This window comes from Microtus oregoni, unplaced genomic scaffold, assembly GCF_018167655.1.
Source record: "Microtus oregoni isolate MIOR12 unplaced genomic scaffold, Mior012 000003F_ref0000135, whole genome shotgun sequence".
NCBI classification, from domain to species: Eukaryota; Metazoa; Chordata; class Mammalia; order Rodentia; family Cricetidae; genus Microtus; species Microtus oregoni.
In genome coordinates, this window is record NW_024543062.1 from 69,956,640 (window position 1) to 70,078,535 (window position 121,896).

The 121,896-nt window shown below is 36.6% G+C and overlaps 1 protein-coding gene across 2 annotated transcripts; it reads right to left on the reverse strand.

The window, feature by feature from the left end:
- Positions 1–49,887: 49,887 nt before the first annotated feature.
- On the reverse strand, positions 49,888–119,372 carry LOC121445502 (complement factor H-like). 2 transcript variants are annotated; one of them, XM_041647644.1, is made up of 14 exons: positions 119,240–119,372; positions 94,260–94,454; positions 93,704–93,880; positions 84,899–85,081; positions 83,532–83,708; positions 78,600–78,773; positions 77,690–77,872; positions 77,426–77,605; positions 75,038–75,208; positions 72,051–72,233; positions 71,641–71,862; positions 67,420–67,596; positions 60,747–60,929; positions 49,888–50,560 (listed from the first exon to the last, which is right to left on the reverse strand). In XM_041647644.1, exons 1-14 carry the CDS (start codon positions 119,295–119,297, stop codon positions 50,337–50,339), a joined length of 2,487 nt encoding a protein of 828 aa, XP_041503578.1. In that variant the 5' UTR covers positions 119,298–119,372; the 3' UTR covers positions 49,888–50,336. The 2 variants fall into 2 exon arrangements, with proteins under 2 accessions (XP_041503578.1, XP_041503571.1); XM_041647637.1 differs by having other exon boundaries at positions 77,690–77,875.
- Between the last annotated feature and the right edge of the window lie 2,524 nt (positions 119,373–121,896).

Genomic DNA, 121,896 nt, shown 5'->3' on the forward strand with positions numbered 1-121,896 from the left:
AAGAATTTTTGAAAGAAGAAAGGAGGTAGAAGATAAGTCAGATATAATGGGAAACATGCATGTTTGTTCCTTTAAGACTGATTCTAGAGTGTCCTGGAAAGAATGAAAGCAGACACCAAGTCTTTGCCATGATTTTCATGCTAAATTTGTATTAAATATTTAGTTTTTCTCATTGGGCTTTTGTGGCACACATTGTTATTTTCAGTTATAATAATGAAGCTGAGATGGGAAATGATTACAAATCATATAATCTCATTAGGCTATGACCTAGGGAGAACTCAAATTCAGATTTGGATTTGAATAATACTTAAATACTGTAGTACCCTTTTTTTCTTTTGTTTTCGAGATAGGATTTCTCTGTAGCTTTGGAGCCTGTCCTGGAACTAACTCTTACAGACCAGGCTAGCTTTGACCTCACAGAGATCTACCTGCATCTGCCTCTAAGTACTGGGATTAAAGGCATGTGCCACTACCATCCAGTTTTTTAGTAACATTTTAATAGAACAGAAAAACTTAATCTACAGATATGAAAATAAGAAACTAAAAAAAGTCAACAGAAATTAAAATTTCCACTATTGTGAAGTTTAAATTACAGACATTAAGTTTTATTATAAATTATTTTAAATATATATTATATAATGGTTGAGTATTTGTCTTTTTAATAAGTAGTTAAGTATCTTAATTTCAGCAAGGTTTTCAAAACTGTAGTATTTTAATAAGATTTGTTTACAATTTTCATAACAGGACCCACAGGAAGGAAGCTCCCAGTTCAGTGTCCACTTGTGTTCTCTGTGTTCTGTATCCAAAGTATGTGGTGTTTTGAGAAACAACATTTTTGTGCTTAATTCTATGGGCTATAAAGAGCAGTGGCAATTATCTTTTCACTGAGGATGCCTCTGTGGGTCCTGGCTAAACAATTCAAGGGAAAATGTTCCTCACTTGGCACTGGGATTTTGTTTGAAAGTCATTTCAGCTTTATTATTGCAACTATCACTTTTCAGTTAGCTTATAAAGTAGTAGTTTCTATATGGGTTTTACACACATCCTTAATTTTGGTTGACAATTCCTATAATCCTCAACTTTCTGTATTCCTCATAACCACTCTACCATTTAGCTGCCCCACACCCACCAGACAGTATTGCCTACTTTTACATACACATCTCGTGTATTGTACTGTCATTTTTCCTTGTTTCTGGCCTCTCCCAATCTGCTAAATTGCATAGATCTTTGTTTTCCTACATGGTCACTATTGATATCTCACTCAAACTAAACCTGCCTATTTAAGATTTGAACATGAAGATCTACATATAAAAAATGATAAGCTAATTGTCTTTCAAGGCCTAGGTTATCTCTACCATATATTTTTCTGTTGATATTTTCCTGCAGACTTTATTTTCCCTTAGTACTAGAAAGATTTTTTTGTGTAAATGTAGCACAATTTTAATATCCATTTGATAGTTGACAAACACCTCAACTGATTTCATTGGCTTGCTTTTATGAAGAGAACAGTGCTAAATCCACATATGCAAGAATTTCTACATTAGGTTGTAAAGTTTATTGGTTATATTTCCAGAAATGATTCTGATCAGTCATACGGTAGGTATAGTATTAGTATGGTATGAAATCCCCGCATTAGTTTCCATAGTCACTGTACAGTTTATAATTTTACCAACAATGTATAAGGTATTTTTCTTTCCCTACCCCCTTCTCTGCATTTATTTTAATTTGTTTCAATGAATGACATTTTTGAATCCCAATATGGTTTGCATCTGCATTTATCAGTGGGTAAATGATATCTAACACTTATTAGAATGTTTATTTGCCATTGGTATTTCTCCTTTTCAGAACTCACTGTTCCGTTCCATACTTCAGTATGTGATAGTGTTATTTGTTTTATTGATGTTTAGTTTTTGAGTTCCTTTATCTATTTTAGGTAACAATTGTTTGTCAGGTGTATTGCTGGATTGTCTCTTTGACTGTCCATTTCATTTATGGTACAGATTCTTTCCATTTTTAACTCTCTAAGTTCCCATTTGTCAGTTTTTGGTCACATTTTCTAAGCCTACAGGGACTTTTTCAGGAATCTTCAGCTGTGCCCATATTGCTGTGTCCCAACCTTCTTTTTGCTTTAACCATGTCAAGGTTTCAGGTTTTATGTTGTCATCCTCATCCATCTGCACTTAATAGACTTCTCTCTCTCCCTCTTAGCATAGCTCAGTTCTTCCATGTATAGATGTTCAGTTTTCCCAGAACCTTTTTTTAAAAAAAATGTCTTTTATCCAAATTTAAATTTTGTATGCTTGTCAACAATCAGATCTGTGTAGGTCCGCAAACTTATTTTTGGGTCTTTCATTCCCATCACAATGATCTACACTTGTTTTTACACAAGTATTGGGTTGTCTCATTAACTATGGCTCTGTAGTAGAATTTGAAATCAGCTGTTTAACTTTTTCCCCTTCAAAACTGTTTTCACTATGTAGCTTTTTTTGTGCTTTCATATGATCTGTAAGATTTCTCTTTCTTTTTTTTTAATTTTTTTTATTGCGAAAAGAAGAAATAAAAACATAAACAAAAAAACAAGTTTCCACCTCCTCCCAGCCTCCCATTTCCCTTCCCCTCCTCCCACCCTTCTCCCCCTCCTCCCACCCTTCTCCCCCTCCCCCCACTCCTCTCCCCGCCCTCCCTCTCCAGTCCACAGAGCAGTCCGGGTTCCCTGCCCTGTGGTAAGTCCTAGGTCCTCCCCCCTCCGTCCATATCTAGGAAGGTGAACATCCAAACTGGCTAGGCTCCCACAAAGCCAGCACATTAAGTAGGATCAAAACCCCCTGCCATTGTCCTTGGTGTCTCATCAGCCCTCATTGTTCGCCATGTTCAGAGAGTCCGGTTTTATCCCATGCTTTTTCGGTCACAGTCCAGCTGGCCTTGGTGAGCTCCCCCTAGATCAGCTCCACTGTCTCAGTGGGTGGATGCACGCCTCGTGGTCCCGAATTCTTTGCTCATATTCTCCCTCCTTCTGCTCCTCCTTGGGACCTTGGGAGCTCAGTCCAGTGCTCCTGTGTGGGTTTCTGTCTCTATTTCTATCCATCACCAGATGAAGATTCTATGATGATATGCAAGATATTCGTCAGTATTGCCCTAGGATAGGGTCATTTCAGGTTCCCAATCCTCAGCTGCCCAAGGAACTAACTGGGAACCTCATCTTGGGCACTAGGGAGCCCCTCTAGGGTCAAGTCTCTTGCCCACCCTAAAATGGCTCCCTTAACTAAGAATTGTGGTTCCGTGCTCCCCTATCCACCTTTCCTTTATCCCAATTCTCCTGTTTCCCAGGTCCCCCCTCCTTCCCTTCTACCTTTTCTTTCCTCATCTCCCTTTACCCCGATCCCACCTCATCCCCAAGATCCCATTTTCTCCCCGGAAATTTGGTCTATTTCCCTTAGCCAAGAGGACAACTATATGTTTTTCCTTGGGTTCACCTTCTTACTTAGCTTCTTTAGGTTCACCTATTGTAGACTCCGTGGTCCTTATTTATGGCTAGAAACCAATTATGAGTGAGTACATCCCATATTCATCTTTTTGGGTCTGGGACACCTCACTCAGGATAGTGTTTTCTATTTCCATCCATTTGCATGCAAAATTCGAGAAGTCATTGTTTTTTACCGCAGCGTAGTACTCTAGCGTGTATATATTCCATATTTTCTTCATCCATTCTTCCATTGAAGGGCATCTGGGTTGTTTCCAGGTTCTGGCTATTACAAATAATACTGCTATGAACATAGTTGAACAAATGCTTTTGTCATTTGATAAAGCATCTCTTGGGTATATTCCCAAGAGTGGTATTGCTGGGTCCAGGGGTAAGTTGATCCCGAATTTCCTGAGAAACCGAAACACTGACTTCCACAGTGGTTGCACAAGATTGCATTCCCACCAGCAATGGATGAGGGTACCCGTTCCTCCACAGCCTCTCCAGCAAAGGTTATCCTTGGTGTTTTTGACTTTAGCCATTCTGACAGGTGTAAGATGATATCTCAAAGTTGTTTTGATTTGCATTTCCCTGATTGCTAAGGAAGTTGAGCATGACCTTAAGTGTCTTTTGGCCATTTGAACTTCTTCTGTTGAGAATTCTCTGTTCAGTTCAGTTCCCCATTTTTTAATTGGGTTAATTAGCATTTTAAAGTCTAGTTTCTTGAGTTCTCTATATATTTTGGAGATCAGACCTTTGTCTGTTGTGGGGTTGGTGAAAATCTTCTCCCAGTCAGAAGGTTGCCTTTGTGTCTTAGTGACCATGTCCTTTGCTTTACAGAAGCTTCTCAGTTTAAGTAGGTCCCATTTATTCAATGTTGCCCTTAATGTCTGTGCTTCTGGGGTTATACATAGGAAGCGATCACCTGTGCCCATCTGTTGTAGGGTATTTCCCACTTTCTCTTCTATCAGGTTCAGTGTGTTCGGGCTGATATTGAGGTCTTTAATCCATTTGGACTTGAGTTTTGTGCACGGTGAGAGATATGGGTCTATTTTCATTCTTCTACAGGTTGACATCCAGTTGTGCCAGCACCATTTGTTGAAGATGCTTTCTTTCTTCCATTGTATACTTTTAGCTCCTTTATCGAAAATGAGGTGTTCATAGGTTTGTGGGATAAAATCCAGGTCTTCTATACGATTCCATTGGTCGACTTCTCTGTTTTTATGCCAGTACCACACTGTTTTCATTACTGTAGCTCTGTAATAGAGTTTGAAGTCAGGGATGGTAATGCCTCCAGAAGATCCTTTATTGTATAGGATTGTTTTGGCTATCTTGGGTTTTTTGTTTTTCCATATAAAGTTGATTATTGTCTTCTCAAGATCTGTGAAGAATTTTGATGGGATCTTGATGGGGATTGCATTGAATCTATAAATTGCCTTAGGTAGAATTGCCATTTTTACTATGTTGATCCTCCCAATCCAAGAGCAAGGGAGGTCCATCCATTTTTTGGTATCCTCTTCAATTTCTTTCTTCAATGCCTTAAAGTTCTTGTCAAATAAATCTTTCACTTCCTTGGTTAGATTTACCCCAAGATATTTTATGCTGTTTGTGGCTATCGTGAATGGTGAAGCTTCTCTGATTTCCCTCTCTGCTTCCATATCCTTTGTGTATAAGAGGGCGACTGATTTTTTGGAGTTGATCTTGTATCCTGCCACATTACTAAAGCTGTTTATCAGCTGTATAAGTTCTTTGGTGGAGTTTTGGGGGTCGCTTATGTACACTATCATATCATCTGCAAATAACGAAAGTTTAACTTCTTCCTTTCCAATTCGAATCCCCTTGATCCCATTATGTTGTCTTATTGCTATTGCTAGAACTTCAAGCACTATATTGAAGAGGTATGGTGAGAGTGGACAGCCTTGCCGTGTTCCTGAGTTAAGCGGGATGGCTTTGAGTTTCTCTCCGTTTAATTTGATGTTAGCTGTCGGCTTGCTGTATATAGCTTTTATTATATTTAGGTATGACCCTTGTATCCCTAATCTCTCCAAGACTTTTAACATAAATGGATGTTGAATTTTGTCAAATGCTTTTTCAGCATCTAATGAGATGATCATACGGTTTTTTTCTTTCAGTTTATTTATATGATGGATTACATTGATAGATTTTCGTATGTTGAACCAGCCCTGCATCTCAGGAATGAAGCCTACTTGATCATAATGGATAATTTTTCGGATGTGTTCTTGGATTCGATTTGCCAGTATTTTGTTGAGGATTTTTGCGTCGATATTCATGAGTGAGATTGGCCTGTAGTTCTCTTTCCTGGTTGAGTCTTTGAGTGGTTTTGGTATCAGAGTAATTGTGGCTTCATAAAAGGAATTTGGTAATCACCCTTCTGTTTCTATATTGTGGAATACATTAAGGACTATAGGTATTAGGTCTTCTTGGAAGTTCTGGTAGAATTCTGCATTGAAACCATCTGGTCCTGGGCTTTTTTTGGTAGGGAGGTTTTTGATAACAGCTTCTAATTCTTCGCGACTTACAGGTCTGTTTAGATTGTTCACCTGGTCCTGGTTTAGTTTTGGTAAATGGTATTTATCTAAAAAAGCGTCCATTTCTTTTACATTTTCCAGCTTTGTGGCATACAGGCTTTTGTAGTAAGATCTAATGACTCTCTGAATTTCCTCTGTGTCTGTGGTTATGTCCCCCTTTTCATTTCTGATCTTATTAATTTGCGTGTTCTCTCTCTTTCGTTTGATTAGTTTGGATAGGGGTTTATCAATCTTGTTGATTTTCTCCAGGAACCAGCTTTTTGTTTCATTGATTCTTTGGATTGTTTTCTGTGTTTCTATTTTGTTGATTTTAGCCCTCAATTTGATTATTTCCAGTCTTCTACTCCTCCTAGGTGAGTCTGCTTCTTTTTTTTTCTAGAGCTTTCAAGTGGGCTGTTAAGTCTCCAATATGTGCTTTCTCTGTTTTCTTTAGGTGGGCACTTAGTGCTATGAACTTTCCTCTCAGGACTGCTTTCATAGTGTCCCATAAGTTCGAGTATGTTGTTTCTTTATTTTCATTGAATTCAAGGAAGACTTTAATTTCTTTCTTTATTTCTTCCTTAATCCAGGTATGGTTCAGTAGATGACTGTTCAGTTTCCATGAGTTTGTAGGCTTTCTGGGGGTAGCATTGTTGTTGAATTCTAACTTTAATCCATGGTGATCTGATAAGACACAGGTGGTTACTAATATTTTTTTGTAACTGTGTAAGTTCGCTTTGTTACCGAGTATGTGGTCAATTTTTGAGAAGGTTCCATGAGCTGCAGAGAAGAAGGTATATTCTTTCCTCTTTGGGTGGAATAATCTATAGATGTCTGTTAAGTCCATTTGCTTCATTACCTCCATTAATTCTCTAATTTCTCTGTTAGGTTTCTGTCTGATTGACCTGTCCATTGGTGAGAGAGGAGTGTTGAAGTCTCCTACTATTAGTGTGTGCGGTTTGATGGCTGCCTTGAGTTTTAGTAATGTTTCTTTTACGTACGTGGGTGCTTTTATATTAGGGGCATAGATATTCAGGATTGAGACTTCTTCCTGATGAATTGTTCCTGTTATGAGTATAAAATGTCCCTCTCCATCTCTTCTGATTGATTTAAGTTTGAAGTCAACTTTGTTAGAAATTAGTATGGCCACGCCTGCTTGTTTCTTAGGTCCATTTGCTTGATAAGCCTTTTCCCAGCCCTTTACTCTGAGTAGGTGCCTGTCTTTGTGGTTGAGGTGTGTTTCTTGTAGACAGCAGAATGTTGGATCCTGTTTTCTTATCCAATCTCTTAGCCTGTGCCTTTTTATAGGTGAGTTGAGCCCATTGATATTAAGTGATATTAATGACCAGTGGTTGTTAACTCCGGTCACTTTTTAAGTAGTAGGGTTTGTGTGTTTTCCTTCTTTGATTTGCGCTGGTGAAGAGTCTCTAGATGTCTGAGTTATTGTGGTCATTGTTGGACTCCTTGGTTAGTGATTTTCCTTCTATTATTTTCTGTAAGGCTGGATTTGTGGCTACGTATTGTTTAAATTTGTTTTTATCCTGGAAAATTTTGTTTTCTCCATTTATAGTGAATGAAAGTTTGGCTGGATATAGTAGTCTGGGCTTGCATCCGTGGTCTCTTAGTTTTTGGAGAACATCTATCCAGGACCTTCTGGCTTTCATGGTTTCCATAGAGAAGTCAGGTGTAAGTCTGATAGGTTTACCTTTATAAATAACTTGGCCTTTTTCCTTTGCGGCTCTTAATATTCTTTCTTTATTCTGTATATTTTGTGTTTTGATTATTATATGGCGAGGGGATGTTTTCTTTTGATCCAGCCTATTTGGTTTTCTGTATGCTTCTTGAACCTTCATAGGTACATATGTCTTCAGGTTGGGAAAGTTTTCTTCTATAATTTTATTAAGTATATTTTCTGTACCCTTGAGCTGCACTTCTTCTCCTTCTTCTGCTCCAATTATTCTTAGGTTTGGTCTTTTTATTGTGTCCCGTATTTCCTGAATGTTTTGTGATGAGAGTTTGTTGGACTTGCTGTTTTCTTTGATCAGAGTGTTTATTTTCTCTATGTTATCCTCAGAATCTGAGATTCTTTCTTCTATCTCTTGTATTCTGCTGGTTATACTTGATTCTGTAGTCTCTATTCGTTTACCTAGATTTTCCATGTCCAATCGGCCCTCTGTTTGTGTTTTCTTCTTTGCCTCCATTTCAGTTTTCAAGTCATGAACTGTTTCCTTTATCTGCTTGATTGTTTTTCCTTGGTTTCCTAGGGTATCATTCACTGATTTACTCAATTCCTCGAACTTTCTATTATACTTCTCATCCATTTCTATAAGGGCGTTTTTTATATGCTGTTTAAGGGTGTCAATCACTTTCATGAAGTCAGTTTTTTCTACTTCTTCTTGATTAAGGTGTTCATGTCCTCCTGTTGTGGGGTCACTGGCTTCTGGTGGTTTCGTGTTGTTTTTCAGATTGTTGGGAGAATTCCTGCATTGGCGTCTGCCCATCTCTTCCTCCCAATACTCCCCTTTGGATCTTCTTTTATAGGATCAGGTCTTCTTGCCCACTGATGTACCTTCCCAGTGATGTCACTCCCCAGAAATGTTTCTCCACAATGAGGTTTCACTCGGTGCCCAGATGGAAACTCCGCGCTGCTTGGTTAGCTCGCGAACAAAGGGCCCACCCTGCTCGCTGCAGGCAGGCTATGGGAACAAAGGAGTTACCGGCCACCCCTTTGTCCTCCTGGTTCGGGTTCTGTCCCAGCACCCTAGCAGGCTAAGCAGGGAGGCGCTATGCCCCAAAGAAGGGAGGGAGGGAGGGAGACAGGGGGCATGGGGATCTGGATGTAAGCTGAATGGGATAGGAAGAGAGAGGCGGTTTGGGCAGTATAGCCCCTGTAGGATGGCCAGGAAGTGTGATTGGGCTGAGGTATGATCCCAGCTGCCTCAGCACTCACTCACCACAATGATGTTTCACTCGGTGCCCAGATCGAAACTCCGCGCTGCTTGGTTAGCTCGCGAACAAAGGGCCCAACCCGCTGGCTGCGGGCAGGCTATGGGAACAAAGGAGCTACCGGCCACCCCTTTGTCCTCTCGGTTCGGTCCTGGCGTCCTAGCAGGCTGGGCAGGGAAGCGCACAATGATGTTTCACTAGGTGCCCAGATCGAAACTCCGCGCTGCCTGGTTAGCTCGCGAACAAAGGGCCCACCCCGCTGGCTGCGGGCAGGCTATGGGCAAGATTTCTCTTTCAAAAGAGAATGGTATGCTTGCTATGACTGGTATATAGAATTTTTATTGTGATTGAATTTAATATGCAGAATACTTTTTTAAAATATTTTTTTTCTTTTTAAGACAGAGTGTCTGTCCTGGTGCTGACAGAGTTCCATCTGCCTCTACCTCAGGAGCACTAGGATCAATGGCATGTGCTCCCATTCCATCTTATAGATTACTTTTGATATGATAGTTATCTTCACAATTTTAATCTACTAATCCATAAGGATGAGAAGGCTGTGTGTCTTCTAGTGTCTTATACTGTAGGGGGAAGGGGTCGCTTGTTCTTCTCAGCCGTCTGGCTAGCTTACACCCCAAATAATCACACAGAAACTGTATTAATTAAATCACTGCTTGGCCCATTAGCTTTAACTTCTTATTGGCTAACTCTTACATCTTAATTTAACCTGTTTCTATTAATTGTGTATCACCATGAGTTCGTGGCCTACCAGCAAAGTTTTAGCATGTCTATCTCCAATGGCAGATCCATGGTGTCTCTCTGACTCTGCCTTCTTTTTCCCATCATTCAGTCCAGTCTTTCCTGCTTATCTAAGTTCTGCCCTATCAACAGGCCAAGGCAGTTTCTTTTTTCATTGATGGTAATCACAGCACACTGAGGGGACTCACACATCATTCTTCTCTCTACTCTTTTTGTATTCAGAGTTTATGGTTTTTGCTTTGTGTTTTTTTGTTGTTTTTTTTTTTTTGTTTGTTTTATGGGTTTTTTGTTGTTGTTGTTTTTGAGACAGGGTTTCTCTGTAGCTTTGGAGCATGACCTGGAACTAGCTCTTGTAGACTAGGCTGGCCTCAAACTCACAAAGATCTGCCTGCCTCCCTAGTGCTGGTATTAAAGACATTTGCCACTACTGCCTAGCTGAGTTTGTGGTTTTTGATGTACAACTATTTCAGTTTACTGGATAAATAATAGCTTTCATCTTCTCTTCTAGAACATTTCTGAAATAGACATAAATAATATTGAGATGACTAATATGAATATTTTTCAGTTTTGTAAAGGAAACATTTTAGGAAAACATTATTTTTGTCATATATATACAATATATAATACTATATATATATTCATGTAAATATGTATAATACAAGAGTAAAGATTCAATTTTCCTTTTTTAACCATATCATGCCTAGTATCTCTCTAAACACTTGGAAAAGGGAGCAAGTCAAGGATCTCTGAGGCAGCAGGTGCAAGCCAGGAATATCTGGCGGAACAAGCCTGAGCCAGTGGCCTCAGTTGGAGCAGGCCTAAGGCAGTGACCTCCACAGAAGCAGGTACAAAGGAGCAACTGGTGAGGGAACAGGCCCTAGCCAGAGACCTCTGTGGGACCTGGGCCCAGCCATGGACCCCTGGACCTCTGAAGGAGCAGACCTAACCCAGGGCCTGCTGAAACAGGCCTGAGATAGCAACCTCTGCCAGAGCAGGCCTGAGCCAGTGAACTTCAACAGGGCAGTATCAAAGTAGTGACCCCCACAGGAGCAGACCTGAACTGGTGACCTCCACTGGAGGAGTGACCACTGAGTGAGTAGGCCCCAGTCAGAGACCTCTTTGGGACCAGGTGCAAGTCAGGGGCCTCTCAGTGACCAGGCCTGAGTCAGATACTTCTGCAAGACCAGGCCCAAGCTAGGAACCAAGCCAGGGACATCTGCAGTAACAGGATTGAGGCAGCAACCTCCACAAGAGCAGGTACCAGAAAGTTACTGTCGAGGAAAAAGGTTTGAGCCAGAGATCTCTGAAAGACAAGGCTTTATTTAGGGATCTTGGAAAGATCAAGTCCAACCCAGCAAACTCTGCCAGATCAGGTCCAAAGCAGTGACCTCGGTGGGAGCAGTCTCAATCAAGCAATGTCCATGGAAGCAGGCCTGAATGACAAAAGCTCAGGGCTTTGCAACAACAAGACTTGAACACCCAAATATAGAAGAAGTATAAGAAAATTTCTTAAAAAATAATTTTAGGAGAATGTTTGAGGCCCTTAAAGTAGAAATGAAATCTTTCCTCAAAGAAATGGAGGACATAGCGGACAATGAGGAATACTGAGAATTCAAGAACAATTGCAGTGGGTTTTTGATCCTACTGCACGTACTGGCTTTGTGGGAGCCTAGGCAGTTTGAATGCTCACCTTACGAGACCTGGATAGAGGTGGGCAGTCCTTGGGCTTCCCACAGGTCAGGGAACCCTGATTGCTCTTCGAGCAGATGAGGGGGGGGACTTGATCGGGGGAGGGTGAGGGAAATGGGAAGCGGTTGTGGGGACGAGGCAGAAATCCTTAATAAATAAATAAATTAAAAAAAAAGAAATGGAGGAAAAGACAGACAAAAAATTTGGAAGAAATCAACAAATCCCTTAAAGAAAAGCAACCAAGCAGATGAAAGAAATGATTCAGGACTCGAAAACCAAAATAGAAACAATAAAGAAAACACAAACTGAGGGAATTCTGGAAGCAGAAAATATGAGAAAATGATCAGGAATATCAAATGCAATTATAAACAACATAATACAAGAGATGGAAGAGAGAATCTCAAGCACTAAAGATACAATAAAGGAAATAGACTCATCAGTCAAAGAAAACATTAGCTCTAACAAAAGCTTAACACAAAATATCCAGGAAAAATGTACACCATGAAAAGACGAAACATAAGAATAATAGGGATAGAAGTCCAATAAAAAATCTCAGAAAAATATATTAAACAAAATCATAGAAGAAAACTTTCCCAACCTAAAGAAGGATATCCCTATGAAGGTACAAGATTACAGAATACCAAATAGACTGGATCAAAAAAATCCCCTTGCCGTATAATAATCAAAACAATGAAGAAATAGAATAATGAGAGAATATTAAGAGCTGCACAGGATGAAGGTCAAGTAAATTATAAAGGTAAACCTATCAGAATTACACCCTATTTCTCAATGGAAACCATGAAATCCAGAAGGTTCTACATAGATGTCCTTCAAACACTAAGAGATTATGGATGCCCACCCAGACTACTATATCCAGCAAAGCTTTTAATCACCATTGATGGAGAAAACAAGATATTCAATAATAAAAACAGATTTGAATGATACGTATCCACAAACCCATCCCTACAAAAAGTACTAGGAGGAAAATCGCAACCCAAGGAAGCTAATTGCACCCACAAAAACACAGGCTACAGATAAACCCCCATCAGCATAACCCAAAGAAAGGAAACATGAAAACACCACTATCGAAATATAACTGGAATTACCAACCACTGGTCATTAATATCGCTTAATAACAATGGACTCAATTCAACTATAAAAAAACACAGGCTAAGAGAATGGATATGAAAACAGGATTCAGCCTTCTGTTGTATACAAGAAACACACCTCAAACTCAAAGACAGACACTACCTCAGAATAAAGGGTTGGAAAAACCTTTTCCAATTAAATAGACTTAAGAAACAAGCAGGTGTAGCTATCCTAATATCTAACAAAATTGATTTAAAACTAAAATCAATCAGAGGAGATTGAGGACACTTTATACTCATAACAGAAACAATCCATCAAGATGTAGTCTCAATCCTGAACATCTATGCACCAATACAAGAGCATCCACATATATAAAAGAAACATCATTAAAACTTATATTGCACATCAAAACCCACACACTAATAGTAGGAGAGGTCAATATTCCACTCTTGCCAATGGACAGGTCAAGCAGACAGAAAATTAACAGAGAAGTAAGAAAACTAAGAGATACCATGAAGCAAATGGACCTAACAGACATCTATAGAACATTCCACCCAAACACGAAAGAATATACCTTTTTCTCAGCACCTCATGGAACCTTCTCTAAAATTGATTACATACTCCCTAACAAAGCAAACCTCCACAGGTAAAAAAAAAAAATTGGAGTAACCCACTATGTCTTATTGAATCATCATGTATTAAAGATAGAATTTAACAACAATACTACTCTCCTCTCAGAAAGACCCACATTGGAGCACTGAACTGAGCTCCCAAAGTCCAATTGAAGAGTGTGAGGAATTAGAATACGAACAAAGAGGTTAGGACCATGATGTGTTCACCCACTGAAACAGTCTACCTGAGCTTAATGGAGCTCATCAACTCCAACCAAACTGTGAAGAAACAAGCATAGGACCAAACTATTCCCTCTGAATGTGGTTGACAGTTGCATGGCTGGGCAGACTGGGTGGTCACTGGCAGTGGCACCAAGATTCATCCTACTCCATGTACTGGCTTTTTAGGATCCTATTCCTTTGTATGTATACCTTGCTATGCCTAGTTATAGTAGGGAGGGTCTTGGACCTTCTCAAAAGCAATGTGCCTTACCCTTTCTGAGGATTGGAGGGGGTGGGGTGGGAGGGTATGTGGAAGTTATGGGAGGAGGGGAAGGAGTGGAAACTTGGATTAGTACTTTTTAAAAATCTAATAATTTTAATAAAGAAAATAAATTAGGTTATTATTATTATTAATAATAATCTTTGAGAACACTGGATGTTAGTATAAACCTGTGTGAATTATGATGGGGAATTTTATCAGCTTTATTATTAAACAAACAGAAGTATAAAATAAATACATATTGAGCTGATATTGAATTCACAAGTTAGAAGTAAAATATCTTTTGTTTGAAAAATAGTATATTTATTGAGATATAAATTGATAATTTAATTAACTCTTTAAAAATTAGTTTCAGAACGCTCCTGTTTAGATCACTATTTGTGTCCTTCTGCACAGATACCTACATTTGCCCACATATTCTGTTTTACATTGTGTACTAAAATAATTATTTGTTCCTATTTCTATAAAGTCTTTCTGATAAGTGTAAAGATTTTGGTTAGATATTTGCTATATTCACAATACTAATTATGCTATGACCTTAAGAATGTTATATTATTGGGGAAAATCTTGTAGCAGATAAAATATTATAATAGCAACAATAAGAAACTGATCTTGGTAAAATTTAATTTTATATCATTTTAATCTATGCTCAGAAATACAGTAGGGAGACAAAAGAATCAAATAAAAACTCCTTGTGTAGATTCTGGAAGTATTAAGAACACTTTAATGTCTATGAAGAATAATAATATCTAGAAAATAGTTAAGAAATAGACATTTTGATGACCAACAGAAAAAGACATATTCAGAAGTAAAGCTGATAATGGTAGCACAAAAAAGATGTGTTACACATACAGGCTTATGTTTCCATATTATATGTCATTTATAAAATGGTGATACCAGAAAGGATGATTAAAAATCCAACAAAAAGTGAATTTAGCAATTGGAGTAATAATGGGGATGAATATCTATCATGAGGCCATATCTGTTCCAAGAAAGAGTTAAGAAAAACAAAGTAGAGAGAAGACTGTGGAGAACAATTCCTTGAGCCTGCCAGTTCCTTCCACTCCACCTTTCCTTGTTTCCTAACTCAGGACAAGAAAAAGGGCACTGGAGACGATGAAATCATATTCTCTTGGTGGGCAATAGAAGAGCTTGAGACTTATACAAACACAAATGAGTGAGGATTTACACCAGCTCATGGGAATGTTTAAACTTGGGCTTCCCTGTTTGGTCAACATTGGCTGTGTTGAATTCAATTATTTGATAAGGTTTCCAAAAATAAAGGAAGAAGTAATTAATTTGACTAAAGCCTTTCTACCTATTGAACAAAATATATTAAAAAATTGTGACTAGGGGAGTGGGGTCTTCCTGGTACTGCAGCCAGTGTCCAGCTGGCTGAATAGTTGTTCAGAAGGGTCAGTAACCAAATTAGGAACATGGGCAATAATCTAGTGAAATCTGTAATGGAGTAAATGTACTCTGAGGAATAAAATATACTGTGAAACAATTTGACAGATATTTCTGAGGATTCTAATCAGTTTTACAGGCATCAGAATGATGGAAAGTAAAGGACAGAGGAAAAATAAGCAAATAATAAGAAAATGTCATACTATGTTGAAGAAAGCTGTAAACCTAGAAATGTGGGAAAACATATACATTACATTATAAACCTAACATTAGTTTTTAACTTTAAGGAAACATACACTTTCTCAAAATTCCAGTGAGAAAGTGAAATAACACACTATAAATTGAAATATGGCAGAAAACATACAGAGGCAATCAAGATGTCTGACAATATGGACAGATGAAGGAGTGTGAATATGGCTTTGGATTATATTATGTATTATTGAATTGATGCTATTTTAGAATTCAATATACTCAAAAACCTCATTATGGGCTACAGATAGAGATAGGGTCAAGTAGATTTCTTTAATATTTGCCAATTGCTAATATAATGGATGATTATTAGTAGAATGGCAAATGACAATCAAATAATAAATGTAGAAGTATATGTACTTATTTTTTAGTACTAGTTACACTTTTATGAAAACCCCGTGGAATAAATATAAAGAGGCAGTGTGAGATACAATTGCAGATAGTTTGTGCAAAAGGTGATATTTTGAGACACTATTTGTAGGTGGGTGGATTCTCTGAGATACAACTCAGAGAATTATGTAACTCAGTGGGCCAAGTAACCAGTAATTATAACAGAAAGTCATAAAACACATTTTCTAAGAGGTCAGACTATCTCACTCAGTATCTATCCCAGTAAATACAGGTGACCATGGGTGTCCATGGAGAGAACTGCCCACAGAATGATTGGAAATTCTCAAAAAAAAAAAAAACAAAACAAAAGAAAGAAAGAAAGAAAGAAAGAAAATGAATAGTAAGCTTAACTCACTTCAGACTATGGGAATAAAAGTATAAATAGCAAAGTTGGAGGTATTGTGGCCACTGTCTTTTGTGTTTTCTGTTGCTGTGATAAAATACTCTGCTAAAAGAGATCTAAAAAGGAATGAATTTGTTTGTCTTGCAGAATGTGGTTGTAGTACATCATGGAAAGGAGGAAACAGCAGCAAGACACAAGTAACATTGTATGACAGTCAAGACATTGATAGTGATGAACAAATTCCGCTGTTTTACCCTTTATTTATTTATACAATCCAGTATAAATATCCCTATTGGGGAATAATGCCACCAAATATTGGTGGGTCTTCCCATCACAGACATGAACAGAGTTCCTCTTTCATATCATCCTAGATCCTGAAAATGAACCCTTACCATCACAGTTACTACTCTTCAAGAGATCAAGATACACATGATGAGTGACTGTGAATGATCCTTGAGTCTAAAGATGAACATAATTGCTACTGCTGCCACGCAAAATAACTCATCAAAACTCACAGTGAGGATGCTGCTCAAATATCTGTCTGCTACACACACACACACACACACACACACACACACACACACACTCCCTGTCTCTTCTTTCTTTTCTTCTCCTCCTCTTTCTCCTCCTTCTTCTTCCCTGGAAATTCTTAGTAAAGTGTTGCTGTCCACAGAGTCATGTTAGTAGAACCTAACCTAAAGTCAAATGGCAAATGACTTGGGGGCAGGGCTCAGTTACAGGTCTAGTTTGCAATATATAACTGGATGTGAAACTCAGCTATTAAATGAGATTAAACAATTATGTTAGATTGTTGGATTTGTCATATATAGAGATAAGGAACAGATGAAAGAGTCAGAGGTCATAAAAATAGACAAACAGGATAAAACTTTAAGAAGAATGTATTTTTAAAATTTGATGGCAACCAGGCTATGGAAATGAAAACAGTATGACTAATTATCACTGTTTTTCATATAACAGGAGTTATTAGTTCTCAGTTTGATTTGGGGATTCATCTCATTGACAAACCAGGTACTGAAATAATGTAGATGCAAATGTGGTGATGGCATTATTAAGACGTGGAAAAATTTAAATTCATTTCTTCAGTGGCTGGAAGCACTACATCAAATTCTTACAAGTAGCAAGAGTCTTAAGGAGGCCACCATGCAGCACATGAGACTTTAAATCCAAGACATTGGCTAAGACAAATGACCTGTGGGATTAGTTATCCTTTGATTAAGATTCCTTAAATATTGAAACTAAATTATCTGATAAAGCCTAGGGGATGGAAAAAGGCAACCTAGAAAATATTATAAAACTCTACTCTAACTGAGTTCTGGGCTCGCCGTTTATTTCAATACGTTGGACATGTGCAGAGAATGAGTTAGCAAACTTGCATAAAATAAAGGCTCTTTGCTTTTACATATGGACTCAGTCTCCTTGTTGTCTTTTTGGGGGTCTTCACGGATTTGGACATAACAGTTATCCTCTTCCTTGTCCATAACCTTTGCTAGTTTGTTGTAAATTATGTCTTTAGAATTTGGAAGGTTCACTCCAGCACCATCTCTTTTCTATGCATTAAAAATTTTGATTTAATTATCTTATAACCTGAGTTACATTAACTTTCACCAGTATTTTTCTAGTCACATATTATAAAACATTACTTCAGTTTTTCTTAATAATTCAGCTTCATGGAGTCACTCAATTTTTTATAATTCTCATTATCCAGTTGAATTACATTAATTAGAAATTTTTGTCTTTACGTGCAAAGTTTTGATATTTATTTTTAGATACTTGATTTTTTAGCAAATTTATTTTAGGATGTTCTAAATATCTCATTTGAGTTTCATATGAGCTGGTTCCTGCTATTGTACCATCTGTGAGGATGAAAAAAACACTTTCAATCTATTCTTTTAAAAATCTTTTATATTGACCATTGAGAGCACATGGTTTAATATTTTCCCTTCAAGCAAAATATACCCTAAATGGTATGTTTTCTCCATAGTACTTTTTTCATTGTTGTTTGTTTGCTTTTTTCTCAATCTGTTCCATTTCTGAAGTATAAATTTAAACATAACCACCATTGCTGAGAAACCACAAAGATCCAGAGATTTTATATTTTTTTTTAAAAAGCATGTGTGAAGTGCTATGTACCATTCAAATATATTGCAGCCTTTTTACTGCCATAATTCAGGGAACATGTTAAGAGTTTCACAAAAAAGATTTTCTTTTTCGAGATGTTTGCTTCTCAGAGCCTGGAAATATGTATATTTGTGTAAAGGAGCATCAGTTCAGAAATAAAGTAGAATTAATGGGATCCTGCCTGTTTACTGCACTTTCCTGGTTACTCACTGCATTTTAAAAAGGTATAATTTAAAAAGATATATTCTCTCAGTCTTCATTTATATATTTTTTAACAAGAAGAGATAAACCATATTATTCAAGCACTCTTCAAAGAACTTAAGCAACTTTTAAAAATTTGTAGATTTTTTTTCAGTTTTTGAAATTTTGAAATGTCTGTGAGTTGGGCAGTGGAGGCACAGGCCTTTAACCCTAGCACTTGAAGTCAGAGGCAGGTAGATCTCTGTGAGTTTGAGGCCATCCTAGTCTACAGAGCGAGTTCCAGGACAGTCAGAGCTGTTACACAGAGAAATCATGTTTAAAAAAAATATATGTGAGATATTTTGATCATATCCTTCCTCGACTACCTCCCTCTAGCACCTCTACGGACTGAACAACCCCCCCACCCCCCAAACACACACACTTTTTCCTTCTAAATCCATGCCTTCTTGGTTTACATACAAATTAATACCCTCCCTAATCCTGTTAGTGCTGCTCATGTGCAGATGGAAATCCACTAAAACGTAGGAAACTACCAATAAAGAAAACTGACTCTCTATCCCCTAACGATCATTAGCTCTCTGTAGCTCCTCTAGCTCCATTGTGGAGACCAACTTCTCTAGCCTTGGTGACATTTTGACAGGCACGATATTGTGGAGTTTCTATGCAGGTACCCATGGCACTTTTGAGTTTATGAGTGCAAAGACTATGACATCAATAGAACATCATTTACCACTTCCCGCCTCACCTTTCCATCTATTCTGTTAGCTTGTGTCTTTTTGTAGGTGAATTAATTCACTTAATACCATTGGTATTAAGAGATATTAATATTCAGTGATTGTTAGTACCTGCTAATTTTGGTTTAGTTTGCATGTGTGTTTTCCTTCTTTGGGTTTTTCTGCCATGGGATTATCCATTGCCTGTGTTTTGTGGGTGTAGGTAGCCTCTAGGTTTGAGTTTTCCTTTTTGTACTTTCTATAGGACTAGATTTGTGAATTGGTATTGACTAAATCTGATTTTGCCATGGAATATCTTGTTTTCTCCATTTATGATGATTGAAAGCTTCACTGGGTATGGGAATCTTGACTAGCATCTGTGGTCTTTTAATGAACATATATTCAGGACCTTCTGACTTTCAATGTTTCTATTGAGAAGTCAGGTATATTTCTGATAGATTTGCCTTTATATGTTTCTTGGCCTTTTTCCTTGAAGTTTTTAATATTATTTCTTCATTCTGTATGTTTAGTACTTTGATTATTATATGGTGAGGGGAGTTTTTTGTCCAGTATTTTTGGTGTTCTGTAAGCTTCTTGTATCTGTAAGCTTCTTGTACCTTCTTACAGCCTTCTTTAGGTTGGGAAAGTTTTCTTCTATGATTTTGTTATATATATATATATATATATATATATATATATATATATATATATATCTTTAAGCCAGACTTCTCCTTCTTATTCCTTTCATTCTTAGGTTTGGTCTTTTCATGGTGTTCCAGATTTCATAGATATTTTGGGTTAAGAGTTTGTTAGATTTAAGATTTTATTTTATTTGATCAATGGATCTATTTATTCTATTGTTTCTTCAACACACCTGAGAGTCTCTCTTCCATCTCTTATACTCTGTTGGTTATGCTTGCATCTGTAGTTCTTGATCATTTACCTAAATTTTCCATTTCCACAGTTCCCTCGATTTGTGTTTTGGTTATTGCCTCTATTTCAGTTCTCATATCTTGGACCATTTCTTTCAACTGTTTGATTTTTTTTTTTTTTTGGCTTTCTTTGCTTTTTTAAAAGGATTTGTTGATTTCTTCCAAATTTTTGTTTGCCTTTTCCTCTATTTATTTAAGGAAATTTTGTATTCCCTCTTTAAGGGCCTCTATTACCCTCATAAAAATATTTTTAAGGTCACCGTTGTGCTTTGTCTGCATTGGGATATTTGTGTCTTGCTGATGTAGAACCACTAGTTTCTGGTGGTGTCATATTACTCTTTATGTTTTTGCCATCTGCCCATCACTTCCTCTTCTGGGTGCAGCTGGAATCTGCACTTCAGGGGGTTCCCTTCCTCCAGTTGATGCAGGTGGAACTTGTTGCTTCCTCCAGATTCAGGAATGTCCATGCTACTGGTGGACGCTGATATGGCTCTGAAGCACCTCCAAGTGTAGGCGGCACCAAGACTCTGGTGACCACAGAGGCCATGGGGGCTGGTTGGGGGTATGGGTAGGCTGCTGCCAGTTAGAGTGTGGGATGTGCCTCCAGGGACCCAGACACTCACCTCTCCAGGTGCTTTCAGGCCAAAGCTCTAGTGGTTACAGATGCCATGAGGAACAGTTAGCGGTGTGGGAAGCCTGCTCTGGGGCTTCATTGGCTGGGGATTCAGCAAGCGGTGTGCCTCCAGGTGCTAGAGGGTGGGTCTCTCCAGCATGGAACCCTACTCTCACACATGCAACTGTAGGCAGGGCCAAGGCCTAGGTGGTCTCAGATGTGGGCTGGTTTTGACTGTGAGGAGGCTTTCTGCCAGGTTCTTTGGGCTCTAATTGGTGTGCTGGGGCATAGGCTGTGTCTCTGGATACTATGGCCTAGAGAGTAGTGTGTCACCGGATTCCACTGAAAAGCTGCTTGAACTTACTTGTGGCCTACTTTTATATTTTGACGGGTAGAAATCTTTCCTCCAATATGTTTGTAGTTAAACAGGAAAAGAAAGATGACACGGATCTCTCTCTCTCTCTCTCTCTCTCTCTCTCTCTCTCTCTCCCAAAAGGTGCTTACTTTGTGCTTTATGACAGAACTTGTTCAAAGATTTGGCAGCAAGTATGTTGAAGCCTCAGAGGTTTGCTTGACACTTGCTTATGTCTTCTCATTATCATGAACTATAAGTATTTATCTCTTTACTTTTAGTTAATTTAATCTACTCCAGTCATTGTTCTGTCCCATAGTGTTGCCTTTCTTCTCTTCAAAACTCACAGTTGAAAACATCTCCTATTAAGTCAAAGCACATTTTCTTACTACTTTATGGCTGAACACAAACACATGATCAGTGCCCCATACAGCCAAAACAACACAAACAGCAGAATGCTATACAATGAATAATGCCCACCCTCACCACCATGAACATCTAACCTATCTCTTTGTATTGTTAATAGTAATGCCTCATAGGAATTTTGGTCTGTAAAAGTTTTACAGAATGTTTAATCATTGCTTAAAATATTATTTACTGAAGAGGATGAATTACAATTGAATATAATTTTTGTTAAGAATATATTTTGCAGGGAAGACAGTAGACTATATAGAATCCATTTAATTGAAGGCCATAATATAGGAAAATAGCTTCATATTTTGTTTTGTTTACACATAGTCTGTAGCCTCAGATAATTTCTATCTTACATTTTAACTAAATGAGTGAAACATAAAGGTAGATTATCAAAAGATATATAAAGCTATTGGAGGCAGTGTTGTTTGCAGTACCAAAGAATATGCTTGAACATAGTGCATAATGCCCTGGTTCAATCCGTCAATCACTTCTCTTCAAAACAATAAAACCATATGAAACTGGTGAAAATTTAATTTAAGCAAAACAGATGAAACACTAAATGGAAGAATAATTACCTAAATATTATGTAAGAAATGAGTGTTATTTTCATATTAGATTTTATGTTTGGAAGTTGTCAATAAGTCATTTTTTTCTACTGTAAGTATTTACAGCACAAAAAAATTTAGTTTTCTTACAGTTACCATGTAAAGATGTTTGCATAGGTGTGTGATAGTTATTCTGTGTGACGGTTTGTATTTGTTCTTGCTTTGTTTTTTTTTTAACCAAAATAACTCTTAATGAGATTGAACATTATTCCAGTTTACAATGGAATTGGATTATGAAGGTTTTTGAGTTGCAATTCTGAGACCGTCTATTCTCGTAGAGATTAAATTTACTGATTCACATTTCCTATGCTCACAGTCCCTGTAAAAGCATGTTCTGTTTGTCAGGCTTCCACGTGAGTAGGACCACACAGGTGTTCTACTGTGTGCTGAAATACTGTACAGTGTATATATGATGGACTGGTGTTTATGCTTTGTGCTTTGCAAAATGTGACCAACATTGGTAAAGACTACAGAATGATGAGTAAGAACTATGCATTCTTGTGGATCTGTAAAGGAGACAGCAGCTTTGGCCAACATCGAGGAATTATTTAGTTACAGTAGAATTGATGTAAAGAACAGAAACACAGTATGCAAAACATGTCATTTTAATATGCTTTGTTTTGATCCTTTCAAACAATAAAACGGATGCAAAACTATGTACCCAGGGCCTTAGAGTTTCACTATTAAATTCCTTTATTCTTAGTATAAATAACATTTAGCATTTGTTTTATGTGTATGTGTGTGGGTGTGCAGGAACACACGAGGACATAAGCTTGTAGACGCTGGCTCCCTGTGATTCGCAGGGGTCAAACTGAAGTCATAGGGCTGTTGGCACACATTTTAGCCTGCTAAACCATTTTTTGGCTTAAATTATGCTCAAGGAATGATTAATCCAGAGTCACTTCGTACCAACCATGAACGAAGTTATAAAATATGCAAGTAACTTTGGAGTAAGTAATTCTAAAATATTTATACAGCACAAACTGAAGACTTTTGTTGTGCAGTTTAATTAACACACAAATTATTTGAGTTTATATTTGGTGGGATTTTTTAATCTGGGTTAAAAAGAAAAAAAGAGATCTAATTAATTCCACAAAATATTAGCTCATATAAATGACGTGAAAAGTCTTTGGATGAAAATCTGTGCTTATTTCAAGTATTGTCATATGTATTTGAATGTATATGGAGCCCTGAAGCTTTTGAATGCCTGTGGTCAAATTGGTCTTTCCATTGTAATATGGAACACAGGACCAAGCTACACTTTCAAACAAGTCGCTAACCTGATGTTGAAATTTGTGCCCAGAATATAATGAATCTCCCAGTCCCTTTGCTGATTTCCCAGGAATTCATTGTCAGTTTCTGTAAATGATGGCGGTGAAGCCATCCAAAGGTCAAGTATGCTTAGACTTGTCAAAAGTTAATGATTATGGGTCTACCCAACTCTGTTTTCACATAGAAACTTTGTTTATTCTTGTTGCTGTTTCTACAGTTGAGGGGAGTTGAAGCATTCAGGATGGATTAGACAAGGTTCTTAACCCATGGATGGTTATATTTATTTATTTACTTGTCTAAATCTTCATTGCATTATCTACTCTGTCATTACTAAGGTGTGCGACTGACTCTCTACACCAGTATCACCAGGCTCGCTGACTTTTCACAATGCACTTGGAGGAAACTCAAATTGGATCCAAACTGTGTTACTAATTTCAGAAAAATACAGAACTTCCAGCGTTAGAACACATGCACCACTTCCCACAACCCTGTATATGTGAACCTGTATCATAAAATCTTATTACTGATTTTTAAAAATAAATATTTAAGAAAATTATAATGGTATACAAAAATACTCCCAGTTGCGTCTAACAAGGATATATTATAAACACTGCATTGTGTACTATTTGGCAATCTGAAACTATATATTTGTGTGTGTTTTGGGTAAATTCAACTTTAAGAAACCTAACTCAAATTAACTGTAATTTGCTTGCATGCATTATTTCCATTTATCTCTAATTACAATCTCTAAGGTCCTTATAAAACTTTCTCTTTGATATTCTTAATCATTTTATGTTATGTTTTTTGTTTTTATGGTGAAAGTTTAATATAAATTCTAATTCCAGATGTTGAAATTGAATATCCCCTTTGGCTAGGCAGGCTTTGTTGAAAATTGATTTATAATTTCTTATTTCCTTGAACAGAGAAAAATACACAAAGCACATAAACACACACACACACACACAACAAAAAAATAATTTTTAGCAGTGGATGTAAGTTGTCAGTCTACTAATTGGATTATAGCACATTAATGATGTTCACTCTTAGCAGTTCTTTTGGCCCACTGATGTGAAAGAAGAAAATACATTATGTTTCCATTGCTGTATCTTCTTCTGTAAATCTGACTTTTTCTCCATTTGTAAAATTTTCTCTTATTATGTAGAAAGCAAAGAGTGTAGAACACTTCTTAATTTTTTTAAATTAATTAATTTATTTTATATCCTGGTCACAATTTCATCTCCTTACTCTCCTTGTATTCTCAACCTGTTCCTTTCCTCTGTCCCTCTCCCCATCTACTCCTTCCCTGTTTCTGTGCAGAAAGGAGCAGGCCTACCATGAGTACAACAAACCATGGATAATCAAATTACAGTAATACTAAGCACTTTCCTTTCTATTAAAGCTTTACAAGGAAGTGCAGTATGAGGAAAACGTACCCAAGAACCAGCCAAAGCATTAGGGATACTGCCAGGGGATTAACTCGCACTGTTAGGAGTCCCATAAATAGATCGAGCTATACGGATACCACCACATATATGTGTGGGGCTTAGTTCAGTCCCTTGCACGCTGCCTGGCTTTGGGTTCAAACTCTGAGTTCCTATGAGTCATGTCAGTTGTTTTGTGGATTTCCTTGTGATGTCCATGACTCTTCTGGCTCCTCAATCCACCTTCCCTCTCTTCAGTAGGATTCTCTGAGCTATGCCTAGTGTTTGGTGTGGGTCTATCTTTCTGTTTCCATCAGTTACTAAATGAAGACTTCCTGTTCACCACTGGGATAGTCACTGATCTGACCACAAGAAAAGGCCAGTTAAGGCTATGTATCCACTATTGCTAGGAGTCTTAGCTGGGATCATCCTTGTAGATCTGTGGGAGTTTCCCTTGTATCAGTTACTTACATGAACCAAAAAGTGCCCTTTAAAGTATTTTCTCTGTCCACTCACTCCCAACCTGATTCTTCAAGGTCCCATCCTGCCCTGCTCCCAGTCTACCTAGGAGATCTCTTCTGTTTACTCTTCCAAGGGAAGTTCATGCATTTCCCTTTGGGCCTTCCTTGTTACCTAGCCTCTTTGGGGCTGTGAATTTTAGCACAATTATCCTATATTTTATAGGTACTATCCATCTACGTGTGAGTTCATACTATGTTTGTCTTTCTGGGTCTTAATACCTCATCAGTATGTTTTTTTTTTTTTTTCTGTTTCCATCTATTTGCCTTCAAATTTACTCAAGCAAAGCATGGAAAAAAACTGGTACATTTGCCCAATGGAATATTTGTCAGCACTAGTTTACTTTTGGTCATTATATCTTTATAAATAGAAAAATATGAATGCATATGGGTTTTTTTAAATGCCTTAGTGACTAATGATGCTTGTTCCCAGGTTGAGAACCTGAGTTCTTTCCTTTAGACCCACATGGTAGAAGGAGCGAATCCATTTCACTAAGTTGTCTTCTGATCTCCAAAGGTACACAGACATACACACACATACGCACACACCCCCACACACAGAGGCACTGCAGTAAATGAAATATAAAATCAGAAACTCTGTTATAGTTATATAACTATATATGATAATTAACTATAAATTATAGTTAGTTATTCTGCATATAAATTTAATGATTATAGTAACCTCATTTCTATGTTTCTATTTCATATAGAAATTGGAAACCATTAACAAAATTATAAAGTGATTAATTAAACATTATTATGTGCTAGGTATTTCATTGATCTTTTGTGCATTTAATTCTCATAATAGATAATAATTCAGTTAATATCATTGCATTTCTTTTTCTGGTATAAAGTTGAAATAAATTAAAGAATTTATCCATATTATCACAGAGCTCATAAATAAAGGTTTGAATGGCATTGTTGTTACTAACAGTGTTGTTGCACCTCTCTGTAGATTTTGGGGACTCTCCATTCTGTACATTAGGGGGACTTTTTCCTTTTCTTATATTTTCACTTGCAACATTCAATGCAAGATTGATCATGTACGTATTTTTCTTTCTTTTTTTAAAAATATATTATTTTTTATTATTAATTTATTTATTAAAGATTTCTGTCTCTTCCCCGCCACCGCCTCCCTTTTCCCTCCCCCTCCCCCAATCAACTTTCCCTCTCTCATCAGTCTGAAGAGCAGAGCAGTCAGGGTTCCCTGCCCTGTGGGAAGTCCTAGGACCTCCAACCTCCTTCCAGGTGTACTAAGGTGAGCATCCAAACAGCCTAGGCTCCCACACAGCTAGTACATGCAGTAGGATCAAAACCTGGTACCATTGTTCTTGACTTCTCAGCAGTCCTCATTGTCCGCTATGTTCAGCGAGTCCGGTTTCATCCCAGGCTTTTTCAGACCCAGGTCAGCTGGTCTTGGCGAGTTCCCGATAGAAAATCCCCATTGTCTCAGTGTATGGGTGCACCCCTCGCAGTCCTGAGTTCCTTGCTCGTGCTCTCTCTCCTTCTGCTCCTGATTTGGACCTTGGGGTTTCAGTCCGGTGCTCCAATGTGGGACTCTGTCTCTGTCTCCTTTCATCTCCTGATGAAGACTAATATCCAGGAGGGTGACTATATGTTTTTTGGTGGGTTCAACTTCTTATTTAGCTTCTCTAAGATCGTGAATTATAGGCTCAATGTCCTTTATTTATGGCTAGAAACCAAATATGAGTGAGTACATCCCGTGTTCCTCTTTTTGGATCTGGCTTACCTCACTCAGGATAGTGTTTTCTATTCCCGTCCATTTGCATGCAAAATTCAAGAAGTCATTGTTTTTTACTGCTGAGTAGTACTCTAATATGTATATATTCCATACTTTCTTCCTCCATTCTTCCATTGAAGGGCATCTAGGTTGTTTCCAGGTTCTGGCTATTACAACCAATGCTGCTATGAACATAGTTGAGCATATACTTTTGTTGTATGATAGGGCATCTCTTGGGTATATTCCCAAGAGTGGTATTGCTGGGTCCAGGGGTAAGTTGATCCTGAATTTCCTGACAAACTGCCACACTGCTTTCCAAAGTGGTTGCATAAGTTTGCATTCCCACCAGCAATGGATGAGGGTACCCCTTACTCCACAACCTCTCCAGCAAAGGCTATCATTGGTGTTTTTGATTTTAGCCATTCTGACAGGTGTAAGATGGTATCTCAAAGTTGTCTTGATTTGCATTTCCCTGATCGCTAAGGAGGTTGAGCATGACCTTAAGTGTCTTTTGGCCCTTTGAACTTCTTCTGTTGAGAATTCTCTCTTCAGCTCAGTGCCCCATTTTATAATTGGGTTGAGTAGCCTTTTACAGTCTAGTTTCTTGAGTTCTTTATATATTTTGGAGATCAGACCTTTGTCAGTTGCAGGGTTGGTGAAGATCTTCTCCCAGTCAGTGGGTTGCCTTTTTGTCTTAGTGATAGTGTCCTTTGCTTTAAAGAAGGTTCTCAGTCTCAGGAGGTCCCATTTATTCAAAGATGCCCTTAATGTCTGTGCTGCTGTCTGTGTCCATGTGTTGTAGAGTACTTCCCACTTTCTCTTCTATCAGGTTCAGTGTGTTCAGACTGATATTGAGGTCTTTAATCCATTTGGACTTGAATTTTGTGCATGATGATAGATATGGATCTATTTTCATTCTTCTACAGATTGTCAGTATTTTTCAACCTTTAATTCAGTTCCTCATGTTGTAGTGGCCCCAATGATTGTTGCTACTTCATAAATGCAATTTTGCTACTGTTATGAGTTCTAATATAAAAATCTGTGTTTCCTGATGGTTTAGATAACCCCTATGAAAGGGTCACTTAACCTTCAAACAGGTCACTATCCAGAGGTTGTGGACCAGTGATTTATTCTTAATAATAATTTTTATTAAAGAAATCATCAGAAAATTTATTTATATGAGTTAATATAACACAATTTCACAATAAAATAACCATTGTTTTAGTGTCTTTATGATGTTTATTGTGAATCCGCTTATGCGTGTGAGACCAGAGACCATTCTCAATGTCAGCCTTGTTTCCTACTGTGCTTGAAACATAGTCTCTTCTTGTTCACTGCTGCATATACTAGGCTTGTAGATCCTTAGCTTTTAGAAAACTACAGTCTGTACCTCCCATTTCCCAGAAAGCAACTCCCAGGCAAAGTTAGAATTATGTATATGCCTCTATGTCTGGTTCTCATGAGATTCCAGGCCATCCAGCTTATACCTGGAGAGCCTTATTATCATTCTGGTAACTGTTTTTTAATTATGAAACACAAATTAGAATTTTGATGCCACAAGTTTCATATAAACTGTTTATTTAAAAATTTCATAGTACAGCCTTGTGAAGTGTACATATTAATTTTAATCTACTAAATAACTATAGATGAATCTATTTTTATGTATAATAAGCAAAGCATTAACTAGAAAAGGTTGAGATTCATAAGTTTTATATTTTAAATTGTAAATTATTTAAAATTCTTATGCAAGTAGTAGACAATAGTAAAATTTTTGTTGTAATTAAGTAAGTTGTAATGAGAAGTAGCTATTCAGTCATACAACAATATTGCTTGATTTGCAGACAGTGCAAAATTAAGATGATTAAAAATATTCAACTGTAGATACTACTAACAATATCCTTGCTTTGTAAAATTCTTTAGCTATAATAAACAATGGATATAATTAAAGGTTCTAACCTGTACTTAACTGATTGAAAAGTTCTAGCACTTTAATTAAAGGCAAATTGAATATTTTTATTATGAATATACGGTATTTGACAGTCTCATTTTTAGGAAATCTATGCATGTCTCTCCTAAAGCCACTTCTGCATGCAGATACACAATAACCACCCTCATCAAATGTGATGAGAGTATTGGAGTTCTTCATTTAATAATGAATGCACTATATCTGTGAATGAATTGATAATTATCTATATTAAAATATATTTTCATCATCTAAAAACTCTTAAGCCCTTATAAAGCGTGTTTTAAGAATTAGAGTTCTAGGTAAAGCAAGTATTGCTTAAATTCGGTATTAAATTTGTACCTACTGTAATAAAAACTGCTTCCTGTTTCCAGTGCTACAATTGTGTTGGCCTTTAAAACTCTTTACCGTTACAATAACTAACTAATTTTCCTATCTAGCAAGCCTTTCCTACAACCGTATAAATTATTATTAAAATATGAATGATTTCAATACATACTTTATTTGGATGATTAGCACATAGTTGAACAAATAATCACTGCTCCTCCAAATATTCTCTTGTGTTGTCTGTATGCAAAATGCCCCCTCCCATCATCAACACATACACATGTTGTATTACCCAAGGAGACTGTTTCTAACAGGGATCAGAAAATGAGTAGGAGGTTGATTCACAACCAAAGGCGCTTAGTGTCTGACATTTTGCTAAACTTCATGTATTGACATAGCTTTGGTTAAAAAAGAAAGAACTTAGAACAAGTAAATTTTCAGAATAGTTCTTAAGTTAGTATGAGTTTCGAAAGGTTTTTAAAATTATAGTATGTGTGCTCTTACGTTAGAATTTGATAGACTTGTGTAATTTTCTTTTCTTTTTTCTTTCTTTTTTTTTTTTTTTTTTTTTTTTTTTTTTTTGGTTTTTCGAGACAGGGTTTTCTGTGGCTTTGGAGCCTGTCCTGGAACTAGCTCTGTAGACCAGGCTGGCCTCGAACTCACAGAGATCCGCCTGCCTCTACTTTCGAAGTGCTGGGATTAAAGGCGTGTGTCACCTGCTGGAGAGATGGCTCAGCCGTTAAAGGTTAGGCTCACAACCACAAATATAATAGACTTGTGTAATTTTTTGCAAAATTCTTCACACTTATTCTAATCCTATCAGGAAATTAAGTTGTACATATCACACACACACACACACACACACACACACACACAGCTGACAGCAAGAGCATAAACAGTGAGAGTTGAGAAAAAGAGGGTGACAGTGGAGCATAGATAATCAGCTACTACAGAGACAACTTTTGTAGTATTGGGAGTTTTTTTATTTTTTTGTAAAATATGAAGTAAACAGTTCCCTAATGATGGTGGTATTTACCGGCCTCTGTGATTCAATTTGGTATTGTAGTATTCACTACCAGAGACTTATTTGGGAATGAAAGTCAAGCATTTGGTTTAGTAAATAGTTTATTAAATCATTCAAATATTTATAAACTATGCCAGTGATAGGCTAAATTCATCTGGTACTTAAACTAATTCATGCCCCATTTTTGTTTATTTTATAGTTTTGTTTATATAATGTAGGTATAAATTATTATACAGCATAAATATGTTTAATACATATAAATGTCATATTTACAAACTTTCATTTACTATGTTGTATATAGATATGAATTTCATAAGCATTATATTCTGTATGCTCTATAATAAAAGCTGTTTTTAGTGTTACAATTGTTTGTATACATACATGTATTCATATTCATGCTTACCTTTTTTTCTTTTAACAAGATATTGTGTGGCCAAGCCTAGCCTCAAACTCATTATAGTAGAGAACGATTTTGAAGTCCTGGTACCCTTGGCTCTACCATCCAACTGTTGAAATTACAAGCATGTACTACCATTTTGAGCATTATTTAAATGTATTTAAATAAAAGAAATGCATAAATTACAAATAGTCAGTGGTCAGAAGAGTAAGGAAATACTTCCTTGTTTGTATTTCTTGACTGTTTTATATAACAAATATTTGCAAATATTGTTAGATTTATAGAGCATTATAGGAAACTGTCTTAACCTTAATTAACGTGTTTCTTTCAATCTATAAAAATGCACATATTCCTTACTACTATTTAATGAGTTTGAGATATATGTGCACCTATGACACTCAAACTATAATCCATAATCCATTCTTCTTTTTTCAGTTTATGTTTGTAACTTCTATCAGTACTTGATTTCTCTTCATGCTTCACCTGCTCCTCCTTCTCTCTCCTCTCCCTTCCCACCAATTCTCTCTCTTTCCTTTATGAATAGAACTTTTAATCATACTACTGTGTCTGTGCTATTATACATGTACTTATGAGTGGGAAATTTGTAATATTTTACTTCTTCGTTCTCAGGGCTTGAGTATTTCATGTCATGGAGACACAGATCAATGTCTGAGAAAAGGGTTCTCTCCTCTTCTAAGACTTTTTGCTATGTCCTCACATGGTGAGTTGGGAGGAAGACTAATTCTTTTTACTATCTTATAAAGTTCCTATTCCTATTCACAATATCTGTGCTCATGTTTAGAAATCCTGATACTTATTACTATTATATTAGACTTTTAAGTATCAACCTAAATTTTTGAGAGGGCACATTCCAATTTATATTTTTTTTCCTCAAATAAAAACACTTAAGAAAGCAATCAAACACATTCCATTACAATAGTAGTTCTAAGTCTTAACTCAAAATATCGGCAAGTAAGTTCAAAAATTGTCTTTTTTTTTTTTTTTTTTTTTGAGACGGGGTTTCTCTGTAGCTTTGGGGTCTGTCCTGGAACTAGCCCTTGTAGACCAGCCTGGCCTTGAACTTACAAAGATCTGTCTGCCTCTGCCCCCCAAGAGCTGGGATTAAAGGTGTGCCCCACAACCACCTGTTAAGTCAAGCAACATGAAGTCCTTGGGCTTGATGATGGTTTCCTATAACTCCAAGTCAAAAGTTCTAGACACACAGAACAAGTTTACTTCTTAAGCAAGGTTACTTCTTAAGGCCTTGGGAAGTCTCATCTAGTTGACTTTTCTGGGCACAGACTGCACAGGAAACATCACAGTATAGATTGTGGGTGCATTAACCCTCCTAGGTTTTCATGATTGTTACTGTTCAGTTGTGTTGTATGAGAAAGTCTCACACTCAAATCTTTACTAGACCTTATCTCACTGGGGCCTTGCTGTGTCTACCCCTATCCTAAGGCATTTCTGTGAGACAGAATGAAGTTCTTTGATAACTAGATGAAGTCGTTCTTCCAGGACTATGTACTCTGAACAGCTGCTGGCTTTTTCCAATGAGATAACTGCCAAAGTTTATTTCCTGTGTCCTCTGCCAGAATCTTGTCAAATCCACATTCTTATGTAGTGTTGTCCTTGGCCCCACATGAAGTGACTCTAGAGGTTTGTGACACAATGTGACTCTAGAGGTCAGAGAGCTGAGGTGACTCTGAACACAAACCTAGAAATTCTGTGGTGGCCTTGGTTTGCTCAATTAAAACAGCTTTAAAATTCCAGGCCCTGTTATTTTTGGCTTGTGGTAGTCATGATGGTTTCAAAGATCTCTGGAGTGACTTCAGGCTCCTTCTTATTTTGTGCAGATAAAGAGCATCTGGCTTTCTTTTTCATACTTATTTGCCACCCTTGGCATTTTCTCAGGAGAACCGTTTTTATTCTTCACAATTTGAGTGGGATGAGGCTCTTCCAAGGCAAGTCATACTCCTGCCATTTATTTTATCTGAAGAGAGAAATCCCTATAATTTTATCATTAATCCAGTTTCCTTTTCTGTGATTTTAACATAACCAGGAGATTCAAGGAAACACCCAAAATCCTTGACTTATAGGTTTGTGCTCCCAATGATTCTAGATTACCACTCTGAAATTCTGGCTTTCCTAAAGTCATGGACTTAAGTCCATGCAGTCGAGATTGGCTGTTGTGTTACAAGTACAGCTTGTCTTCTGTTTTCTAATAAAACATTCATTTCTTACTTCCAACTAGTCAGAATCAACTTCAACATATATTGTTCAGCCGACATTCTTCTGACTCCTTCTGTGATTTTCTACTACAATCCTGATTTCCTGAACCCTGAGAGAATTGTCCTTAGTGACACATTCAATGTGATGCAGTCCTTGTCTTCCTGTTCCCAGTTTTCCATCCTCTATCCATTTTCCATTCCCAAAGCTGAGTCATTATGTATAGGCATTCACTAAGCCAAAAATCTGTTCTCAGTTTTGATATCTTTTGTTAGTCTGTTTCCATAAAAATACAGGTGAATGAACAATTCAAAAGTTATGTAGATTTTGTTTCTAACAGATTCAAATGAGATGTTACACATTAAGTTCTGGTGAGAGCCTTCTCTCTAATTCTAAGACAGTGTCTTCTTGGTTCATCATCACATGGCAGAATGCAGAATAAGTAGATTGATGTGCTTAGCTTCAGTGCTTTCATAAGATTGACTACCCTCATGTCTGAAGACATAACCCTCATGATTTTGTACTCCCTACAGTTTCCACATTTTAATACTGATATGTGAATTGGAACATCTTTTTTTCAAATCATTGATTGTAGTTGTGTACTGAGTTTCATGTTGCCAATTTATTATTACTCTTCAAAATGCACAATACATTCATTTCCCATAATTTTTGACTTTTTATTTTATAATTAAGTAGTGGTGGTAAATCTAATGTGATTTTAGTATTTCTGATTTGTGGACATCTGGTATCATTAAGAGTTTTTTTTATTGAATTCTTTTATGAATCATTTACTTTCTGTAGAAGTTTGTTTTATACTGTAGGCTCCAATTTGAGAGACACTATTGTATTAGTTTGGTTTGCAACAGAATACTTGTAACCTGAATAGTCTTAATGAATGAGCAGAACAGAAATTTGTTGTATTACAGTTCTAAATCTGGGAAATCCATCACAAAGGTGCTCAAAGCTGCCCACTCTCTTTTCATTCTATTGCAAAATGCTGGGAGCATAACATAAGGTTGTTCAGAAAAAGAAATATTTCATACAATAGGGTAAACTATGTTGCCAACAGCAAAAATCTACCCACAATAATAACAGCATTACATTTCATGAGGTGGGACCTCAACTCTTCTTCAAGGTCCATCCCTTTTCAGTATTGTTAGAATAGTCAAAGAATATAAAACTATATGATTTGATTATTGTTAATAGTTTTCTGCAGATGCCCATGTATACATTAATGAAACTTTATTCCTTCTGAAATCTAGAAACAAAAACAGATTGAGTGAGGTAACCCAGACTCACAAAGACAAACATAATATGTATTCATGCTTGAGTAGCTTTTAGACATAAAGCAAAGAATAAACAGCCTATAGGCCACAAACCCAGAGAAACAGGACAAGAAAGAAGATTCAAAGAGAGTGAGATATGGATCTGCATAAGAAGGTGTGCTAAAAGAAAGATGAGACTTGTTATTAATAAAAAGAAAGATTCCATTTGACTTAAAGGATTGTTTTCTCTTAGGTAAAACATAAATGATAATTCTATGAAGCAGTCAGTTTTAACATGAAATACAATAAAAGCATGAAGAAGTCATCTTGAAAAGTATCATATAAGAAGTTCTACTAATAGGAATGTAAGAATATGGAAGATCCCTTTTGTAAGTTTTTAATTCAATATTTGTGTTTCTATATTTGTGGGTTTAGTGTGCCTGTGTATTTCTGTGTATGGGTGGCTGCAGAAACTATAATATTGTATCAGATCCCTGAAGTGGGTGTTGTAGACTTGTGAACTGCTATGTCTGGCTACTGGGAGCCAAATTCAGGTCCTATCTTAAAAGATTCCAACACACTTGCTTGTCAAGCCATCTTTCAGTGCTTGGAAGTTCCCTTTTGTGTATTCGTTTCCTGGAGTATGACTAAGCACAATTAAGACAAAGAAGAATTAGGTAATTTTTTGCAGTGCAATTAGTTCAGTTCAAAGAATAAATACTTATTTGTTTTGTTTTTCCCAAATGAATTTGTATAAATAAAAACTTGTACAATTTTGAATATACATATAATTTATAAGTGATATCTAACCTACATAGTATTTCATTTAATACTTTTATCCTATATTATGATCTTAACCTTTTCAATCAACTTTAATTTCTTTATTAATATTATTTATATTAAGTAAATATAATCAAATATGATCTCATAAAAATTAACTCTACTAACAATATAGAGATTTTAAGTACTAAACATCTTGCTGTAGATGTATTTTAAAGAAACCTCATAGGAAAATTTTCCAGCAAAACAAAGTCCTTGTATATTAGTTAGTTTTAAGTCAATTTCCATTTTGAATGCATTTTCCAGGTCTTTAAATGATCATGCAATTTGAAATATTTTGACCTAAACCCAATTTTATCATTTATTGTTTTTGCATCTTTTTTAAAAAATATTGCTTTTATTAAGCTATACATTTTTCTCTGCTTCACTCCCTTCCTCTTCCTTCCCCTTCTACTCTCTCCCATGGTCCTTATGCTCGCAGTCTACTCAGGAAATCTTATATTTTTCTACTTCCCATGTGGAGTAGATCCATGTATGTCTCTTTTAGGATCCTCATTGTCTACATTCTCTGGGATTGTGAATTGTAGGCTGGTTTTCATTGCTTTATGTTGGAAAGACACTTATGAGTGAGTACATATGATATTTGTTTTTCTGGGTCTGGGTTTCTTTACTCAAAATGATGTTTTCTAGATCTATCCATTTGCCCGAAAATTTCAAGATGTCATTATTTTCCTGGTGTGTAGTACTCCATTGTGTAAATGTACAACATGTTTCTTATCCATTTTTTAGTCGAGGGGCATTTAGGTTGTATCCAGGTTCTGGCTGTGACAAACAATGCTGCTATAAACATAGTTGAACGCATGTCCTTGTGCTACAATTGAACATCCTTTGGGAATTTACCTAAAAGTTAAGGTATTTCTGGGTCTGGAGGAAGGTTGTTTTCTAATTTTCTGAGAATTGCCATACTGATATCCAAAGGTTCTGTAGAAATTTGCATTCCCACAAGCAATGCAGAAGTGTTCCCTTTACCCCACAACTTCTTCAGCATAAGTTGTTATCAGTGTGTTTGATCTTGGCCATTTTTATCTGTTTAAAAAGGAATCTCAGAGTTGTTTTGATCTGCATTTCTGTGATGGCTAAGGATGATGAGTACTTCTTTAAGTGTCTTTTAACCATTTTATATTCCTCTGTTGAGAGTTCTTTGTTTATGTCTGTACTCCATTTTTTTATTGGATTAATTGTTCTTTTGATGAACAATTTCTTGACTTCTTTGTATATTTTGGATATGAGCCTTCTGTCTGATGTGGGGTTGGTCAAGATCTTTTCACATTCTGTAGGTTGCCATTTTGTCTTGTTGATTGTATCCTTTGCTTTACAGAGGATTGTCAGTTTCAGGAGGTCCCAGTTATTAATTGTTTCTCTCAGTGTCTGTGACGCTGGGGTTATATTTAGGAAGTGGTCTCCTGTGCCAATGCATTCAAGTGTACTTCCCATTTTCTCTTCTATGAGGTTCAGTGTGGTTGGCTTTATGTTGGTGTTGTCGGGGTTTCTTTTCTGCCCAGTTCCTGCAGTCATTAAGTCCCAAAGAAATCACACAGAGGTCTAAATTAACTATAAACTGATTGGCCCATTAGCTCAGGTTTCTTATTAACTCTTACAACTTATATTACCCCATTATTCTAGTATATGTTAGCCACATGGCTTGGTACCTTTTTCAGCGAGGCAGTCACTTCTTGCTTCTTCTGTGTCTGGGACTTAATGACTGTGAGAACCAGGCAGGACAGAAACCCCAAAAACAAATGGTGCCCAATGTATGAACGACTGCATTCACATAAAGCTTGATAGAGCTTGGGAAGTAATTCTAGACAGAAAAGGATAGAGTTAAGCATGGCTTATTGATAGCAGTGTTTTCTCAGGTGGACTCTGCTTGCTAGAGGCAAGCACTCTCATTTAAGAGAGGCTTCCTGACACAGTTTTAGCTGCAAAATCTTGCAGCTCTTTTAAGAGGTCCTGCCAAGAAACACTTAAATGGTGTTGATGAAAAGCAGACCACATGATTTTTGGTTTTCAGCCATATCAGTAAAAAAGCAGTGCCATTTTAAAATGCCAGCTTTCTGGGTCATCCTGCCAGTGCAAATTCTTACTTTTTCAGGCAGGAGGTCCAGCTACAGAGCATTTGAATGTGGCTTGTGAGCACACTGCTGCAGCTTATTTGCTGGCAGGGACCTTGAAACACCATAGAATTGTGGCAATAAACGTTTCTCTGACCAGTACTTCCACTATGAGCCTGTAATCTCAGAAAGCTAAGGAATGGGCTGGATCAAGCAGTTAAAGCCATGGCTTTAATCCTCTCCATATTGCTTAGCAAATTAAAGGCTCACGTTATCAGAAAAAGAGAGAGAGATACAGTAAAGAGAGATTCAAAGATGAGGAAAATCTCTAAATGGTTTACAGTGTGTTAAAAATATATACAAGCTTGGGAGATTAAAGAAAAAGGTTAAAGTCCTTAAAATAAAAAGAAAGAGAGTAGTTGGGTGTGGTGGTACACACCTTTAATCCCAACACTTGCGAGACAGAGGCAGGCAGATCTCTCTGAGTTCAATGTGTGGTGGCACATGCCTTTAATCCCAACACTTGGGAGGCAGAGGCAGACAGATCTCTGTGAATTCAAGGTGTGGTGTCACACACCTTTAATCCTAGCACTTAGAAGGCAAAAGCAGGCAGGCAGATCTCTGTGAGTTCAAGGATAGCCTGGTCTACAGAAGCCAAAGATACACAGAGGCCCTATCTCAAAAAGCCAAAAATTAAAAGTAAAAATAAAAGAAAAAGAGGTTAAAATAAAGCCATGTAAAGATGAAAAATACACAGAAAGTCTGGATACTGTATGTTGTTATGTTCTCTTTGAATTGTTTGAATGCTGAAGAAGGAGCAACAGCTGCTAAAAGACATTTAAATATAAATGCTGCTGGATTAATAAAACAAATATTTTTTAAATGCCTTGACTTCAAAATTGAAGTCAAAAGATATGTTACTTTGGAGAAGAGGTTTTGTTTTGTTTTTGTTTCCACAGGAAATGAGAGGCTATGGGTTTATTTTGAGTTAAGAAAAATCAGGTTTGATCAAGAAAGACCATCTGCGAAATCTCTGGTAGGAACAGATGTCCCAGATGTCTGAGTTCTACATCCAGAACAGATTCAAGACTGCTGCCTGAGATGATCAAGCCTCACAGGATACTCCAGTCATGACTTGATAAAAAATATAAATTTTCTTTAGGTCCACATAAGATTATCAGTGCTCCAATGAGCAGGAAGTAGTCTGGGAAACTATATCCTATATCTCACATTCCCATAGTCAAAAATGGACTATAGATATTCTTTTCTTTCTTTCTTTTTTCTTTTCTTTTCTTTTTTTTTACAAAAAGAGGAGGAAGTGGTGTGGGGCCACAGTCTGTCTTCAGTCAATTATATTTTAAATAAACGCTGATTGGCCAGTAGCCAGGCAGGAAGTATAGGTGGGACAACTAGACAAGAAGTAGAGGTGGGCAGGAGAATTCTAAGAAGGAGGAAGCCAATTCCTCTGCAGTTCTTTACCCAGCCACAGAAGAAGCAAGATGTGACTGCCTCGCTGAAAAAAGGTACTGAGCCACATGGCTAACACAGATAAGAATAATGGGCTAATAATGGCCTATACAAGTTATAAGAGTTAATAAGAAGTCCTAGCTACTAGGCCTATCAGTTTAAAATTGATATAGACCTCTGTGTGATTTCTTTGGGACTTAACAAACCAGCAGGACAAAAATCCTCAGACAACATGTTGGGGTCTTTGATCCATTTGGATTTGAGTTTGTGCATGTTGATAGATATGGATATATTTTTATTTTTCTACATGTTGATATCCAGTTATGCTAGTGCCATTTGTTGAATATGTTGTCTTTTTTCCATTATAGTTTTTGCTTCTTTGTCAAAAACTAGGTGTTTGTGTGGATTAATATCGGGTTTTCTATTTAGTTCCATTGATCTTCCTGTCTCTGTTTCTCTCTCTTTTTTTCAAATACCAGGCTGTTTTCAGTACTGTAACTCTGTAGTAGAGTTTGAAGTCAGAAATTGTGATGCCTCTAGAAATTCTTTTATTGTACTGGATTGTTGGGGCTACCCTGGGTTTTTTGCTTTTCCATAGGAAGTTGAGTACTGTTCTTTTGAGGTATGTGAAGAATTTTGCTGAATATTGCATTGAATCTGTAGATTGTTTTTGATAAAATTGGCATTTTTACTATGTTAATTCTACATACCTAAGAGTATGGGACATCATAATCTCACAGCTATACAAATATTCATCAGAAGTTGCTCCAACATACCAGCTCATAATATAATACTAGTTAAATGACTATAATAAATTTCAGTCTAATATCAACACTTTGAAGTATGAATTGACCCTTAAACCTTTCTCTCCCATTCAGTATGTATTTTACACTCACTGGACAGTGCTAACTAAACTAAAGACGTGTGTGGTACATACTCTGTGATTGCCTACCTTTGTGCTACTTACTGATGCAATTGAAATAGCTCAGGCTGATGGATTGTTTGCATTTTATAACTTTATGTTTTTCATAGTGCAATCCTATTTAACTTGTCTGAATTCAAATATAAACATGTTTATTACCAAGAATTCATTTCAACTTGATCATCATTACATAAGACTGCTTTCTTAAGTATTCTGTGTACCTTCTTAGGATAAAGTAGAACATGGTTCTACTTATATACCATTGCCAATTTTACCTTGAATAGGATTATTATGTGGTGATTTTCTTGTCCTACCGAGATGGATGTGCAAGTTCTGAAGGTACTATAGATTCCGATGTGGTCCTAGAGAGTGATTTACTTTCAAGGCTCAGCCATTAAAGATTAGGGTCTCCTGAGAGCAAAGGAGGCATAATCACCACATTCTATCTCAGTTTTCAATTTTCAGTCCTCTGATTATTTTCTCTATAATTTTTGCAAGATACATTTTACACATATTTAAATATAGAATTTAGCTCAGTTTTGCTAATTATATAATAATAATGCTAGAAATACAGGCTCCTGTTTCGTCCTTTTGTTTTAGGTCAGATGTCTAGGATAGCATGCGTACACCATGATTGAGAAGTTGCCATGATAGAATGATAGCTATCCGAGATAGATAGGTGGTGTTCAGACTTCCAGTTAAAGTCTCAAATTTTACAATTTGGCTTTCATTTCAAAAATAAAATATTTGTACTAAATATAGGTGAGATAGCCAAGCATGAGTCATGGTTTGGATTTTAAGGAGGTTGCAGCAGGCATTCAGCAACAACATTTATCTTGCTGTGGGGTTCAAGTCTGAAGAGTCCTCAGAGATGGGGAAAGCAGGATTCTGAGATATCCTGTGGAATTTCCCTCATATTATCTATATGCCTGTCAACAGGCTTAAAAGGTGCTATGGTCTAAATATTCATGATAGGAGATTGGTTTTCTAACACAGAAGCAGAGTGAGGGAATGGAGTTAGGTCACCAGGGGATGAGATCTAGCACAGAACAATTTTCTCAGTGTCAAAACCAGAAGAAATCTCAAGCAGGCAGGGATTTCCTGGAGCCTTCTGCTGCTCTTGAAGATTCAATTATGTCTTCATGTTTTTCCTTGGATGCTTTCATCTCCTGTTTTAATTGTGCTGGTTTCCTCATCACAGTTGATAACCTAAGACTTTTTCTTTCCAGGACTCACCTAACATCCCGAGTTATACTTAGGTACGCAGTATTTGTGAATTCTGACATTAATTATCAAGAGGAAAATAAATTTAGCTGAAGTTTATTTTATTTAATGGTTTAATTTTAGAAACAAGACAGTAAGGAAACACTTCCACAATAGAATGAATGGTAAATATTGGGAAGCTAGAAAGCTTAAGAGTATATGATTTGTCTTAGAGTTTATCTCCAATAAATACTACAGGTGACAGTTCTATAAACAGTCAGATATTACCAAATCTTGTGTGAGTTTGAGCTTTAACACTTTCTTAATTGATATCTATATAATTGTTAGAAGTTGCCACATTTGCATCCTCTAAAACTCTATATTCTTTTATCTATATAAATCAATCTCCTTAGATTACTATCAGTTAAGTTCTTCACATAGCTTTTCCACTGTGTATTCATACGTATGCATGTGGTGGAAGCATTTTATTCTGGGAATTTAATCCAAGCTGTTTGTTTTAGCTGTAGTTATCTCTGATAGATTTTATATGGCAGTACTCGTAATAAAATGATTTTCTACAGAAAGGGTCACTTTACAGAAAACCCTCCATGTAAATTGTAAATAGATAAATGGCAAAAAAAAAAAGGGTGACAAGGGACTGTTGACCACCTAGCACTGTTCTAAGAGGTGGGCTGAGCAAGACATCTCTTAGGGTGACAGACTATCACTGTATGTACATTTCTAATCCTAATTTTATATAATATTTGGGACTTAATGATAACGAATACATTCTTCAGCATAATTCCTCATGCAAGGAACAAGGAGTAGGAGTCTCCAAACAAGTTTCAAAGGTCAATTGCATGACTTCACTGCTTTACAGAAAATGACGCTTGGAGAATGGTGTCCAGCACCAGTGTTATTTAGCAATCATGCCTCAATCTTTTCTTCAGAATTGTTTTATTTGGATCAGTTTCCTGGGCTTTTGGTTTCTCTTCTCCAATGAAAACATTTTTTGAAGAATCTAAATTATCACAGTGTACCAGAAAGTTAAATCATTAAGCATTTGAAAAATAACAATTCTTAGCTTTTAAATTCCCTACTTTTGAAGTACTAAAACATATTTTTAGTTACTAATTCTGAAAATTGAAGAATATTAACATGAGAAATAAAGAGTTTTGAGCAAAATGTTGAACAGTCTCCTTGAATCATAAACATACAGTGAAATTTGACTTAATACCACTAAGCATATCTGTTCCCTTTCTCTAGCTAAGTAGTTCTGAGTTGGGTTGGCTAGAAGATAACGATAAGTAGTGTTCCTAATTTGTGCAAAGCATATTAATAAAAAAAATTAAAGCAAAGTTCAACTTCTTTTTCTGCACTAAATTCTGGAGTTCTATGACTTATGCCAGCTGTTTTTCCCCCTCACAAATATAGTCGTGTTAAGCAAGATATCCAGCTGTCCTTTAAGCGTAATGACAGGCATGCAGATGTGGACCAGGCGATGACACAGCCACTCCAGTAGCATTTCTGTGTGGTTGCTCAGTTTCCTGTCTGTGTTTAGCATGGACTATGAAGACACCTGCTTCTTTCTGATCAGCCACTATGAAGTGGACAAGATATCATCTGTAAGTTTCCTAAAAACCCCTCAGTACACTTTGGTTTCCACTATGCAAGGTTTTTGCTTAGCTTGAGTGGAAACGAAGAAATTAAAAAAAGAAAAATCAAATGAACAAGCAAACTAAAACAAAAAAGCCAAAAACAGAAAATAAAAAATGCTGTAATGAAACATTGAAACCTTAAATTTTCACTAAAGTTAAGGAACTATTTATTAGCTATGATTACTTTAACATTAAAAACATTTTCCATTGTGTTTCAACAAAAGTGTTTTATTAATCCTTTACATTTTAGTAATCCTCTAGTTAAATATGTCCTCCAAGATAGAGTTTTGTTAAGATGGCCTAACTCTCCCCAACCCCAAATGAAAGCAGATGGGTCAAGCAGATTATATTGGAATCAATTGAAAATTTTCATTTAAAATATACTCTGCTTTGAAAATTCATTTCCAGTTATTTGGAGTGGGGACTGGAAATATGCATTGCTTAAAACGATATGTAGGTAACAGTTTAGTAACTTTTGACTGAACAGAATTTTTTGATGTGTTTCTTAAGTCCAGACTTCTCGAAATCAAACTAACTTAAATAAATTGCTGGATTATGATTTCAGTTTTCAAAGAGATAATTTAACTGCACTTTGTTTTGTGTAAACTTGGATTAGTAAATGGTAATATGATTGGTTACATGACATGGTCCCTGTACTTTACTTGAATGCTTGCTCATATGTCTGTAAATTAAAAAAAAAGCTCATCCTTCATTAGAAATGGTTTCTAGAAAGTGATTCTATTTCCACGAAATTCATATGTTGAAGACCTTACTCTTAAGTTCAATATTTGAATTTATCTTGAGACAAGGTGTTGACAAATTTTAGTGTAATAATGAAGCAACTACTGTGAGCAATGGTGTCCTATACAAAAAAAAAATTAAGGAAGGTGCATACATGAAGTGTTTCAAATAAACATGAAAGTGAACAGAAGAGCCAAAGACATGCACTTGGCATTGGGTCTCCCCTCACAGCTCTGGAAGGAGCCACATTGTCACCACCTTGAGCCCACTCTAGCATCTGGATCTGTGGGGCATTAGATTTCTGTTGATTAACCTGAGTTTACGGAGTTTTGCCAAAGCGGCCTTTTAACTAATCATTGGACATCACCCAAACACGTGGTCAGAAAAGATCTCAAATAGTTCATTTACTAATGTTAAAAAGTCAGGGCTACAGAGATGATCCAGTGGTTAACTACATGTACTCCTCTTACAAAGAACCAGACTTCAGTTCCCAGTGACTTTCAAGTGACTTGCCGCTGTATGTAGGTCTAGACAGGAGGCCTGGAGCTATCGTCTTCTGGCTTCTGTGTATATTTCCACACACATGCCCCCTCCCACATGCAGAACACACAGACACACACAAATATACACATAGAGAGACACATAAACTAAAGTAAAAAATTAAAATGTCCTCACCCCTTTTTTTTCACGTTACTTAATTTTAATCTAGATCTTCCTTATTTTATATAATTACAACTTGAGATTTCCTAAATAGTTGGGCATAAAAGTGTCCAATCAGATCTGATACATTAATGAATTTAAGCATAATTGTGTATGTGTTATTGTTTTACACGTAGTTGTCAATCTTGTTCATATGACTTTTTAATTTTACAAATCTGATAGTCTTTTATTGAGGAGCAGGGACATATATATATATATATTTAAATATAAAAAATGAACTTGGAAAGCTGTCATTGAATTAAATGTAATCAATTTCTTCCTGTTTGTAGTAAATTGGCAAGAAGTTAATAAAAATACCCATAAGACCTAAAAGTAAAGTAGATGAAGCAGCAGTAGTTCTGGAAGTAATAAAAGAAGTAGGTGAGTGGCAACTGGCTTGTCCATAGAAAATTAAAATTTAGATTTAGAGAAGAAGTGCCATCACAAGTGAATGCTCTTGACAAAGAGACCTCTAAAGCCTTAAGAAATAAGGGATCATATGGTACTTTAAGGGAGGCTGTACTTAGGACTTGTTCGAAGTCGGGGAAAGAGCAGATTCCCTGGATCTCTCCACATTTACACTGCTGGTTACCATCTGAACCATGGGAGAAGAGGAATGTTATTTGGGCAGTTTGATCTGTGTATATGTACCAAAATCCAGCAGCTGATAAATAGCACTGCTCACCCTGGGCGCCCACTGTGCTCAGACCAGATATAGAGGGTAGTGACACAGCCTCTGCCAGACCGGCCAACTGAGAACGGCTGACTGCTGGCCCAGCGTCCATTCCGCAAATGCAAATGCTATGGCGGGTATTTCAAATAGCGCTTCTGCTTGATATGGCAAGGGCTTGCTCTCTGACTCCCCCTGCCCAAGTGCTGAGCTTAAAACTGCTCAGACTATCTGGGCTTGTGGATCCCGGGAAGCATGGAGTTTTTAAAGCTGGCAGCCAAGCCGGGGTGGGGGGGGGGGGGGAGAGGGGTGCGGGGTGGTTTTATAACCAAACGCTGGGTGCCAGATAATGCGTGAAACAATCCCACACCAGTTTGAATTCAAAGGGTATTTATTTTAGGGGAAACTTACAGAACACCAACAGCCAGGGAAGAAGTCTAATCACTGTAGCAACAGCCAGAACCAAGAGAGCAGAAAACTGCCGCTCTTTTTTAAAGAGAAATAGACTAAGCCCTGTGGGCTGGTATCTTGGCGGCTATTGGCTGAAGGAGTGGAAGGTGATCCTGCAGCAGAGTGGGCTGGCACTCCCACAGCAGTTAGGTATATAGAACAAAGCTTATTCCTGATCATGTCTTGCACCTGGATGAATAATGAAGCCAATTCTGTATTATCTGGTATAAGTTCAGCAATTTTAAAATGCAAGATAACTCTTTCTGCATATTGCAAATCAGTAACTATATTGAGAGCGTCTTTAAAATCCCTTAGGACCATAAGAATAGCTTTGTTCCACCTTACTTAATTCATCTGATTTTTAACCTGCCTTTCCTGATTTATTTGCATCAGTATAAAATGTATGAGCTCCAGTTATTGATGCATCACATAATATTCAGGGAAGAATCCATGAAGTTCTCTTTATAAGGTTAATTCTATTGTTATTGGGATAATTGCTATTAATTTCTTCCAAAAAATTAGCACAAGCTCTTTGCAAGGCTTCATTGTCTTCCCATAACCTTTTTTATTTCATCAACAGTAAAAGGCACTATAATCTCTGCTGGGTCTATACCTGCTAATTAAAGAAGTCTCAACTTACCTTTTATAATTAATTCAGAGATGTTGTCCACATAGGTTTTTAGTTTTTTACTTGGTTTATGTGGTAAAAAGATCTATTCTAAGATAATATCATCCCTCTGCATTAAAATTCCTGTAGGAGAAATTTTGAAAGGTAATATGACTAGAATACAATTAAGATTTGGATTCACCCTATCCACATGTGCCTCCTGTAATTTCTCCTCAACAATTGTCAAGTCCTTTACTGTTTCAGATGTTAATTTTCTGGTACTATTCAAGTCTTTATCACTATGTAAGATTTTGTTTAAATGAATTATTTGATGAGGTGTTATCCCAACAGCCGGTCATAGACTGGAAATGTCACCTAATAATCTTTGAAAGTCATTAAGAGTCCGCAACTGGTCTCTCCAAATTTGTGCCTTTTGTGTTCCAATTTTCTGTGAACCTATTCTGTAACCTAGGTAATTAACAGAATCTCCTCTTTGAATCTTCTCAGGAGCAATTTGTAATCCCCATTTAGGCAAGACTTTCTTCACCTCTTCAAACATCCTTTCGAAAATATCTTTATTTTAATCAAATAACAAAATGTCATCCATGAAATGGTAGATTATAGACTTAGGAAATTGCTTATGAATTATTTCCAATGACTGGCTAACAAAGAATTGGCACAGTGTAGGGCTACTGAGCATTCCCTGTGGGAGGATAGTCCATTGATATCTTCTAGTAGGCTGAGAATTATTATAAATAGGCACTGTGATGGCAAATATATCTCTATTCTTTTCTTGTAAAGGTATAGTGTAGAAACAATCCTTTAAATCAATAACTCAATGAGAGGTGAATGGATGGCAAGCAGCTGAACTGGGAGGTTTTAAAACCAAACGTTGGGTGTCAGATGAAGGTTTAAGTTACACAACAATCCCAGAACAGTTTGGAATTATGATTAATAAAAAGGTTATTTATTTAAGGGGAAAAACTTAAAGATCAATGTCCTAGAAAACAGCCCTTGGTATTTGGACCATAGATGTTCACTATTGAGATTTCCTGTTGATGGATTTTTTTTTCCTGTGACTAATATGAAATGTCCTTTTTTGTCTCTTTTGATTGATTTTAGTTTGAGGTTTATTTTGTTAGAAATTAGAATAGCTACACCTGCTTGTTTCTTTAGGTTAATTTGATTGGAATTTTTAACCCTTTACTCTGAGACAATGACTGTCTTTGAGTTTGAGATGTGTTTCTTGTATGCAGAGGAAGGATGGATTCTGTTTTCATACCCAATATGTCAGGTTGTGCCTTTTTATAGGTGAGTTGAGTCCATTTATATTAAGGGATATAAGTGATTTAGTTTTCATTGTTGGTGATGCTAATTTGTTCATTTTTGCCTTCTTTGGGATTTGCTGCTATGAAACCATCAAATTTCTGTGTTTTTTTGATGTAGTCAACTTCCTTGTGTTAGAGTTTTCCTTCTAGTATATTGTGTAATGCTGGGTGTGTGGCTAGGCATTGGTTAAATCTGGTTTTGTCAGGGTATATTTTGTTTTGTTCTTCTATGGTAATTCAAAGTTTTGCTAGATATAGTAATCTGGGCTGGCATCCATGGTCTCTTAATGTCTGCATAATGCTTGACCATTACCTTCTGACTTTCCTTGTCTCTTATGAAAAGTTAGGTGTAATTCTGATAGGTTTGTCTTTATATGTTATTTGGTCTTTTTCCTTTGCAGCTCTTAATATTCTTTCTTTACTCTGTATGTTTAGTGTTTTGATTATTATGTGGTGAGGGGACTATATTTTATCCAGTCTATTTGGTGTTCTGTAAGCTTCTTGTATCTTCATAAGCATATCTTCCTTTAGAATAGGAAAGTTTTCTTCTATTATTTTGTTAAATATATTTTCTGTGCTTTTGAGTTGAACTTTTTTCTTCTTCTTCTATACCTATTATTCTTAGATTTGGCCTTTTCATGGTGTCCTATATATATTCCTGGATATTTTTGGTTTAGTTTTTGCTAGATTTAATGTTTTCCTTGACTGACAAGTCTATTTTCTTTATTGTATATTCAGAGCTTGAGATTCTCTCTTCCATCTCTTGTATTCTGTTCTTCATGCTTGTATTTGCGTTTCCTTATCATTTTTTCATGATTTCTGTTTCTATAATTCCCCCAACCTGTGTTTTCTTTATTGTCTCTATTTCAGTTTTCAAGTCTTGAATAGTTTCTTTCATATGTTTGGTTACTTTTTCTTGATTTTCTTTAAAGAATTTGTTGATGTCTTTCAATTTTTTATTTGTCTTTTCTTCCATTTCTTTGAGGGAATTTCTCTTTAAGAGAAATTTTAAGAGTTTAAAACATTCTCCTGAAGTTATTTTTTAGGTCCTTTTTTCTCCTTCATCAATATTTGGTTGTTCAAATCCTGCTGTTGTAGTGTCTTTAGGTTTTACTGGTGTTGTGTTGATCTTTGTGGTGTTACTTGTGTTCTTACCTTTCCTATCATCTTTTCCTCTAATGGGTATGGTTGGTGCTGTCTGTGATTCTGTTGATTAATCTTCTAGGTGCCAGTGAATCCAACAATCAAATGGTTGTTCCTGACCTGGCTTATGTCTACTTCTTTGAAGGTCCCAGATTCAAGTCCAAACTTTCAGTGGTCTCTGGCTCTAGCTCACTTTCTCAATGGTTGTGCCCTGTACATTTTATGGTGGAGTTTGCTGCCTCAGGTCTGCTATGGCCCTTGTTGGTGGCTCAGTACTGGTTCACCAATGTCTCTGGACTGGTTCCACTCCTGCTCCAGTGGAGCTTGCTTTCTCTGGCCCACTCTAGCATAGGTAGGTAGCTGGTTCTGTCCCACTCCTGTAGAATTTGTTGCCTCTGGCCTGCTCTAGCCCAAGGTGGAGTTTGTTGCCTCCGGCCTAATTTGGCCTAGGTTACTAGCTTTGACCTGTTTCTGGATCCCTTCCTGCAGAGGTCCCTGGGTTGGAGATGGTCCTGCCAAGGTCTCTGACTCTGGTCTACTCGCTAGGAGTCCCAAGCTTGGGTTCTCCCAGACCCACAGAGAACCTGGCTTAGGCTTGCTCCCCCAGAGTTCCCAGACATATGCTCAGACCCACAGATGTTTCTGGTTGTTGCCTGTTCACTTTGACATCCCAGACCAATGCCCAAACCCCCAGAGGTCCTGGCTCATGCCTACTCCCTCTGTGGTCCCAGACTCATACCTGAATCCACAGAGATATCAATAGGATTGTCTTTTGTTATGTTGATCCTACCTATCCATGAAAATGGGAGATCTTTCCATTTTTGATATCATCTTCAATTTCTTTTTTTAAAGACTTAAAGTTCTTAACATGCAAGTCTTTAATTTCTTTGGTTAGTGTTACCCCAAGGTATTTTATGTTATTTGTAGCTATTTTGAAGGGTGATGTATCTCTGATTTCTTTCTGAACTTGTTTATTATTTGTGTATAGCAGGGCTACTGATTTTTTTGAGTTGTGTATCCTGCTCAATTACTGAAGGTATTTATCAACTGTAGGAGTTTCCTAGTAGAGTTTTTTGGGTCACTCATGTATACTATCATATCATCTGCAAATAGTGAAAGTCTGACTTCTTCCCTTCCAATTTGAATCCCCTTGATCTCTTTTTGTTGTCTTAATGTTCTATCCAGAACTTCAAGAACTATGATGAATAGATATGGAGTGAGTGGCCAACCTTATCTTGTTGCTAATTTTAGTAGAATCATTTTGGGTGTCTCTCAATTTAATTGGATGTTGGTTGTCAATTTGTTGTATATTGCTTTTCTTCTGTTTATGTTTTTTCTATCCATGATCTCTCCAAGACCTTTATCATGAAAGAGTGTTACATTTACTCAAATACTTTTTTTCAGCATAATGAGATGATTATGAGTTTTTTTTCTTTCAGTTTATATATATGGTGGGTTACAATAATTGATTTTCATATATTGAACCAGTATTTGCTGAATAATTATTACCTTTTCACTATCATAAACTTAATATGTACATCCACCATAATATAGAAACTCTCTTTTTTTCTTTTGGTTTTTTGAGACAGGGTTTCTTTCTGTAACAGCCCTAGATGTCCTGGAACTAGCTCTTGTAGACCAGGATGGCCTCAAATTCAGAGATCAACCTGCCTCCGCCTCCCAAAGCTGGGATTAAAGGAATGCACCACCACTACCTGGCTAGAAACTGTCTTTAATATATTAAATAGAAATTCTTAACATTATAGCCTCTAAAGATAAATATAGGCGATATTTTGATAAATTTAACCATATTTATTGTTATTTCCCTTCATTAATTTGGGCATAAAGCATGTATGTGCTTACTGCCCTTTTAATAGTTATACAGAATTTTTGTAGGTGTATATCACTGACAGAATGCTATACCCAGTTAAATTTTAATTCCTAGGTATAATTGCTTGAATATATCAATGTGTCAAATTAACATGTTCAAAAATTCATACACAAGATGTTTCTTTGATTTGTTTATTAATACAAAAGTAGTATGTAGCAATTACTTATATTCATAAGTAATGTTAAATGTGACAGTTTGATTATTACATATATGCTAATTTAAAGATGAAACAATATGCTTTCTTTTCACCATCAGTCAGAAGTTTTGATCAGAATGTGTTGAGAAGATTGTTGAGATTATGAAAAGTTATGGGTAGAAATAGACACTGAAGTACTTGCATATATTTTTTCTATTGATTATTGTGCTAGAATACACCACATTCTGGTTTTTAAGGCACATAGGAGCTTTTCATGAACTGTTTTTGCATTTGTGGCAGTTATTTCTCAGGCTCCAAATTAATCACTATATATCAATACAAATTTACACTTATAAAAAGAAATGAGTTAAACAATACTTCAAACATAAATTGAAACTGTATTAGTAATATGATGACTATTTCTAAACAAAGGTCTATTCAACCACTAAATCAAGAACTTCTTTTGTGCAACTTGGATAATTGATGTGACCATCAATGCACATTGTACGAAATGGAGGTGATTCATTTGCCCTATTATATCCACTTATACATGAAAATTCGACATAGTCTCCTGATTCGGAATAGAGCTTCTGGCCTCTTTTCCATTTGTAAGTTATGTTATGTCTTTTCATGATCTCTTCTGAAATTACACATGGGTCTGAAAGAAAAATTTACCAAAAGTTTATTAATACATCCACTTATATATACTCACTTTTCAAGTCCAATTCCTTAAAATTTTGAAAAACCTGTATTAAACTATCACATAAATTTAGTGCATATTGGATAGCAAATGGTGTCAAAACAATGTTTTTAATGAGATAACTAGATTTCAACAAAAAGGATTCCTTATGTCAATTAAAGAATTCAAGACATTCAATGTTTTTGTATTTCTTTAGGTATTGGACAAATGTAAAAAATTTGAACCTTGGCCTATACATGATATTCAGACCTAACATTCAGTGAGATGAATATACTGAAAAATACTGCTCCTACTAAACCAAATCATAATTACTATCATAATATTCATCATTCAATCACAAAGCTATAAGTACAATTAGTTATTATTGTATTATAAATTTGATTTTCATAGTTTTAAAATTATACCTACCAAATTACCACACTGGATAAGTGACTAACCTGCTTGTAAAGCAGGTCCTACAACCACCACCTGGGACCCTGGCCTTCCTTACATTTCTAGAAAGCAAAAGGAGTTAATATTCAAGTTTATGCTGTCTCCAACCAATTGTTTAGTGCTACTATCCTGCCCTATAGTGCATCTAATCACACACTACTATAAAGGTTTAGACTTATATATCTTAATTAAAGGAGCCATTTTAGGGTTGGCAAGAGTTTTGACTCTAGAGGGGTTCCTAGGGGTCAAGAGAAATGTCCCCAATTAGGTCCTGGGGCAGCTGAGGAGAGAGAGAGCTGAAATGGCTAGATCCTATAGCCATACTAATGAATATCTTGCATATCACCATAGAACCTTCATCTGGCGATGGATGGAGATAGAGACAGAGACCCACACTGGAGCAATGGACTGAGCTCCCAAGGTCCAAATGAGGAACAGAAGGAGGGAGAACATAAGCAAGGAAGTCAAGGCTGCGAGAGGGGCACCCACCCACTGAGACAGTGGGGCTGATCTATTGGGAGTTCACCAAGGCCTGCTGGACTGGAACTGAAAAAGCATGGGATAAAACTGGACTCTCTGAATATGGTGGACAAAGAGGGCTGCTGAGAAGCCAAAAACAATGGCACTGGGTTTTGATCCTACTGCATGTACTGCTTTGTGGGAGCCTAGCCTGTTTGGATGCTCACTTTCCTAGACCTGGATGGAGAGGGGGGAACTTGGACTTCCCACAGGGCAGGGAACCCTGAATGCTCTTCAGATTGGAGATGGAGGAGGAGGGGAGTGGGGTATGGGGAGTTGGGAGGGGGAGGGAAAAGGGAGGCCTGGAGGAGGCAGAAATTTTTAATAATAAGATGGAAATAGAAAACACTATACTGACTGAGGTAACCCAGACCCAAAGAGATGAACATGGGATGTACTCACTCACAATTGGTTTCTAGCCATAAATAAGGGTCACGGAGTCTACAACTGGTCAACCTAAAGAAGCTAAGTAAGAAGGTGAACCAAAGGAAAAACATATAGTTATCCTCTTGGCTATGGGAAGTAGACAAAATTGCCGGGGAGAAAATTGGGATCTTGGGGGTGGGGTGAGATGGGGGTAAGGGGAGATGGGGAGAGAAAAGGGAGAAGGGGAGGATGGGGGAACTTGGGGAAAAAGGATGATTGGGATAAAGGAAGGTTGGATAGGGGAGCATGGAAGCACAATTCTTAGTTAAGGGAGCCACCTTAGAGTTGGCAAGAGACTTGAACCTAGAATGGCTCCCAGGAGCCCAAGGCGATGTCCCCAGTTAGTTCCTGGGGCAGCTGAGGAGAGAGAGCCTGAAATGACCCTATCCTATAGCCATATTGATGAATATCTTGCATATCACCATAGAACCTTCATCTGGTGATGGATGGAGATAGAGACAGAGACCCACACTGGAGCACTGAACTGAGCTCCCAAGGTCCAATGAGTAGCAGAAGGAGGGAGAACATGAGCAAGAAAGTCAGAACCACGAGGGGTGCACCCACCCACTGAGAGAGTGCGGCTGATCTATTGGGAGCTCACCAAGGCCAGCTGGACTGTGACTGAAAAAGCATGGGATAAAACCAGACTCTTTGAACAAGGTGAACAATGAGGGCTGATGAGAAGCCAAGGACAATGGCATGGGGTTTTGATCCTACTTAATGTGCTGGCTTTGTGGGAGCCTAGCCAGTTTGGATGTTCACCTTCCTAGATATGGACGGAGGGGGGAGGACCTTGGACTTTCCACAGGGCAGGGAACCCTGACTGCTCTTTGTACTGGAGAGGGAGGGGGAGAGGAATAGTGGGAGGGGGAGAAGGGTGGGAGGAGGGAGAGAAGGATGGGAGGCGGGGGAGGGAAATGGGAGGCTGGGAGGAGGCGGAAACTTGTTTTTTTTCCTTTTCTCAAAAAAAAATTAAATTAAATAAAAGGCTTGGACTAAGTGCTACAAAGTGGTTACCAAATTCTCTGAACCACCCTCCAGTGCAGCATCTGATCCCATGCCACTGTCTAGACAGAAGAAAATCATACTGATCACTCTCTTCTGAGGTTTACAGGAAAAATAACCCTTGAGAGGAGCAAATTTGCCCATGAAAGTTTCTGAGAAAATCTGCATCATCTTCTGTTAGCCACCATACACAAAGTAGGAATTTGACAACAATCACCCTGCACCCTGTGCTGTCTCTACCAACTCATATGAGCTAATAAGTGTCCCAGTTTCATTATAATTCACAGAAATTATAATGAAATGGTGGTTCATGTCATTCCCAAAGGTATTAATTACAAATAATCCATAGGTACTTCAATAAATTAACCCCTACACTGCAGCACAAGATACATCTCCAGAAGAAAAGTGTCCATTGATGTAGTGCATGAAAATATATTCAGACAGATGTGTCAAAAAACTACAAGAAATATGAAGAAATGAAGGGCAACAAACCTAAAAATAATAGGGATAGAAGAAGGAGAGGAACTCCAGCTCAAAGGCGCAGAAAACATATTCAACAAAATCATAGAAGGAAACTTTCCCAACCTAAAGATGCCTATGAAGGTACAAAAAGCTGATGAACACCAAATAGTTTGAACAAAAAATGTTCCCTGTCCATGTAATAATCAAAATACTGAACATACAGGACAAAGAAAAATACTAAGAGCCACAAAGGAAAAAGGCCCAGTAAAATATAAAGGCAGACCTGTCAGAATCATACCTGAATTCTCAGTGTAAATCATGAAAACCTGAAGGTCCTGGACAGGTGTCTTGTAGACACTAAAAAACTATGGATGAAAACCCAGACTATTATACCCAGAAAAACGTTCAATCACCATTGATGGAGACAACAAGGTAGTTCATGACAAAACTGGATTTAAAAAAAAAAACCTATCCACAAGCCCAATCTTATAGAAAGTACTACAAGGAAAACTCCAATTCACAGAAGCTAGTTGAATCAACAAAAACATAGGCAACAGATAGCCTCACACAAAAAAAAAATCCCAAAGAAGAGAAATACTCAAACAATATTTCTGAAAAATAACAAGATTAACTATTACTGGCCATTAATATCTCTTAATATCAATGGACTCTATTCACCTACAAAAAGACACAGACAGGATGAATAAGAAAACAAGATACATCCTTCTTCTGCAGATGAGAAACACACCTCAAAGACAGACATTACCTCAGTGTTAGGTGTTGGGAAAAGATTTTCCGATAAAATGGACCCAAGGAACAAGCGGGTGGAGCTATCCTAATATCTAACTAAATAGAGTTCAAACTAAAATCAATCAGAAGAGATGGAGAAGGACACTTCAAACTCATCATGGAAAAATATATCAAAATGAGGTCACAATCCTAAAAATTCTATGCCTCAAATGCAAGAGCACACAGATATGTGCAACATTACTAAAGCTTAACTCACACATCAAACTCCACACACTAATAAAAGGAGACTTCAACACCCAATTCTCCACAATGGACAGGTCAACCAGACAGAAATTTAACAGATAAGAAAGAGAACTAACAGATGGTCATGACTCAAATGGACTTAGACATCTATAGAACATGCCACCAAAACACAAAAGAATATACGCTCTTCTCAGTATCTCATGGAACCATCTCAAAAATTGGCCACATACTTGGTAACAAAGCAAACAGCAACAGATACCAAAAAATTAAAATAACTCCCTGTATTTTATCAGATCCACAAGACTTAAGTTAAAATTCAATGACAACACTTATGACAGAAAACCTACACACTCATGGAAACCGAACAATGCTCAACTGATTCACCCCTGAGTCAAGGAGGAAATAAAGAAAGAAATTAAAGACTTTTTAGAATTCAACTAAAATGAATGCACAACATACCTGCACCTACATGAGTCTTCAAAAGTAGTGCTAAGAGGAAAGTGCATAGCACTAAGTGCCTAAATAGAGAAAGTGGAGAAATCTGATACTAGAGACTTAACAGCACATCTGAAAGCTCTAGAATAAAAAGAAGCAGACTTACCCAGAAGTAGATGACAAAGAATATTCAAAATGAGGACTGAAATCAATAAAATGGAAACAAATAAACAATAAAAATAATCAATTAAACAAAGACCTGGTTCTTTGAGAATATCCACAAGATAAACAAACCCTTATCCAAACGTATCAAACGACAGAAATAGAATATCCAAATTAACAATATTGGAAATGAAAAGAGTCACACAACAACAGACACTGAGGATCAGAAAATCACTAGGTCATATTTCAAAAACCTGACCTCCACTAAATTGGAAGCTGTAAAAGAAACAGACAATTTTATATATAGGTACCACATACCAAAATTAAATCAAGATCATCTGAACAATTTAAACAGACCTAGAACTTGTAAGAAAATAGAAGGAGTCATCAAAAGCCTCCCAACAACAGCAAACACCCAGGGTTGGATGGTTTCAGTGCATAATTCTACCAGAACTTCAAAGAAGAGCTAATTTCTATACTCCTCAAAGTTTTCCACATAGTAGAAATAGAAGGAACATTGCTATAGAAACCACACAAAGACTCAACCAAGAAAGAGAATTGCAGAACAATCTCCATCATGATCATTGATGCAAACATACTCAATAAAATTCTGGAAAATTGAAGGGGAGGATGGGGAGAGCTTGGGGGAATGGGATGGTTGGGATAATGGAAGGATGGATATGGGGGCAGGGAAGTATATATCTTAATTAAGGGAGCCATTTTAGGGTTGGCAAGAGCCTTGACTCTAGAGGGGTTCCCAGGGGTCCAGAGAGATGTCCCCAACTAGGTCCTGGGGCAGCTGAGGAGAGAGAGCCTGAAATGACCCGATCCTATAGCCATACTAATGAATATCTTGCATATCACCATAGAACCTTCATCTGGCGATGGATGGAGATAGAGACAGAGACCCACACTGGAGCACTGGACTGAGCTCCCAAGGTCCAAATGAGGAACAGAAGGAGGGAGAACATAAGCAAGGAAGTCAAGACTGCGAGAGGGGCACCCACCCACTGAGATGGTGGGGCTGATCTAATGGGAGTTCACCAAGGCCTGCTGGACAGGGACTGAAAAAGCATGGGATAAAACTGGACTCTCTGAATATGGTGGACAATGAGGGCTGCTGAGAAGCCAAAAACAATGGCACTGGGTTTTGATCCTACTGCATGTACTGCTTTGTGGGAGCCTAGCCTGTTTGGATGCTCACCTTCCTAGACCTGGATGGAGGGGGGGGGTGGACCTTGGACTTCCCACAGGGCAGGGAACCCTGACTGCTCTTCAGATTGGAGACGGAGGAGGAGAGGAGTGGGATATGGGGAGTTGGGAGGGGGAGGGAAAAGGGAGGCCTGGAGGAGGTGGAAATTTTTAATAAAAAAAAATTAAAAAAAAACGTTGTCATAGAACCTTTACCCAGCAAGTGATAAAAACAGATATAGAGACCCACATCAGGGCAGTGAGCTGATCTCCCAAAGTCCAGTTGAAGAGAGGGAGGAGCAAAAATAAGAACAGAAGTGCCAAGACCAAGACGGGGATACCTACAAAGACAGACAACCTGTGCCAATGGGAGCCCACCAATTCTTACCTCACAGTGGAGTAACCAGTATAGGATCAAACTAGGCCATCTGAATGTAGGTGACAGTGGTATGGCTGGGGAAGACTGTGGGGACACCGCTTATTGTATGGCTTTTTGGAACCCATTCTCTTTGGAGGGATACCTTGCTCGGCCTAGATATAGTGGGGAGGGCCTTGTTCCTGCCTCAAAGCAATGTGCTAGAAATAGGTGACTTCTTACGGGACGCATTACCCTCTTTTAGGAGTGGAATGGGAGTAGGGGGAAATCTAGAGGGTGTGGAAGAGAGGAAGTAGTAGGAAATGGGATTAGTATGTGAAATGAGAAAAGATATTTTTTAAACAAATAAATAATAGTTCTGTAGGAATTCTTAGAAAAGGTCCACCAGAATCAACCTTATTGCCTCCTGGGAAAGTAAAGATAATACAACCCATAGATATTAGTAATGTACTGCCTTACATTAATAGGATGAATGGCAAGTTAAGAGATCATTTCAATATAAACAAAGAAAGCATATGAGAAAACTTGATATATCTACAAGGTTAAAAATGACTGAACAGAGTAAGCATATAAAAGAGAATAAAGCAGAATCATCAAATGCCATAAAAGGTAGGTACACTGGAAAATTGACTCTATGCATTGTTGGAGTTGCTTCCTCCAGTACCAGATAGGAACAGATGCAGACACCCATAGCTGTACACGAGAGAGAGAGAGAGAGAGAGAGAGAGAGAGAGAGTTTAAACTGAAGATCTCCATCAAATTCTTCACATGAGAGATGAAGTAACTGCACAGAAAAGGATTTGGAAAGATTGTAAGAGTCAGAGGGGATGGAGGACAACAGGAAAACAAGATCTTGAGAATCAACTAAGCAAGGCTTATGTGAGCTCCCAAAGACTAAAGCAGCAAACACAGGGCTATATGGGTCTAAACCAGGTCCTATGCACATATATTAAAGCTATTAGCTTAGTATTTTTATTAGACTTCTGAGTATGAGAATGACCAGATCTCTGACTCTTTTGCCTGCTCTTGGGATTCCATTTCCTGTTGGGTTGCCAAGTCCAACATCCATTAAAATGTTCACTTCATCTTATTATATTTCAATTTGTCATGTTTGGTTTTGATCTTATAAGCTTATTCTTTTCTAATGAACAGACAGAAAGGAAGTAGATATTGAGGGGAGGTGTTATGGAAAAGAACTTGAAGGAGTAGAGAGAGAGGAAACTATAATAAGGATATATTATATTAAAAATTATTTTTAATTAATAAAAATTACCATGTTATCAGCAATAAAAAGATATCCATTGTCTCTAATTATTTTTGCTACAGTATCAGAATTTGAATTATTATAATAATTAAGAAGATAAAATATATAATTATTGAATTAAAAGTCAAATCATTCTTACTTGAGCATTATATATTTCTATACAAGGTAAATCTTAAAGACTTAACCAAAATATGAAAATTGAAAACAAAACTGGTTAGGTAATTCATTCATTGTCAGTATACAAAATTGTCAATATTCATTGTTATTATATAAAAATCAGTTTCTTTCTATAGACCATTTTTTCCTGCAAATTAACAATGAAAGGAATTTCATTATCATTAACATCAAAAACTTAATCTAGCAATGAACTTAACAACTGAAGTGCAAGACTTTAACCATAACTATTGGTTAACTGGTAAAAAAAAAACATAAAAGACAAAAATGGAAAAATCTTCTATGTTAAATTTTTAGAAGAATAAATATCAGTATTAATATTAAAATGTACATATTTCAAATGCCAATTATTATACTCCATGAAACCCCATTGAAACACCAATACCATTTTCATACAAATGGATTGGGGACCCTAAAACTTCAACGGATGTACAATAAAATGTGTAGACAACTAAAATTTGAAAGAAAAGAAAAATCCAGGAGATATCATAATACCTTATTTCTTTTTTTAATATTTATTTATTATGTATACAATAGTCTGTCTATATGTATGTCTGCAGGCCAGAAGAGGGCACCAGACCTCATTAGAGATGGTTGTGAGCCACCATGTGGTTACTGGGAATTGAACTCGGAACCTTTGGAAGAGAGGCAATGCTCTTAACCACTGAGCCATCTCTCCAGCTTCATAATAACTTATTTCAGTATACACCAGGAACCCCTCAGTAGCCAGAACAATATGACACTGGGATCAACAATCAAGTGAATGAGAAAAGAGATTTGAAAAATTGAACAGAGTTTCCATGATATGTTGGAAAACTGTTGGCATATTCAATAAATGCTACAAGAATAATCAATATCCATATGGAGAGAATTAAAATTTGAATCCTATGTCTCCTTCTAGGCAAAAATCAACCCAAAGTTGATTACAGACATAAATGTAAGAACAAGATAGTAAACTACAAGGAAAACAACAGAAAAACTCCTCATTGGGTTAGGACACTTAATATTTAGATGGGATCCTAGATCACAAGGCAAAAAACAAACCTTGATGAATGGAGGCTATCACAATGAAATGCTTGTATATAGCAGAGAACATAATCAATACAATAATGCAGTGATAGCCTACAGAATTGGAGAAAATTGTTGAATTATTCATTGTCAGGGGTTTATAGTTGTTTCCTATCTCAAAAATACAAATGGAACAAAAGAAACTTGAAATCTACTAATGGGAATATGAGTCTGAGTAGTTACTACAGACAATAATATGGAGATTCCATATACTGTTGTGGTATCCCTCTTTTGATATGAACCCAGAAGAAAAGTAACCAACCTACTCAACTTGTACTTAAATGTTTATTGCACATTGCTATGTCATCTAGGATGGGATAACTGTCTGGGTCCCCATCAGTTGATGAACTTATATTTGTATGTCAAATATGATTTAGACATTATAGATAATTTTTATTATTTTAGTTAGAAAGAAGGCATTTAAAGATTTAAGTGAAGTGAGTCAAACATAGGAATACGAGTCCTTCATGTTCTTTCTAACACAATGAAAGAAAAACTAAAATTCCTCTAGACTGCCTGTCAGTGATTAGTAGAAGTTAGATCATTTATCATAGGGAAGGGGAGCTTCTATGAGGGACATGGACTTAATAACTGCAAGGTCTATACAGGTGTGGTATATGTAGAAGAGTGGCCCCTGTATTGAATGGTTTTCTGTGTCAAATAGAAACTTGACCCCAGCTGGAGTCATCAGAGAGGAAGGAATTTCAGTTGAGGAAATGCCTCCATAACATCCAGCTATAAGGCTTTTTCTCAGTTAGTGATCAGTGTGGGGGGGACCAGTCCATGGCAGCCCTGGCAGTCCTAGAGTCTATTAAAAGGCAGGCTTAGCAAGCAGTAAAAAGTAAACCAGTAAGCAGCATTCCTCCATGTCCTCTACATCAGCTCCTGCCTTCAGGATCTTGTTCTGTTTGAGTTCCTCTGCTCACTTCCTTTGATAATAAGTAGAAATACAGAAGGAGAAGACAAGTAAACTCTTTATTACCCAACTTGTTTTTGATAATGTTGTTTAATCACAGCAATAGAAACCCTAACTACAGCAGCCTCCACTTACTTATATGTTGCTTATTTATCAGGGAGTGGTACCCCTTGAGTAGGACTGGGCTGTGGCTTTGTGGAGAAGGTGTAGCCTTGTTAGAAATGTGTCTCTGGGTGGTCTATAGCATCCTGCTGACTTTAGAGTCAGATATAGAACTCTCAGCTATTTCCACAACACAAAGTCTGCTTATGTGCTGCCATGATCCCCCCACATCATAATAATGAACTAACCTCTGAAACTGTAAGCAATCCCTGCTTAAACACTTTCTTTTACAAGATTTGCTAGGGTCATGGGGTCTTTTCAAAACAACTGAACATCAACCGAGGCAATTGGTATGGAAATATAATGCTGCCCCCAAGTTTTATGGACATCAATTCATGTGAGTGAAAACACAATAATAAAGAATAAGTTGCATAATTATATTTGTCAGCTATTTTTATATAAAAAGAATCCATTAATCTTGTTTTCCTCATATGCTGATATTTGGCAGTGAAGCACTAAGCAACAGACTGCTTTTGATCTGTGAATGTTTTTTATTAACAGAAAAATATACATATCAAGAAACTGAATCTCCTATGATCTATGAGAAAGAGGTACTTACGTAAACATTTTGGTGGCTCAGACCACTCTCCATTTCTACATGTTATTATCTTGTTACCCTGCAGTTGGTACAAGGACTGGCACTGATATTCAACTGACGATGATGGTTCATATATTCGTAAAAGGAAGGAGGTGATGTCCCCATTGTCAATAGGTGGAGGAGGCCCACATTTCTCTGTTGAATCTAAGAATGACAACATTTGAATGATTTACAGATCAAATCAAAGTACAGGCTTAAACAGAACTAATGAAAGCACAGTTTAAACAAGACTTTAGTGATTTATGGCTACAGAAATGATTCCTTGAGGAAATTTCAATCATATAGACTCAGTGTTACAAGTTTTTCCTTCCTTCTTACCTAAAACACTTACTGAACTGGAGCAAGCATGTCTGTTCTGAAGACTTCCAGTGTTGGTATATGTCTTAACAGCTGCTAAGCATACAGACACTAGTGAAGTCAGGCAGGGTTTCTTGGTTTTAAGGTACTGGAGTATTCATTCATTGCTCTATATATTCCTAATCTTCAATATCATTTTAGAAGCATATTTATAGACAAGAATTTAAAGCTTTTAAAGTTACAGAAGGAAAATGAGGCTCTCCCGATTCCTCATAGAGATAAAGAAAGTATACTCTTCTCTTTGTTATACTTTTGCTAGTTACAACAGGAATTCATGTATATATTATTTTTAGTACGCAAAATAAGAAATTGAGAGTCTAGTTACGAGATTCAAGCCTCAAATAATTGCACAATGCTATGTGATATTTGTTTCTCTTCTGTACTTCTGATTGTGCTGCTGAGGTCACAGGAAAAGACTGAAATTAAGTACTAATAGATTGTACTGTTGAGTGAGATCACAATGGGAGCATCATGAAACTGAATTAAACTCCAACATTGTTTAGACAAAAAGGAAATGTTCAAGATCTAAACAAAATATTTCAGTTTGGAGGAAAATGAAAAAAACTGTTGGCTATAAAGCAGCATGTACATATTTTAGAGATGATTAAACTCAAACTAACAAGTCCCATGAAGGCAATGAAGATACATGTATTTAAACTGCTTAAAGAAAACATCTTGAAACATAACAACTTTATGAAATCACCATCCACACTGGATCAAGATCCAAAAAAATTAACTCTCCTTTTACCACCATGGAGGCCGTAGGAGGTGAAAGGAAATGAGTGTCAGCCTTGAATTCTATCTCCGGTGGAGCTAGCTTTTTTAATTAATGAATTTGACATTAATGAAGACAACAAATTAAACAAAGTATAGAGGATTTTTCTCCAACAGAGAATTTCTCATAAAAATAAGTACCAGAATTCATCACAGAAACAAATATTTTAATTAAAACTTTGGAGAAATTAACTGCTAAAATATTAGATGATCTTTCTTCTCATAAAATTATGTTTATCTTTGAGATAAAACCTAGCATTTGAGAATGGTGCTCAAGACATGTAACAAAAAATCCTAAAGGAGTCTTTAAGCAAGATTTGGAAAGTGGGAACCATAGATAGATTTCAAAGGTAAGTACACCCTCTAGTTTTTCTTTGGAATATAAAATATCTGCATCAGTAAGGGATGACAAGATGTAGCACAAATTCGAATTGGTCTTAACAATAAAAACCTGGAGTCAGATATCATGGTAATGCTAAAAGATCAGAGAAGAAAAGGAGCCAGACACTAGTTCTTACCTCTACTGAATTCTCGAACCAAAGTGGCGATCCTTTCCTTAAGAATCTTCAGAATGAATGCCCTATGTGCACTTCTCCTCTGGCCTTATAGTCCTCTCTCCGCCCAGCCATATCACTCCTGTATCCACCTCCCTAATCCTGGGATCAAAGGTGTGAACTCTTGTTTCTTTTTTAGACTAGTTCAGTCTCAAGTAGCCCAGGGTGTACTTGAACTTGTATAGATGTCTCTCCCTCTGTCTCCCAAGTGCAGGATTGAAGTTGTATGCCACCACTGCCTGGTCTCTATGGCTAATTAGTGCTGTTAGCTCTGCACTCTGATCTGCAGGAAAGCTTTATTTGATACAGCATGAAAATATCATCACAGGCAAGTACACAAATACCTAGGGTGACCTCAATTATAGGTTGTTAGGAAATTATCAGAGTAGTATGCTCAAACTATATACTCAAAATCAAGAAAAGAGGCATGTCAAAATAAAGTTTTTGAGAACTATTCCTCCGAAGCAAGGGGTAAAAGGAGAAATAAGATGGATAATCAAAGAACACAAATACAAATTAACAAAACAACATACAGCAGCCATACTAGCTTGTTTCACAGGCAAATGATCTGAATGCATAGCCTTGAGTGGTGGACTAGGCAAAGTTTCTCTATAGATATGATGTAAATTTATGCATCAAAATGTATAGATCATATTCAATAGTAAGTGATTACTTGAGATAATTTGGGGAATTTCTGTTCTTATAAAACTAAGTGTCGACATGTACTCATAAGGAATTCCCATTTTTTGAATTCAACATGTAAGAAATAATGAAATCCCATTGCTCCTTGCCCCTCATCACGTGCCAGGTAGAAGAGCTAGCTTCTGTGGTGATGAGAGTGGGAAAGCTGGCCCTGCTTCTCAACAGTTGTAGAGTTATCCCTACACCTCGACGGAGCAGCACAATAGAGCTGACTTTGTTGGTGAGGACACATATGAGCTGGTCCCTAGTACATGAGAGTAGAGAAATGGCCTCTCATTTGCCATGTGGTGGCATGGGTGAGGGAAATATGCCTTCCCTTCCCTCACCCCTTGACATCTGCACCAGGAAGAAGAATTGACCTTGGGTTCATGAGATTGACAGAGCTGGCCCTGTCCCTCACCAACTGCAGCAAGTGGGAGAATGTGACCCTGAACCTTGCCTGGACAGCCCAATAGGCCTGGCCCTGATGGTGCAGATATAATTGAGCCAGCTGGAGTGAATGAGAAAAGAACAGGCCCTGCCCCTTGATGCCTGCTGTACTGGGTGAGCTAGCCAGGGAAGTGCTGGAAAGTTCTCCCTGGTGATGAGGATGAGGGAGAGTTGGTGAGCTGACCAACACAGTTACCATCCAGGCTCAGACCCAGGTCTAAGAGTTGACCCATCTATGATCTGCTGGAGCACATGAAGAGGCCAGTTCTGTGGATCCAAACCTGCAGGATCTCCACGACACAGGGCAACAACAGGATATCTAAAAAGAGTCCCAGTGAGGGCCCAGTATCAAAAGATTAGCAGAAGCTAAGGGTCTCAACCCAACTAATGACTCATTTCAGTCAACACGAAAGAAAAAATATGTGTATTAAATTGTGTACTGAGTGACTCACTATGCCATGCTACAGCTTCCATGTTGAAATGTTTTTCTTTCTTTTAAATTTTATGTTATTTTATTTTGGGAGGAGATTGAAAGGGCAGGAGATGGATATGAAGGGACTGGGAAATGAGTGGAATCAGGATTATGGTGTATAATCCAGGATTATGTTGTATGTATTATAGTATATAAAAGTCTTTTTAAAGAAAGGAAGGAAGGAAGAGTGATAAAGAGAGAGAGAAAAAAAGGGAAGAGAGACGGAGAGGGAGGGAAGAAGGAAAGAAGAAAGAAGGAAGAAAGGGAGGGAGGGAGGAAGGAAGGAAGGAAGAAAAGGAGGAAGGAAAAAAGAAAGATAAGAAGGAAGAGAGGTAGGATGGTAGGAATGAATGAAGGTGCTGCTTGCATTTTTAGGTCTGTTGAGCTATAGAGAACAAGCACAGCTTTGCCATGTTTCTGGACCTGGGATGATAGGAACTCATCCAGGAGCTTGCCTGATGCTCCTAGTGCTGGGCATTCAGGAGTGAGAAAGGAATGGTGAAATGGGAGAGAGCAGGCAGAATGATTCTTGTGCTTGTGATAGAGGCAAATCTGAAGTGTCAAGGGTGGTGAGAACAGGCTGAGATAGATGCCCTGTTCCCCATGGGGCCATGATGATGTCTGGGCCTGAACTGCAGTCAAGGGCCATGACTCATTCTATGGCCCTGGTGAACCTCTGCGTTTCTGGGATGTCTTTGACTCCTGTTACCACCCAAAGCAGTGAGGATAGGGATGCAGAGTTGCCTGGTCCTCACTGGCTGCATCACTATGTAGAACTGGTCCTGTTACTTACAACCGCAGCACCAGAGATATCATGCCCTGCACATCCCCATGGCAGCACAATAGAGCTGTCCCAGGTAAAAGGGGTGTGGGTGAGCTGGCCCTGAAGATCCAAGAGAGGGAGAGCTAGCACAGTGATATGACACACAGTGGCATGGGCAAGGGAGAGGTACTCCATTTGCCCCTTTCCCCTGGCCCCTCACCACCTACTGCAGGTGGGAAAAGTTGGTGTTGGGGTCACATGAGTGGTAGAACTGATCCTGGCTCTCACTAGGGCAGCACATGGGAAAATGGGCACAATACCTCACCTTGTCAGCACACTAGACATGACCCTGTTAGTGGAGGCACAGGTGAGCTGGGCACGTGGGAGTGAGAGGATATCTGCCCCGACCCTTGCTCATATGCCATGGAGTGGCAAGGGTAAGGAAATACCCCCCCACCACTTCCCTTGGCAACTACACCAGAGAGGTGGGAGAACTAGAGCAGGCATATGATAACAGAAGAGCTGTTCCTACTCCCCATAGGACCAGCAATTCAGAGAGTGGGTCCTGCTTCTCCCTGGGCAAGGCAGTAGAACTGGCCCTGCTGATTTGAGTGCATGTGAGCCAGACCCTAGGGTGTGAAAGCAGGAACACTGGTCCCATTCTTTGATGGCTTCTTTGGTGAGCTACTCAGGACAATGCTGGAGACTTTGTTCTGGTGGTGATGATGAGGGAAAGCTATCAGGCTGACCAACCCAGCTACCACCTAGGACCATAAGGAGGACTACAAGGTAACCCATCCCAACATCCACCTCACCTATAAATTTCTGTACTGTGTGAAGGGGTTAAAACTGCAGATCCAAAGCTATAAGATCTCTGTGACACATGCAAAACTAAAATATCAAAGAGGCGTCCCAGTGAGGGCCCGGTATCAGCAGTGTAGCAGAATCCAGAGACCTAGAATCAGACCAATGACTCATTGCAAGAAACACTTACAATTAAAGGAGTATGGACCAAGGGTATACTATGTGACTCATTGGATCACACTATAGTTTCAATGCTGATATTTGATATTTGTTTTGTTTTTTGTTTGTTTTATTTAGTTTTTTGGGTTTTACTTTTAAATTTTGTTTTGGTGGGGAGGACGTCAGGACAGAGGGCAGATGCAAGGGGAAAGAAAGATGAGTGGGATACATGATGCAAAATCCACAAAGAATCAATAAAACATTAAAGAAAAGAAATGGGGAAATCAAACAACAAAGAAATTATATTTTACAATATGTAGATATTCTATTAAACTTTCCATTTGCATTTCAAAGTAAATATTTTGAAAATTTTTATCTTGCTTAATATAAATGTATTTTATGCATTTAATAGTCAATAGATAACTGAGTGATTTAAGATTTAAAGTGATTAATTTTTCCTTAGTGGAAATATTCCTAAAATGTGATAGAATCTTTGTTGAAAAATTTCCACCATAATTTCTCATTAAATTCACCAAGACAATTAAAACTTTGTCAATATCATTTTATTTTCTTACAGTTTGTTTATTAGCTTATCATTTAATGGCTGAGATATCTCTAGAGAGAACTTACCCCACATGCCTGAATTGCCAGGAACCAAAAATTGCCCAGAGGAATAGGATCAGTTCCTTGTTCAGTTATTATCAGAGAGGCTTCCTCCAAGAGCAGATGGGAGTGGGTGCAGAGACCCACAGTCAGACCTCACAGGGAGTCTAAATTGGAGGAGGTGGTTATTGGATACCTCACTTGGAGATCAGGGAATCACACAGAAGATGGGGAGGAAAGACTGTAGGAGTCAGAAGGGATGAAGGATCCCAGGAGAACATATCCCATTGAATATTCTCATCAGGTTTCACAGAAACTGAAGCAGCAAACATGGGTCCTGCATAGGTCTACAGTGGGTGCTCTGATATATGTTATGGCTTTTAGCATGATGCTTTTCTAGGCCTCCCACAGTGGTTATGGGTGTATCTCTAAAGCTTTTGCCTGCTCCTAATATTCTTTTATACCTATTGAGTTACCTTGTACAGCCTCAATATGAGGTGGTTTGACTTGTTTTATTGTATCTTGTTTTGTCCTGTTTGGTTGTTGTCTCTTGAAGGTCTGTTCCATTCTGAAAGGAAATGTTGAAGGAGTGGATCTGGAGAAGAGTGGCTATGTGGCGGAAAGGAGTGGGGAGGAGTGGAGGAAGGGGAAATTTCAGTAGGGATGTATTGTATGAAGGAAGAATCTGTTTACAGTTTTAAAAGAAAAAGGAAAAGTTAGAAAAGTGCTTCTCATAAGAATTGCTTCACTTGCCCAGATGATGGTGGTGCATTCCTTTAATCCCAGCACACGGGAGGCAGAGGTTGGTGGATCTAGGTGCCTTTGAGGCCATCCTGGTCTTTAAGAGTTAGTTCCAGGACAGCTCATGCTGTTACACAGAGAAACCCCATCTCAAAAAAAAATTAAAAAGAAAACCCGTCTTAAAAAAAAAAAAAGAATCACTTTGTCTTCACTAATGTACTAAATTACATTGTCAAATAAACAAACATTGGGAAATAGGGGAATATGAAAACTTACCTGTGCATTTTGGTGGTTCTGTCCAAATCCCATTTTGACATATCACTTCTACTTCCCCTAATATTTCAAAAGGTTTATTACATTCATATTGTATTCTTTCACCGGACAAATATTTATCAATGTGCTTTGTTACTATAGCAGCATTTTCCACATGTGGTGGTTCTCCACAGGATTTATCTAAAGAGAAAAGGAGAGTACCATTAGCTATTTGTTCATCTTGAGTATCCAATCAACACATGAGATTTAAAATGTATTTCTTAACAGATAAATAGATAAAGGTAATGTGGCACATTTACTTTTAAAAAAACCATGCACACATAAACACACACACACACACACACACACACACACATGAACTCACTAAATTTACAGGTAAATATATAAAACAAGAAAAGAGATCATTCTGAGTGAAGGAATACCGATCCAGAAAGACATATGATGTGTATTTGCTTACATGGATACTAACCATTAAGCCCATGATAGCTAAGCTACGGTCCATAGAACATAGAGGTTAGGTTAGGTATAGAGTAAAAGACCTGGGGAGAGAATAGTCTCCATAGAATGTGGAAATAGTGTATATAGTTATGGATGGAGAGGGAAGAGAAGGAACAGAATACAGGGAAGGACAGCTAAAACTATGAATCATTCGAGGGTTATTATGGAAACAAAACCAAAAAAACAGTAGAAATTTCTTAAAATACATACATATATAAAAACAATCTAAATGAAATAACCAAAACCATGGGGATATAGAGCCAAAATGGACAACTCTTGTCATCAAATGAAACTTCTGGTATCATGATTTGGTTACAATGAGTTGAATTAGTGCCCAAAGAGTTCACATGAGAACTTCCAAAATACCTAGGCTGTTGGCAAGACTAGGTTATTTTACTTAAACTGGAGACAAGGCTACAACTGTGAAATACAACACCTTCCCAACTCACTGAACATAGCACAGTCAAGCTGGTACCTACATATAGCACATTCAGTCCCACAGGCATCAGTGGTACAGGAAGGCATTTTGTATGCTAAAAAATTAGAAAAGAGTACGAGTTCTCTCTTCTCCCACCTCATATTCCTCTCTAGTGCTGGGATTAAAAACATGCACTATCATTGTCCAGCCTCTATGGTTAAGTAGTGTGGCTGTTTGCCTTAAAAGTCTAACCTGTCACCACTGCCTGGCTTGTATGGCTGACTAGTGTGACAGAGTAGTGTGGCCGACTAGTGTGGCTGACTTTGCACCATGATATTCAGGCAAGCTCTATTTATTAAAACACAAATAATATATCACTATACAAAATCCATAGCGATAAAAGAATAGCTCCACATGACATACTTCTATAATCATAGATCAGTGCCTTACTCAGCTGTCATCAGAGAAACTTTATGTTTCAGAAGATAGGAACAAATACATAGACCCAAGGACAAACATTATGTAGAAACCTTGGAACACTCCAGGTTTATCCTGGAATAATTCCATCAAATCCCTCCATGGCTCAAGGAACCATTCAGAAGAGGAGGTGAAAAGAGTGTAAGAACCAGAAGAGATAAAGAACAAACAAACATTCCATCTTCTCTAATCCTCTAGAATATTAGTATTGATAAACAAACAACATCGATGCACCCATGACACTGAGGCAGCATTCAAGAGCCTTTATGGGTCTGCAGTAGATGGAATTTTAGAGCTAAAAGGAGAAGGTGAAACACACCAACATCTCCAACCGAGAAGCTGTCTCCAGTTGATAACCAGTTGTAGATGAAAATTTAGAGTTCTGCAAGGAAGTATCACATGAGAAACAAACTACTCTCAAGGTTTACTGCATGAAACAAACTCAAAGACTGCTCTGGACATTCTTTGTCTCTTTACTGTCCAATTAGGGCTTTTCTTTTTCTCTTTTTAAACTTCATTTTTTAAATTTTTGCTTTGGTTTTTATTTTATTTGGAGTTTCCCTCTTTCTTTTACCCTTCAGGGCCTTTTCATACATATTGGGTTTTCCAGTTGAGTGTTTTATGGGATTCCTGGGTGTGTAAATGAGTGGGGCTCTGAGTCCATTATCAGTTTCTTGTCTTTTCTTCTGCTCTTTTCCCTCAGATTTTTTATCCCACTTTAGTGTGATTGTTTCACTCAATTATTGTTCTTTAGAAGGCTGTTTCTTTTCTAATGAAATATAGAAAGGAGATTTGTGCAGATGAGATAGTAGGTGGGAGGAACTGGGAGAAATCAATGGAGGAAAAGACATAATCAGGATATATTATGTGAGAAAAATCGGTTTCCAACATAAAAGAGAAAGCTTATTCCAAGAATAACTTAAGTATAAGAAAATGATGATCAAACAAAATAACTCTTTCTTTCTTTCTTTCTTTCTTTCTTTCTTTCTTTTTTCAAGACAGGGTTTGTCTGTATCTTTGGAGCCTGTCCTGGTACTAGCTTTTATAGACCAGATTGGCATCGAACTCACAGAGATCTGCCTGCCTTTGCCTCCCAAGTGCTGGGATTAAAGGCATGAGCCACCACCATCTGGCTTGAAAGGTGATTCTTAGCTATGTATTTCCAAATGTTAATAGCCTACAACATTGGTTTTCAAACTGATTTTGCCAGGAATCAGAGAAGGATATTAGAGTGAATTCAAGATCTTCCATCTAGAGGTTTTCTATATAATATCTCTAGGATGAGCTCCTCAGTGATAAATTACATTCATAAACCTAGTCCAAAGATATCGATGATTCTGGTCATGGAACCACACTCTGGAGACCATCTCTATATTAGCCATTTGGTTTTTATATCATGTTTTTATTTTAAAAATAAACCAAATTCATCTTGCTTTTAAAACCTAACTTTTGCCTACTTTTAAATTTTGCTACACTTTTTTTATCAGTCCTTTACATCTATAATAAATATATTTCGAAACTGTCAAACTAACTTTACATATCAGCTCTCCAATCCACGTGTGGTTAACACACGTCACAATTTTGAACTCATTCATATGATTAGAAGGTGCACATGTGAATGTTACTTGTTCACATGACCTATATGAACAGTTTTCCTCTCTGTGGGTAAAGAATTTTTTAAACCTGAATAAATGGTCACAATCAGTGCATGAAAGAAAAATAATATAGCGGGTTTTGTTTCCAGGAACTGTAGGATATAGAATATATGAAGGAATAGTTAGGTTCATAGAGATGGTAAATACTGAAGATTTCCTATTTTATTTAGGAGTTCATAATTGTAGATTTATGAAAATAAATGAAGTAGGAATGACATTGAATATAGAACACTGATAGTGATAATTCTTTATTTTCATTTTGGTGTCATTTTTTTTCTCCCATATGAAACTATGATAGATTTCTACTTTGTATGTTCATCAAATGTAAATTAATTACAATTATGATTTCAAAATGTTAGATCATATGTAGTCGTACTAGCATTGCTGTTAAAACCATCACTGGAGTGATGACCCTTTTGAATAGAATGTTCTAGAAGTTGGAAAATGTTGATAGCTCAGACTACATGAAGTGAAAATGAATAACTGGGCTCAAAGATCAAACTATGTTTTAATAGTACTGTGTTTGTTTGCCAGCATACAACAAAATCTGATATGCTAGAATTACAGTTTACTTTCTTATTTGTGCCATATATGTCTTGAATTACATAATCTATTACACAAAGTATGAAAACAACGCTATACTTCTGCAAGCTGGTGGCTGGGACCACTTTCCTCCTACACATTTAATAAATGCTGTTCAACAATTCCAAAGCCTTAAGAACAACTGTATGCCACCTCTTCTTCATGTTTATAACTGTCTAGTTCACAAGACACAATACCATGAAGGATTGAAGGTGGAGGTCCACAAAGAAATCTTAAAAATTATACAGTGAGAAGAACAGAGGGAAATGATTCCACATTGCAGTAAGTCAGAAACTCACTTGTACGTGTCAGCTCTATGTGTAGTAGTTCTAGAGGGAAATGTGAACATGGAAGATGTGCCAGCACAGAAGAGGTGGACAGTGTATCGTAAGTACATCTTCTGTTTCCTTGTATCTGCTAAATTGCTTCAATACTGAGCAAGAACTTGACAGAAACATGTCTTGACAAATCATCAGTGACAAAATGAATTTTAAAAAAAGAAATAAGAATCTCAGAACACATTGCATTTACTGTGGGGGTGGGAGACACTGAGGATTTTAACACCTGGTAACAAAGGAAACACTAACAACTCACATGGGTTCTCAACGACACAACGAGGTGGAGCACTCCACTTCCCCATGTGGCAGGTTACCCCGTGCTCCTCAGCCATCCTAAAGCCATCATCACAAACATAGCTGAGTGTAGTGCCGTGTTCATAACTTCTGGACTCTGCTGTGTCTCTCCTTTCTTCTGACAATCTGGGTAGTTTAATCGATCCGTGGTTTATTTCAGGGGGCTGAGAACATGGAATTTTCACTATTTGAAGAACAGAAATGAAATAATGAAGCACAAACAAAAATTTTACATTGGAAAATAAAAACAGTTTGGATTATGTCTCCACAGTTTTAATGTTAAGCCCTAGTTTTTCAATATCCTTCCCCTTCACTTTCGTTCTCTTCAGTACTTAAAGAAAGAATGTTATAAAATAAGCCATAGCTACTGACCAATGCAGAGTGGTAACGACTGCCACCTTCCGTCTTTGCACACCATCTCTTCTGTGTTCTGTAATACGTAATTATCTTGACAAAGAACAGATACTTTTTCTCCATCCCAATATTTCACTGTGGTTTCCAACACTTGGGCATTTGGAATCTGTGGTGGGGGAGGGCAGAATTCTTTCTCTACTCCTAAAAAAAATATTCAAAATTGGAGTTTTTGACAAAGATAGTATCTTTAATTATTGAAGTAATAATTTTAATTAAATAACAAATTAATTATGACCACATAATAATTACATATATTTTACTTTTCACCTGGTATAGCAATTTTCTAGCTATTCTTGTCCTACTTTGAATGGTTGTCATTGTCATTCACTCTTTTTTAAATCAGTTTTACAGAATTTTTATAAAACTTATTCCATTTTATTCTAGCCTTTATGATATTTTTAATGAATTTTAAGATTAAATATTTCAAATTAAGGTTACATGGAAATTTGAATATCTATGATCTAATATGTTGGATTAAATTAAAGGTCCTTAGAGAGTGTGCTGATGAAATTGATACTTACATTTAGTTAGAATACTAGTGAATTTTCTCATAGCTGTGACAAAATGCCTGACAAAGCAACTTTGGAAAGGAAGGGTTTGGCTTAGCTCATCATGTAGTGCAGTTATGGCAGTCCAAGTGTGGAGCAGCTAGTCATACTGTGTCTATTGTCAGGACGGGCACAGAATTAGTGCAGATGTTTGGCTTATTTTCCTTTTCATTTATTCCAAGACCCCTGATCATAAAATGATGCCACCTACATTTATGGTGCAACTTCCCACCTGAGTTTGTCCAAACTAGAAATGTTCTCTCAGTCATGCTCAGAGCTGTTTTTCCTAAGTCACTTTTGTCAAGTAAACAATAAGTATTAATCATTACACTTTGATAAAGAATTTTACATTGACTCTTGGTCAATGAGAGTATAGGGTGTGCTCACAAATGTTTCAAAGCATGTTATTCAAAATTTCAGCTTTCTGGACATCCTATTTATTGTGAACTGGTTTAGAGATGTGAAAACTGCTGGCATACATCCAGGATAATGAGTACTTAGTACTGGCATTAACACCCTTTTGAAAAGTTTTGTCTGAGTCACTACAAAATCAAGACATTTCAGATTCATCTTGCAGATTCAGAACATGACAGTGTGCTTTATTAGTGATTATTAATAATCTCTTTTTTGATCTCTGCTTATTTATAGTGGATGGAAGGACTTGAATGAAATGAGTGTTTGTGTAATAAGTATATTTTTTCACATTCTTTAAAAAACTAGCTGGCTGTACAGGAAAGAAAAACAATTAGCTCCTTACTTCATACTATAATCAAAATGAAATCAAACATGATAAAAATAGAGGCAATTACAGAATGGCATGTGCCCTCCATTACAATGTGTGTAATACTTTTGATTTTCAAATCGCATGGGAATATTTTCAGTGAATTTCAGACTTTAAGAAATAGTTTAAGATATTTAGTGAGATAGGCATCCAAAATAACAGGGATAAATACAAATAGGGAAGCAAAAATAGTGCAATCAACTCTTGCCTATTTATTTGGAATTGGAGGTATCATATGTCAGATTTATTGTTACTAGTATAAATAAATTATTGGATTGATAATACACATAACCATACAGAAGTGCATGATGATTAAGTATAGGCATAGGAAGGGCATATCACATTTATTGTGATAAAATAATTAGATGTAATGGAACTCTGAGAGTGAAGGGACCATTACTACAAGGAGGTAAATTCATGTTAATTAAGTTTGCCTGTGTTTTTTAAACTACAGGTCACTTAAAAAGGTGATAGTAATTTCTAAATCATTTTATATACTGAAAAGTATTTTTCCAAGATATCTGTTTTAATATCTTCCTTAATATAAGATGTAGTAGATGAACCCATAAAATCTCAAAAGGATGGACACTTAAACAAGACCTGGATGATGGCAATACCAGTTGGCATGTCAATGTGGATAGGGAAGAAATCTTACAAGGCCCTTCCCCTACATCAAAGGTTCTCAACCTGTGGGGCACAATCCCTTAGGGGTCTAATAACCCGTTTTCAGGGTTACTTAAGACATTCTGAAAACACAGATATTTACATTATGATTCATAACAGCATCAATATTAGAGTTATGGAGTAGCCATGAGGTTAGGGGTCAACATGAGCAACTTCAAAGGGTGATAACTTTAGGAGGATTGAGAAGTATTGCCTTAGGTGAAGATCTACAGGCAATTAATGTCTATTGAGAATAGGAGAATCAATTTTCTCCAGGGATGTGTGACCTAAAAAATAGGTTATCCAATTTCAAATTCTTAGTCATAATCACATATCCATATGAAAAACAATAAATGAACTCATCAGGCTGAATTTATATATATACAAGTTGTTTGTGTATATACATTGGGTGTATATATACATATATACACCCAATATATACATACCCAATATATATATATACATATATATATACATATATACACCCAATATATACATACCCAATATATATACATATATATACATACATATATCCATGTATATGTGTATATATACATATGAGTTTATATGTGAATAAGAGGTCATGAATTGGACAGGAAGTACAGGGGACACAGTATATTTTTGAGTGGAAGTGGGAAAGTTGAAAATTATAAAAATTTGGGATTCACATAGGAAATTCTGAAGAACAATTACTATGTTTTAAGAACTTAAAGCTAAAGCCGGGTGGTGGTGGCGCACGTCTTTAATCCCAACACTCAGGAGGCAGAGGCAGGCAGATCTCTGGGAGTTCGAGGCCAGCCTGGTCTACAAGAGCTAGTTCCAGGACAGGCACCAAAGCTACAGAGAAACCCTGTCTCGAAAAACCAAAAAAAAAAAAAAAAAGGACTTAAAGAACTTAAAGCTACTATTATTACAGGTATGACCACTAGGAGACAGAGCAAACAAGAACTTACTTGTACAGGTTGGTTCAGGATCCCATCTTCCATTGATGCAGATTGACTGTTTATACTCCTGGTTTCCTTTGCATTTATATCTTATGATAACAGTATGATTAAATTCATTCTTATTGGAAGGAGTTGCTTCAATTGAGTATGGTGCTTTACACTTCTCTAGTTTATCTTTTGCTTTGTGAAAATAATTACAGGAAAAATTAAAAACAATTACAAGAAGTGAGATAACTGCCATATTAAAATAGCTACAGAATATTCACTGTACATATGAAACTATTATATATACTCATAAATTCTGCCAACTAAATTGCTAAGGTTACTATACAGGTTACAATGGTGTTAGAACTAGACCTCATGTCAAGTCCTGTACATCTCAGAGACAGTGTTTCGTGAAGGGAAACAGGTACTAGGCAGAGGAAATCATTGTCTGCATAGGAAATGATTATGATGTGTCCAGGTTTGGTCCCCTATTTGAAAGCTGTGAAATGCTCACATTTTTTGATTTCCCCTTATCCTAATTTTAGTCCATAATGTTAAATATATTAAAATAAAAACATGAGTGGATAGATTGTAAGAGGTTTGCTAGTTTGAATTTTCTTTTTTGATAGATCTATAATTTTAAAAGAATATCTAAGATATATTGTACATAAAACAATTATTTGAGAGTCAGATTTGTATATTAGATGCTTGTAGTCACCATCTCTCTCCTTTATATTCCCTTCATAAAAGTCAATAAGAAGTCATTTCCTATGCTAGATCATCCTATAATATAGCAATACTATGTCATAAGAATAAAACTGTTTGGTTGTGTTATGGCTTAAGAAAGGGTGATATATATATATATATATATATATATATATATACCTTTTAATATGTCATGCACTATAATTACTAACTGAAGATGAAAGTCCTTATTGAATTTGACAAAATTTCAGTATATGTCCAGAATAACATTGTTATTAATAATTTGAAATGAAGATTGCAATGTGTGCAGATATGGTGAATAAAAGTAAGTTATTAGCCAAAGCTCTATAAACTTACTTTAAAACAATACTTACATATTGACTAGAGTGCTTCAAAACCTCAAGACACCCTAGAAATTATCCCTTCTTTAAGACTGATTTACAGGAAGACAAAAAAAGCTGTAAAGGTAAGTGAAGGAATACCAATAGTTGTGGCGGAATGGTGTCTCTGATTGATTTCTTTCATAAGAGTCTCTTCTATGTAAAGATAAAGGTATAGACATGGAGAAGAAAATGCATAGGGGCAGAATAAAAGTGTTTGTGCTGTAAGCCTAAGGTTGCAGCACAGCTTATGATAACTGAGAAGGGTAATGTGAAGGTCACTAAAGGGAGACTATCTATCAGAACAAAACCTCAGAAATCTGAGAAAAATAATAAAATAGAATTCTGTAACAGAATGGAGAATTGTTTTCATTTTGGATATGTAAAAAAATATCCAACTTTTACTCCATATTAATTTATTTGTTAAATATTTTTAAAATAGTCATGTTAATGGGGTTTTAAAGTAATGAAGATAGAGATTAGAAAAACTGTGTTTTTCAAATTTGAGTTTTTGAGTTCGTCAGTCTTCTGTGTATGGAGAATATATCACTAAACAACACAGTTATAAGTGCCCTTTCCTAAGGACCTTCATTTTTCTCTAGCATTAACCAACACTTAAAATTATGAAGAAAAATAAATATTGGGTATTAATGATATTCTGAAGTAATAAAACAAGAAGACCTCAGTTTCTGAGAAAAGCAAATGTAATCATCAAGATGCTGTTACCTACTTATTAAAGATTCAGTGACCAAAAGAACAGTGATGGAAGTTATTACAGAGTAAAGTCACCCATGAGATAATGTTGCCCTCCTAAACCCAGTCTCTTAGGTATAGCTCAGTTCTATGGCCAATGAGAGGACCAGTGGTCCAACCCTAATCACAATGACTTCAGTTTACAAACTGTAGAACAGCTAGAAACATAATAAAAGTACTGGGAGAGGAAAGTTTGCTATGGGAGAGTAGGAAATGGTTGCTTTACACACTTGATTTCTTAGTTTTACATGATATGGAAGGAGAGTGCCATATGATAACATCAATGCTATTTTGTAATGTCATATTTTCTAACATATTATTATTCACATTTTATTCAGATGAGAATTTATACCTAACAACTAGTTTTAACGTAAGTTAAACAACAATTTGCATATTATATTAATAATTTCCATTCAACTGTAGACACACATTAAATTATAAACAACAAAAGTTTGGATATATATTATTTAGGACTAGATTGTTCTAAGAAGGTTTCTAACTAAAATATATGTGGAACTATTACTGCAAAAATATTACATTTTATGAAGTATCAATTTGAGGCACATAACCTTACCAACACACTGAGGAAGCTGGGTCCACCTTCCACTAATGCATGAAACTGACCCATGTCCAATCATCGTAAATGTTTCCTTGCAGGTGAACTCAACTGAATCTCCATGGTAGTAGGGAGGGACAGAAAACTGGACAAAGCCATGCTCAAGTTGAGGAATGTCTGAACATGTTCTCTCCTCTTCTGTAGATAGATTTTTCACAAATGTTGTGATTAAGATATCATATGAGAAACAAAACAGTGTCTAAGTAGTAGCATTTTTATTACCAACACATGTTGGCAAGGTTGTCCAATTCCCATCCATGCACTGGATTTTATTGGGTCCCTTCAGTAGAAATCTAGGCTTGCAATCATATTCCACCACTTCACCATGGCTGTATTGTTCTTTCTTTGTTCCATTGAATTCCCCATTGAAGAGTTCAGGTGGTTGATCACATGTTCTCACTTGACCTACTGTAGAATATTGTGTACATATAAATGAAAATGTCCATCTTGCAGTCTAAAAATCTAATTAAAGAAAAATCTTACAAGAATTTATTCATCATATCACTTTCTATAACATTTTATTAAATCAGTATTATATACACTAAATTCACATTTCACAGTTGTAACATGTCTGCTCAAAGAGCATTGAAAGCATATTGAAGGTGGTACAATGTTTGATAAACATGATGCCTTGAAATTGCATGAAAACAGGTAGCAATTAAGTTTTGTTAATTATAGTGATTTTCACACTCTCAATATTTTTTAACGTACATTTATCCATTTATAAAAAATATTGACACTGATTAATCAGGAAGCATCTGATTAATGTATTTTAATTTTTAAATAAATGCTGTTGAATTAATCAAACTCTGGTTTCATACAATTTAGACATTCTCTATGCAATGTGAGGAAATGCTTTTGTTGGAAAATTATCAGAACAACAGACAAAAATGAGAGAGATATTTTTGTACTCTAAGCCATCATGTCTATGTTTACACACATTGATAACACATTTTAAGTTAACGATTATCCTTATCAGTAAGTGATTATATATTACCCCACAACCGACATCTTTATCATGATTGTCAGTGGATATGCTTAAGATTGTAGATACAATATAAGACTGGTAGATATTAGGAGTTGAATACTAAACCTCTGGTTTTCATTCACCAAATGTAAAACAGATACTGACCTTTACACGTTGGGAAACTAGGGGACCATCCAAAGTGATAACATTGAACTGAATCTGGTCCAACTCTGTGTCCTCGTTGGCAAGAAAAGTTCAACAAATCTCCAATTTTATATTTCTCCTTCTTGGGATTGACGAGCAAGTTTTGGTCAAGAAATGGAATGCTGCATTCTCTTTCTTGAAACGCAGAATAATTAGAGTACGTATTTAATCAAGAAGTAGTTTTATCTCTCTCATGTACAATCTCAGGGTAACATCAGTAACCCTATTCTTATGAATAATGCTGCATATTACATTTTATATTGTCCCTAAAGTTACATGGATGTCTGAGAAATATATGGTGATATAATATATTTGTTACAAAACTAAATAATAAAATTAATTTATTTTTAATAGATCTGAATTGCTGCTGAAAATTATTGATGTTTAGTTCACAATTACCCTATTCTGAATTTACAGAATCATCCTTTCATATTTGAAATTAATGCTATACAGTATATTCTGTGACATTTTTAAACAATATTTTATATTAATATTCTTGAAAAGTAGAACAAGCAAAATAATTTCTAATATATTTGAAGTTAGGACAATAAAATTAGTATATTTTAAAATTAAAAAAGAACATAAGAAACATGTACAAAACCATATTATTAGTTGAGCATTTAAATATTTGCAACACACTAATTTTGTTGTAATTTCAATTCTCATTTTTAACCCTTAATAATTCTTACTCAAATTAAGAATATGTAACATTCTCCATCACAGTTAATATTTTTAGTATATGTTTTAGTATAAAAACATATGTTTTATTATACTTTCTTGGTATTACTTATGTTTACAAATAAAGCTATTTTTAATTGATTTTTATCAAGCTCTACATTTTTCTCTGCTCTCCTTCCTGTCTCTTCCAAGGTCCCCATGCTCCCAATTTACTCAGGAGATCTTGTTTTTTTCTGCTTCCCATGTAGATTAGATCTATGTATGTCTCCCTCTTAGAGTCCTCATTGTTGTCTAGGTTCTCTGGGATTGTGATTTCTGGCTGGTTGTTATTGCTTTATGTTTAAAAACCACTTATGAGTGAGCACATGTGATATAGGTCTTTCTGTGTCTGGGTTACCTCACTCAAAATGATGTTTTCTAGCTCCATCCGTTTGCCTGCAAAATTCAAGATGTCATTTTTTTCTCTTGTGTAGTACTCCATTGTGTAAATGCACCACATTTTCCTTATCCATTCTTCAGTTGAGAGGCAGTTAGGTTGTTTCATTCTGGCTATGAAAAACAATGTTGCTATGAACAGAGTTGAGCACATGTTCTTGTGGCTCCATTGAGCATCCTTTGGATATATACCCAGAAATGGTATTACTGTGTCTTGAGGAAGGTTGTTTCCTAATTTTCTAAGAAATTACCACACTGACATACAAATGGGCTGTACCAATTTGCACTCCCATCATCAATGCAGGAGTGTTCCCTTTACCCTACAAACTCTCCAGCATAAGTTGTCATCAGTGTTTTTGAACTTGGCCATTTTTACAGTTGTAAAATGGAATCACAGAGTTGTTTTGATTTGCATTTCTCTGAAAACTAAGGATGTTGAACATTTTCTTGAGTGTCTTTCAGCCATTTTAGATTCCTCTGTTGAGAGTTCTCTGTTTAGGTCTGAACTCCATTTTTTTATTGGATTATTTGTTCTTTTGATGACCAATTTCTTGAATTCTTTGTATATTAGGATACAAGACCTCTGTCTGAAGTGGCATTAGTGAAGATCGTTTTTTCCCATTCTGTAGGCTGTAGTTTTGTCTTGTTGACCATGTCCTTTGCTTTACAGAAGCTTTTCAGTTTCAGGAAGTCCCATTTATTAATTGTTTCTCTCAGTATCTGTGCTACTGAGGTTATATTTACGAAGTGGTCTCCTGTCCCAATGCATTCTAGTGTACTTCCCACTTTCTCTTAAATAAGGTTCAGTGTTGCTGACTTTATGTGAGATAATAGATATGGATCTATTTTCATTCTTATCCATGTTGATATCTAGTTATGCCAGAACCATTTGCTAAAAATGCTTTCTTTTTTCCACTTGATATGTTTTGATTCTTTGTCAAAAATCATATTTTCAAAAGCGTGTGAATTTATATCCAGGTTTTCTATTCAGTTCATTAGTCTTCCTGTCTGTTTTTATGCCAGTACCAGGCTGTTTTCATTACTGCAGCTTTGTAGCAGACTTTGAAGTCAGGGATTGTGATGCCTCCAGAAGTTCTTTTATTGTACAGGATATTTTTCGCTATCCTGGGTTTTTTACTTTTTCATATGAAGTTAAGTACCATTGTTACAAGTTCTGTGAAGAATTTTGCTGGGATTTTGCTGGGCATTGCATTGAATCTGTAGATTGCTTTCAGTAAGATTGCCATTTTTACTATGTTAACTCTAGCTACCCAAGAGCATGGGATATCTTTCCACATTTGGTGTCTTCTTCAATTTATTTCTTCAAAGACTTAAATTTCTTGTATTACAAGTCTTCCAGTTGTTTAGTTAGAGTGAGTTACTCCAAGATATTTTATGCTACTTATGGCTATTGTGAAGGTTGATGTTTCTCTGATTTTTTCACAGCCCATTTAGCATCTGTGTACAGGAAGGCTACTGATTTTTTTTGAGTTAATCTTGTGTCCTGCTACATGACTGAACATGTTTATGAGTTGTAGAAGTTCCTTGGTAGAATTTTTGAGTCACTTATGTAAACTATCATATCATCAGCTAATAGTGAGAGTTTGACTTCTTCTTTTCCAATTTGTATTCCCTTGATCTCTTCCTGGTATTTTATTGCTCTAGCTCAAGAACTATATTGAATAGATATGGAGAAAGTGGCCAACCTTGTCTTGTTCCTGATTTTGGTGGGATCACTGGGAATTTCTCTCCATTTAGTGTGATGTTAGCTCTTGGCTTGCTGTATATATAACCTTTATTATGTTTAGGTATGTTTCTTGTATCCCTGCTCTCTGCAAGACTTTTATCATGAAGGGATGTTGTATTTTGTTGAAAGCTTTTTTGGCATCTAATGAAATAATCAGGCATTTTATATTTTTCAGTTTGTTTATATGGTGGATTACTCTGACAGATTTTCATATGTTGAACCATGCCTGCATCTCTGGAATGAAGCTGACTTGATCATGGTAGATAATGGTTCTGACATGTTCTTGGATTTGATTTGCCAGTATCTTATTGAGTATTTTTGCACTCACATAATTAACAAACCTAAATCAAATTGAACACCTAATCCTGAAGGGTTTAAACTTTCCCACTTGTACAACTTAATTAGATTTTTAGTTCTTTGAGAGGGGCAAATTGTCTCTCCAAAAAGGGGTCATTTTTAACATATTTAGGGATAAGGAAGAGATCACAGGCATGAGCCAGCACCATAATGTCTCAAGGACAGTTCCTGCAACTCTCTTGAAACTTACCCAAGTATGTCCAAAGATATAATCTCAATCATTTCAAAATACACTACTTTAACTGCTGCTTGCTTAACCAAACCAATTATGTTTGAGATGATTAAACTATCACTTAAATTCCTCTATCTGTGTTTAAAAGGAGCCAGCACACTCCATTCAGGATCATCACCATTTTGTATAGGTGAAGGACCACATGCATGTTGAAATATCCACAAATGCCCTTTGTTCTTGTGTACTATTTGAGTCTGGGTTCTTCTTTCAGTGTATTCTCAGACCCTACAATCCTAACATGGGGTACCCTTGTATTTTTATAAACCACCATTTTCCTATGTGCCTTGTCTGTCTCCTTTCTATCCAGAGGTGGTCCTTTGTCCTGAATCAATTCCTTTTTCTTTCACTTTCAATTTTTTCTCTTCCCAATCATCCACTCTTTACTTTCCACTCTTTAAATTTATATGGCATTGTTTCATACCTCAAATCATAAATTTTATAATGGAGTGTAAAAGGATCAGCGAGCCGCTTCACACCACCCGGCTCCCGGTAGTCAGCTAGCTTTATTCAATATAATTACATGAAAACTGTATTCATTTAAACACTGCCTGGCCAATTAGTTCTAGCCTTTTATTGGCTAATTCTCACATCTTGGTTAACCCATTTCTAATAATATGCATAGCACCATGAGGTGGTGGCTTACCGGGAAAGATTCTAACCTACGTTCATCTCTGACCAGAGCTTCATGGCATCTGCCTGACTCTTTCTTCCTCTCAGAATTCTGTTCTCTCTACTCCACCTATCTAAGCTGTTGTTCTATCAAAAGGCCAAGGCAGTTTCTTTATTAACCAATGAAAGTAAGACATAGACAGAAGACCCTCCCACATCAATGGAGACCTAGTTTAAATAACTAAGAGTATGCCTTTATGATAATTAAACAATTTTTTATACTTTAATCAGAGATACTTGATATACACATCATAAAAAGACATAATTAATTTATTTTATTTGTTTGTATATGGAAGCAGGGACTCAACACATAACCCAACATATCCTCAAACTTAAAATCTCTTGTTCCAGCGTCATAAGAATCAAAAGAATATGGTACCTACATCTGATGAATACATTAATTTAAATACAGATTATCAGGACACTGAGATCACTCAGTCAGTAAGAAAGCTTGCCTCCAAACATGGTGACAGGAGTTCACTCCCTAGGATTCACATGATGAAAAAAGCTGACAAACAAGTTCTATGACATCTTCATGTGTAACGTGGTATGCACACCTCCATAGATATGCACATGCACTCACTGTGCACATACAGGATAAATAAATGAATGTAATGAAATAATAAAATCAAATATGATCATATTTAGTCCTGAAAAATGTCCTTTCTCTCAGTTTACATTAAATCAAAAGAAAGATTCTAGAAAGTTCCCTTTTTTAAGTAATACATAAATATTTTTGTTTTGTTAAAAAAAAAACAGAGGAAATAGTACTTACCATAACATGAGGGTCTATCAGACCATCCATCATAATTACATATTATGGATCCTTTGGTATCTTTATATCTGTTCTCATATCCAACATGGCATTCATAGTCTAATTTGTCATTGAGTTTAAACCATGTGCTATTGTTTTTAGTCACAGCATTCTCAAATAGAGGCCTATCACAAGACTCTAATGCAAAAGAAAATGGAAGATTTCATTTGTCAGTGTCAATGGGCAAACTAAGAAGTTGCCATGCGAGCAAAATTAGTCCCAGGTTAATGTGTAAAAGCAATTCAATATTGTATAAAAACTCCCTTAGAAGACCAACAAGAAATCATTTTCCTGAAACAGTTATTGAATGAAAAGTACATCCCTATTAGCATTTATCTCCTCAGTTAAGTTTCATAAAACTTTATTTTAAAAATCATTTCTCAGCTCATTTTTCCCTATATTTATTATACACTGCAAATAAATGGACAAGTGTAGATGTATTTAGTTTTAGGGAACTGCAGTAACATTTTGTGAATTAAAGTCCTATATTTAGTAGTTTATAGTAACATAAAATTCATAAAAGTAGATTAGTTAAATTTGAAACAGGCATTTACTATATCATACCAAAGTATTTTTATATTATTTTACAGTAAGAAAATCCAAAAAGTCTTGTTAATTAAAATTTAATATACATGAATATTACATGGGAAAAATTTTAATTGCTTTTTCTTTAAATAAGTCCTGTAAAAGTACAGTAAATAAAGAATAGAAATTAAGAAAGCAGCAAGTATCTTAAATCACATTATCATTTAAGTTACATTGAATAGTTCTTGAAAATAGCACTGGTTAGCTTTCTCATAAGTAAGACAAGCAGAACTAATCATTCTTAGAAAACTTTCATTAACTGTAGGTCCTAACAAATCAAAATTGGTACTACCTAGAAACATTTCTTTCTTTCCAATATCAAGATATTTGGGAAGAATTTCTAAGGGGGAGACATTCTGAAATGGACCTTAACTGATAGTGTCAAATATACATTATAAGGTTATCATACATTCTGAGATTTAAAACATGGATATATCTTTACATAAAACTTTACATTTATATCTAGGAGCAATGGATTTGATATGTAAGGCAGACCTTTTAAAAGGCAGCTGGTCAAAAATCCTTTACTATATTTAAAACTATAGGGTATTTTAAACCATTGAAAGGGAAATGAGCCGATACTCTACAATATAAAAATGAGTCCAAAAATAAAAACAAATAGTGAAATCTTTTCCTTGAAGTTTGAAACTCATCATGAAGCAAGATCAGCCACCTCAAAGAAGAATAAAGTTAAACCCTGATACATCAGCTCTATAATGACAGCAATATAATGGAGTACTCACTGATGCATGAGGGTTGAGCTGACCATCCATTTTGGAGGCAGGTAATTGTTCCTGATGTCTCTCCATTCGATGTTACAAATCCCTGTTTACACCTATACTGTGTTTTTCTGTTTAGATCATATGTGCTAGCATATTCAGAAAAAAATCCATTCTCAATTTCTATATCTGACTTTGAACATGTTTCTAAAAGGGAAAAAAAGTAAGAAAAAGTTGAGTGCGTTCTCAGTAACTTAAGGGTTTACAATACAAAAAATATATTAAAAATACCCATTAGTCACTTGTACTTGAAGATTTGAAATAATCGAAATCATTCACATTACTGAACAAAGGAAAACAAATAAAAAGTTTAAAGACACACAATACCTTGCTCAAATTTTTTCCTAACATAGCAAGATTTAAACCACTCAAAATTTCATCTAAAAAAGGATGTTAAATTTTTTGTCCAATTGTATTCACAGCTCTACAGAAAGTCAGAACTCTGAACATTTTTTTTTACTTGTAGTTTCTTTAAACCTAAAAATAATTGACTCTCTTAGGTTAATTTACCCAATAGGGTTCCTGGGGTTGTGTAAAAATCTTGGAAAATTTATCTACATAGTTGCTACAGAGTCCAGTGACAAGAATTTAAAATGTGTTAGTAACCTCATGCCTAAAAGAATAAATTTTGTAATATGCAAACATATTTGTATATAAAATAAACTTTACATATTGATACTGTAAAAAGATCCTCAAGTTAGTAGCATTTAAACAAATTTAGCAGAGATGAGTAAAGACAGAACAAATTACTAATATCAGCAATGATGGGAATTAAATCATATTTATTTTTACCTATTTTAAAAGACCAATTGGAATATTATAGACATCCATGTCAATTAACTTGATAAGTTAAAAATTAATGGAATTTAAAAGCCATGGACTACATAAGTCACTCAAGAAAAGCATTTAATGTGAATATAACTGCTTCAATATGAAAAACATGTACAAACTAAGTACATTATAGAAGAAGAAACAGAAAGATTGTGAGAACCAGGATATCTGCGATGAGATAGTGTCTTTTTATATATGACAGGGAACATGCACTCACAAAATCTCAGAAAACAAGTTGTTTAGTACAATAGAAGTAGGCATGCCAATGCACATGGATAAATTTTCAACAGCTCAATCCCTACACTAAGAGCTATATGTAATTAATGTTTGCTGACAGACAAAAAATCAGTCTTCTCTTGGAATGGTTCTACCCAATAAGTTATTCAATCTATAGTGACCAGGCCTAAATATATGTACATTCAAGCATTAGGAACCACAAATACAAGTATAAATAGCAGAATACAAAATATGGAAGAAAGAATCTCAGGTGCTGAAGATTTAATAGACGAAGTAGACACATCAGTCAAAGAAAATATTAAATCTAACAAAAGCTTAACACAAAATATCCAGGAATATGGAACATCATTAAAAGGTCAAAGAATAATAGGTGTAAAAGAAGGAAAAGTACAACTCAAAAGCATAGAAAATATATTTTAAAAAATCACAGAAGGGAACTTTCCCAACCTAAGGAAGGATACGCCTATAGAGTTTACAGAACATCAAATATACTGGATTAAAAAAAGTCCCAATGCTACATAATAATGAAAACAATAACATACATAATAAAGAAAGAATATTAAGAACTTCCAATGAAAAAATGCCAAGTAACATATAATGGCAGACCTATCAGAATTACACCTGACTTCTCAATGGAAACAATGAAATCCAGAAGGTCCTGGTCAAGCATTATGCAGACATTAAGAGACCATGGATGCCAGACTACTATACCCAGAAAAACTTTCAATCACCATAGAAGGTAAAAGTAAGATATTCCACTACAGAACCAATACCTAGCCACAAACTCAGCCCTACATAAAGAACTAGAAGGAAACTCCAACCCAAGGAAGCTGGTTTACATGAAAAAAAAATCCACAAAAATTAGATGATCTCATAGCAACAAATCCAAAAGAAGAGAAAACACACCAAATAACATCACAAAGAATGAAAACAAAGATAACAGGAGATAGCAATCACTGGTCATTAATATCCTTTACTACAAATAAACTCAACTCGCTCATAAAAAGGCACAGGCTAACATATTAGATATGAAAACAAAATCCATCTTTCTACTGCATATAAGAAACACACCTCAAACACAATGATAGACATCACCTAAGAGTAAAGAGATGGAAAAAAATTCCAATCAGTTGGAGCTATAAAACAAACAGGTGTAGCTATCCTTATATCTAACTAAAATATCCTTATATCAAACTAAAATCAATCAAAGGAGACAAAGAAGGACATTTCATATTATTCACTGGAAAAATCCAACAAGAGGAAATCTCAATACTGAACATCTATGCCCTGAATACAAGGGAACCATTAGAAACACTACTTAATTATAAATTGTACATTAAACCCCACACAATAATAGTGGGAGACTTCAAAACCCTACTTTCACCATTGACAGGTCTGTCAGACAGAAAATTAACAGAAGAATAAGGGAACTATCAGATGTTATGATTGAAATAAACTTAAAAGACATCTATAGAACTTTCCACCCAAACATAAAAGAACATACTTTCTTCTTAGCACCTCATGGGGCCTTATCAAACATTGGCCAAATACTAGGTAACAAACAAACCTCAACAGCTACAAAAATATTGGAATAATCCTATGTATCTTAAGCACCATGGCTTAAAATTAAAATTTGACAGCAACCCTAACTCCAGAACCTCACAAACACATGGAAATTAAACAATGCTCACCTGAAGCATCAATGGGTCAAAGAAGAAGCGAAGGAAAAACTTAATGAATTCCTAAAATTCAATGAAAATGACCACATAACATACCCAAATTTATGTGACACAACGAAAGCAGTGCTAAGAGGAAAGTTCATAGCACTAACTGCCTACATAAAAAAAGCTAAAGAAATCCCACACTAGTGAATTAACAGAACATTTGACAACTCTAGCGGAAAAAGAAGAAAATTCACCCAGGAGAACTGGTGGCAGGAAATAATCAAATTGATAGCTGAAACAACAAAATAGAAACAAACAAAACAATACAAGGAATCAATTAGACAAGGAGTTGGTTCTTTGAGAAAATCAACAAAATAGACAAATGTGTATCCTAACTGACCAAAAGGCAGAGAGAAAATATCCAAAGTAACAAAATCAGAAATAAAAAGGGGGCCATAAAACAGACACAGAGAAAAACCAGAGAAACATTTGGTCATATTTCAAAAAACTGTATTCCACAAAACTGGGAAACTTAAAAAAAAAGGACCACTTTCTTGATAAATATCACTTAGTAAATTTAAATCAAGACTAGATAAGCAAATTAAATAGATCTATAAATGCTAAAGAAATAGAAGCAATCATCAAAAGTCTCCCAACCAAAAAGAGCTCAGGACTAGATTGATTCAGTACAGAATTCTACAAGATTTTCAAGGAAGAAATAATACCAATACCAATACTTCTCAACTTATTCCACACAATAGAAACAGAAGAAACATTGTCAAACTCTTTTTATTAGGCTATCATTAACCTGACACCCAATCCACATAAAAGCGTTACAAAGAAAGAAAATTACAGACAAATCTCACTCATGAATATTGATATAAAAATACTCAATAAGATATTGACAAATTGAACCCAAAAACACATCAGAAAAATCATCCTCCATAATCAAGTCAGCTTCATCCTAGAGATGTAGGGGTGGTTCAACATACAGAAATCAGTCAATATAATTCACCATATAAGCAAACTGAAAAATAAAAGCCATATTATCATCTCATTAGATGCTGAAAAAAACCTTTGATAAAATACAATATCCCTTAATGATAAAGGTCTTGGAGAGAGCAGGGTTATAAGGAACATACCTAAACATAATAAAGACAATATACAGCAAGTAAACAGCCAATATCAAACTAAATGGAGAGAAACTCACAGTGATTCTACTGAAATCAGGAACAAGACAAGGTTGTCTACTCTCTCCATATCTATGCAATATAGCTCTTGAGTTTATAGCTAGAGAAATAAGAAAAAAAAAGATCAAGGGGATACAAATTGGAAAAAAAAGAAGTCAAACTCTTACTGTTTGCTGATAATATGATAGTTTACTTAAGTAGCCCCAAAAATTCTACCAGGGGATGTCTGCAACTTGTAGTGTGGGGCCTGTAGTCATGTAGCAGGATACACGATAAATTCAAAAAAAAATCAGGAATCCTCATTTACGCAGATGAGAATGAAATGGGCTGAGAAAAAAAATCAGAGAAATATCACCCTTCACAATAGCCACAAATAGCATAAAATATCGCAGAGTAACTCTAAGCAAACAAGTGGAAGACCTGTATGACAAAAACTTTAAATCTTTGAAGAAAGAAATTAAAGACACCAGAATAAGGAAAGATCTTCCATGCTCTCGGGTAAGTAAAATTAACATAATAAAAATGGCAATATTACCAAAAGCAATCCACAGATTCCATGAAATGCCCAGCAAAATTCCTCCAGACCTTGAAATAACAGTACTCAACTTTATATGGAAAAGCAAAAAATTCAGGATAGTCAAGACAAACATGTACAATACTGAAACTTCTGGAGGCATCACACTCCCTGACTTCAAACTCTAATTCAGAGCTATAGTACTGAAAGCAGCCTAGTATTGGCATAAAAAGAGGCAGAAGGACTGATGGAACTGAATCAAAGATCAGATATTAATTTCCACACCTACAAATACCTGATTTTTGATGAAGAAGCAAAAAATATAATGTGGAAAAAATAAAGCATATTTAACAAGTGCTGCTGGCATAACTAGATATCAACATGTAGAAGAATGAAAATGGATTCATATCTATCATCATGAACAAAACACAAGTCCAAATGGATCAAAGAGCTCAACATAAAGCCAACAACACTGAACCTCACAGAAGAGAAAGTGGGAAGTACACTTGAATGCATTGGCATTGGAGACCACTTCTTAATTAAAACCCCAGTGGCAAAGACAGAGAGAAACAATTAATAAATGGGACCTACTGAAACTGAAATGCTTTTGTAAAGCAAATGACATGGTCAACAAGACAAAACAGTAGCCTTAATAATGGGAAAAGATCTTCACCAACCTCATATCAAACAGAGGACTGATCTCCAAAATATACAAATAACTCAAAAAACTGGTCATCAAAAGAACAAATAATCCAATAAAAAATCGAGTATGTCTATCACCATGCACAAAACTCAGGTTGAAATGGATCAAAGACCTCAACACAAAGCCAGCCACACTGAAGCTTATAGAAGTACACTTGAGTGCATTGGGACAGGAAACCACCCCAGCAGCACAGACATTGAGAAACAATTAATAAATGGGATGTCTTGAAACTTCAACGCTTCTGTAAAACAAAGAGCACAGTCAACAAGACGAAACAACAGCCTACAGAATGGGAAAAAGATATTCACTGAGCCCACATCAGAGAGGTCTGATCTCCAAAATATACAAAGAACTCAAGAAATTGGTTATCAAAAGAACAAACAATCCCATAAAAAATGGAGTACAGACCTAAACAGAGAACTCTCAACAGAAGAATTTAAAATGATTAAAAGACCCTTAAGGAAATGCTCAATATCCTTAGTTATCAGAGAAATGCAAAACAAAACAACTCTGAGGTTTCATCTTACACCTGTAAGAATGGCCAAGATCAAAAATACTGATGACAACTTATGCTGGAGAAGTTGTAGGGTAAAGAGAACACTCCTGCATTGCTGGTGGGAATGCAAGCTGGTACAACCAATTTGTATGTCAGTGTGGTAATTTCTTAGAAAATTAGGAAACAACCTTCCTCAAGACCCAGCAATACCACTTTTGGGTATATATCCAAAATATGCTCAATCGTGCCACCAGGACATGTGGTCAACTATGTTCATAGCAGCATTGTTTATTATAACCAGAAACTGGAAAAAAATCTAAATGCTCTTCAACCGAAGACTGGATAAAGAAAATGTGGTAAATTTACACAATGGAGTACTACACAGCAGAAAAAAAATAACATCTTGAATTTTGCAGGCAAATAGATGGAGCTAGAAAACATCATTTTGAGTGAGGTAACCCAGACACAGAAACACCTATATCACATGTACTCACTCATAAGTGGTTTTTAAACATAAAGCAATGAAAACCATCCCAGAAATCACAATACCAGAGAACCTAGACAACAATGAGGACCCTAAGAGGGAGACATACATAGATTTAATCTACATGGGAAGTAGAAAAAGACAAGATCTCCTGAGTAAATTGGGAGCATGGGGGTTTTGGGAGAGGCTTGAAGCTGGGGGAGAGTTAGGGTAAAGAGCAGAGAAAAATTTAGAGCTCAATAAAAACAATTTAAAAAATGGGGTACAGCCCTAAACAGAGAATTCTCACCAAATTAATCTAAAATGACTAAAATACAGTTAAAGAAATGCTTGAAATTCTTAGCTATCAGAGAAAGTAGGAAGATAAAATTAAAGGGCAATAATATGATCCTAGCCTGATGTGCTGAGGTTATGAAATCTCAGTCTCCTAATACTTAAAAGGAAACAGTCAACTAAAGCTTGTTGTTATGTGTTAAGTTGGGAGCATAGACCCCAGACCCTGGCATCTATCACAGACCCCAGGCCAGCAAGTTGTATTGATCTGGACTCCAAATCCCAGGATGCCAGGTCCTGATCCCTCTCTGGAAATCTGGGGATCAAGACCACTCCCACAGGGTATTTAAATGAACTCCCAAAAGAGGAACACATGGTCCCTTTTCCTTTCCCCTGATGGTCCTGTTCACAGCCTCCTGGTTCCCCCTCAGAGCCACCCAAGCAAGAGCGCAGAACTCCCATTAAACCTGGATATTTCTTCATTTGGCCTGTTTTAATATGGCTTGATTGGGATTTTGCATCGGCAGAGAGCTCACGTTAGGAAAAATTCCTAACATTATGGAATAAAAATGTCCCAAACATTCTGAAAATCCACATGCCAGATACTTACAAACTTAATCATGCACATGCCAAGGTACTTATAAATTTCAGTTTTAGACATTTATCTAAGAAATACATTATAAATTTTAATCCAATGACATATCTTTAAATCTTTGTAAATGGCTCAAAAATTAGTGAACTTTTTCCTTAAAATGGTGTATACAACTAAATTATTATATATCTATGTAAAGTTATCTCTCAACAGTAAAAGTCATTAACTATACAAGCCACAGTATAGAAGAATGGAACAGATATTCTACTGAAAATTTAAGTTTGAAAACATGATACATAAATCTATTGATATGAAGAAGTAGGAACACAACACTATAGTAACAAAAAGAAATGTTATTACTTATGGTGGTAGAGTTGAAGAGAAAGGGAACAAGAGAAATTCTTCATTAGATTAAGACTAGTTTAACTTGATGGGTTGTATTCATATAAGCACACTCATTTGTCAATATCACTGGCCTGAACTCTAAACATATTTGAACTATTCCTGAATAGAAATGATTTTTCACAGGTAAATCCTGTGAAAGTTTGCATGAAAACTGTAAGTTGTTTTAAGATATTTCTGAGTTTCTAGGAGAAATAAAGCTAAAACAATTTACTTGGATAGGATTTTTATAAAAGGGAAGGACACAGAAATATGAAAAATCAGTGTTTTCATATAGATCATCACTATTAACAAAAACACTAGGAAACATTTATAAAATTAAAAATATGAGCAAAACCAGCTTGTTGAAAAGGATATCAAATAAGAACTCAGTAGAAATTTTAAGCAGGTCACTAATATTAAGCATATAAAATTTTAAATTACTGAATATAAAAGTTTTTAGAGATTAAATACATAATGTACAGTTTCAAAAAATAATGCTAACAAAAGTTTCTCATCAATAAAGTGGTACAATAGAAGGCAGTTGACAAACATTCAAAAACAGATTAAACTTTTAAATATATATTTAATTTGTAAAAAGGAATACTCAGCATGATTATGTAACTAATTATTTTAAAATTGTTATGAAAATTCAATATAGTGTCCTTCAAATCTAACCAAAGTTATTCAAATGATGTTGAAAATCTATATTAAGTAAAGAAGATGTGCAACTCAGTCTGATCTTTAGAATCTTAATATTGCAACAAACTAATTACAAGTGCATTGATTAAAAAATCTGTCCTTGAAAATTATTTATTGCAAATTGACTTAGAATTATATTTTAAAACCCAAATGATAAAGAAATAAATTCAAATCTGCACTATTATGTTTATCATTTTATAGACATTTATTTTGAAACTAAAGTATGACACCACACAGTCACTTAAAGAACATTGACCATGAAGTAACTGTCAATACAAACATATTAGCCAGAGTAATATAAAACTTGAAAATTAGACAATACACAATATCTCAGAATTGCCTTCCCAGTTACAAATCACAAAAGATTCAGAGGCAATTATCAATTCTTTAAAATGGCAAGTCACAGATCATATATGAATAATCTGTATAGCTATTATCATATTAGTTTTATTTTAAACTATATTTTTATAATTATTTTGATTCCAATGATAAAATGTTTTCAAAGTCTATAAAACTATAAATTAACCAAAGTTTAGTCAGTATTTTGTTTTAATGGCTGATTGTTGTGTTTACATTGCTATATACTTGCCAATACTCCTTGGTATTCACGCATTCACACACAAAAAGAAACATTTTGACACATTTAATATGCATGGCTTGGGGACACAAGAGCATCTTGTGATCTATGAGCCAGTTACTTACTGACACGGATGCATTTGGGTTGAGGAGACCAGCCGTTTTCTGTGCATGTAACTATGTCCTGATCATTTGGGAGACTGTAGCCAGAGTGACACCAGACTCTTACAGACTCATCCTGTATGTAGTCTCCTCTCCGTTGTAAAACTTCCCCATTCTCTATATAATGGATTCCACATACCTCTAAGGAACATAAATTTACCATAAATGTTAAATTCAAAACAACACTCATTTATTTTTTTAAATAAAACTAAAGTTTAACTTTACAATAGTTAAATAAGTATGCGTGACATTCAAAAATGAAAACAATACGAAATGTTTCAAAAGTAGCATTATCTTTAATTTTTGTAAATAAAATATGCAAGCAATAAAGGTATTCTCATAATCCCTATTTTTCACATACATTTTATGAAGAGTGGCTCATAAAGGACAAAAACTAGTCTTTTTGCTCACAAACTCTTTTGTTTCTTAACAGAAGAGACTTAACTGTTATTATATATGTGATCTTTTCTTTCTAGTCTTTGACAGAATTAAACATGATTTGATACAGACATTGACTTACTGCGGCATGGGACTGCAGGCTCCCACCCTTGTACAGTGCAGCGAATTTTGTCCCAGTATTCCCTTGAGGGAGTTACAAATCCTGGGTTGCAATGGTAGTAGTACCACTCTTTTCTTTCTGTTGTGTAGTAGCGTTTGATCCAGTGTTCTCTATATAGTTCTCCATTTTTGATTTGTGGAAAAGCGCAAGGTTGATCTTGCAATAAAAACAAAAAGACAGAAAAGCACTCATATCAGAGATAAACCACTCGATCAGTGAATTAGTTTCTAATAACTAAAATAACTGTAAGTCTAGAGAGTGTTCAGAGAAGGAGACAGATAGAATCCAGACTGCTGAGGTATGTGAGGAGGTCTTTCCTCAGGAAATCAAGTTATGCCTCACATGTTACCAGAGAAGTGGGTCAGGGATATTTGTTAATATCCAGTATGATAATTGAATATTTATAATTTTTATCAGAACTAAAATATAATGTGATTAAATCACAGTGAAATATTTTTGTAAATTCATATTGAAATATATATTGTTTGTTGCATTAATGAATTTATATGTAATGTTTCATTAATTTTTTCCTTTTCATGTTCTTATTTATAAATAATAAATATTTTAATATCAGAATAGTATAATTGATGTAGGAGGGTCTTCTTTCTATGTGTTGCTTTCATTGATCAGATAAAGCGACTGCCTTGACCTTTTGATAAAACAGCAGCTTAGATAGGCAGAGTAGACCGAACAGAATGCTGGGAAAGAACGCAGAGTCAGGCAGATGCCATGGCTCTCCTCTCTGAGACGGACATAGGTTAGACTCATTCCTGTAAGCTACAGTCACGTGGTGATATGCAGATTATTAGAAATGGGTTAATTAAGATGTGAGAGTTAGCCATGGAGAGGCTAGATATAATGGGCCAGGGAATGTTTAAGTGAATACAGTTTCCATGTAATTATTTGGTCTAATCTACATGGAAAGTAGAAAATTAGATCAATGTATGTCTCTCTTACGGTCCTCATTGTTGTCTATGTTCGCTAGGATTGTGATTTGTGTGGGTTGATTTTCTTTGTTTTATGTTTAAAAGCCACTTATGAGTGAGTACATGTGATAATTGTCTTTCAGGGTCTGGGTTATCTCACACAAAATGACTGCACCATGGCTTAAAATTAGAGTTCTAGATTTACACAGCTTCTTTATTTCTTTCTGTATACCTGATGTTCTCCCCAACCATTAGCTTCTTTTTGTCATTGTCTGACTAACTTCTATATAGTGTTCAAAACCTGCCTACATGAGCCTCCATGCCTGTGACTTCAGCATGTTGGAGAAAGTAGATTGTGAGTTGCGGCCAGTTTGTGCTATTTAGTCTGACACTGTTTCAGAGAAGCAAGACAAACCTAAAACAGCAAAAATATTTCTAGTCAAATGTTATCCTCTCCCCCTTCATGACTCATTCTAATTATTTATTTTTAAAATTTATTTTAAAATTAGTATACAAATGGTTATATTTTATTTTATTATTGTCCCCCACCCAATCCCACCTGACAGAGATTTGCTCTGTAGTCCTGGCTGTCCTGGAAATCACTTTGAAGATGAAGCTGTCCTTGAAGTCACAAGGCTTCTGCCTCTCTAGTACTGGAGTTCAGGCATTCACCATCCAACCTGGCTCTTCTTATGGCTTTTCAAAATAGTTTTATTTCATTCTCTCAGCTCCTTCCTCTACATTGTGCCCACCTACACCAGTGTTCTTTTAGGTTTCATGTCATGTGTTTTTTCATCACCCCATCCTCCACCTTACCTTTTCCATTTCTAGTTTTATGTCCTCTACAGAATTCCCACCCACATTTGTACATATATACACATATACATTATATCAAACAGATAAATATTAGGTATCTGCATTAAAATCAGGATGTAAATAAAAAAGGGAAGATGCAGTGGTTGTCTCTGATTCTGGATTCATCCATTTTCTCATTAATTTCATAATTTTTAGTCTTTTGCAGATGAACAAAACTCCATTTTGTATATATAGCACACCTTTCCAACTTTCAATATCTGAATATTTAAATAGACTGTTATTCTTCTCCTGTACACTAAATGACTACATTTTGGAAGGTATAGTTGTACCACCTAGTACTTAGAAGTCATTGAAAAGTGAACCTGAATAAAAGAAAGGGTGAGCACAAACAGAACTGTAGAAGCATTATTGATTGCTTCTTCAGAAGGTTTTTGACAATCTGGAATTTAAAAGAATTTTTCCTCATTCTTCTAAGGAAGTACCAGCTATCTCTGTGAATTTGGTTGAGAAATGGTGATAGAAAACATGAGCAGCTGTTCCTGGATGTTGAATTGTAGTAATTTGGAGGCTAAGACTGGAAGACAAGGAGTATACGGCCATCTAGGGTCAGAAGATAAAACTCTATCTCAAACAATTATAGTGAAGAATGAAAGAAAAGTGGCAGATGTGGTTTGCAGTTATGATGTAGTGGCCTAATGGTGGTGGCACATGCCTTTTAAAAACTGATTTTATTGAGCTATACATTTTTCTCATCTCCCCTTTCTTTCTACCTTCTCCCATGATACCCATGCTCCCAATTTACTCAGGAGATCTTGTATTTTTCTACTTCCCATGCAAATTAGATTCATGTATGCCTCTCTTAGGGACATCATTGTTGTCTAGATTCTCTGGGATTGTGAATTCTAGGCTGGTTTTCTTTGCTTTATGTAAAAAAGCCACTTATGAGTGAGTACATATAATATTTGTCTTTCTGGGTCTGGGTTAACTCACTCAATATGATGTTTTCTAAATTCATCCATTTGCCTTCAATTTTCAAGATGTTGTTATTTTTTTCTGCTGTGTAGTACTCCATTGTGTATATGTACCACATTTTCCTTATCCATTCTTTTGTCAAGGAATATTTAGGTTGTTTCCAGATTCTGGCTATGACAAAAAATGTTGCTATGAACATTGTTGAGCACATGTCCTTGTGGTATGATTAATCATCCTTTCGGTATATACTCAAAAGTGGTATTGCTGGGTCTTGGAGAAGACTGTTTCCTAATTTTATAAAAAATAGTCATATTGATATGCAAAGGGGCTGCACAACCTTTCACTCTCACCAGAAATACAGGGATGTTCTCTTTATCCCAGTCCTCTCCAGCATAAGTTGTCATCAGTGTTTTTGAACTTGGTCATTCTTACAGGTGTAAGATGGAGTCTCAAAGTTGTTTTGATTTCCATTTCTCTGATGGTTTGTTGTGGGAGGTCCCCCCGCTTCTCCAACCTATAGCTGCTGAGATACCAGCCCATTGGGGCGTGGTCTCTCTCCCTTTAAAAAAGCGGCCACTTCCCTTTCCTCTCTCTCTTCACTTCCTGCTCCACTGGCCACTAGACTCCCTTCCTGGTTGCACCTAGGGCTGGGACGGTGATCTGTAAGTTTTTTCCCCTTTAAATAAATACCACCCTATTAATCATAATTCCAAACTGGTGTGGCATTGTTTGTGACTTACGCCTTCAATTTGCACCCAACGTTTGGTTTTAGAACCTCTCCTTTCCCCACTCGGCTGCCGGCCGCAAATTCGGCTTTGCGGGAGCCTCCCTTCCTCAGCTGCCGCCTGTGCCTTGCAGCAGCGACCTTGGCCTCCCCACATGGATTTAAACTCCACAGGCCCGCATAGTCTCTGCCCGCGTGGTTTGCTCTTTTCTGAGTCGTTTTTAAATTTCCCTTGCAAGCACAGCTCTTAAGTGGAACGAACCAGAGCACGCGGTTGCTGAAAGCTGCAACCCCTCAGGGTGACTCTATCACGTGGAGGCATAAGCGGCTTCCAGGTTGCTCTTCTCTACCCCTGGATTCTGGGTTTCTGGTTCCGTCTCAGGAATTGATTTAATTACATTTACTTTGTTGAGAAACTTGCATTTTCCAGTTTTTAGCATCTACTAAGGCACTGAAACAGGACCCCGATTTCAACAGCGCCACCTGCTGGATAATAGGTAATATGGCAGTTTTCATTTCTAACACAAATTTTACTGCTTTGTTTTCACTAATACAATGGATTAGTAAATTTATATTTACTAATTCAATGGATTACATCATACAAGTTTTATATGATTATAAGGATACCTTAATTTGCTTGTTACTAGGCTTCAGTTTTCTTTTCCATATTCTATCATTAAGGAAGAATATGGCACTCCTAAGAACGATTGAATCTTTACGTACTAATAATGAACAGAAGAATATGGCACTCCTAAGAACGATAGAATCTTTACAAACTAATAATGAACAGAAGAATATGGCACTCCTAAGAACAATAGAATCTTTACAAACTAATAATGAACAACTAATTGACAGGATTAAAATTATTGAAAATCAGAGATTATCTGAACAAGTGGATACTATGACAGACAAAATTGATTCCATATCCAAGGGTATTAGAAAGTTACCTGAAAGGGTCCAGGCTATTGAATTTGACCTTCAGACTTTATCACAAAGTTTTGATAAGGTAACAGAAAGAATGTACCTCCAAGATGGGAATCTACATGATATACAAGAAAAGTTTAAGGAGGACATGTTATCTTTGAAGGAAAAAATTAAAGCTTTGGAATCACAGGTGCAGAATGGGGACCAAAAAATTGATACCTCAGTGAAATTACTGGAAATATATACAGGTCAGGAGATTCAGGATTTAAGAGAGACAATGATAAAAAGATTTGAAAAGATTGGAGAAATTATTGCAGCTGGTGAACAGAGTAAGGAGGCACAATGACAGGATACAATGCCTCCACCAGCTATTAGAACTGGCTTATGCAGGGTTCTAGCGACATGCCCTATACTTAATTCTGACAAAGCGTCAACTTCTAAAGGCTCAAAGGGAGTCAGAGAAGCTAGATGGACGCCAATAGCAATGAGTGATCTGAAAGAAATCAAGCAAGTTGTTGTTAATTTTGGCTTGAACAATGCATATGTAAAGGAAATGATAAGGACTTGGGCTTCTAATGCTAGAGCTACCCCCCATGATTTCCATCAGTTAGTGTCTGCAGTTTTAGATAATGGACCCTCCTTGATGTTTGGAATTTATTTCAGAGAAGAATCCAAACATATGGAACAGCAAGGAAGAGAAAAAAGTTTTGAGGTTTCCCAAGATCAAATTCTTGGTGCAGGAGAATATGCTGATCCACAGGTCCAAGCTCTTTATGATGATAAAGTACTGTGTCTATGTCACCAAGCAGCTTTAAATGCTTGGAATAGGATACAAGATCCAGCAAAAAGGGTTGAATCATATACCAGAATTAGGCGGGGACAGAGAGAACCCTTTATTGACTTTTTGCAAAGATTAATTAAGGCTCTGGACATAGGGGTAACAGACCCAGAAGCTAGATGAATACTTCTTGAATCTCTAGCTTTTGAGAATGCAAACATAGAATGCAAAAAGATAATTGGGCCTTTAAAGTCTAGATCAGCACCTATGGATGAATGGATTCAGCATACGATGAATGTTGAGACGTTTAGCTATAATGATTAATCTTGGGTAGCAGAAGCGATTTCCAAAGCAATGAGGAGACATCAAACTGCCAGGTGTTTTAATTGTGGTAAATTACGACATTTACAAAGGGATTGCAGGCAAAGAATTTCTAGGAATAATATCTCTTCTGGGGATGACAAAAATAGGAGACCTCGGCCTTCAGGTATATGAAGGAGATGCGGTAAAGGCTGACATTGGTCCAACGAATGCAGGTCAACAACAGACAGACGGGGCAATTCGATATCATCGGGAATCTCCTTGGGGGGCCTCTCACAGGCCCCCAAGCCAACAGTGGCCCAGTCATTCCCAGTCACAGTGGAGAACATGCCTCACCAAGAAAATTAAAAGCTCCAATTTCTGCTGTAAAAAGTAATACTGGTCTAAATGATGAATTACGTGTGGAGGATGAGTCAAAAAACCCAGTAGGACAGAGTAAACATATATTTTGGCAGACTTCTATTAATGATCAAAGACCAAAGATAAGAGTCTGTATAAATGGCACTTTTATTGAAGGCTGATTAGACACAGGTGTGGATGTAAGTATCATTACCCCAGAATCTTGGCATCCGAATTGGCCTCTTCAAGAGGTAGATGTTCAGTTCCTGGGAATTGGAACCCTATCTCGTGTAAAACAAAGCACAAGATGGGTTGAATGCATAGGACCCGAAGGACAAATAGGAAGACAAAGGCCATACATAGCCAATATTGCCATAAATTTATGGGGCAGTGACCTGCTACAGCAATGGAATACCCAGATTAACATTTCTGTAGTTCCAGGAACTCATAATTCTGGGAAGGATATGATGAGGTATTATGGAAAAAGATCACCAGCCATTCAGGCTGTACAAGAACATACAGCAAATACCAAATCTTCAGAGGTACCAACAGCCCTACCTTTAAAATGGCTAACTAAGAAGCCAATATGGATCAAACAGTGGCCTCTAGCTGAAGATAAACTACAGGCATTGGAACAGCTGGTGCAAGAGCAACTAGATGCTCACCACATTGAAGAATCAACCAGCCCTTGGAATTCTCCTGTGTTTGTTGTAAAAAAGAAATCTGGCAAATGGAGAATGGTGACAGATCTAAGAGCTGTCAACAAAGTAATTCAACCTATGGGCCCACTACAATCTGGAATTCCTTTGCCTTCTCTGTTACCAAAAGGATGGCCTCTTATAGTTATTGATTTGAAAGATTGTTTTTTTCACTATACCGTTACAAGAAATGGATAGAGAAAAATTTGCCTTCACAGTGCCTACTTATAATAATTCTCAGCTTAATAGGAGATATCAAATGACTGTCCTCCCACAGGGTATGCTCAATAGTCCTACATTGTGCCAATATTTTGTAAGTAAGCCATTGGAAATAATTCGTAAACAATTCCCCAAGTCCATAATTTATTATTACATGGATGACATCTTGTGATCTGATTCAAATAAAGATACTTTAGAAAGGATGTTTGAAGAAGTAAAGAAAGTCTTGCCTAGGTGGGGATTACAAACTGCCCCTGAAAAGATTCAAAGAGGAAATTCTATTAATTACCTAGGTTACAGAATTGGGTTAGAGAAAATTAAAACGCAAAAGGCACACATTAGGAGAGACTGGTTAAAGACTATTAATGACTTCCAAAGATTGTTAGGAGACATTTCCAGTCTACGACCAAAGGGTACTAAGAGAAATGAAATCTGGCAGATGGATGTGTTCCACTTTATGGAATTTGGTAAATTAAAATATGTACACCATACCATAGACACGTATTCAGGTTTTCAATGGGCTACAGCCCTGAGCTCAGAAAAGGCTGATTCAGTAATCACACATTTATTGGAAGTTATGGCCATCATGGGTATACCTGCACAAATAAAGACAGATAATGGTCCAGCATATGTATCTAAGAAAATGAAATGCTTTTTTGATTATTATAATATAAAACACATTACAGGTATATCAAATAATCCTACAGGTCAGGCAGTTATAGAAAGATCAAATCGTACTATAAAGGATATGCTGAACAAACAGAAAGGGACCAAAAATACCCCCAGAAATAGATTACATAATGCTTTATTAACCTTGAATTTTCTTAACGCTAATGAGAAAGGAACGACAGCAGCAGAAAGACATTGGATAATGGAAAAGTCTGCTGAACTAAATCAACCGATTTATTTCAAAGATGTACTGACCTCTCAATCGAAGCCAGGAGATGTGCTACGCTGGGGAAGGGGTGTTGCTCTTGTTTCCACAGGAGAAGAAAAATTGTGGATACCATCAAAATTAATAAAGTTTCGATTTGAAGAGGAGAAACCTCTTGGAAAGGAGAAATGACAACTCATCCACAATGATGATATTCATACAGGTGGTAAAGAAAAACATATAAAATGGGGGCAGGATTCTGTTCTTATCTCCACAGGAAAACACTCATCTTTGAAAAATTCAAGGGACCCTGGATGTTTGGATACTGACAGATGGAAAAATACCTGCCCAATAGGAAATATCAAGAAAACTGAATGAGTTGTGTAAGTAAAATATATTAAACCATATTTCTAAATTTATAGAGCTGGTTTTGAAGTTGGACTCTAGGTCAGTCCCTCTCCAATTGCAAGCCTGTTAGTAAGAGAAAAACCCAGAGTTTCTGGAGTTTCTGTCTCATGTCAAGAGCCATGATATGGGACAGAAAGAAATATGAGTTTAGAAAACATCTTTGCTTTTCTTCATATCTATCATACTTTTCATTGAATATATCTATCATGCTTTTCAGTGAATGATATATATATATATATATATGTATATATGTCTATATGATTAATGTTTAAGTTTTTCACAATGAACAATGAGATTTTCCTGAAGTGACATTTGAAGTTTCCAGGAAGAAGATGGGGCCCCATAACAATTTCTCCACCTAGTTGATATGATGTCATGATACTGATAGCGCTACTACAAGGCCTGCTTTGGGTAACAGCTGCACAAGACAGTTCCAACTTGGTTAGCTGAAATGGTGCACATCTTATACAACATTTCGGCCAGACATGCACAAAATATTCAGAGACTATTGGCAATTTTAAAAGATATTGATCTTGAAATTTAACCATCATTTTATTTTCACAGGATCCCCCAGAAAGAACGTCGCCCCTATGACAGCTGGAAGTAATTCTAGAGGACGACATCCCCTCTCCCAGTAAAGTTTTCTTTTGGGTTTAGGGACATCATTTAGGGGTTGATTATAATTAGTATACGATTGAGGGTTGGGGGAGGAATTTGATAAGCTCAGGGATCATTTTGAAAAAAGAAAAGAGGGATGATGGGACAATAGATTTGTAATTGTGAGTTACTGTTTTAGACAAATATATTGGTATAGATTCTTGTATATTGATACAAAGTTAAATTATATTGACTATTGTATGCATGCATGTTTCTACCTCTGTTTAAAACATTTTTTATGTATTGACATATATTGTATTGATATATATATATATATATATTGTATATATTTACCATATTGCAGTGTACATTTCTACCTCTGATTAAGATACTTATATAATGTTTGTGTATTGATATATATTTACCTACTGCAATGTATATTTGTACATTGTTTATATTTGGAGGTCATTGTCTTCATTTGTTTCACAGTCGTTTATTTTCTTAGTCTTTAAGTTAGATGGATATTGAGAATTATATAGATTAATAGTCATCTAAGTTTGTCATTTATAATTAGACTAATCAGGTTCTTTAGATATATAGAGATTATACTCAGTATAGATAGATGATCTTCAACTTCTTCAAAGAGCTGTAGAAAATGGCCTTTAATCTAACTCAGAGTTTCGTGATAGTGAGACACAATTGCTCCTGGCAACACAGCTCTATTCCCGAGAGAATGTTGAGCACCAAAGACACTCCACCTGGAGCCTTTCTTTTTGGCAGAACTGGCCTTTGGGCAAAGAAATACCCATACCTCAACCACTGACAGAGATACAGAGCATGCATCAATGGATAAAACAGGACTGTCATATCCTGCCAAGACAGGGTAAGATAGTTTTGAAAAGTTGCTTGCCTTTGAAAATTGTACGGATAAGTCCCGCCCCTTAGGGGGCGTGTTCGCCTCGGGCTAATGTCTGCCTATAAATTTGGTGAGCTTGCTCCCAGCTGGTGCTTCTGCTTTCCTGGTCTCTGCTGGAACGGTGGTTCTGTAAGTCTATTTCGACATTAAAGCTATATATATATATATATATATATATATATATATATATATATATATGTAGTTACAATCTGTCTGCATTCATTTACGCCATTACATTTTGGCATCCAACATGGGCTATTTTGCCCCCTACTCAAGCGGGTAGCCCGCTAGCTAACACAGCACCCTCCCGGGTGCTGTTTTTTAGTTCGTGACTCCAGCCCCAGTGCCGAGTCCGAGACATACTCAGCCACACAGGCCCATTCTGCCTGCCTTGGCTAAGTTTGCAGCGGAACCCCACTGCCTGAATTAGCAGACGTTCAAGTACTTGCGGTTTTGCAACAAAAGCTGCCACAGTGGCAGATTTGGTCTGATACAAAATGACTTGGCCGGGCAGTGGTGGCACAAGCCTTTGATACCAGCACTTGGGAGGCAAAGGCAGGCAGATCTCTGTGAGTTCGAGGCCGGCCAGGCAGTGGTAGCGCACGCCTTTAATCCCGGCACTTGGGAAGCAGAGGCAGGCAGATCTCTGTGAGTTTGAGGCCGGCCAGGCAGTGGTAGCGCACGCCTTTAATCCCAGCACTTGGGAAGCAGAGGCAGGCGGATCTCTGTGAGTTCGAGACCAGCCAGGCGGTAGTGGTGCACGCCTTTAATCTCAGCACGTGGGAGGCAGAGACAGGTGGATCTCTGTGAGTTTGAGGCCAGCTTGGTCTACAAGAGCTAGTTCTAGGACAGGCTCCAAAAACACAGAGACCACCACTGGCAGGAACCGATCATTGCAGGTAAAAAATTTTTCTTTTATAAATAAAATGTCTGAACACATTAGTATTCAAGAATTTAACAGTTTTTTTAATTGTACCATGTGGGAGATTTTACAAGAGGTGTCTATCACCCCACATCTATGGATCCTTCTGGGATTCGTAGTTTTCATTGGCACCAAATGGTTTGATAATAGAAATATGATAAAGTCTTTACGAGACGAATCCAGGATTCTTAAGGCAGAGATTGAACGCTTAAAAACAATTGAGAATGACAACAATCTTCTCAAGAATCAGTTTGAAGTTCTCCAGGCTGATGTTAAGGAGAAATTCATTACTATGGAAGAGGGAACAGCTGATCTGGATCATAAGCTTCAATCCCTTTCTGTAGGAACTGAAACATTAGTGGCTGATATTAAGGAGAAATTCATTACTTTGGAAGAGGGAACAGCTGATTTGGACCATAAGATTCAGTCCCTTTCTGTAGGAAATGAAACATTAACTGAGAGAATCAAAACTGCTGAATGTGACAATCGGATTTTGTCTAAAGTTTATGACAGATTGGCAGAAAGTTTATCAATACAAGAAGGCACGGTTTATGCCATAAAAATTATGTCCAAAGATCAGATGTTATCTCTAACGGACAAACTTCATACTTTAGAATCCTCAATGAAGGCTTTGGAACATAATTCTGGACAGGAGATTCAGACATTGCAGAAGGCAATGGTGAATAGAATTGAAAAGATTGAGGAATTTCTAAATTCTGATGAAGAAGAGCAAAGGGTAGAAAGGCAAATTTTAACTACATCTATGGGTAAATCTCTCCGGGACAATTTCCACAAAGCTCTACCTACAGCTCTACCTGCCTTTCCAGTAATAACAGCAGAGAAGGTGATTGGTACCAGAAACCCTAGGGTCATCAAGGAGGATACATGGGAGCCTGTCCGTATGAATCATCTCAAGGAAATAAAACAGGCTGTCATGACTTTTGGGATGCAAGCCTCTTTTGTTAATGAGATGCTAAGATCTTGGGCCACAACAAGCAGAGCAACCCCCTCGGACTGGCTCCAGCTGAGCTCTGCGGTACTTGAGAGTGGACCGCAATTGAAATGGAAATGCTTATTCAGGGAAAAAGCTAGACTTTTAGAACAGCAGGAAAAAGCAAAGGGAATTGACATTTCCCTAGATAAAATTCTAGGTGAAGGGCTCTTTTCCGACCCTCAGGAACAAGCTAATTTGGATGAAAACACACTCTCCATGTGCACTAAAGCAGTCTTAAGGGCTTGGGACAGGGTACAAGACCCAGGACAGAGAATGGAATCATTTGTTAGAGTTAAACAGGGTCACAGAGAACCCTTTCATGACTTTTTACAAAGATTAACTAAGGCTGTACAAATAGGGATATCTGACCCAGAAGCAAGACGTATAATGATTGAGTTTTTGGCTTATGAAAATGCAAATGTGGAATGCAAAAGGATTTTGGGGCCTTTAAAGCTCAGATCAGTGCCTTTGGAAGAATGGGTCTTGCATACACTCAATGTTGATACATTTGATTATGGCACTGAAGCATGGGTAGAAGAAGCAATTTCCAATGGTAAAAGGAGACACCAGAATACCAAATGTTTTAATTGTGGCAAAATGGGTCATATGAAAAGGAATTGTAGGAATTGTAGACAACGGATTTTCAGAAATAATAATAATAATAATAATAATGCATCTTTCAGAAATAATAATAATAATGCATCTTCCAGAAATAACAGAAATAGGAGGACTCAGCCTTCAGGTTTATGTAGAAGATGTGGAAAAGGCAGACATTGGACGAATGAATGCAGGTCTACAAGAGATAGACAAGGCAACCCGATACAGTCGGGAAACGTGAGAGGGGGGGCCTCACAGGCCCCCATGGCAAACATGGTTCAGTCATTTCCAGTTTCTGCAGAGAACGTGCCTCATCAGGACAATTAGGAAGCCCGATGCCTTCTGTTACAAGCAATAATGATCAGAAAGATAAGTTATGTTTGTTTTGGCAAACTTCTATAAATGATCAAAGACCTAAACTGAGAGTGTGTGTAAATGGCATTTTTATTACTGGCCTGCTGGACACAGGTGCTGATGTAAGTATCATTACCCCAGAATCTTGGCATCCGTATTGGCCTCTTCAGAATGTAAATGTTCAGCTCCTGGGAATTGGAACCCTATCTCGAGTAAGGCAGAGCACGAGATGGGTTGAATGTATAGGGACAGAGGGACAAATAGGAAAATAAAAGCCATATGTAGCCAATATCGCAATGAATTTATGGAGTCGTGAACTATTACAACAATGGAATACCGAAATTAACATTCCTGCTACTTCTAGAGCCTATATTTTTGAGAATAATATTAAAAGATATTACAAATGGAGAAAACCGGCCATTCGGGCTGTACAAGAACAAGCAATTGATGTCCCTTCAGAGATACCAACAGCCTTGCCTCTAAAATGGTTGACTGAGAAACCAATATGGACAAAGCAATGGCCTTTAGCTGAGGAAAAGTTACAGGCTTTAGAACAGCTGGTACAAGAACAATTAGATGCTGGACATATAAAAGAATCTACCAGCCCTTGGAATTCTCTTGTATTTGTGGTTAAGAAAAAATCAGGTAAATGGAGAATGGTGACAGATCTCAGGGCCATCAACAAGGTTATTCAACCTATGGGCCCTCTGCAATCTGTAATTCCTTTGCCCTCTTTTTTACCAAAAGGATGGCCTCTCATAGTTATTGATTTAAAGGATTGTTTTTTCACTATACCTTTGCAAAAAGAAGATAGAGAAAAATTTGCCTTCACAGTGCCTACTTATAACAATTCTCAACTTTTGAGGAGGTACCACTGGACCGTTCTCCCCAGGGTATGTTAAATAGCCCCTCCCTGTTCCAATATTTTGTGAACCAACCATTGCAAATAATACACAAGAAATTTCCCAAATCTATAGTATACCATTACATGGATGACATTTTGTTATTCGATTCAAACATGGATACCTTGAACAGACTGAAGAAATAAAGATACTTTTACCTAAATGGGGATTGCAAATCACTCCTGAAAAGATTCAAAAGGGAGATTCTGTTAATTATTTAGGTTATAAAATAGGTTTGCAAAAAATTAAGACACAAAAAGCACAAATTAGGAGAGATCGCCTACGGACTCTTAATGACTTTCAAAGACTGTTAGGAGACATTTCCAGTCTATGACCAGCTATTGGAATAACACCTGATCTAATAATTCATTTGAACAAAACCTTGGATGGTGATAAAGATTTAAACAGTCCCAGAGAATTAACAGCTGAAGCAGAAAAGGAACTGACAATGATTGAGGAAAAATTACAACAGGCACATGTGGACAGGGTGAATCCAGAGCTCGATTGTATTCTCGTCATACTACCGTCAAAAATTTCTCCTACAGGAATTTTAATGCAGAGAGATGATATAATTCTGGAATGGATCTTTTTACCACATAAACCAAGTAAGAAACTGAAAACTTATGTGGAAAAAGTCTCTGAGTTAATTATAAAAGGCAAGCTGAGACTTCGTCAACTAGCAGGCATAGACCCAGCAGAAATTATAGTGCCTTTCACTGCTGATGAACTAAAGAAATTATGGGAAGATAATGAACCATGGCAAAGAGCTTGTGCTAATTTTTTGGGAGACATTAATCACAACTATCCAAAAAGCAAGAGGCTTAACTTCATAAAGAGAACTTCCTGGATTCTTCCTCAAATCGTCCGTGATGCTCCAATAACTGGAGCCCGTACATTCTATACTGATGCCAATATATCAGGGAAGGCAGGTTACAAATCAGAAGACTTGGGTAAGGTGGAACAAAGTCCGTATAATTCTGTCCAGAAGGCAGAATTATATGCCATTCTTATGATGCTAAGGGATTTTAAAGAACCTATTAATATAGTCACTGATTCACAATACGCAGAAAGAGTTATTTTACATATTGAAACTGCCGAATTTATACCTGATGATACAGAACTAACCTCATTGTTTCTCCAGGTTCAAGATTTGATCAGGAACAGGCTTTGCCCTATGTACATAACACACATCCGATCCCATACGGGTCTGCCAGGTCCTCTAGCACAAGGTAATGCAGAAATTGATCAATTATTGATTGGTAGTGTGCTACAAGCCTCTGAATTTCATAAAAAACATCATGTTAATAGCAAAGGTTTGAAGAAAGAGTTTTCAATTACATGGCAACAAGCTAAGGAGATTGTAAAGAAATGCCCTACTTGCTCTTTCTATAACCAAATGCCACTGCCTGCAGGGGTAATCCAAAGGGCACCAAAAGGAATGAAATCTGGCAGATGTATGTTTTCCACTTTGCAGAATTTGGCAAATTAACATATGTTCATTACACCATTGACACTTATGCAGGCTTCCAGTGGGCAACTGCTTTAAGTTCAGAAAAAGCTGATTCAGTAATCACTCATTTATTAGAAGTCATGGCTATCATGGGTATACCTACACAAATAAAGACGGATAATGGTCCTGCTTATGTTTCTAAGAAAATGAAATGGTTTTTTGATTATTACAATATCAAGCATGTTACAGGTATACCATACAATCCTACAGGTCAAGCAGTCATAGAAAGATCAAATCGAACTATAAAGGATATGATGAACAAACAGAAAGGAGTGGAAAACACCCCCAGAAATAAGTTACATAATGCTTTGTTAACCTTGAATTTTCTCAACGCTAATGAGAAGGGAACAACGGCTGCAGAAAGACTTTGGATAATGGAAACGTCTACTGAACTAAATCAACCAGTTTATTTCAAGCATGTGCTGACCTCACAATGGAAGCCAGGAGATGTGCTACATTGGGGAAGGGGTTTTGCTCTTATCTCCACAGGTGAGGAAAAATTGTGGATACTGTCAAAATTAATAAAGGTTCGGTTTGAAGAAGAGAAGCCACTTGGAAAAGATAAATAGCAATTCATTCACAAGGATGGTGAGCATACTGATGGTAAGAAATGCAGATAGGTTGGGGGCAGTGTTCTTTTCTTATCTCCATAGGAAAATACTCATCTTCAAAGAAATTGAGGGACCCTGAATATTTAATTACTGATGGATGGACACATTTTGTAAGTATTAATTCATGTACATATATATATATATATATGTCTTATTAAACATTTCTTTATAAATATATAGAGCTGGTTTTGAAGTTGGACTCTGGCTCAGTCCCTCTCCAATTCCAAGCCTGTTAGTAAGAGAAAAACCCAGAGTTTCTGGAGTTTCTGTCTCATGTCAAGAGCCATGATATGGGACAGAAAGAAATATGAGTTTAGAAATCATCTTTGCTTTTCTTCATATCTATCATACTTTTCATTGAATATATCAATCATGCCTTTCATTGAATATATATATATGTATGTCTATATATGTCTATATGATTAATGTTTAAGTTTTTCACAATGAACAATGAGATTTTCCTGAAGTGACATTTGAAGTTTCCAGGAAGAAGATGGGGCCCCACAACAACAACTCTACCTGGTTGATATGATGTCATGATACTGATAGCGCTACTACAAGACCTGTTTTGGATACCAGCTGCACAAGATGATCCCAACTTGGTTAGCTGAAATGGTGCACATCTTGTACAACATTCTGGCCAGACCTCCACAAAATACTCAGAGACTATTTGCAATTTTAAAAGACATTGATCTTGAAATTTAACCATCATTTTACTTTCACAGGATCCCCCAGAAAGAACGTCGCCCCCATGACAGCTGGAATTAATTCTAGAGGACGACGTCTCCTCTCCCAGTAAAGTTTACCCCTGGGTTTAGGGACATCATTTAGGGGTTGGGAGGTTGGGGGAGGAATTTTATAAGCTCAGGGATCAATTTGAAAAAAAAAAGAGGGAATGATGGGATAGATTTATAATTGTGAGTTACTACTTTTAGACAAATATATTGGTATCGATTCTTGTATAATGATACAAAGTTATATTATATTGACTATTGTATGCATGCATGTTTCTATCTCTGTTTAAAACATTTTTTATGTATTGACATATATTGTATTGATAAATATGTATCGATATATATTTACCATATTGCAATGTATATTTGTACAGTGTTTATATTTGGAGGTCATTATCCTCATTTTTTACACAGTTGTTTATTGTCTTAGTCTTTAAGTTAGATAGATATTGAGAATTATATAGATAAATAGTCATCTAAGTTTGTCATTTATAATTAGACTAATCAGGTTCTCTAGATATATAGAGATTATACTCAGTATAGATAGATAATCTTCGACCTCTTCAAAGAGCTGTAGAAAATGGCCTTTAATCTAACTCAGAGTTTCGTGATAGTGAGACACAATTGCTCCTGGCAACACCGCTCTATTCCCGAGAGAATGTTGAGCACCAAAGACACTCCACCTGGAGCCTTTCTATTTGGCAGAACTGGCCTTTGGGCAAAGAAATGCCCATACCTCAACCACTGACAGAGATACAGAGCGTGCATCAATGGATAAAACAGGACTGTCATATCCTGCCAAGACAGGGTAAGATAGTTTTGAAAAGTTCCTTGCCTTTAATAATGGTATGTCAGTTATGTTAGGCCTTAGCCAAAATTGGTTGACTCAATGTTGCAAACGAGACTTTGGGTGATTGCCCAGGTAGTCAGTTGTCTCTGTCAATTGTTGCACATTTTGGATATATCTCGTTTGTTGAGTAGTGTTTATTCCCTTCTCAGATCTTTGATGGAGTTGAAGATTATATAATTGTAGTTACTCTCTACATTATTTGGATTCCTTGAGATAGAATGTTTAGCAAAGCTTTTGTTCTCAATATTGTTTGTTATATTTATTATTTGTTGTTATTGTATATAGTTGTATTTGGTTTAGTTCTGTCTTATTTAGACAAAAAGGGGAGATGTAGGGAAAAGTCCCGCCCCTTAGGGGGTGTGTTCGCCTCCGGCTAATGTCTGCCTATAAATTTGGCGAGCGTGCTTCCAGCTGGAGCTTCTGCTTTCCTGGTCTCCGCTGGAATGGTGGTTCTGTAAGTCTATTTCGACATTAAAGCTATATATATATATATATATTGTAACAATATATATATTGTTACAATCTGTCTGCATTCGTTTACGCCATTACAGAAAATGGTATGTCAGTTTTGTTAGGCCTTAGCCAAAGTTGGTTGCTTCAACGCTGCTAACGTGACTTTGGGTGATTGCCCAGGTAGCTAGTTGTCTCTGTGATTTGTTGCATGTTTTGGAAGTTGTTTTACAGAACTTCCTAATTATCCAGGTAACATTATTTCCCTTCTCAGATCTTTGGTGGGGTTGAAGACTATATAAATGTAGTTACTTTCTCTCATGACTTGGCCAAGTTATTTATTGTACAAGACCTATGCTAGTTAGAATAGGATATTTGTACTTATTGTATATAATTTCATAATAGGTTTAGAACTCTCTTATTTAAACAAAAGGGGGAGGTGTTTCGGGAGGTCCCCCTGCTTCTCCAACCTATAGCTTATGAGATACCAGCCCATTGGGGTGTGGTCTCTCTCCCTTTAAAAAAGCAGCCACTTCCCTCTCCTCTCTCTCTTCACTTCCTGCTCCGCCGGCGACTAGACTCCCTTCCTGGTTGTGCAGAGGGCTGGGACGGTGATCTGTAAGTTTTTTCCCCTTTAAATAAATACCACCCTATTAATCATAATTCCAAACTGGTGTGGTGTTGTTTGTGACTTATGCCTTCAATGGCTAAGTGATGTGGGATTTCATTGGTCAATAAAGAAACTGCCTTGGCCCTTCTGATAGGGAAGAAGTTAGATAGGCAGAGTAAACAGAACAGAATGCTGGGAGAAGGAGGAAGTGAGCTCAGAAATCATGCAGCTCCTCTCAAAGTCAGACGCAATGAAGCAAGCCGCCAAGTCAGACATGCTGAATCTTTCCCGGTAAGCACACCTAGTGGTTCTACACAGATTATTAGAAATGGGCTAAATGAATATGTGAGAATTAGCCTAGAAGAGGCTAGATATAATGTGCCAGACAGTGTTTAAAAGAATACAGTTTGTGTGTTGTTATTTTGGGGCATAAGCTAGGGAGGTGGCCAGGAGCCGGGCTGTGGGAAGAGGTCTGCAGCTCCCACAACAGAAAGGCGCCCAACGTGGGGTGACTGAGTCCACAGACAGCCTAAGAAAGCTTGGGAAAGAATAGAGTGAAGCATGTTTTCTTGGTAGCAGCATTTTCTTGGGTCTGCTCTCATCTGAGAGAGGCTTCCCAACTCAGTTTTAGCTGCAAAACCCTGCAGCTCTTAAGAGGTCCTGCCACAAAACACTTAAATGGTATTGAGAAAAGCTGACTGCATGCTTGTTTGTTTTCAGCTGTAGCAGGAAAAAAGTTGTGCTGTTTTAAAATGCCGGCTTTCTGGGCTGTCCTTCCAGGGCATATTCTGACTTTTTCAGGCAGACGGTCCAGTCTGACTGAGTGTGGTCTATGAGCAGAATGCTTGCTGGCAGGGACACTGAAACACTGTAGAGTCATGGCAATAAAAATGGCTACAGCCAGTATCTCTGCCATGAGGCTGGAAAGCTAAGGAATGGGCTGGATCCAGCCGTCAAAGCCACAGCTTTATTCCTACTGATATTGCTTGGTAAATTAAAGACTCATGTGGTCAGAAAAAGAGAGATATACAGTAAAGGGAGATTCAAAGACAAAGAAAACTAAATGATTTACAGTGTTAAAAATATATGCAGACTAAAAGTTAAAGTTCTTAAAGTAAAAAACAAAAAAAAAGGAAGAAAGAGAGTAGTTGGGTGTGGTGGTACACACCTTTAATCCCATCACTTGGGAGGCAGAGGTAGATTGACCTCGGAGTTGAACTCTGTGACTTCAAGGTGTGGTTGCACCCACCTTTAATCCCAATGCCTGGGAGGCAGAGACAGAAGGATCTCTGAGAGTTAAAGAACAGCCTGGTCTACAGAGTTATTCCAGGTCAAAGATATAGAGAGAACCTCTCTCAAAAAACAGAAAGTTAAAAGTAAAGACAAACAAAATAGAGGTTAAAACAAACCTGCACAAAGATGGAAAATACACAGAGAATTTTGATACTGTATGCTATTATTCTCTCTTTGAATTGTCTGAATGCTCAGGAAGGAGCAAGAGATGCTAAAAGATATTTGTTTACAAATACTACTGAACTAATCCAAGATAGATATTTTGAAAATACCTTGACTTTAGAATTAGGATCTCAGGATATGATACTTTGGAAAAGAGTTTCTGCTTTTGTTTTCACAGAGGATGAAACCCTGTGGATTGCTTCTATCCCAATATGGTATGATAGACCACGCCCTCCTGAAAGGTTCCTGTGAACATGCTCAAAAAACTACTTCACTCGATTGCGGAATGAGATGAACCTGGCACACAGGTTATACCATGAAAGACCTAAATAACAGCGCCCCCATTCAGCAGGAAGCAGTTTGGAGAGAAATAACTATTCCATATTCCCAAATATTGTTTATAAATGTTCTTTTACATTTAAAGTGGGATATGATATAGATATGAATAAGTTGCATTGGTATGTATTTTAAGGTCAATTTTGTTATATGTATATGTATTTCTGATATTGATTAAGGTATTGTGATTGTATAGTTCATTTAAAAATGTAATGTATATAGGTTGTTAATGGATAGTCATCTATAATAGTCAAGTTGGTAGTCATGTTAGATTTTCTAGATGTACATAGATATATTTTATGTAGGAGTTCTTCATATCTTTCAAAGATTATAGAATATGGCATTTTAAGTGTTTTAATAACTTAAGGCTTTTCATGACAATGAGACACTGCTCCTGGCAGCACCAATCTACTTCAAGAAAAAGATGGGCATCGAAGAGGATCCTTATGGAGTTTGATAGCCATTTGGGCAAGAAACTGCTCTTACCTGGATTGTTGCACAAACTGGACACAAAGAACCTGCAGAGAGAGTACTGCTGAACTTGCCTAAAGGTGAGATGATCTTTCAGGGTGCCTGATTCATGAAAGAGTCTGCGAGACATTCTGCAGGACACAGTAGAAAGTGACTGAACTGCCTTTGAAATTTCCTGCTTCATGGAAATGTCTCTGGATACTATGAGCCTGAATGCCAAAGATGGATGCCCCAGCAGTACAAAAGAACTTTGGGTGACTGTCCAGGCAGCGAGATGTCTCTGTCATTTCTAGAGTTTGGAAGTTGCTTATTTCTTGTTTGCTTAGGAAATATTGTATCCTTCTTGAGTCTTTGATGGAGTTGAAGAATATATAGTTAGTTATAGTTTTCTTTAGTTATGATAAAAATAAAATAGATGTAAATATTGTAATTCTTATTTGATAACTATTTTTGTTATATGTAATTTTGCTATGTTAAAGACTTCCTTTTTTAAAACAGAAAAAGGGGAAATGATGGGGGATTTCATTAGTCAATAAAGAAACTGCCTTGGCCCATCTGATAGGGCAGAACTTAGATAGGCAGAGTAAACAGAACAGAATGCTGGGAGGAGGAGGAAGTGAGCTCAGAAATCAAGCAGCTCCTCTCAAAGCCAGACGCGATGAAGCAAGCCACCAGTTCAGACATGCTGAATCTTTCCCGGTAAGCGCACCTAGTGGTTCTACACAGATTATTAGAAATGGCCTAAATGAATATGTGAGAATTAGCCTAGAAGAGGCTAGATATAATGTGCCAGGCAGTGTTTAAAAGAATACAGTTTGTGTGTTGTTATTTCGGGGCATAAGTTAGCTGGCGGCCAGGAGCCGGGTGGCAGGAAAGCAGTCCACAGCTCCTTCTACAGCTAAGGATGTTGAGTATTTTATTAATAGTCTTACAGTCATTTTAGATTCCTCTGCTGGGAGTTCTCTGTTTAGGTCTACCCCATTTTAATTGAATTATTTGTTCTTTTGATGAGTATTTCATCAAAATACAAATTCTTGAGTATATTTTGGAGATCAGCTCTCACCTTTAATCCCAACACTCAGGAGGCAGAGGCAGGTGTGTCTCCGTAAGGTTGAGGCTAGCCTGGTTTATAGAGCTGTATCAAGGACAGATGCCAAAGTTACACAGAGAAGCTCTGTCTCAAAAATACAGAAAAGAAAAAAAAAAGATGGGGTAAACTCTACAATACAAGTTGTGCTGGACTGTGGACATAGAGTGAAGGAAAAAGTATGAGCCCTTTCCATATAAATTCTTTCTCTTAAGAAAAAAGCAGAAAGAGTTTACATCACAGTTGACTTTTTGTCATTACATCATAGTATTCTAAATAAAAGCAAAAGTAATTTTTCCTTCTAATCTCTAAAGAGTAATTATTATTATTTCATAATTAATATATATAACATCAAATTTTCCACATCAAAGTCAAATTAAGTTTGAAAACATCTTACACTTAAAATAACATAATATAGAATTAATGAATTCTCCAAATTCCCAAAGCCTAAAATGACATTTTTTTCTTTAAACCTCCAGAATCAAAGAACACTTATCTCCCCAGGAAGTTTGCAGTGATTATTTGGTTGTGATTCTGCACAGGTTTAGTTCGTTTGTTTCAGTAATTCTAGGCTGTGGACAATTTCACACAACATCCAATTGTGAAAGTAAAATGTGTGCTTGGAAAACTTGGGTATAATCCATTTCCCAGAACTGAAAATACACAGCTTCATTAAGAAACTCTTATGTTACAGGTTGTCCTGTAAATCTTACCCAATTATGTGATTTTGCAAGAATCAGCTTTTAAAGTTCCTAGCAGCTAGGAGTGTAAACACAGGCAGGTCCTATACTAAAAATGTATTAGGCAGCACCTGACATATGGAAAAGCAAGGACAGAAAGAATGCTAGGTTCATAGTCCTTCCCTTTTAAAATTTTGTTAAAGCTGTACTTTTCTTTTTTGTTTTTAATATGGGCAAGGGTAATATCCAGTGGCCATGCTTGCCTATGGAAACTGGAACATGGCCTGCAGAAGATGTTTTTCTTTCTTTCACCTTGTAGGTTCCATGGATTTAACTCAAGTAGTCAGATTCTGTTGCAAGAAAGTTCATTAACCAGTTCAGCCTTCCTGCTGGTCCAGTTAACCTTGGTTTTGGAAGAATGTTGATATTTATCAAAGCAGAAGTGATTTATGAAATGCTTGCCTCTTCTTCCGGGCTTAGGAAAGCATTAGGATAGCATTTCACAATCATTTTTTTAATCAGCCCAGTAGCCAGTGTAGGGAAAAGAAACAATCGAAAATATTGAAGTATATATGTAACAATTTTACTTGATTCAAGTTCTGCTGCATGGGGAAAATCTTGTTAAGTTGATAGACTGTTGAAATTGTTTACTTTTCAGACAGACTCAGGCTACTAGGCAAGCTAAGAATGAAGAGGAAGCTCTGGGTACACTGAAAGTCCATGAAACTTCTCACATCTGTCTCTTCATTGTGTGAACTTCGTGAATATCATGAGTTACACAACATAATGCTTTAAATATTAAATTCCTTCTTCGTCTCTTACTGTGAAGCCCTTGGAACAGTAATGTGGACAGTGCAGCCCAATTCACCAGTAAGAATGAGCACCACATTTCAATACATAATGATGAAAAATCATATCCAACAATAACAAGAAAATCAACTGGAAATCATGGTATGAGGTTTTTAAATCATTAACATTAAATTTTCCTGTAAACTGGAGGGCACTTCCTTTTAATATTTAAATTCCACTTAGTGTTCATATAAACAGCTTGATTTCATTTGTATCATTTCTTAAGATTTATGAATTAGTTAAAAATAAGTTAGATCTTTGTTTGTAATATCTCATCAAGCAGTATGAACATAGAACATTAAAATAAAACACTAAAGTGTTGACTTATGACAAAAGAAAAGGTTGAGTCATAGTTAATAATATCAACACTGCTTTAGAAATCTTAGCCAATATAATTATCTCATTTTAATAATTCTTACATTTTCATTTATATAAAATGAATGCTTTAGTCTAAAAGGTATCCGAATATAAGAATTATAAGCCAAAATTCAAAGAATAATTTACAAAATATGATTGAAAAGGTGACTCAAAAATATTAATAACTCTCAAACAAATTTTTAGAATTTGACTAAAAGATATAACTGAGAAACCATATCTGTCTTTTTCTGTAGAGGCAAGGGTCCAGTTAGAGCTTGTGTTTTAATATTCTTCAGTGAGTAGAGGCCACAGCAAAGGCTCAAATTGCAGAGTGGGCTAAGTAAAATATCTGTGAAAATGATTCACATTGTGTTATTCACTGATATAGCAAGTACTAAGTCAGGTTTGGCAGTTGTTAGGACCTGTAACCTCAGAACATGGGCGTTGACACAGAAGGATTACAGTGAGTTTACGGACAAAGCAGGGTGTTAGAACACTGTATTTTTTAAAATCCAAGATAACAAAAATAAGCTAATTGAATACTTACATATCACTAGCTACCTATGAACTAGAAAAGTGAATCCCTTCATTAGATAAACCAAATCTTTTTGATGGAATTTAACTCAATGATAGAGTTGGAATTTCCGTTATTGACATGGGGGAAGAGCTCCCACACTCACACTGTACAGGCCACAAGAAGACTTCACAAGTGTATACGTTCCATACACACTCACAGGAAAACAGAAATTATGTGTCAAATTTTATAACCTTTTTAATCTCATACATGCCATTCTTATGTACAAAATTTTAAAGTCATGGCAATCTCAGTTGTAAGTGATGTGTCATCTTGAAAATTGCAGGTACATGGATAGATCTAGAAAACATCATATTGAGTAAGGCAACCAAGACCCAGAAAGACAAATAAATTTGTACTCCCTCATAAATGGCTTTTAGACATAAAGAAAACAAAAATCAGCCTACAATTCACAATCCCATAGAAGTTAGACAAAAAAGAGGACCCTAAGAGAGACATACGTGGATCTAATCTACATGGGAAGTAGAAAAAGACATGGTTTCCTGAGTAAACTGGGAGAATAGGGATCATGGCAGAGGATGGTAGGGGAGAGGCTAGAAAGAGAGAGGAACAGAGAAAAATATACAACTCAATAAAACAACAAAAAATCTTTAAAAAAGATAACTCAAAGCAGAAAAACGACAAAGCATGATCAAGAAATGCCATAAAAAAGAATTATGTCTCAAATAAATCCACTCACTAAAAAATTTGTAAAATCTGTCACTAAGCACAGATATTTACATATTTCTCACTAATCTTATATGAAGTATTTCAGGGACAACCATACAGAGAAGGGGTTTGTATTTTATTATGACTACAAGCTAAATAACTATACTGAATATGGATTGCAGAAACATATTTCAGGCACTGTTTGTGTTTTAGATTGGAAGAAACCATCAATTATGGCAACAAAATGAACTACTTGCAACTTTTAAACTTACCACCAAAGGCCATTAAGTTGCAGACCAGTAATTCCTTTACATTTTCTAAACTTCATTTGAATGATTGCTATAAGAAATATTATATGCAAATTTTTTATAGTGCAGCTCAGCCAGAAGGTAGAAAGGCAATCTGTTTAAAACTTACCTTGTGCTACACAAACAGTCCATAACATAAGGCACATAATTTTTACTGATGGTCTCATGGTTTGGATCTTTCTTGGATGCAGAGAATTACAGCACCACCCAGCCTCTGTTAAGAACTGTAGTTGCTGCAAGGAAAGTCTTGCCCCAAAGTGACACTGAAGTCGGCTTAGGAAATCAGGATCACTAAATGATCCGCCCCCCCACCCCCCTGAAACTTCTACAAAGTAAACTAAAAACATAGACTACAAATCTAGTGGCATGGGCATTTGATCTTTGCCCTTATTGCACCCTCCCTGTGACCTGCTGACTGTTCTTGTAAATGCCAGCTTGTTTTCTCTGGAAACAAGTTCAGGTTTCTCAGAATGTGAAAAGCAGGGGCTGGTGATCGCCTCTGGATTTTATAACCACACACTGAAAGCAATGAAGGCTCTTTAAATAATCATTTGGGGAGCTTCAGTTAGGCAGGGTTTTCAGGACCAACACAAAGGAACAGTCAAGAAACCTCTGTCTTCATTTCTAAGTGCTGTGCTCTCCCAGTTTCCAATCAATGTCACTGTCTCCAAGAACATGGACTCTATTTGTCTGTACTTAGTGTATGTAAGTGGGGAAGAAGCAATTTACTCCTTTGTTTAGTTAGAGTCCTTTATCAGAAATTTATTTGAGACATAACTTTGCACAGCATGGCTCTTGATTGTTAATTTTTGTTCTATGCAGTATTCAATTTGAATATTGGACAAACTAATTTTAACAAATTTTGTAATATACATACATACACACACACACACACACACACACACACACACACACAAACCAAAGTGGTCATCCCTAAACACACACACAAATATATATATATATATATATATATATATATATATATATATATATATCAACATTAATTAGAGCCAGTAGATTGTTGGTGTACACTAAAATACATATATGATGTTGATTATAGAAGAAGAGGTCAAGATTTAGAGAGGGGCAGGAAAGACATAGGATGAACTGGAAGGGGGAGAGAGATGTGTGGAAATTATTCAAATTCCTGTATAAAATTTTCAAAAATTCAAATTAAAAATGTTAAAGTAGGTTAAAGTCAGGGTCTTCTATTCGATTCCATTGGTTGACTTCTCTGTTTTTATGCCAATACCAAGCTGTTTTCAATACTGTAGCTGTGTAATAGAGTTTGAAGTCAGGGATGGTAATGCCTCCAGACAATCCTTTATTGTATAGGATTGTTTTGGCTATCCTGGGTTTTTTGTTTTTCCATATAAAGTTGATTATTGTCCTCTCCAGATCTGTGAAGAATTTTGATGAGATCTTGATGGGGATTGCATTGAATCTATAAATTGCCTTAGGTAGAATTGCCATTTTTACTATGTTGATCCTCCCAATCCAAGAGCAAGGGAGATCCTTCCATTTTCTGGTATACTCTTCAATTTCTTTCTTCAATGCCTTAATGTTCTTGTCAAATAGATCTTTCACTTCCTTGGTCAGAGTTACCCCAAGGTATTTTATGCTATTTGTGGCTATCGTGAAAGGTGATGCTTCTCTGATTTCCCTCTCTGCTTCCTTATCCTTAGTGTATAGGAAGGCAAATGATTTTTTGGAGTTGATCTTGTATCCTGCCACATTACTAAAGGTGTTTATCAGCTGTAAAAGTTCGTTGGTGGAGTTTTTGGGGTCGCTTATGTACACTATCATATCATCTGCAAATAACGAAAGCTTAACTTCTTCCTTCCAATACGAATCCCCTTGATCTCCTTATGTTGTCTTATTGCTATTGCTAGAACTTCAAGCACTATATTGAAGAGGTATGGAGAGAGTGGACAGCCTTGTCATGTTCCTGATTTTAGTGGATGGCTTTGAGTTTTTCTCCGTTTAATTTAATGTTAGCTGTTGGCTTGCTGTAAATAGCTTTTATTATATTTAGGTAGGACCCTTGTATCCCTATTCTCTCCAAGACCTTTATCATAAAGGGGTGTTGAATTTTGTCGAATGCTTTTTCAGCATCTAATGAAATGATCATATGGTTTTTTTTCTTTCAGTTTATTTATTTGGTGGATTGGGGGAGCCTAGGCAGTTTGGATGCTCACGTTATGAGACCTGGATAGATGTGCGCGGTCCTTGGGCTTCCCACAGGTCAGGGAACCCTGATTGCTCTTCGAACAGATGAGGGAGGGGGACTTGATTGGGGGAGGGGGAGGGAAATGGGAGGCGGTTGCGGGATGAGGCAGAAATCCTTAATAAATAAATAAATTAAAAAAAAAGAAGACAATGTCCCCTCTCCCAACAAAGTTTGTCCTCAGGGTTGGGAACACTGTTTAGGAGTTGTTGATTAATACTTGTATAAGGTACAGGATTTGGGTGAAAACTGTGTAGGCCCAAAGGAAAAAAAATGAGAGAAATTTTGAATGGGATAATAGATAATTTAGTGTGAACTTATTCACACAAACAATAATGGTAAAAGAGTGAATACTTGTGAGCTATTATTTATGGATAATTTACATTGATATAGTTTTTTGTATACAAGTTTAAATTATATTTGTTATTTCTGTTTGCAATATTTATACACCTATGCAAAGTTATTCTGTCAGATTGTATACATACACGTTTCTACCTCTGTTTAGGACATTTTGTATATTGATCCAACTTTTAGGATAT

Excerpts from the sequence above, each read along its gene's own strand:
- LOC121445502 (XM_041647637.1), bottom strand. The coding sequence starts at position 119,297 with ATGAGACCATCAGTAAAAATTATGTGCCTTATGTTATGGACTGTTTGT. Across the intron at positions 93,881-94,259 it reads GCCTGCAGTCCCATGCCGCA|AGGTATGTGGAATCCATTAT; the intron begins GTAAGTCAATGT and ends TATGTTCCTTAG. Across the intron at positions 83,709-84,898 it reads AGCTCAACCCTCATGCATCA|AGTCTTGTGATAGGCCTCTA; the intron begins GTGAGTACTCCA and ends CTTTTGCATTAG.